The 144179-nt window shown below is 43.0% G+C and overlaps 4 protein-coding genes and 1 long non-coding RNA gene across 11 annotated transcripts; 2 read left to right on the top strand and 3 right to left on the bottom strand.

Moving 5' to 3' along the window:
* Nucleotides 1–10650: 10650 nt before the first annotated feature.
* LOC102394420 (olfactory receptor-like protein OLF3) lies at nucleotides 10651–11604 on the bottom strand. The gene has a single exon (XM_025290744.2). The coding sequence runs from the start codon at nucleotides 11602–11604 to the stop codon at nucleotides 10651–10653; it is 954 nt and encodes a 317-aa protein (XP_025146529.2).
* A 16094-nt stretch (nucleotides 11605–27698) lies between these two features.
* On the bottom strand, nucleotides 27699–28652 carry LOC102403949 (olfactory receptor-like protein OLF3). Its single transcript, XM_006071861.4, has one exon. The coding sequence runs from the start codon at nucleotides 28650–28652 to the stop codon at nucleotides 27699–27701; it is 954 nt and encodes a 317-aa protein (XP_006071923.3).
* A 25519-nt stretch (nucleotides 28653–54171) lies between these two features.
* On the top strand, nucleotides 54172–105456 carry TCAF1 (TRPM8 channel associated factor 1). Of its 5 annotated transcripts, none has more exons than XM_025291739.2 (10): nucleotides 54173–54320; nucleotides 66035–66157; nucleotides 80339–80972; nucleotides 92856–93850; nucleotides 94120–94217; nucleotides 95754–95967; nucleotides 96275–96514; nucleotides 97994–98331; nucleotides 100094–100344; nucleotides 102771–105456. In XM_025291739.2, exons 3-10 carry the CDS (start codon nucleotides 80353–80355, stop codon nucleotides 102778–102780), a joined length of 2766 nt encoding a protein of 921 aa, XP_025147524.2. In that variant the 5' UTR covers nucleotides 54173–54320; nucleotides 66035–66157; nucleotides 80339–80352; the 3' UTR covers nucleotides 102781–105456. The 5 variants fall into 5 exon arrangements, with proteins under 5 accessions (XP_025147523.2, XP_025147524.2, XP_025147521.2 ...); XM_025291736.2 differs by having other exon boundaries at nucleotides 66035–66180; XM_025291738.2 differs by lacking the exon at nucleotides 66035–66157 and having other exon boundaries at nucleotides 54172–54320.
* Nucleotides 105457–114398: 8942 nt separating this feature from the next.
* LOC102404810 lies at nucleotides 114399–122734 on the bottom strand. The gene is made up of 3 exons (XR_003111092.2): nucleotides 122145–122734; nucleotides 120203–120267; nucleotides 114399–118365 (listed from the first exon to the last, which is right to left on the bottom strand). It is a non-coding gene; the product is annotated as an uncharacterized LOC102404810 (long non-coding RNA).
* Nucleotides 122735–122887: 153 nt separating this feature from the next.
* On the top strand, nucleotides 122888–139328 carry TCAF2 (TRPM8 channel associated factor 2). 3 transcript variants are annotated; one of them, XM_006071864.3, is made up of 8 exons: nucleotides 122889–123031; nucleotides 126334–126967; nucleotides 130261–131252; nucleotides 131524–131618; nucleotides 132867–133080; nucleotides 133394–133633; nucleotides 135651–135988; nucleotides 138574–139328. In XM_006071864.3, the coding sequence occupies exons 2-8, from the start codon at nucleotides 126345–126347 to the stop codon at nucleotides 138814–138816; spliced, it is 2745 nt and encodes a 914-aa protein (XP_006071926.2). In that variant the 5' UTR covers nucleotides 122889–123031; nucleotides 126334–126344; the 3' UTR covers nucleotides 138817–139328. The 3 variants fall into 3 exon arrangements, with proteins under 3 accessions (XP_044802938.1, XP_006071927.2, XP_006071926.2); XM_044947003.1 differs by lacking the exon at nucleotides 135651–135988 and having other exon boundaries at nucleotides 122888–123031; nucleotides 138574–138754; XM_006071865.3 differs by lacking the exons at nucleotides 135651–135988; nucleotides 138574–139328 and adding an exon at nucleotides 133747–134974 and having other exon boundaries at nucleotides 122888–123031.
* The last annotated feature ends 4851 nt before the right edge of the window (nucleotides 139329–144179 follow it).

Here is a 144179-nt window from a genome sequence, read left to right as displayed (position 1 = left end):
TAGCATCCAGTGACTCTGAGAAAGATTATGTGATGTCCCAGGCAATAGAAAGGGAAAGTAGAGAGGCTTCTCAGTCCTCACTTGATTGTCTACACTCCAACAAAATTGACAGATAAGTTGCATATTTTTTTTCAGGAAAGTTGGAAAAATTCCATTACTATGAGAGTTCTGAGTGCAGTATCCAGACCTTCATATCACCCCCATTTTTCTCCCCTTGTATGCAGACAACAGAGGTGAACTCCCAAATGCCAAGCTTCTAACAAAGACTCTCAGCTCTCTCAGCTCATGGGGTTATAGTCATACATGACTGAGTACAACAACAAAACTGTGAGTTAAGGAGCCTCCCAGGTGTTTCTGATAGAGTGAAACACTTTTCAGGTGTTTCTCGGAGATTAAAATTTAAAAACTACTGGATCTGTTCACTCTGTAAATCACTGTCATATTAATCTTTCACTACAGCACTTTATACTCTACAACAACTCACCTCACAACATTTGATCTAAAGTTTCCAATGAATTTAATCCCAGATCTCAATCATCTGAGAGAAAAAAATTTTTAAGTCAAACACAATCTAAGAGTTTTCCTGCTTCTCTCCCATGTGAGCCCCCATGATTCTAAAATTCTTGCTATTCCCCAAATGGGAAATGCTCTCTCTTCTAAGTGGAAAGTTTATTTCATAGGTATCTACCTAGAAGTTGAAATAGTTCCTTCAAGAAGCATTCATGACAGACACACTAATATATTATCATTGTTTAGGCTTGGGTTTGTAAGAAAGGCATGAACATAAATTATTTGCTCCAAATAATTTGGTTAAGGTGCTTTGAGAAAACTGCTTTGTCTGCTTTAAAATTCCTTAGTTTGAAAATCATCATTTACCATTGTTCCTGTAAATTATCATCCACCTCCCCCACTTTTTACTTTATCTGTTAAAAATCCTGTTAAAAATTGAAAATATTAATACTCTGTTGCAGGATGTTCATAACAGGAAGGCTGTGTCTGTTGCAGGGAGGAGGGGCAGATATAATATATGAGAACTGTCAGTACTTTCTACTCAACTTTGCTGTGCATTTAAAAATGCTCTAAAAAAAGAGTCTACTTAGATAAAGTAAAGTAACTGAGCTTGTTCTAGCTTTCACTTAGGTTGTAGAAAGCTGGAAAGAACATTGACTCTTTCCTAAAACAAGAGAAGTTTCAATAATCTACAAAATCATATCTTTGAAATCATCAGTAAAATGAGATTGCAGGGCAAACAAACAGCATGAAATCTTGGGAAAGATAGGTCCATCCAGAAAGAGATAGGATGTGAGCTCTTACTTACCTGGATGAGACCATGGAAGGAAAATAGGGCACCCCTCCCGCCAACTAGCCAGTGAAAATTGCTTTACCAAACTGCTGAAGTTCGTGTGGGGTACTGTGAGTATAGAATGGCTGAGAATCATGGCAAAAAGAGAAGTTCCCACAAATTCTCAGTATTTTCTCCATAGACTTAGAACTGTCCTCCCAAGAATATTTGGGGAAAAGTAGAAACCAGAGAAAACTTTCTTCCTATAGTAGGTCAAGGAGAAGGCAGCTGCAGCCTCTGCAGTGGAGCAGAAAGAGCTCTCCAACCACCAAATCATCTCCATTATGGAACAAAAGCCTGAAGCCACCAGGGGAAGGACTACAATCCCTGTTTTCCTCAGAGACAGCTGAAGGTTCATTAAAGAGGAAACCAGAAAAATAAATAAATAAATTCCCATGTGGGGGACCTTGGGACAGGAAGCTACTCTGTGTTCAGATCATGAGCCATCTATCTTCTTACTCCATAGAAGTGGAAAGACTACTGATATCTTAAAATGAACAATGTTAGATTTCGTGATCTCTGAAGAAGAAGATTTAGCTTCGGAACCAGGAACCAGTCTTGATCATTCAAGAGCTTTTGTGTAGCAGAGTTTTATTAAAGTAAGAGAGACAGAGAAAGTTTCTAACATAGACATCAGAAGGGGGACGGAGAACGCCCCCCTTGCTAGTGTTAGCAAGGGAGTTACATACTTTTTTAAATTGGTTATCACAGTTAATCAAAAGAATATCTCAAGATTGTAAAAAATTTACCAGACCCACTCCCACAATTTACGTTTTAGGATAACAGGTTTAGAACTTAACAATAGAAAGATCCTAAAAGACCCACTCCCATAATCTCTCTCTTGAATCTTGAAGTTGCCCTGTCTTGTCCAACTCTTTGCAATCCCATGGACTGTAGCCTATGAGGCTCCCCCATTCATGGAATTTTCCAGGCAAGAGTACTGGAGTGGGTTGCCATTTCCTTCTCCAGAGGATCTTCCCAACCCAGGGATCAAACCCAGGTTTCCCACATTGCAGTCAGATGCTTTACTGTTTGAGCCACCAGGGAAGCCCTCCCATAATGTTCATTCTAAAATACCACGATTAGTCAGAAGGTTCTTGTTAAGGAGAAACAAGTCCTCAAGCAAGATACATCATTATATCGACTAAGACAAAGCAATGTAGAAAAGAAAGTTTGTCCTTTTCTCGTTGAGAGCCCCAGACCCCTTTCACCTTCTCTAGGACTCCAGACCCCTTTCTCCTCCTCAGAAACCCTGGACTTCTTATCAAGCTACTTAGGAATTGATTCGGAGAAGGCAATGGCACCCCACTCCAGTACTCTTGCCTGGAAAATCCCATGGACGGAGGAGCCTGGTAGGCTGCACTCCATGGGTTCGATAAGAGTTGGGCATGACTAAGCGACTTCACTTTCACTTTTCACTTTCATGCATTGGAGAAGGAAATGGCAACCCACTCCAGTATTCTTGCCTGGAGAATCCCAGGGACAAAGGAGCCTAGTGGGCTGCCGTCTATGGGGTCGCACAGAGTCAGACACGACTGAAGCAACTTAGCAGCAGCAGCAGGAATTGACTCTCTCACCATTAATAAAGCCCCAACCCTGAGACACAGGGACAAAGGATGTGCCTAAGTCTGAGACAGATCCTGGACAACAGAGAGTTGCCCCTCCATTACCAAACTAGCAACAACTGAGAAACAAGTAACAGCAGTTTACCACAGGTTAGACATGGGGAAGACATTCTGGACGGGCAGTCTCATAGGGTAACTTAAGACAAAGGGAGGAACAGGGACACTTGGAAAAACCCTCCAGTGACTGAATGTCCCACAAGCTTAAAACTCAACATTCAAAAAACTAAGATCATGGCATCTGATCCCATGACTTCACAGCAAATAGATGGAGAAACAATGGAAACAGTGACAGACTTTATCTTCTTGGGCTCTACAATCACTGCAATGGTGACTGCAGCCATGAAATTAAAGATGCTTGCTCCTTGGAAGAAGAGCTATGACCAACCTAGACAGCAAATTAAAAAGCAGAGATATTATTTCGCCAACAAAGGTCCATCTAGTCAAAGCTATGGTTTTTTCCAGTAGTCATGTATGGATGTGAGAATTGGATTATAAAGAAAGTTGAATGCTGAAGAATTGATGCTTGAACTGTGGTGTTGGAGAAGCCTCTTGAGAGTCCCTTGGACTGCAAGGAGATCCAACCAGTCCATCCTAAAGGAAATCAGTCCCAAATATTCATTGGAAGGACTGATGCTGAAGCTGAAACTCCAATATTTTGGCCACCTGATGTGAAGAACTGACTCACTGGAAAAGACCTTGATGCTGGGAAAGGTTGAAGGCAGGAGGAGAAGCGGATGACAGAGGATGAGATGGCTGGATGGTATCACCAACTAGATGGACATGATTTTGAGCAAGCTGTGGGAGTTGATGATGGACAGGGAAGCCTGGTGTGCTGCAGTCCATCGGGTCACAAAGAGTTGGACATGACTGAGTGACTAAATGGAACTGAATAATAGAAAAAATTGCATTTGTTGTTGTGCTAAGGATAACCTTAACAACACAAAACTCAAACTCAGCTCTACCCGTGACTACATGGATTCCCACAGTCTTCACAACACAAGACTATAGGATAAACAGTAGAGATGTGTCCATTTCAAAGTATAATACTATTTATCCCATTGTACACACAAAATGCCCGGGTGCCAATCAAAATTAAAGGTCAGAGAAAAAGACAAGGAAAATCATACTGTACTGAACAAAGAAATTTAAAAACCAGAATTAGATATACTTGGATTATAGGAACTACCCCACAGGGGTTAAAGTAACTCTCATAAAGAAGTAAAGGGTCTAGTGGAACACATGGATGTTTTCATAAATGCTTGAGTAATTTCAGTAGAGAATTGAAAACTATGTGGAGGAATTAAATGGAAATGCTAAACAGAAGAGACACAGTCACAGAAACAAAGATTCCTTATGCGTAGCCTTAAGAAAGCCAAGAAACAATCAGTAAGGGTAAAGATAAACCAGAAAAATCAGCAAAACTGAAGCACAAAGAGAAAAAAATATACAATGATAAAAAGAGTCCAGAGCCTCCCAGGGCTGTAAGACAAGAAAACACTCTAACATACGTGAAATTGGAAAATCCCAACAGAAAACAGAGACAGAAGTACAAGAAAATACTAAAGAGATAATGGCTGGGGGGGAAAAAATGAATGAAATCAAAGCACAAATTCAAGAAACTCAGCCGAATAGGATAACTAAAAAAACACATGTCATAAACACATGACATTTTAATTGTATACAAGCCAAAAATAGAGTGAAATCACTGAAGGTAGCCAGAGATAAAAGATACCCCACATAGAGAAGACAAAGATCTAAATTAAAATGGAATTCTTCTCAGAAACTGTGCAAGGCAGAAGATACGTGAAGGATATCTTCAGAGCCCGGGAAGGGTGGTGCAGAGGATGTCAACAAAGAATTCTATATGAAGAACAAATACATTCTGAATGAAGGAAAAAATGCAGGTACTTTAAGACAAACAAAATGAATGAGTACATTTCCATGAGTCCTAGGTCACAAGGAATGTTGATGGAATTCTTCAGACTTTCTTGAAGACATTATTACCATTATAAACCAGGAAATGTAAAAAATGGGATTGTATATTGCATCATATCAGAAAGTATGGGAGCTACTGAAGATTACTAGGGTCATGTGGAAGAATTTTGTCCAATCTGAAAAGATTCTATGATACGCTGAGTATTGACCGACCCCCTGAAGATGTCTTTGTCCTGATTCTCAGAATGTGTGAATATGCTGCCTTTTACGTTAAAACTTACACGTGTTTTAAATTAAGGATCTTAAAGTGGAGACTATCCCAGATAATCTTAGTGGTCCCATGTAGTAAGAAGCATCCTTAAAAGAGCACAGTGATGGGAGCAGAGACATAAGAAAAGGTGTAAAAATGGAGGCAGAGGGTCAGACTCAGAGAGAGGTTTTCTGGGCTGCTGATGTTGAAGCTGGGAAAAGGGGTGGCAAGCAAAGAAGTGGAGGCTGGTAAAGGCAAGGGGGGCATGGGATGAGGAGTGGAGAAGACTCTCAAGTATATCAACCAGACAAAGAAATGAGGAGCAGCATCTTCAGAAATTCTCCTTCTTGAACTGTCATGCGTGTATTTGACATGTGTATACTTGTATTTTTCACTAATTTTCTCCTTTCATCACACCCCCCTGCCATTTTATATAGTTTGTTTTCATGGTGGTAAATTTTGCACTTTACTCCACAATTTATAGAACATGCATACATAGGATTATGACATGTTAGAGGAGGTGGTGGATCCACAGAAAACTCTAATCAAAGAAAACAGGAAATATTCCTCTGAAATCTCTTTTATCATGTGATTTTACTTTTCTCTTTGTCCATTGCCACAACCTGAGTACAGATTCATTTTATGTCTCAGTAGGGTCACTAGAGCAGGCCCCTAGATGGTCTCCTGGTCTCTCATCTTTTCTCCTTTGACTCTTTTGCAAAAATGATGATTCAAAAATGTAAATTTTATCAAGCCATGCTCCTGCTTAAAAACCTCTACTAGCTGCCATTGCTCTCAATAAAGTTGAAAGTCAATGTGGCATCGGTGCCCTCCATACTCTGACCCCTCATGACCTGCCTGCTGCACCCTCACTATGGCTTCAATCTTCTCTGCCCTGCAGGCGAGGCTTTGGGACATTTCTGAACTGCCATGCTCTCCCAGTTCTGAGACTCTCACAGGCTGTCTGCATCTTTGTATGGATTGTTGTCCTCTGAGTAACTTTTCCTCACTTCTCTGGTCTCCAGTTGGACCTGTTCTGGTCCTTTCATACAGAAGACTCCTGAAATCCCCCTGGAGACTTGCTTTCTCTGTGACACATGCTACGCTGTATTTGTTTCATCATCTGTCATCTTTGCTCCAGGACCACGTTGCTGCCAGAAATGCGTCATGTTGATTATTGTGTCTCAAAAACAGTTCATGGTCATACACACAGTATGCACTTCATTCAGTTCAGTTCAGTTCAGTCGCTCAGTCATGTCTGACTCTTTGCGATCCTATAAACTGCAGCACGCCAGGCCTCCCTGTCCATCACCAACTCACGGAGTTCACTCACACTCAAGTCCATCGAGTCAGTGATGCCATCCAGCCATCTCATCCTCTGTTGTCCCCTTCTCCTCTTGCCCCCAATCCCTCCCAGCATCAGAGTCTTTTCCAATGAGTCAACTCTTCGCATGAGGTGGCCAAAGTACTGGAGTTTCAGCTTTAGCATCACTCCTTCCAAAGCAATCCCAGGGCTGATCTCCTTCAGAATGGACTGGTTGGATCTCCTTGCAGTCCAAGGGACTCTCAAGAGTGTTCCCCAACACCACAGTTCAAAAGCATCAATTCTTCGGCGCTCAGCCTTCTTTACAGTCCAACTTTCACATCCATACATGACCACAGGAAAAACCATAGCCTTGACTAGATGGACCTTTGTTGGCAAAGTAATGTCTCTGCTTTTGAATATGCTATCTAGGTTGGTCATAACTTTCCTTCCAAGGAGTAAGCGTCTTTTAATTTCATGGCTGCAATCACCATCTGCAGTGATTTTGGAGCCCCAAAAACTTAAGTCTGACACTGTTTCCACTATTTCCCCATCTATTTGCCATGAAGTGATGGGACCAGATGCCACGATCTTCATTTTCTGAATGTTGAGCTTTAAAAGCCAACTTTTTCACTATCCTCTTTCACTTTCATCAAGAGGCTTTTGAGTTCCTCTTCACTTTCTGCCATAAGGGTGGTGTCATCTGCATATCTGAGGTTATTGATATTTCTCCTGGTAATCTTGATTCCAGCTTGTGCTTCTTCCAGCCCAGCGTTTCTCATGATGTACTCTGCATATAAGTTAAATAAGCAGGGTGACAATATACAGGTAACAATATACAGTACCTTGATGTACTCCTTTTCCTATTTGGAACCAGTCTGTTGTTCCATGTCCAGTTCTGACTGTTGCTTCCTGACCTGCATATAGGTTTCTCAAGAAGCAGGTCAGGTGGTCTGGTATTCCCATCTCTTTCAGAATTTTCCACAGTTGATTGTGCTCCACGCAGTCAAAGGCTTTGGCATAGTCAATAAAGCAGAAATAGATGTTTTTCTGGAACTCTCTTGCTTTTCCCATGATCCAGTGGATGTTGGCAATTTGGCCTCTGGTTCCTCTGCCTTTTCTAAAACCAGCTTGAACATCTGGAAGTTCCCAGTTCACGTATTGCTGAAGCCTGGCTTAGAGAATTTTGAGCATTACTTTACTGGTGTGAGATGAGTGCAATTGTGCGGTAGTTTGAGCATTCTTTGGAATTGCCTTTCTTTGGGATTGGAATGAAAACAGACCTTTTCTTGTCCTGTGGCCACTGCTGAGTTTTCCAAATTTGCTGGCATATTGAGTGCAGCACTTTCACAGCATCATCTTTCAGGATTTGAAATAGCTCCACTGGAATTCCATCACCTCCACTAGCTTTGTTTGTAGTGATGCTTTCTAAGGCCCACTTGACTTCGCATTGCAGGATGTCTGGCTCTAGGTGAGTGATCCCACCATCATGATTATCTTGGCCATGAAGCTCTTTTTGTACAGTTCTTCTGTGTATTCCTGCCACCTCTGCTTAATATCTTCTGCTTCTGTTAGGTCCATACCATTTCTGTCCTTTATCGAGCCTATCTTTGCATGAAATATTCCCTTGGTATCTCTAATTTTCTTGAAGAGATTTCTAGTCTTTCCCATTCTGTTGTTTTCCTCTATTTCTTTGCATTGATCGCTGAGGAAGGCTTTCTTATCTTTCCTTGCTATTCTTTGGAACTCTGCATTCAGATGCTTATATCTTTCCTTTTTTCCTTTGCTTTTCGCTTCTCTTCTTTTCACAGCTATTTGTAAGCCCTCCTCAGGCAGTCATTTTGCTTTTTTTGCATTTCTTTTCTATGGGAATGGTCTTGATCCCTGTCTCCTGTACAATGTCACGAACTTCCATCCATAGATCATCAGGCACTCTATCTATCAGATCTAGTCCCTTAAATCTATTTCTCACTTCCACTGTAGAATCATAAGGGATTTGATTTAGGTCATACCTGAATGGTCTAGTGGTTTTCCCCACTTTCTTCAATTTCAGTCTGAATTTGGCAATAAAGAGTCCATGATCTGAGCCACAGTCAGCTCCCAGTCTTGTTTTTGCTGACTGTATAGAGCTTCTCCATCTTTGGCTGCAAAGAATATAATCAATCTGATTTCGGTGTTGACCATCTGGTGATGTCCATGTATAGAGTCTTCTCTTGTGTTGTTGGAAGAGGGTGCTTGTTATGACCAGTGCATTCTCTTGACAAAACTCTATCAGCCTTTGCCCTGTTTCATTCTGTACTCCAAGGCAAAATTTGCCTGTTACTCCAGGTGTTTCTTGACTTCCTACTTTTGCATTCCAGTCCCCTATAATGAAAAGGACATCTTTTTTGGGTGTTGGTTCTAAAAGGTCTTGTAGGTCTTCATAGAACCGTTCAACTTCAGCTTCTTCAGCATTACTGGTAGGGGCATAGGCTTGGATTACCATGAAATTGAATGGTTTGCCTTGGAAACGAAAGAGATCATTCTGTCATTTTTGAGATTGCATCCAAGTACTGCATTTCAGACTCTTTTGTTGACCATGATGGCTACTCCATTTCTTCTATTAACATTCCTTAATTAACAGCAAGAGAGCTTTAGCCCACTAATATTGACGTGTTTGGGGATCTTGCCTAAAACACATTTATAGTTCTAAATTACTTTATGTAAAATTCTATATTAAATGGGCCTTCAACTCTGCTCGAGCACTGGGATTTGTCCACATGTGGAAGAACTGCTTATCACCTGACTTAAAGAAGAGACAAGGGAAGAAAGGACTTTGAGATGTCTTCAAGGAAGTGTGAAGATGAGCTGCTACCATATTCTTTATCCCCTGCCCCTTATTTATCTCTTATATAATTACTTCTTCCCCACCTTTATTTTATTTAGGCTTTCTGTCAGAGGTGAGGTCTACTCCAGACTATTCTAAACCCAGCAGATTTATAATTAGAGCCCTGCAGTGTGTGAGGAGGAGCGATGGGAGAAAGGGTTTATACTGAGACTGGAGGCTGACATGGGCACAGTTGACTCAACTATCTTGATTCCCAAACTAAATGTGTCTTACTTTATATTAGTTGTGTTTGAGGAATCTGTCTTTTCATAGATAAACTACATCTTTGGTATCTTACACAATATTTCAAATATTACATGCTAATTTTATATCTAAACCTAGAGAAAGAATTAGATTCTTTGTTCAGAGATTGGACAGTTTTAATATATGAATGGTACCCCTTTTAGGCTTCCCTGGTGGCTCAGACAGTAAAGCATTTGCCTACAATGTGGGAGACCCGGGTTTGATCCCTGGTTCAGGAAGATCCTCTGGAGAAGGAAATGGCAACCCACTCCAGTACTCTTGCCTGGAAAATCCCATGGACAGAGGAACCTGGTGGGCTACAGTCCATGGGGTCGCAAAGAATCGGACACGACTGAGTGACTTCACTTGACTTTGCTTTCACTCCTTAGGTATGCATTAAAATTCCTCTTAAATTGTTTGTATAATATCAAGGAGAGGTTAAAACTTAGCATCTCCTTGGTCAGTAATAGCCATGTGTACAAACACCTTTAGTTACATCCTTTCTGTGTAAAAGAACTTTCGTTGATTCTTCCACTCAGTTACCCCCAGCACTCAGACAAGGCTTTATGTCCACATGTCAGAGGCTCTGCATAAAACATTTGATGACAACATTCACCTCAGAATAGCGATTTACAAAATTTCTACATGTGGACACATACTCCATGTGCTATTTTCAGTAAGTCTAAAATGTGAAAATGCTTTTGTTCCAAATGGAAACATAATAACCTTCTACAAAATTTAGAAGAATAAGAACAAGTGGTCCAAAGTAAGATCTATTAATAGATCCATGATTACAAAAATATGATATTTCACAATAACAAATTTTTTCCATTAATTTTGGGTTAAGTGAATGGAGATTAAGTGGGAAGTTCTATCACAGCAGTGCTTAATTTCTCTGAACATCCTGCTGTGACATAAAAACACCCTTACATCCCACATTTCAAACCGAACCACTCAGCCTCCTACCCAGCATCACCAGTACATGTTCCGTCATCACCTTCCTGGTTGCCAGGGCAAAGCAGTTAGTTCTTCATATCAGAATTAAGTGACAGGCAAAGCTCTTTTTCTCTAAATAATGCTCATAATTCAAGTTCCCAATTTTGATGTTAATCCAGATAATTGTCCTAGAAGCTTCTGCCAGGCCCCCTTCACCTCCTTATTCCTTAGACTGTAAATCATGGGGTTCAGCACAGGCATCAAAATGGCATAGAAGACAGAGATCAGCTTCTCCTGAAGCACAGAAGGGCTGGAATTGGGCTGGATGTAAGTGAAAATGGTCATGCCATAGCACAGGACAACCACTGTGAGGTGAGAGGCGCAGGTGTGGAAGGCTTTCTTTCTCCCCTCTGTGGACTGGATCGTCAGGATGGTGGAGATGATCCTGATGTAGGACAGGAGGACCAGGCAGAAAGGCGTCATCAGCAACACAATGCTAGAAACCATGATGGCCACCTCATTGGAGGAGGTGTCCACACAGGCCAGCCTGACCACAGCTAGGATTTCACAAGATATATGATCAATATACTTGTTCGTGCACATGGGCAACTGAAAGGTGATGGTGGTCTGCACGAGAGAGTTGACAGAGCCACTGACCCAGGATGTGACGGCCAGCCTAGCACAGAGCCCTCCGTGCATGATGACCGAGTATCTCAGGGGGTCGCACACAGCCACATAGCGGTCATAGGCCATCACGGCCAGGAGAACAAACTCAATCCCACCCAGACCCAGGGAGAAGAATAACTGGGCTGCACAGCTCACATAGGGGATCCCTTTATGCTCCGCAAGAAAATGCACCAGCATCTGAGGAACGATGCTTGTGGCATAAGAGACATCAACAAGGGAGAGGTTGGTGAGAAAGAAATACATGGGAGTGTGGAGTCGGCTGTCCAGTCTGATCAGAAGAACAATGAGAACGTTCCCCAGCAGGGTCAGCAGGTAAGTGACTGAGAACAGGACGAAGAGAGCGACCTGAGTGGCCCAGTCACTGGACAAGCCAAGGAGAATGAATTCTCTCACCCAAGTCTGGTTATTTGCTCCCATTAAAAAAATGTGAGGTTATTAATCTACAGAAAGAGACAAAAATTGTAGAAGCTGTTGAATTAACTTCTTAAAGTTAAAGAATAACTTCTTAAAAGAATGCATACTGTATTCAACCTTCCAGCCTTAGCCAGATGTTTTAGAGTGTTTTCGGCCAAGATGTCAGGCCTGATTCTGGTATGCATTATATCTACTCCACGCAAGTAATGCAAGCCATTGCCTTCTAAAGTATAGAGTGGTCTGAGGGAGTTCTTCATAGCCTGGCAATAATGCAGTGCAATTTTATATCCTTCCAATTTACACTAGTTTCCAGGACAAGAGGGGATGGTAGGTGACAATGAGAGGTAAGTTGATAAACAATGTTGATAACCCTACATAAATCTGCTACACCAAACATGAGGAAATGAATACATAACCTACCAAAAAAAAAAAAGATTCAGAAGTGGCACATGGATAGTACAAAGAAGGCTAGTATCTCATGGAGAGATCTGAAGTTAAATCTTGTTTTCATGAACTTACCAGATGTGTGATTGGGTTAGAGATTTAAACTTTTATGTAGAGAATGTGGTCATATTTTATAATTAGGATGTGTATTTAAGGTCAAATGTAAATAATTCATGAGGAAGTTACTTTTTGAACTATTACTGGTGGAAGGACTTTAACAGAATAGGTACTGGTGTGGTTGTAATCTAAGCTCCTCCCTTGGAGAGAAACAAACGTACTTCCCTCACTGCACTTCACCTTACACTCATCATTAGCTGGTTGTCCTAAAATACAAATATAATTATACCTCTTTCACGCACAAACAAATCTTGTGATGTATAACTGCTTACAGAATTAAGAACATCATGGGCATGGAGTGTCTGAATACTCGTTCATTAGAACTTGACATGTTTTTTATTTATTAATTTTAGCATTCATTATCATGCATGCTTTTTAGGGCAAAGCATTTTACTAAAATAACCTGTTAATACTTAAATACCTTTCATGGATATGTCAGCTAGTTATTTTTAACCCATCAGTGTGTGTGTGTAAATATATATATATATATACACACACACATCTATCTATATAGGCAATTCCTTGATTTTAAAGTAATTTAAATTCAAAATAATTGATATCAAAATATTTCTATTTTCTACAGTCATGGAAACCCTTTTAAGACTCCTGGCAGACTAAGAATATAGAAATAACATCTGTAAATGTATAGCTGAATAAAGAAGGGAAATGGACTTGTCTGATGGTTTTCACATACCTGCAATAAACACCGTCTCCAACGTTAGTGTTACCTTGGATCAACTTTCAGCTGAATAGAGCTAGAGTCCTAGTGGGTCTCAGGATGCACAATTAAATAACTGGTAAATAGTGTGTGTATATCTAAATGCTTGATGTCAGAAAGCTAAAGCTTGATATTTTCAACTCTAAACAGATTCTAGGGATATGATGCTATCCGTAAACATGTGTTGTTCATTGATGTCAACAGGTAAAATGGACTTTTGTGGGTATTTATTCCCACAAAATAATTGTTTCTTTTCTTAATAGAAACAACAGAGAAAAACCCTCCTCACAAGGAACTAGGAACACAGCTCTTGTTCAAAAGCCAGGTTTGAAGATAAACACAGTTAAGAGTTGGTCTTGTTAATGCTTCCTCCCCCACAAGACAGTCTGTGTTCTTTTTTCAGTACTTGTCCCAACTCTAGTTGCTTTATCTTTCTGCAGGTACCTAATGGTCCTTTAGGGCTATTAGCATACATGCACGCAATGCTTCTTTAATGATAAGGAGCTATTTTACATGCTTAGGCCATATCTTCCTCACACTACACCTCTCAAAATGTTTTGAGTTTTCTTTGTCTAGTCAAAAATAAACAATCCAAGCTACCTGCTCAAGACATAGTGTTGACGAATGACGTACCCCTGTGGTTCATCTTAGACATGAGCAACACAAAGGAAGGACTTCTGCATGCCTGTGCTTTATGGTCTGTGGTGGATGTAGGGAAATTATTGTGACACAGTAAGTGATATAATATGAAGATGCCATTGAAACATTCTGTTACGAATTATCTCCGTCTTGCCCAATTATGAATTCTTGAAACTCAAATATTAGTAATTTATTCCTTTTCTGTTGATATTATCCTGAATTTTTTAGATATAATTAGCATAAAATGGAGGTTTTAAGATGTGAATTACTTGATCTCGTGACTCTTTAAAATAGATGATGCAAGAAGGAAAATTGAGATGCTTACAAATGGAGAAGAGATGAGGAACAATATAGAAACTAAAGGAAAATCAGCTATGAGGTTTGGAGAGCAAAGACCAATTATTCATTGCTAAAATATACCCTTTGGTGACCCTAAGTAAAAGTATCTCCATGTGCCTTGTCCCATTAGTCTGTTTATTAATACTGACAGTAAATACTACCAAAATGCCTTCTCTCTATGACAGAGAAATGGAAATAAAAAATTAGTTTTGAGATTCCCAGTACAACTCATTTTCCATGGCCTAACAACAAATTAAAAAGTTCAACTTTATTCAGTTGTGATTCACCTAAGAATTGTGTTTATTTAAGCTTAAAGCTCAGAGAAGGCAATGGCACCCCACTCCAGTACTCTTGCCTGGAAAATCCCATGGACAGAGGAGCCTGGTAGGCTGCAGTCCATGCTAAGGGTCGGACACGACTGAGCGACTTCACTTTCACTTTTCACTTTCATGCATTGGAGAAGGAAATGGCAGCCCACTCCAGTGTTCTTGCCTGGAGAATCCCAGGGACAGGGGAGCCTGGTGGGCTGCCATCTCTGGGGTCACACAGAGTCAGACACGACTGAAGTGACTTAGCAGCAAGCTTAAAGCTATTTGATCTTCAGTGTTGGCATTCTTGACAACCTTGGCTGGGACAAGTAAGAATCCTGAATACAAAAACACATTAAGGTAGCTCTCATAACCTGCCGATGTGTTTCTTTCATGTTGATCAAAATGACTCAGCGCCCATACCTCTATAAAGCTGAAGATTCCATGGACGCTTTCATAGACACTGTCCATACTTTCATTTAGAGAAATTTTCTCTGACTCATGACTGAAGAGTTGCTTGATGTAGACAGCGAGCATATCATACCTAAGAAGGAATATTTGCATCATCTTACTCTGTAGAAACAGAGAACCCATGGTCTTCAGGGTGGCTGATATCTCAAAGATGGGTTTAACACACTGAAAGAACAATTAATTTATTCTCATTCAGGTCCTGTGATCTCCTTCCAACCTGATTTGGTGACCTGATTTCACACAATCTTAGACCAATTATGAGACCCCATTTCTCAAACATGTGCAATCCTGACATTCACCTTTGGTGATATATTTCATTATAGCCTCAATGGATAAATCCTCACCTTATTTATATCTCTTGTCTTTCTCCCTGTTACTAACACCAAGATTTTCTTTTGCAGGGTAATTCCAGCTGTCTCCAAATCTCCACAGTGCAGTCTCTACAGACAATTCTTGAGGAACCAAGCCTGAGATGAGCTGGGAGACTTAGATCCTAACTCCAGTTCACTGTTCTGAGTTCCTAAGGTCTCTGCATAAGCCATTAATTGTCTTATATCTTAATTTATCTGTTATTAAAAAGGAAAACTATATCTTGGGTACAAAAGCGTTCAGAAAAATTGAAATATGAGGCTTTAAGCAATTGACAGTTATCTTTTCTGGAAATATAATGTTCCTACTGTCTGCTAGTTAATATCAATACCTAACTAAAAATTTTATACTTTGGGGCTTCCCTGACTTCATCTTTATGTCAGTACTAAACCTTAGAGTTGAAAAGTTTGCAGAAAAAAAATTGTACATAAGCCTAAAACTTAAGCAAAGCAGTTATTTTAATACATTTGCAGCAATACTTAGGGTGAACAATTTCACCAGTCATGTTACATATCCTTGACCCAAAGTCTCTAACAAGTCGCATCACTTCTGTTTCTATATTTTCTAAACCCACACTCCCACATGCTGCTGGTGACTCTCAAACATTAATCAGTGTCTGACAAAATATACATTTATGCTACCATCTGTGTCTAAGTTGATGTGCAGAGTTTTCTCTTCCAACAGAGGGAAGGACCATATAGAATAGATACTCCCAAATTCCTTGGGCTCCAGTAAGTCACATGGGACTAATTGTGACTGTGAGGGACACTACTGGGAGGAAGTTGACAAGAGCTCCGAAAACCGCTCCGACACAGACCTAATGAGCTTTGGCAGCCAATTCACTGGCAACACAGGGCCAATGGATTCCCCTCAGGGGCCCCGTGCATTAGAGTGGTAATTGCTGCCCTTACTCCCAGTTCACAAGGGCAGGGCCTCCATGCTGCCCTTCTCCCTGTGGAAAGCTGTTCTCCATCCTTCTCCCACCAACATCTTCATTATAGCCCTGCTGCTGCTGCTGCTAAGTCACTTCAGTCATGTCCGACTCTGTGCAACCCCAGAGACGGCAGACACCAGGCTCCCCCATCCCTGGGATTCTCCAGGCAAGAACACTGGAGTGGGCTGCCATTTCCTTCTCCAATGCAGGAAAGTGAAAAGTGAAAGTGAAGTCCCTCAGTCGTGTCCGACTCTTCGCGACCCCATGGACTGTAGCCCACCAGGCTCTTCCGTCCATGGGATTTTCCAGGCAACAGTACTGGAGTGGGGTGCCATTGCCTTCTCCGCATTATAGCCCTAGGTCATTCTAAAAAGTCAAAGAAGCCAGCTTACTGAGGTTTTAGGATGTTCTCCTATAACCCAAAACAAACTTTAGCCTTCAGTGTCCCAATCTAGGAAGAACTGACTGGGGCTGCATCTAGATCTAGTGTAAATACCAATTCTCCCCCTTTGGACTCCAGATGCCCTTATTTCTTCTTCTAGAAATGGGAGAGATGTGCTTCAGTCCCTGATGTATGTGCCGTCTAATTGGTTCTGTGAGCATGGCCAGGATGATAGACATTCTAGTACATGTCTCATGATGCTACTTAAGCTCCAAAAGTGATAGCATCACGTAGGCAGATTTGAAAACCCAAGATATGGAAGCAATCTAAGTGTCCATCCACAGACGAATGGATAAAGAAGATGTGGTGTGTATGTATATATACACAATGGAATACTACTAATACATAAGGAAACAAAATTTTGCCATTGCAGCAACATGGATGGTCTTGAAGAGAATTATGCTAAGTCATCAGACAGTAAAAGACAATATTGCATCATGTAGCTTATATGCAAAATCTAAAAAATACAACAAACTAGTGAATGTACCAAAAATAAGTAGATTCATGGATATAGAGAATAGCCCAGTGATTACCAATGGGGAGGGGCAAAATAAGGGTGGAAGAAAAGCAGGTACAAATTATTGGGTGTAAGATAGGCTTAAGGATATATGGCACAACATGAGGAATAGAGCCAATATTTTGTAACAACTGTAAATGGAAAGTAACCTTTAAATTGTATAAAAATTAAGATAATCAGCTATAAGCCATTAAATTATATTTATATTAAATTAAATCTACAATAAATTGACAAAGGGAGTTTTAGCAATTAATTTAAAAAAATGGAAAAGCAATAAGGTTGTCCAAAATTCTTGACAAAGAAGGATGAAACTTCTACACTTCTTCAAATTTTATTTTAATTAAAGTTTATATTTGTAGAGATTGTAGATTAACGTGTCATAAGAAATAATACAGAAGTACCTCTTATACTGATTTACCAGTTTCTCGCAATGGAAGCCTCTTGCAAAGCTACAGTACAATATCATAAGATAGTATGATAAACAATGTAATTATGTAATTATAGTCATGTGGTCAGAGAAGGCAATGGCACCCCACTCCAGTACTCTTGCCTGGAAAATCCCATAGATGGAGTAGCCTGGTAGGCTGCAATCCATGGGGTCGCTGGGAGTCAGACACGACTGAGCAACTTCACTTTCACTTTTCACTTTCATGCATTGAAGAAGGAAATGGCAATCCACTCCAATGTTGTTGCCTGGAGAATCCCAGGGATGGGGGAGCCTGGTGGACTGCCATTTACGGGGTCACACAGAGTCGGACATGACTGAATCGACTTAGCAGCAGCAGCAGCAGTCGTCATGTGGTATGAATAATATAATATGATAATGTAGTAATATAATATCACAACATACTGGCATTGATACAGTCAAGATACAGAACATTTCCTTTACCACAAGAATCCTTCATGTTGTCCTCTTATACTTATAGCCACATCTGTTTCTGTCCAGCCTTTACCCTCTCCTTTTAACCTCTAGTCATTACCATCTGTTCTCTCTAATTTTAGCATTTCAAGAATTATATATAAGTAAAATCATACGTATATTCCTTGAGGACCGTCTTCTTCATCAGTAACTTGGAATCACACACTGCCACATAGTGATCATAGGCCATCACTGCCAGAGGGAAAATCCCAAACTTACACAAACCTGTTGCTGCTAAGTCACTTCAGTCGTGTCCGACTCTGTGCGACTCCATAGACGGCAGCCCCCTGTCCCTGGGATTCTCCAGGCAAGAACACTGGAGTGGGTTGCCATTTCCCCCTCCAATGCATGAAAATGAAAAGTGAAAGTGAAGTCTCTCAGTCGTGTCTGACTCCCAGCGACCCCATGGACTGCAGCCTACCAGGCTCCTCCGTCCATGGGATTTTCCAGGCAAGAGTACTGGAGTGGGGTGCTATTGCCTTCTCCTTACCCAAACCTAGGGAAGAAAATAACTGGGCTTCAAAGCTCCTATGTAGAATTACTTGATGTTCTGCAAGAAAATGTACCAGCATCTGAGGACCAATGCTTGTGGTATAGAGATATCAGCAACAGAGAGGTTGCTGAGAAAGAAATACATGAGTATATTAAAAAGAGTCATGCACCATGATCATCTCAGGAATGCAAGGATAGTTTGATACCCATAGCTCCAACAATAAAAAATTTTAGTAACTACCTGGTTATGGTTATGGTGATGGATGGTAACTGCGCTTATTGTGGTTATCATTTTGCAATATATACAAACACTGAATCACTACACGGTACAACTGAAACTAATATAATGTTGTGTGTCAATTATGCCTCAGTTTTAAAGATAATTTAATCACCAAAATTTTTTAAGTAATAAAGTAAATAAAAATATACCATTCGGATGCAAATTGGTTATGCTAGAAAGGTTGTGTGTGTGTTGAGGGGTGGAGGGAGCAGTAGGACATATGTGGGAATTTTCCGTACTTTCTGCTTAACTTTGCTGTGAATTTAAAACAGCTCTAAAAAAAATCAGTTAATTAGTTGAGATTGTTCTAACTTCCACTTAGGTTGCAGAAAGCTAGAAAGAGCATTCAGATCAGATCAGATCAGATCAGTCGCTTAGTCATGTCCGACTCTTTGCGACCCCATGAATTGCAGCACACCAGGCCTCCCTGTCCATCACCAACTCCCGGAGTTCACTCAGACTCACGTCCATAGAGTCAGTGATGCCATCCAGCCATCTCATCCTCTGTCATCCCCTTCTCCTCCTGACCCCAATCCCTCCCAGCATCAGAGTCTTTTCCAATGAGTCAACTCTTCACATGAGGTGGCCAAAGTACTGGAGTTTCAGCTTTAGCATCACTCCTTCCAAAGCAATCCCAGGGCTGATCTCCTTCAGAATGGACTGGTTGGATCTCCTTGCAGTCCAAGGGACTCTCAAGAGTCTTCCCCAACACCACAGTTCAAAAGCATCAATTCTTCGGTGCTCAGCCTTCTTCACAGTCCAACTCTCACATCCATACATGACCACAGGAAAAACCATAGCCTTGACTAGACAGACCTTTGTTGGCAAACTAACGTCTCTGCTTTTGAATATGCTATCTAGGTTGGTCATAACTTTCCTTCCAAGGAGTAAGCGTCTTTTAATTTCATGGCTGCAATCACCATCTGTAGTGATTTTGGAGCCCAGAAAAATAAAGTCTGACACTGTTTCCACTGTTTCCCCATCTATTTCCCATGAAGTGGTGGGACCGGAAGCCATGATCTTCGTTTTCTGAATGTTGAGCTTTAAGCCAACTTTTTCACTCTCCACTTTCACTTTCATCAAGAGGCTTTTGAGTTCCTCTTCATTTTCTGCCATAAGGGTGGTGTCATCTGCATATCTGAGGTTATTGATATTTCTCCCAGCAATCTTGATTCCAGCTTGTGTTTCTTCCAGTCCAGCATTTCTCATGATGTACTCTGCATAGAAGTTAAATAAGCAGGGTGACAATATACAGCCTTGATGAACTCCTTTTCCTATTTGGAACCAGTCTGTTGTTCCATGTCCAGTTCTAACTATTGCTTCCTGACCCGCATACAAATTTCTCAAGAAGCAGATCAGGTGGTATGGTGTTTCCATCTCTTTCAGAATTTTCCACAGTTGATTGTGATCCACACAGTCAAAGGCTATGGCATAGTCAATGAAGCAGAAATAGATGTTTTTCTGGAACTCTCTTGCTTTTTTGATGATCCAGCGGATGTTGGCAATTTGGTCTCTGGTTCCTCTGCCTTTTCTAAAACCAGCTTGAACATCAGGAAGTTCATGGTTCACATATTGCTGAATTGGTTCCATCTTGACAGAATGTGGTCCACTGGAGAAGAGAATGGCAAATCACCTCAGTATTCTTGCTTTGAGAACCCCATGAACAGTATGAAAGGCAAAATTATAGGATACTGAAAGAGAAACTCCCCAGGTCAGTAGGTGCCCAATATGCTACTGGAGATCAGTGGAGAAATAACTCCACAAAGAATGAAGGGAGGGAGCCAAAGCAAAAACAATACCCAGTTGTGGATGTGACTGGTGATAGAAGCAAGGTCCGATGCTGTAAAAAGCAATATTGCATAGGAACCTGGAATGTCAGGTCCATGAATCAAGGCAAATTGGAAGTGGTCAAACAAGAGATGGCAAGAGTGAATGTCGACATTCTAGGAATCAGCGAACTGAAATGGACTGGAATGGGTGAATTTAACTCAGATGACCATTATATCTACTACTGCGGTCAGGAATGCCTTAGAAGAAATGGAGTAGCCATCATGGTCAACAAAAGAGTCCGAAATGCAGTACTTGGATGCAATCTCAAAAACGACAGAATGATCTCTGTTCGTTTCCAAGGCAAACCATTCAATATCACAGTAATCCAAGTCTATGCCCCAACCAGTAATGCTGAAGAAGCTGAAGTTGAATGGTTCTATGAAGACCTACAAGACCTTTTAGAACTAACACCCAAAAAAGATGTCCTTTTCATTATAGGGGACTGGAATGCAAAAGTAGGAAGTCAAGAAACACCTGGAGTAACAGGCAAATTTGGCCTTGGAACACGGAATGAAGCAGGGCAAAGACTAATAGAGTTTTGCCAAGAAAATGCACTGGTCAAAGCAAACACCCTCTTCCAACAATACAAGAGAAGACTCTATACATGGACATCACCAGATGGTCAACACCAAAATCAGATTGATTATATTCTTTGCAGCCAAAGATGGAGAAGCTCTATACAGTCAGCAAAAACAAGACCAGGAGCTGACTGTGGCTCAGACCATGAACTCCTTATTGCCAAATTCAGACTGAAATTGAAGAAAGTAGGGAAAACCACTAGACCATTCAGGTATGACCTAAATCAAATCCCTTATGATTCTACAGTGGAAATGAGAAATAGATTTAAGGGCCTAGATCTGATAGATGGAGTGCCTGATGAACTATGGAATGAGGTTCGTGACATTGTACAGGAGACAGGGATCAAGACCATTGCCATAGAAAAGAAATGCAAAAAAGCAAAATGGCTGTCTGGGGAGGCCTTACAAATAGCTGTGAAAAGAAGAGAAGCGAAAAGCAAAGGAAAAAAGGAAAGATATAAACATCTGAATGCAGAGTTACAAAGAATAGCAAGAAGAGATAAGAAAGTCTTCTTCAGTGATCAATGCAAAGAAATAGAGGAAAACAACAGAATGGGAAAGACTAGGGATCTCTTCAAGAAAATCAGAGATACCAAAGGAACATTTCATGCATAGATGAGCTCGATAAAGGACAGAAATGCTATGGACCTAACAGAAGCAGAAGATATTAAGAAGAGATGGCAAGAATACACAGAAGAACTGTACAAGAAAGATCTTCATGACCCAGATAATCACGATGGTGTGATCACTGACCTAGAGCCAGATATCCTGGAATGTGAAGTCAAGTGGGCCTTAGAAAGCATCACTACGAACAAAGCTAGTGGAGGTGATGGAATTCCAGTTGAGCTATTCCAAATCCTGAAAGATGATGCTGTGAAAGTGCTGCACTCAATATGCCAGCAAATTTGGAAAACTCAGCAGTGGCCACAGGACTGGAAAAGGTCAGTTTTCATTCCAATCCCAAAGAAAGGCAATGCCAAAGAATGCTCAAACTACCGCACAATTGCACTCATCTCACACACTATTAAAGTAATGCTCAAAATTCTCCAAGCCAGGCTTCAGCAATACATGAACCATGAACTTCTAGATGTTCAAGCTGGTTTTAGAAAAGGCAGAGGAACCAGACATCAAATTGCCAACATCCGGTGGATCATCGAAAAAGCAAGAGAGTTCCAGAAAAACATCTATTTCTGCTTTATTGACTATGCCAAAGCCTTTGACTGTGTGGATCACAATCAACTGTGGAAAATTCTGAAAGAGATGGGAATACCAGACCACCTGACCTGCCTCTTGAGAAATTTGTATGCGGGTCAGGAAGCAATAGTTAGAACTGAACATGGAACAACAGACTGGTTCCAAATAGGAAAAGGAGTACGTCAAGGCTGTATATTGTCACCCTGTTTATTTAACTTCTATGCAGAGTACATCATGAGAAATGCTGGACTGGAAGAAACACAAGCTGGAATCAAGATTGCTGGGAGAAATATCAATAACCTCAGATATGCAGATGACACCACCCTTATGGCAGAAAATGAAGAGGAACTCAAAAGCCTCTTGATGAAAGTGAAAGTGGAGAGTGAAAACGTTGGCTTAAAGCTCAACATTCAGAAAACGAAGATCATGGCATCTGGTCCCATCACTTCATGGGAAATAGATGGGGAAACAGTGGAAACAGTGTCAGACTTTATTTTTCTGGGCTCCAAAATCACTGCAGATGGTGACTGCAGCCATGAAATTAAAAGACGCTTACTCCTTGGAAGGAAAGTTATGACCAACCTAGATAGCATATTCAAAAGCAGAGACGTTAGTTTGCCAACAAAGGTCTGTCTAGTCAAGGCTATGGTTTTTCCTGTGGTCATGTATGGATGTGAGAGTTGGACTGTGAAGAAGGCTGAGAGCCAAAGAATTGATGCTTTTGAACTGTGGTGTTGGGGAAGACTCTTGAGAGTCCCTTGGACTGCAAGGAGATCCAACCAGTCCATTCTGAAGGAGATCAGCCCTGGGATTGCTTTGGAAGGAGTGATGCTAAAGCTGAAACTCCAGTACTTTGGCCACCTCATGTGAAGAGCTGACTCATTGGAAAAGACTCTGATGCTGGGAGGGATTGGGGTCAGGAGGAGAAGGGGACGACAGAGGATGAGATGGCTGGATGGCACACTGACTCTATGGACGTGAGTCTGAGTGAACTCTGGGAGTTAGTGATGGACAGGGAGGCCTGGTGTGCTGCAATTCATGGGGTCGCAAAGAGTTGGACACGACTGAGCGACTGATCTGATCTGATCTAAAGCAAGAAACTTTTCAGTGAACTACAAAATCATAACTACCTGTGAAATCATTGGTTAACTGAGATTTCAGGGCAGCCAAATAGCATAAATCTCAAGAAGGATAAGTCCATCCAGGAAAAGGTAGGATGTGAGCTCTGACTTACATGGGTCACAGAACACAAGGGAAATAGGCCCCCAAACTAGTGAGTGAAAATTGAATCAGCAAATTGCTAAAGTTCAAGCGTGGGGTATGGTGAGTATAGAATGGCTGAGAGCCATGGCAAAAAGAGGAGTTCCACCAATTCTCAATGTTTTCTCCACAGATTTAGGACAGTCCTTGCAAGAATGTTTGCAGGAAGGTGAAAAACTAGAGAAAGCAGAAAGCCTTCTCCCTGGTGCAGGTCTAAGAGAAGGCAGCCACAGACACTGCAGTGAGCAGAAGGAGCTCTCCAACCACCAATCAGCACAGAAACACAAAACTCAAACCCAGCTCATCCCATGACTGTGTTGATTCTCATACTATCTATAAAACACGTGTCAAACTGAAGAAATGTGTACATTTCAAGGCACTATACTATTTATGTTAGAGTCTATTATACTATGTGACAAACATAAGCTGTAAATCTAAATTAAAGGTCAGAGGAAAAGGCAAAAAAAAAAAAATGTAAATGTCACTGAATAAAAGGTTAACAGAAGAAAATATTCTGAAATGAAAGAAAATAATCCAAAAAGATATTTTTGGATTACAGGAACTATAACACAGGGTTTAAAATAAGACTCATACATAAGTTAAAAGGTCCAGAAGAAAGGATAAACATTGTCATAAATTCTTGAGAAATTTCAATATCGAACTGAAAACTACACAGAGAAATTAAGTTGAAATGCTAGGTGTGAAGGACATAGTCAAAGAACTGCTAGGTGTGAAGGACATAGTCAAAGAACTAACGACTACTTATGAGTAGACTTAATAGAATCAAAAAATGATCAGTAAGAAAAAAGATGAACTGATAGAAATTAGCAAAACTGAAGCACAAAGAGGAAAAAATTATAATGATAAAAAGAGAAACGACTCTTCCAGGCCTGTGGGAAAATAGCAAGCTAACATGTGAAATTGGAAAATCCCAACAGAAAAACAGAGATAGAAGGAATACAAGTAATATTTGAAGATATAGTGACTGAAAAAAAATAGTGAAAGAAATTGAAAGCACAAAACCAAGAAATCAGCAAAATAGGGAAAAACAAAAACATGGACATATGATATTCTATCTAAAAGGTAAATGAAGATCTAGAAGGGAGCCTGAAATAAAGTTACATCACATACAGAAGTAGAACTGAAAGTAGAATGCTTCTCAGAAACTATGCAAAACAGAAGACAAGGAGGGATAAAGTTAAAGTCTGAGGTAGTGGTGGTGAGTGTGGGGGGCTGTCATCAAAGAATTCTTTGTGTAGAGAAAATATCTTTTGAGAATAAAAGAGAAATAAAGACCTTTTCAAATAAACCTGAATGAATATTTTCCAGCAGACCTAGATTTCAAGAAATGATAATGGAATTCTTCAGGGCTTCTTGAAGAAATAATCTCCATTATAAGGCAGGAAATCTAAAAGATAGGATTGTATATTGTATTGCATCAAAAATTAAGAGAGCTATTGAAGATTACTGGGGTCATGGGGAAAAACTAAGTGTCCAAGCTGAATAGGTTCTGTGATAAACTGAATAATGACCAACGTCCTGAAGATGTCTTTGCCCTGATTATCAGAATGTGTGAATATCCTGCCTTTTATGTTAAAAGTTATTTGCACATGTTTTAAATTAAGGATCTTAACATGGAGGCTATTCTGGATAATCTTAGGGGTCCCACATAGTAAGATGGATCTTTAAGAGAGCACAATGATGGGAACAGAGACAATAGAAAGAGATGTGAAATGGAGGCAGAACCTAGAAGGGTGGGATGGGGTGGGAGGGGGGTCCATGGGGAGGGGACATATGTATACATATAGTTGATTTATGCTGATGTATGTATGGCAGAAACCAAAACAATATTGTAAAGCAATTATCCTTCAATTGAAAATAAATAATTAAAAAATAAAGTTTCTAAAATAAATACATACAAATAAAAATATGGTAAACTGTGCTAAAAAATTAAAATATGGTAAACTGTGTTTGAGCCCTGGGTTGGGAAGATCCCCTGGAAGAGGGCATGGCAACCCACTCCAGTATTCTTGCCTGGACAATCCCCATGGACAGAGGAGCCTGGCGGGCTATAGCCCTTGTGGTTGCAAAGAGTTGGACACGACTAAGTGACTAAGCATAGCACACAAACTGTGCTTAAGGCATATGGGGGGGAAAAAGAAAGTGGAGGCAGAGGATCAGACTCAGAGAAAGGTTTACTGTGCTGCTGACCTTGAAGCTGGGAGAAGGGGTGACAAGCAAAGTGGAGGTTGGTGCAGGCAAAGGGGTCGTGAGATGAAGACTGCAGAAGAGTCACAGATATCTCAACCAGGCATAGAAATTCCCCTTCTTAAAGCACCGTGTGTATAATTGACATGCGTATACTTGTATTTTCCACTAATTTTCTTCTACTAGCTCCCCACTGGTCTCAGATGAAGTCAAAAGATAATCTTGCATCAGTGCCCTCTGTACCCTGATACTTCCTACCTGCCTGCTTCACCCTCACTACTGCCTCCATCTTCTATCTTCTCTGTGCTGCAAGTGAGGCTGTGGGCCATTTCTGAACTTCCATGCTCTCCCAGCTCTGCACCTTTCCCAAGCTGTCTGCACCTTGGTTTGGACTGTTGTCATCTGGATAACTTTCCCTTACTTTTCTGGTCTCCACTTGGACCCTTTCTCTTTTTAAGGTACAGTTAAATATCAACTCTGTTTGAACACTGAGATCGTGTGTTCACAAGTAGAACTGCACATCAACTGACTCAAAGAAGAGACAATGGAAGAAAGAACTTTGAGAAGTCTTCAAGGGAGTATGAAGATGAGCTGCTATTGTATTCTTTCTCCCCCTTTCCCTTTATTTCTTGTACAATTACTACTTCCCCTCTTTTATTTAGGCTTTCTCTCAGAGGTGAGGTCTACTCTAAACTAATTCAGCTCAGTAGATTTACAAAGATGAGCTAGGGCCCTGTTGTGTGGAGGAGGAAGGATGGAAGAACGTGTTTCTATGGAGACGGGAAGCTGACATCTGCACAGCTGACTCGACCCTCGTGGTTCACCAAATTAAGTCTGTCTTATTTTACATCAGTATTGGATGAGGAATCTTTCTTTTAGATTAAATACATCTTAAAAATTTTATACATTATTTCAAATTCTATGTGCCTATTTTGTGTCTAAAGTCTAGGAAAAGAGCTAAGATACTTTTCAGAGGTTGAAGAGTTTTAACATTTAAATGGTGCCCTGTCAAATTCTTCATAAACTGTGAGGTTAAATTACTCTCAGTTCATATTACTATCAGAAGGAGTTTGAAATGTAGCTGTTCCTGGGCCAATCCTAGCCATGTGTATATTCACCTTTAGTCATATTTTATCCAGGTAAAACAAGACCTTTACTTGACTATTCTGAGTCACCTCTGGGACCCAAAGGCTGAGTTTTATCTCCAGATCTCAAAGGTCAAGCTCAAAAACATTTTTAATCAGCCTTGATAGCAACACTCTCCTCACAACAGTAATTCATATAATTACTGGATATGGATATATATCCCACACATTATTTTTAGTGAGTCTAAAAGGTAAAAATGCTTTTGTTCCCAATGAAAACACAATAAAGCTGTAAAAAATTTTTGGATTAATAAGGACCAGTGATATTATGAGCAAAAATACTATGAATATTTATACACAAGTCATTTTGTAGACAATTTTCATTTCTCCTGGGAAGATTCTTGAGAGGAAAATTGCTGGGTCATGTGGTAAGCATATGGTTAATCTTATAAAAAATTGCCACTTTATACCCTTGACAGAAATTGCCACTTTATACTCTTAACAACAATGAGTTCACGTTGCTCCATATCTGTACCAGAACTCAGCACCACCAATATTCTTAATTTTAGTCATTTGAGTGGGTCACCTGGTTTTTAAAAAAGAGTTATGCATTTGGAAGTCAAAGTACATATTTCTAAATTTAAAAAGAGAACAAATAGTCCAAAGTAAGATCCATCAATAGGCCTATGATTACAAACAAAATTATAAAGCAAAACATAGTATTTTTTTCATTATTCTAGGGTCGTATGAATGGAGACTGATCAGTTCTATTACAGTAGTGCTTTATTTCTCTAAACATGCTGCCATGACATAGAGATATGCCCATGTCCCACACTCTAACCCAGCATCACCAATTCCTGGTTGCCAGGGCAATGAATTTGAAGCTTCATATCAGAGTTAAGTGGGGGAACACACAGGCAAAGCTTTTTTGTCTAAGCGATGCTCATGATTTATCAAGTCGCCACTTTTGATGTTAATCCAGATAATTGTCCTAGAAGTTTCTGCCAGGCCCCCTTCACCTCCTTATTCCTTAGACTGTAAATCATGGGGTTCAGTACAGGCATCAAAAGGGCATAGAAGACAGAGATCAGCTTCTCCTGAAGCACAGAAGGGCTGGAATTGGGCTGGATGTAAGTGAAAATGGTCATGCCATAGCACAGGACAACCACTGTGAGGTGAGAGGCACAAGTGTGGAAGGCTTTCTTTCTCCCCACTGTGGACTGGATCTTCAGGATGGTGGAGATGATCCTGATGTAGGACAGGAGGACCAGGCAGAAAGGCGTCATCAGCAACACAATGCTAGAAACCATGATGGCCACCTCGTTGGAGGAGGTGTCCACACAGGCCAGCCTGACCACAGCTAAGAGTTCACAGGATATGTGATCAATATACTTGTTCGTGCACATGGGCAACTGAAAGGTGATGGTGGTCTGCACGAGAGAGTTGACAGAGCCACTGACCCAGGATGTGACGGCCAGCCTAGCACAGAGCCCTCCGTGCATGATGACTGAGTATCTCAGGGGGTCGCACACAGCCACATAGCGGTCATAGGCCATCATGGCCAGGAGAACAAACTCAATCCCACCCAGGCCCAGGGAGAAGAATAACTGGGCTGCACAGCTCACGTAGGGGATCCCTTTATGTTCTGCAAGAAAATGCACCAGCATCTGAGGAACGATGCTTGTGGCATAGGAGACATCAACAAGGGAGAGGTTGGTGAGAAAGAAATACATGGGAGTGTGGAGTCGGCTGTCCAGTCTGATCAGAAGAACAATGAGGACGTTCCCCAGCAGGGTCAGCAGGTAAGTGACTGAGAGCAGGACGAAGAGAGTGACCTGAGTGGCCCAGTCACTGGACAAGCCGAGGAGAATGAATTCTCTCACCCAAGTCTGGTTATCTGCTTCCATATAAAACAGGATTATTAATCTGCAGAGAGAGTCAGAAATAACAGATGCTATTGAATTAAAGAATCATCTGAATAGCTTCTTAGAAGAATGCTTAACATAATGATTGGCCAACCTTGACCAGATATTCTAGACCATTTATGGACCAAGAAGACAAGCCTGATTGTACTATGTATTATATCTACTCTACATAAGAGAGAGGCTAGCACTTTCCTCTGGACATGATGTGATCTCATAGAGTCAGTTAAAGCCTTGGAAATAATGCCGAGCAATTTTTGGAAGCTCTAAGTTACTGCAATTTCCAGAAAGGGGAGAAGTGCAGATGACAATGGGAAGTAAAATGATTAACAAGGAAGATAAACATGGTCTGAAGTTCGCAGACTTCCCTCTATGTATCTACTACACAAAATATGGTAAAATGTATAAATAAAATATTTTTAAAGGATTTGTAAGAGGCAGATATATAACAAGTAAGACTGGCAAATGCTAGAAAAATCTGGAATTTGGGAACTTGAATGTAAATCTTTCTTTATGACTTACTAGATGCTTGATTGGGTTAGAAATTTAAACTTTTGCATACCAAATTTGATAATGCTGCATAACTTAAAAGTGTATGTATGCTTGAGTGTAGGTAACATGGGAAAAGTATTTTATAAACTTACTTGTCATCATACTTCAGTAGTAGCATACTACCAGGTATAGCATGAGCTGTGCCCTGTGAGAGACAGAGTAACAAATGTTGTGCTTTCCTCATATTCTCTCCACAGTTAAAATAAACGAAGCAGAACCTTGAATAGATTATGAAGTCTACGAAGTTGGCTTGAATGCTTTGAAACTCCAGGAAATTATGAGTCTCTGAGATTTCGTGTCTTCCGTCTTTGGAAGGGGAAGAGGGCTATTTTATCTTGTTCTTTTTATTTTTCTACCCTATTTTTTTACTTATTCTGACTTGCTCTTTTTATTTTCCTATACATATGTATAGGAATATACATAACCTGTATATATGATCTAGCATGTATATACGATTTCAGTAAAACTGGTAGTATGAAAATAATTTCTTAAGCTTCCTAGTATTAAAAGAGGAAAACAAATCTTAACTTTTGTTGAGTATTTAGCAGATCTGCATAATAAGTAGACACTTGGTTTTTGAATGATTTTGCAAGCATGGATGAAGTGCCACCATCTTTCCTGGATGTTGGAATTTCAATCGTGAATATTACCCTTCCCCTCTGCTCAAACTGTAGTGCTGGAGAAGACTCTTGAGCAAGGAAATCAAACCAGTCAATTCTAAAGGAAATCAACCCTGAATATTCATTGGAAGAACTGATGTCAAAGCTGAAGCTCCAATACTTTGGTCACCTGATGTGAAGTGCTGATTCACTGAAAAAGACCCTGATGCTGGGAAGGATTTAAGGAAATAGGGGAAGGGGCTGGCAGAGGATGAGATGGTTAGATAGCATCACCGACTCAATGACATGAGTTTGAACAAACTCTGGGAGGTAGTAGACAACAGAGGAGCACATTATCTGTTCCCCTTTGTGCTGTACAAGCTGCCTGGAGAGCATGCAGCCCAAGTCTCCCTGTGCTCCTCTTTCTCACTGGCACACCTCTCTACTACAGCCCTCACATGACTACAAATGAAGGTCAGCATCACATCTGAGGGAAAGTGTGACTTTTAAAAGCCTAACAGTTCCTGCTTTGAAGCTACAATTGACCCTTGAAGAATGAGGAGGTTAGGGGTGACCAGCCTCAGTGCAGTTGAATATCCAAGTGTAATTTACAGACAGCCCTCTGCATTCCCATTTCCTTCACTTCAGCAGACTCAACCATACTTTCATAATGCAATGCTGTACCATTTACTGAACTGTAGTATTTACAGTGAAAAAATCTGCATAAAAGGAGACCCACACAATGCAAAGCTGTGTTGCTCAAGGGTCAACAAATTCCTTTTGAACCTCTCTGATTCAGCCTGTGCCTACTGGAAAGCAGCCGATACTCTTTCACCAGACTGATCATTCTAAATTGCAAATTTAATTATAGCCTTAAATAGCTAACAGGTCTTCGGATATGTAATTGCTTACAGAATTAAAACACCCTGAGTAGGAGAATCATTATATTTTACATTAATTGTAGCATTCAATGTCCTGTGCATGTTTCCAGAGCAAAGCATTCCAGGGAGGCCTGGCGTCCTGCGATTCATGGGGTCGGGACACGACTGAGCGACTGATCTGATCTGATCTGAATACTTAAACACTTATCATGGATAAATTGGCGAATTACATGTAACCCATCAAAGAGTGTGTTTATTTTTAAAATAAAGAGTGCGTTTATTTTTTTAATTGTTTTGGTTTTAAGATTACTTAAATTTTAATACACTGGTATTCAAATATTCCTGGTTCCTATAGTCATAAAGTCCTACCTTAGACACCTAGTAGATTAAGAAAATAGATACAGCATCTGTATTTATTCCTTTTACATTGAGTGTCTTCTTTGTGAACTGTTTAGACATAATTATTCTAAATAGGATTTTAAAATATGAATTAATTGAATTTATTGTGCTCCTTTAAAATATGTCATGAAAGAGTAGAAAACTAAGACCCTTAGAAATGGGCAGGGTGGGGGGGGTTGTTGATGAGGGACACAGAAATTATAGAAAAATCAGATATGACCTTTGGAGAGCAAAGACCAATTATTCATTGTTACAATATAACCTTTGGTGACCCTAATTAAAAGTATCTCTGTGTGCCTTCTCCCATAAGTCCAGTTATTAATATAACAAATAGAACCAAAATGCCTTCACTCTATGACAAAAAAATGGAAACAAAAATGAGTTTTAAGATTCCTAATACAACATATTTTATGTAACTTAATACAACTAACTAGTTCAATTTAGTCAGTTATGATTTTTTGTTTAAATTTTTAAAAAGTGTCCATTTAAGCTTAAACCTATTTGATTCTAAACAGAATCTAAGGGATTCTAAACAGTCTTGGACAGGACAAGTGAAAGTCCTGAGGACAGAAGCAGAATTCTCAACTGTGGATCCCACATGCTTATATACCTGCAGATATGTTCCTTTCATGCTGATCAAAAAAAATGAGTCATACCTTTATAAAGCTGAGCTGTCCAGAGAAATGGCACTTTCATTTAAAGAAAGAGTTTTCCGACTTGTGATTCAAGAACTGATTGATGTAGACATTGAATGTACCCATCTTGAGAAGTAATATCTGCGTCATCTCCATGTAGGGAAACAGAGAGCCCAGGGCCCTTCAGGTGGTTGATATCTCAAGAATGGGTTTAACCTGTGGCGGATTCATTATGATATTTGGCATAACTAATACAATTTTGTAAAGTTTAAAAATAAAATAAAATTAAAAAAAAAAAAAAAGAATGGGTTTGACATGCTAAAAGATCCCTTAATTGTTTTTTCTCTTTGGGTTAACCTCTTAAGCCTGATATGGTTACCTGAGTTTTCACTTAATCAAGTCCAATGTCTTAAATTCAGCTTCTCAAACATGTGCAACCTAGCATTCACTTTTGGTGAAATATCTTTATGGTTTCATCATGAGAATTCTCATCTTCTTTATATGTCTTGTCCCATTTCTAAGACTAGAGTTCTCTTGAAGTCAAGTTCCCTCTCTCGGGCAAGTCACCACAGTGCAGTCTCTGCAGCTAATTCTAGAGAAATCAACCCTAGGGTGAGAGTTAGGAGACCAGCCTAGACCTAACTCCAATTCACTCCCTGCATGCTAAAGGTCTTTGATTAAACCATTAATTGCTTTACATTTTAATTTGCCTGTTATCAAAAGGAAAAGCATAGTATCATGAGTATCAAACCCTTCACAAATAATTGAGACTGGAGGCTTTAAAGCAATTTATGTTTTCTTGTCTAAACATGTAATGTGCTAATATTCCTACCATCTGTTTGTCAATACTAATATCTAACTAAGGGTTTCATAATTCTAGGTTTCCTCCTTAAGTGTCTTCATCTCTTTGTGAGTTCCAAACCTGGGAGAAGTCTGTTGAAAAATATTATATCCAAGCCTCTTGCCTTTGCAAAACAGGATTATTTTACTATATACTTTTGTTATGACACTTAGAATAAGAAGAGTTCGCCGGCCATGTTTCATATCCCTCCCATCCCTAATCTAAAATCTTTAACAAATCACATCAATTCTGTTTCTATATCTTCTAAACCCACACTTCCACATGATGCTGATGTCTATCAAACATTAATCAGTGTCTGACAAAATAAACATCTCTGCTACTGTTTATGTCTACGTTGATCTAAAGAGTTTTCTTTTCCAATAAAAGGATGGACCATATAGAATAAATACTCCCAAATTCCTTGGGCTCCAGTAAGTCACCTGAGACTAACTGACTGTGAGGGACACTACTGGGAGGAAGTTGACAAGGGCTCCGAAAACAGCTCCGACACAGACCTAATGAGCTTTGGCAGCAGCTTCACTGGCAATGCCGGACCAATGGATTCCCCTCAGGGGCCCCGAGTATCAGAATGGTAATTGCTCTTTCCGCTCCCAATTTAAAAGGGCGGGGCCTCCATGCTGCCATTCTCCCTGTTGAAGGCGGTTCTCCATCCTTCTCCCACCAACATCTACGTTGTAGCCCTAGGTCATTCTAAAAAGTCAAAGAAGCCAACTTACCAAGATTTTAGGATGTTCTCCTGTTACCCAAACCAAACTTTAACCTTCAGTCTCCCAATCTAGGAAGAACTGACAGGGGCTGCCTCTAAATCTAGTATAAATACCAATTCTCCCCCGTTGAGCTCCAGATGCCCTTATTTCTTCCCCTAGAGACAGGAGAAATGTGCTTCAGTCCCCTAATATATGCACACATAGTCTCGTGGGTTCTGTGAGCATGGCCAGTATGACAGACATTCTAGTACATGTCTCATGACACTACTTAAGGTCCAAAAGCAATAGTATCACATAGACAGATTTAAAAATCCAAGATACGGAACCAATCTAAGTGTCCATCCACAGACAAATGGATGAAGAAGATGTGGTATATATGTATATGTATATGTATATATACACAATAGAACACTACTCAGCACAAATAAAACCAAAATTTTGCCATTTGCAGCAACATGGATGGTCTAAAAGAGCATTATACTTAGTCAAGCCAGACAGCAAAGGACAAATATTGCATCAGGTTACTTACATGTGAAATCTAAAAAAATACAACAAACTAGTGAATATACCAAAAAGTAAGCAGACTCACAGATATACAGAACAAACCAGTGGTTACCAGTGGGGAGAAGTGGGGAGGGGCAGTATATGGGTGTAGGAAAAGGAGGCACAAATTATTGGGTGTAAGATAGGCTTTTCCAATGAGTCAGTTCTTCACATCAGGTGGCCAAAGTTTTGGAGCTTTAGCTTCAGCATCAGTCCTTCCAATGAAGATTCAGGACTGATTTCCTTTAGGATTGACTGGTTGGATCTCCTTGCAGTCCAAGGGACTCTCAAGAGTCTTCTCCAACACCACAGTTCAAAAGCATCAATTCTTCGGTGCTCAGCCTTCTTCACAGTCCAACTTTCACATCCATACATGACCACAGGAAAAACCAAAGTCTTGACTAGACGGACCTTCGTTGGCAAAGTAATGTCTCTGCTTTTGAATATGCTATCTAGGTTGGTCATAACTTTCCTTCCCAGGAGTAAGCATCTTTTAATTTCATGGCTGCAGTCACCATCTGTAGTGATTTTGGAGCCCAAAAAAATAAAGCCGGTCACTGTTTCCACTGTTTCTCCATCTATTTCCCATGAAGTGATGGGACCAGATGCCATGATCTTCGTTTTCTGAATGTTGAGCTTTAAGCCAACTTTTTCACTCTCCACTTTCACTTTCATCAAGAGGCTTTTTAGTTCCTCTTCACTTTCCTCCAAGGAGTAAGTATCTTTTAATTTCATGGCTGCAGTCACCATCTGCAGTGAATTTGGAGCCCCAAAAAATAAGGTCTGACACTGTTTCCACTGTTTCCCCATCTATTTAGTAGGTTTTTTTTGGAACTTTCTTGCTTTTTCGATGATCCAACGGATGTTGACAATTTTATCTCTAGTTCCTCTACCTTTTCTAAATTCAGCTTGAACATCTAGAAGTTCATGGTTCATATACTGTTTAAGCCTGGCTTGGAGAATTTTGAGCATTATTTTGCTAACGTGTGAGATGAGTGCAATTGTGTGGTAATTTGAACCTTCTTTGGCATTGCCTTTCTTTGGGATTGGAATGAAAACTGACCTTTTCCAGTCCTGTGGCCACTGCTGAGTTTTCCAGATTTGCTGGCATTTCACTGATGCTGAAGCCAAAACTCCAATACTTTGGCCACCTGATGCAAAGAACTGACTCATTGGAAAAGACCCTAATGCTGGAAAAGATTGAAGGCGGGAGGAGAAGGGGACAACAGAGGATGAGATGGTTGGATGGCATCACTGATGCTATGGCCATGAGTTTGAGTAGGCTCCAGGAGTTGGTGATGGACAGGAAAGCCTGGCATGCTGAAGTCCATGAGGTCACAAAGAATTGGACACAATTGAGTGACTAAATTGAACTGAAGATAGGCTTAATGACGCATCAGCAGCAGCACAACATGAGGAATATAGACAATATTTTGTAACAACTGTAAATGGAAAGTAACCTTTAAATTGTATAAAAATTAAGATAATCACCTATTTAAGCCACTAAATTATATTTATATTAAATAAAATCTAAATCTACAAAAAGTTGACAAAGAGAATATCAGCAATTAATAAAAAAATGGAAAAACAATAAGGTCATCCAACATTCTTGACAGAGAAGGATGAAACTTCTATGCCTCTTCAAACTTTATTTTAATTAAAGTTTGTACTTAGATTGTAAATCAATGTGTCATATGAAATAATACAGAAGTATCTCTTATACCCTTTGACCAGTTTACCCCAATGGTAACATCTTGGAAAGCTACAGTACAATATCATAAAATAGTATGATACATAATGTAATTATGTAGTTATAGTCATGTGGCATGATTAATATGATAATGTAATAATACAGTATCACAACATGGTGGCATTTATATAGTCAAGATACAGAACATTTCCATCACCACAGAATCCTTCATGTTTTCCTTTTATAGCGACATCTATTTCTGTCCAGCCTCTACCCTCTCCTTCAGTTCAGTTCAGTTCAGTCGCTCAGTCTTGTCCAACTCTTTGCGACCACATGGACTGCAGCATGCCAGGCCTCCCTCTCCATCATGAACTCCTGGAGTTTACCCAAACTCATGTCCATTGAGTCAGTGATGCCATCCAACCATCTCATCCTCTGTCATCCCCTTCTCCTCCCACCTTCAATCTTTCTCAGCATCAGGGTCTTTTCAAATGAGTCAGCTCTTTGATTCAGGTGGCCAAAGTATTGGAGCTTCAGCTTCAACATCAATCCTTCCAATGAACATTAAGGACTTATCTCCTTTAAGATGGACTGGTTGGATCTCCTTGAAGTCCAAGGGACTCTCAAGAGGCTTCTCTAACACCACAGTTCAAAAGCATCAATTCTTCGGCACTCAGCTTTCTTTTTAGTCCAACACTCACATCCATACATGACTACTGGAAAAACCATAGCCTATACTAGACCAACCTTTGTTGGCAAAGTAATGTCTTTGCTTTTTAATATGCTGTCTAGATTGGTCATAACTTTCCTTCCTTAACCTCTGGTTATTACCATCTGTTCTCTCTATCTATAGTTTTAGCATTTCAAGAATTATATATAGAAATAAAATCTTACAGTACATTCAATGAACAAAGCTAGTGGAGGTGATGGAATTCCAGCTGCGCTATTTCCAATCCTAAAAGATGATGTTGTAAAAGTGTTGCGCTCAATATGTCAGCAAATTTGGAAAACTCAGCAATGGCCACAGGACTGGAAAAAGTCAGTTTTCGTTCCAATCCCAAGGAAAATCAGTGCTAAAGAATATTCAAACTACCATACAATTGCACTCATTTCAAATGTTAGCAAGATAATGTTCAAAATCCTTCAGGCTAAGCTTCAACAGTACGTGAACCATGAACTTCCAGATGTGCAAACTGGACTTAGAAAAGTCAGAGGAACTAGAGATCCAATTGGCAACATCCATTGGACAATAGAAAAAGCAAGAGAATTCCAGAAAAATATCTACTTCTGCTTCACTGACTAGGTTAAAGCCTTTGATTGTGGTGGATCATCGCAAACTGTGGAAAATTCTTAAAGAGATTGGAATACCAGACCACCTTAGCTGCCTCCTGAGAAATATGTATGCAAGTCAAGAAGCAACAGAACCAGATATGGAACAATGGACTGGTTCCAAACTGGAAAAGGACTATATCAAGGCTGTATATTGCCACCCTACTTGTTTAAATTATATACAGGATACATCATGCAAAATGTCGGGCTGGATGAATCACAAGCTAGAATCAAGATTGCCAGGAGAAATATCAACAACCTTAGATATGCATTAGGTACCACCCTCATGACAGAAAGCGAAGAGGAACTAAAGAGCCTCTTGATGAAGGTGTAAGAGGAGAGTGAAAAACCTGGCTTAAAACTCACCTTTCAAAAAACTAAGATCATAGCATCTGGTCCCATCTCTTCATGGCAAATAGATGGGGAAAAAAATGGAAATGACAGACATTATTTTCTCAGGCTTCAAAATCACTGTAGATGGTGACTGCAGCCATAGAATTAAAAGATCCTCACTCTTTGGAAGAAAAGCTATGACAAACCTACACAGCATGTTAAAAAAGAAGAGACATCATTTGCTGGTAAAGATCCATCTAGTCAAAGCTATGGTCCAAATCTTCTTTATGGACCATAAAGAAGGTTGAGTGCTGAAGAATTGATGCTTTCGCACTGTGGTGCTGCAGAAGACTCTTGAGAGTTCCTTGGACAGCAAGGAGATCAAACCAGTTGATCTTAAAGGAAACCAACCCTCAATATTCATTGGAAGGACAAATGCTGAAGCTGAAGCTCCAATACTTTTGGCCACCTGGTAGGAAGAGTTGACTTATTGGAAAAGACTCTGATGATGAAAGATTGAGGGCAGGAGGAGCAGGGGGTGACAGAGAATGAGATGGTCAGATGGCATCACTGACTCAGTGGAAATGAATTTGAGCAAGCTCCAAGAGACAGTGAAGGACAAGGAAACCTGGAGTGCTGCAGTCCACCGGGGTCACAAAGAGTTGGACACACCTTAGGGACTGAACAACAACAACAAAGGCTGGCACTAGAAGCAGTAGCAAGTCCAGTTTCTAGAATCAGTAGTGATGACACTGCCCTAGGGGTATCTGCAACACACAATACACCATCCAGGCTCAGGGAAGACTTTGGCGTGGTGTCCTTACCAGACCAGTTCTGCAGAATGAGTTTTGACCCTTCTGCAAGACACGGGTCAACTCCAAGACTGATTCTCAGAGACTCTATGAGTTATTTTGTACCCCTTAATAGATGCATTTTCAGCTTTAATTAGCTGGAGTTTCCATCTGTTGCTTGGCCTCCCCTATGGCTCAGCAGAAAATCATCTGCCTGCAATGCAGGAGGCATGGGAGACACAGATCAGATCCCTGGGTCAAGAAGATTTCCCTGGAGGAGGAAATGGCACTCCACTCCAGTATTCTTGCCTGAAAAATCTCATGAACAGAAGAGCCTGGTGGGCTACAGTCCATGGGGTTGCAAAGAGCCAGACACAATTGAGTGACTAAGCATGCACGCAATTTCAGCTATCAACACTGGATGAGTATGACATGTGGAAACTTGGTAAACAACAGGAGTGCGATAATGACTGGTTTTTTTCTTCTTTCCAGTTTTCTGTTAACATGCTATAAGAGAAGAAAGAAAAAAAAATAAACAATGAATTTCCTTTTTTGTCTATTTGATTTTTCTTTAAAAAGCTTGTGCCCAGGCTATAACTACAGGGAGGAGACCCTCAAAGAATGTCAAAAAGATTAACCCATGGAACTTCAAGGCTTCAGTCTCAGGTCACTGTCCTGCCCTGACCTGAATGCACCAACATGAGCATAACTTTGACCTATAAAAGGATGACTCACACAGATAATCAGGAAAAGTACTTCAAACTATCTGTCAACACTTGCCTTCTGTCCCTGCCAGAGTCAATTTCCTAGCTTAGGCACCAAGAGCTAAGTGGAATTGGTTTTGGTTTGCTATTTGGCCTGCTTTTCTATCTGCCTTCATTATCTGATAAAATCTTTAGTATTTCCCACTCTCAATCTCCTCAGTCTTTTTGTCCCATCTGCCTGAAACCCAGAAGATAGCTTCTTAGATTTGTAGAGACGTGCCTTTCCTAAACGGAGAAGGCAATGGCACCCCACTCCAGTACTCTTGCCTGGAAAATCCTACGGATGGAGGAGCCTGGTGGGCTGCAGTCCGTGGGGTCGCTAAGAGTCGGACACGACTGAGCGACTTCAGTTTCACTTTTCACTTTCATGCATTGGAGAAGGAAATGGCAACCCACTCCACTCTTCTTGCCTGGAGAATCCCAGGGACAGGGGAACCTGGTGGGCTGCCGTCTATGGGGTCGCACAGAGTCGGACACGACTGAAGCGACTTAGCAGCAGCCTTTCCTAAAATCATGAAAACACCCATGAGTAGTTCTTTCCGGTTGTTGTTCAGTCACTCAGTCGTGTCTGACTCTTTGCAATTCCCATGAACTGCAGCACACCAGGCTTCCCTGTCCTTTTAATTTTTTTTCTACAGGCATATTTCATTTTACTGAGCTTCCCAGATATGCGTCTTTTTAATAAATTTAAGTTTTGTGGCAACCTTGCATCAAGCAAATCTATTGGCACCATTTTTCCAACACCAATTGCTCATGTTGTGTCTCTGTGTCACATTTCACTAATCTTTGCAATATTTTAAATTTTCCATTATTATTATATTTATTATGGGAATCTGTGATCAGTGATCTTTGATGTTATTACTGCAAAAAGATTATGATTCTCTGAAGACTTAGATGGTGGTTAACATCTTTTAAGCAATAAAATTTTTTAATCAAGGGCGGGAAAGCCTTTCTTCTTTGGCTTCCCAAGTGATTCAGTGGTAAAGAATCCTCCTGCCAGTACTGGAGATGCAGGTTCAGTCCTGGAGTTGGGAAGATCCCCTGGAGTAGGAAATGGAAACCCACTCTAGTATTCCTGCCTGAAAAATTCCATGGACAGAGGAGACTGGTGGGCTACAGTCTATGGTGTCTCAAAGAGTTGGACAAAACTGAGCACGTGTGCACACACACACAAACTTTTTTAAGACATAATGCTATTGCACACTTAATAGACCACAGTATAAGGTAAACATAACTTTTGTGTGTACTGGGAAACCAAAAAACTCATGTTTTATTTTTTATTTGAATATTCACTTTATTGTGATGGTCTGAAACTGAACATGCAATATCCCCAAGATACACCTGTATTTGTTTTGAAAATTTTTGTATTTTCTGTATTTTATCAATAGAGCAGGGATTTTTGCTTGTTCAGTAATATTTCCCTAGGGCCATAACAGTGAAAGAGTGCAAAAATTAAAATTGTATGCTGTTAGGGTGTATGTGACTGTAAAGGGGTGGCATGTGGAAGCTTTGTACTGATGGAGCAGTTCTGTATCTTGACTGTGGTGGTTACATGAATATACACATGTGATTAAAAAAAGCACAGAATTATATATACACACACACAAATGAGTGCATACAGAACTGATGAAGTTGGAACAAGCTCTGTGGATTGTACCAATGTCTGTTTCCTGGCTGTGATATTGTACTATAACTACATAAGAGGTTACCGTTAGGGAAAACTGGGTGAAGAATACACAGAAACTCTCTGTAAATTTTTTTACAACTTCCTGTGAATCTACAATTATTTCCAAAAACTTATTTTTAATAATTGATTAACTAAGTGCAATTTGCAAATATGTTTTTAAAAAGAGGAGAAGGCAGAAAAATTTTAATGTTAAGAGTAGCTTTCTTTGGATCTCATAATGAGGGAAGATTTCTTTTTATCTTTCTACCCTTAAATTCTTAATGGAAATATTTCACTTTGGGCTTTAATTTTGGGTTCATACCATATTTTTCCTTTAGATAGTCTTTGAGTTTCCTACCACAGAAGGAAGCCTTTAATAATCTTTGAAATTTAAAGATATAAACCCTCTCTCACCCCCAGCCCTAAGCTGAGCCCCAAATTGCACTAACCTGAGAGCCCATGCGTGGAACATGGTGAACCATGTGGATAATTAGGGAAACTGCTAATTATAGTCCCTTTAGACAGCCTTTTTCCAACTGCTTTCCTGCCTTCTTCCACTGCAGTCATCACATTCTCTTACTGGCATTTGAAGCTCGTTGCAAGAACAGGTTTGATTTTGTGTTAGTATGCCTAAAGGAAATATTTTCTTCTTGCCCCACCCACTCAAACAGAGTTCTGTGAGCAGGTAGGAGCATGGTGTTCCTAATGCCATTGGGGAGCCCAAGCCCATGACTAAGTCTTTCCATTCCTAGAAGGCAGCTCAATTTTTAAATTGTACTCATTTATGTATTTTAGTGCAAAACAACCTCTTCCTTCTCCTGAGTGCTCCTTTACCTGATAGCCCGTTGTGATAATTTTCAAAAGCCTGTTGAAACTCACCTCCAACTGTGCCGATGACTCTCGTGGTACTTCAGTGAGAAAGCCATGTTGGCCTCGATCCTTTAAAAGAAAAAAAAAAAACATATTTTAACAACACTAAAATATTTTTTAATAGTTCTGTAATTTCTTTTCACTCAGCTCTATGAGTTTTTAAAGCATAAGGGCCTCATGAGCTGCATCTATAAATCTTCTTGAACCAGAAGTGTCTCCACAGCAACGCGCCAGCTCCTCAGGCCTCAATGAAGCCCGGCACGAATGAAAGAGGTTTCTATGGGCAATAATTCTCCTTTTAACTCTCTTTTCCAGACACTGATGTATAGAACAGTCTTTTGGACTCTGTGGGAGAGGGAGAGGGTGGGATGATTTGGGAGAACGGCATTGAAACATGTACAATATCATATATGAAACGAGTCACCAGTCCAGGATCGATGCATGATACTGGATACTTGGGGCTGGTGCACTGGGACAACCCAGAGGGATGGTACGGGGAGGGAGGAGGATTCAGGATGGGGAACATATGTATACCTGTGGCAGATTCATGTTGATATATGGCAAAACCAATACAATATTGTAAAATTAAAAAATAAAAATAAATAAATAAAAATAAATAACTCTCTTTTCCTACTTTTTAAACCCTGCACTCTTTATCTGTCTCCTCATTGTTTCTCTGACAATGAATCTCCTTTTAAGCACATTCTGAACAGGAACAGAAGCACAGACTGAAACGTTTACCTCTAAGAATTTCAGGAACACAGCAAGTTGTCTAACAGGTGTCAGGAATGAGAGGACAGATGGACAGTTCCTTGGGTGGGGGTGGGGAGGAAGGCAGACAGAGCACTTCTGTGGCTGGAATCTCAGATCTTTCTGAATGTGTGGGACGCAGGAAGGTGTGTCCATGGGTTAAAGACTCTGTGAGCCCAAAGCAGGCAAAAGTTTTCTTGATCATCTGTTTCTGTTTTACTCTCTTTGTGTTACTCTTGTGCCTTATTTCTCATCTCAGTATCTTGCAGTCCTGAAATATTCCCTTTTTGCTCCACAGTGTGAAAACTGAGGTCCAGAGAAGAAAAAGGACAGAATCACATAGGTATTAAGGACAGGACACGGGCAGGAGTTTCCAAGTTCACTACCTCCCACCTGCTCTCTCTACTTCACAACCGCTGGAGCTGAGTACTCTCACCCACTGGTTATACCTGTTGGAGGGACTGGAGATGGTGATCACCACCCAGCACTCATGCACGTGGCATCCAGACCCAGGCGCAGTCTCCACTCATGATGGCAGACATGGACACAGCTTTCCCCCCTCGTCTACTTTGGCCATTCCACTTTCTTCCTACTCTCCCATCAACTTTTTTATCTCTTTTGAGAATTAAAATTGCATTTTATATATGATTTCCCAACAACCTATTTTAGACAAATAGTTCTAATACATAAATTCTATTTTGTTTTTATAACGACTAAAAGGATTTTTCTAATTAGTCTTCCCTATAATGGGCTGTGTAAACTTGAAGAAATATACTTTCTGTACATTAATGTTTATGTTCAAAGTGAGATATTGGAAACCAATGTACAGTGTTCCTAGATATAAGTTAAAGAGAAGTGATACTGTGTATCAAGAAAAAAAGGCAAGAAAAGTGTTCTAAGTAATCACATGAAGACAGCTAACAGAAGAAGGCAATGGCATCCCACTCCAGTACTCTTGCCTGTAGAATCCCATGGATGGAGGAGCCTGGTAGGCTATAATCCATGGGATCGCTAAGAGTCAGACACGACTGAGCGACTTCCCTTTCACTTTTCACTTTCATGCATTGGAGAAGGAAATGGCAACCCACTCCAGTGTTCTTGCCTGGAGAATCCCAGGGATGGGGGAGACTGGTGGGCTTCCATCTACGGGGTCACACAAAATCGGACACAACTGAAGCAACTTAGCAGCAGCAACAGGACCTCAAAACTGCATAAATACAAATAGAACTAGCTCAGAGACCTTAGATATGTCATTTCCACCATATTTGGAAACAATGTTTGTGGGGTTATAAGTGGAATGAACTAAATTAAAACAGCATTGGAGGATGGTATTGTAAGAGAACCAAATGGATTTTTGCTAAAGAAACAACTTCTCAACTGCTTAGCAGACATCACCTTAATCAAGTAATGAACATAAACATTAGTAAAAGGAAAAATCAAAATCATGGAACATCCAATAGAATGAAGAGCAGTATCACTTCTGTGATACTCTTGCCAAGATGCAGCACCTGAAACTATCACAAAGAAATAGCAGAGAAAAGCAAAGTGAAAATATATAAAATTCCTGGTATAGTCTTCAAAGGTTTCAAGGTCATAATGAGAGAGACTGAAGAACTCTTCTAGACTGAAGAAGACTAAAGGGATAATGACAATTAAAAGCAATGCCTTGTACCATTTTACATATTCCTTTATATTTCTAATAAAATGATAATTGGGTTTTTTTCACATTTTAAAGGATCCAATATCAAAAGAAACTACCATCTTCTAAGCAGAGGAGTGTAAATTTACCCATCTGAAATATAGGCCTTAATCACCTTGCCATCTTTGTTGAGTTTTTCACGTATATAGTAACATGAGAAGTTGAATTTTAAATTTAATTTAGAAGTCTAATTGTAGTTACATTTTTCTTCAGAGATATTGCCCTGAAATTTAACTTTCAATAGAAATTTTAATTGAAATGAAGTTTTTGTTTATATAGAATAAAATTTAAGTCAAGGTATGGAGAATAAATTGATCATAAATGAAGCAAGTGTGCATAACAAGAAAAACTCAGAAACTCCCATATTTTCTTGTAAAGCAACAACCAAGTGCTTTATAGGACCTAATTCAGGTAGATTTACACAGAGAGACAGAGATGCATTTCATTTTATCATCAAGATGCATGCAAAACCATTTCTAGCCACATATTCCAGGTAATAATCTCACTTTAAAAAGTAGGCACTGCCAAATCCTTCAGAGGAGATAATGGAATCCCCAAGGGTCAAGGAAGGTTAGCTGATCAATAATGAATAGGGCAGGACTTTCATTCAAATGCCCAACCTCTATTTGGGCTTCTCTGGTGGCTCAGACAGTAAAGAATCTGCCTGCAATGCAGGAGACCCAGGTTCAATCCCTGAGTTGGGAAGATCCCCTGGAGAAGAGAATGGCTCTTGAGAGTCCCTTGAACTGCAAGGAGATCAAACTAGTCAATCCTAAAGGAAATTAACCCTGAATATCATTGGAAGGACTGATGCTGAAGCTGAAGCTCCAACAGTCTGGCTAACTGAAGTGAAGAGCCGACTCATTGGAAAAGAGCCCGATGCTGGAAAGACTAAGGGCAGGAGGAAAAGGGAGCAACAGAGGATGAGGTGGTTGGATGGCATCACTGACTCAAAAGACATGAGTTTGAGCAAACTCTGGGAGATAGTGAAGGACAGGTACACCTGGTGTGCTACAGTCCAGGCGGTAGTAAAGAGCCAGACACAACTTAGCGGCTGAACAACAACAAGCTTTATTTAGCAAAATCATCCAATGGACTATTAAGACTTTGCTTAGCTTCCTGTGAATTCTGCCCAGGAGAGTAAAGTCTGTGATCTCATGCCCATCCAGTCTTCATGAAGAATAAAAGTTGAGATGGCCTCTCTACCTGCATCCTCTCCTGGCCCAAGTGGTGCGTCTTGCCGTCTCAGTCCTCTCTGCCTTTAGAAGCAAAGATACACCAGCAGTTTAACCTGTTGGTCTGTCAGCTTCAGACAGACTGACATCAAACTCTGGAACTGCACCTTGGGTCCAAGATGCGGCCTCAGCCATTCTATCCTGAGTCTCATATTTCTCCCTGGCTTTGGCTTCCTTCTCTTCCACTTCAATTATACATTAGCAAAAAGAACCCCAAATGGCTTCCAGGCTGGTTATGCCAGCAAGTCATTCAGTTGTGTTTGACTCTAAATGCCTCCTGGCTGTGCCTTGGATGAATCAGGCCACATTTTTAGGGCCTTTATGATTGCTACAGAAAATTCGGTATAATTTCATTTCATAATTAGAATTTTATGCCCATTCACTGATAGTCAGAAATCTGCATATACATTTTCTCAGTACTTCCTATTTTAGAGATCTGCATTCTGATTTAAGGAGAAGGCGATGGCACCCCACTCCAGTACTCTTGCCTGGCTAATCCCATGGACGGAGGAGCCTGGTAGGCTGCAGTCCATGGGGTCGCTAAGAGTCAGACATGACTGAGCCACTTCCCTTTCACTTTTCACTTTCATGCATTGGAGAAGGAGATGGCAACCCACTCCAGTGTTCTTGCCTGGAGAATCCCAGGGACGGGGGAGCCTGGTGGGCTGCCGTCTATGGGATTGCACAGAGTCGGACACAACTGAAGTGACTTAGCAGCAGCAGCAGCAGCAGCATTCTGATTTATATACCATCTCATTTCTTTAGCATTTCTTATCTCAGAACACTTCGGTGGAGAGTGGGAATACAGAAATTCTGTTGGATTGTGACTTTGTTTCTGGGAATTTAGAGAGCATTCATAGAATTGTAGATCTTAGTACTGAGGGGCCTTCAGAGACCATGGTCCTGCCCCTGACTTCAGGTAAGATCTCATTATCCCCACTAGAAGCCAAGAGAGCTCAAGAGACCTGCCTAGAGTCTCAGAATAAAGTTTCGGGGCAGTTAGAATTAATCCAATAAAATTAGGCCATTTGATCACTTCCATTGCATGTGAGTATCCATGGTTCTTGTCAGACCCTCAACTTCCTGAGAACCAAGGGCATTTCTGTACAGGTTAATGCCATTTTCTGATTTTCCTAATGGTTTTCTTTCTAGTTCCGAGAATTGCAAAATGACAGTGAGGGAGGGGATGTATCCTAATTAGAAAGGTGACAATGGAAGAGGGAGCCAAAAAAAAAACCCTCACCAGGAAGGAAAAGATAAGTAAAGGACTGAGTGTGCTCCCCAGGTGGTGCTAGTGGTCAAGAATCCCCCCACCCAATACAGGAGACATAGTGGGTTCAATCCCTGGGCAGGGAAGATCCCCTGGAGGAGAAAATGACACCCCACTCCAGTATTCTTGCCTGAAATATCCCAGGGACAGAGGACCCTAGAGGGCTACAGTCCATGGTGTGGCAAAGAGTCTGACAGGACTGAGTGACTAAATACACACACACACACACACACACACACACACACACAACGGGCTGAGTAAACTTTGATGCCTCTCTGGACAAACCCCTGCTTTAGGCAGAAGACCAGGCCCATGGGGAGACTGCAGAGAACCTGTCCTGAGGGTGCAAGCTGGAGGGCAAGGGAATGGGGAAGAGTGACCTTCATTTTCAACCCAGCTGGAGGGCTGAGGGACACAAAGCCAAGATCTCATGGCAAAACAGAGCAAAAGCAGGAACAGGACACATTAGACACAGAAAATATTAACACCAGTGTGTGGCTGCAATCTCCACTCACTTCATTCTCCTACCAGGATCCTGGCAGCAGAGCAAAGAAAAGGCAGCTCTGCTCCTGGGCACCTGCCCTCAGCACCCTCTTCTCTGAGAAAACCAAGGTCTGAATCCAAAGCCCCATAAGCAGAATTTGTTTCCACAGAGGCTCTCTGGGGAGACAGAGGCTTCAGCTGCAGCCCCCACCACAGCTCACTGCACAGCCTCAAAAACACCCCCTTGAAGTATCTGGGCCATTTTTAACCAGTGTTCGGCCCCAGAAGGGTCACTGGCACAGCCCATTAACAATTTTCAGGCAAAAAATAGAATCTGGTTAATAAGATAAAGCCTAATATTTTTTCCCTTTTGTGCTGAGTCCAGTTTCACATGCTCACAGGGGGCCACATGTAGAGGTCTTATACTCGGTTCCTCAGACCAGAGCTCCTAGTGTGGAACGGCTACCACCATCAGCTCAGCTCTGTGGCAGTGTGCAGAAGCACTTCACACGGCACTGCAGTCCAAGATGGCAACCGGGGACCGTGTGCAAAGAGGCTGCTCACAACACTGCAGTCCAAGATGGCGCCAGGAGCCGTGTGCAGAGACTGCCTTGCCTGGCGCTGCCATCTGGAGCCTTGTTCAGCAGGTATTGGGTTGGCCAAAAAGTTCGTTCAGTTAAGGAATACATTGTTCAACAATGGTCTTGGTTAAAATGAAAAATGTGTCTTTTATTTTTACTTAAAACCCAGCAAACCTTTTGGCTAACCCAATATATGAACTGCAAATCTGATTTTAAGCTAGTAAATCTTCATAACCTCCCCATGCTGCTGCTGCTGCTAAAGTCGCTTCAGTCGTGTCTGACTCTTAGCGACCCCATGGACTGCAGCCTACCAGGCTCCTCCGTCCATGGGATTCTCCAGGCAAGAGTACTGGAGTGGGGTGCCATTGCCTTCTCTGAACCTCCCCATACCCTGGTTTATATTAGAAAATACGCCTTTCTCTCATTTTAGGCTCTATATGTGTTGGACTCAGAAGAAAAGAAAGGAAAGGAAAGCCTATTAGGCCACACGTGTTTCTATCTGTACCAAAAGGGATCTCAGGTAATATGTAGAAAGCTTATATAAGGTTTAGAAAAGAAGACAGTCCACTGGAAGTCCAGAAGAATACATTTATATTGGGTTGTTGAGAGTATAAATATATAAAATATTTCTAGAGGATAAATTGGCACTAGGTATCAAAAATCTTCTAAATGCCATGTCTTTTGGCTCCTTACTTCTACTGCAAGGAATCCATCCTATAATCAGAAATGCAGATCAAGATGTAAGTAAAACAGATGCTTTTAACAAGATTATTTTGACTAGCAAATTTCTGGAATCACCTAATTTCAAAATGGAAAATAACTAAGTATAATTTCAGTAAGCGGAACTGTTATACAGTTATCAAAAATATATTTAAAGAAAATTTAATGTCATGGGGAAATTGTGGTGAAAAGAATACAACATAGAACTGCATACCACACACACAATAATTTGTTTCATAAGTATCTGAACATATATAAATTCAAGAAAGATACCTATATAGATATAGATAAATTAAAAGTGATTAGAATGTTAACCATAGTTATCTTTAGTACTGGGAATATATTTAGGTGACTTAAATATTTTTGTTCTCTGATTTTTTTATATTTTCCCAATTTTCTGTAATGAACAGGATAGTTTTGTAATCATGAAACATGTTATTTCAATATGATAAACCAAAATATCGACAAAGTTTTATTTGTGTTCAGATTCTAGAAAGTTAACACAGCTCTAGTACTAAGCCTGGCAGACTTAAAACAAGAAAAGCAATCCATAGACCAGTTTGTCCTCGGTTGCTATTCCACAGAACTCCGTCCCACATATTTTAATAGGTACACCAGAAATAAAAGTTCCATTTTTAAATAAATATAAACAGCTTATTGAAAATAGAACTTACTACAACAAAGGACATACATTCCACAAACGTAAGAAGTTAAAATATGGAAAGCTACTGGATCAATTAGAAAAAACATAACAAATTGAATAAGATGCCTCACTCATTCCGGATTTTATATATTTTAGTATTCGTTGTTTCTGTTCAGTCACTAAGTCGTATCTGACTCTTTGCAACCCCATGAGCTGCAGCATACTAGGCTCCTCTGTCCTTCACTATCTCCCAGAGTTTGCTCAAACTCATGTCCCTTGAATCAGTGACGGTATCTAACCATCTCATCCTCTGTCGTCCCCTTCTCCTCCTGCCTTCAATCTTTCCCAGCATCAGGGTCTTTTCCAATGAGTCAGCCCTTCGCATCTGTGGCCAAAGCACTGGAGTTTCAGCTTTAGCATTAGTCCTTGCCCAGGGTTACATGCCTGAAATCTAGGCCTTGAATCTGAGGGAATGAGTACCTGGCTGAAAGCTAGTTAGAAGAAACTGAGTGGATCTGGAGCTTCCCATGCTCCCAGCCCCTGGTAGTACCATCATCAATAACTTCTATAAGCCAGGAAATGTCCAAGAGTGGCTCCCAGGAGCACCCCAGCCTGAACACTGGCCAAAAGAGTGTCAACCTTTTTTTTTGATCCTGCTTTAAAATAGGTAACTTTTCTTCCCTTGGAAGGATGCTAGGTCATTTTTTCTTTCTCCAAACCACTTTACTTGAATTTCCAAATGGGATTTAGGGAGAGAGAGACAGCAAGAGAAAAGAGACTGCAGACTATATATTTGAGTGACTAGGAGAAAAATGACTCATAAGACTTTTTACAATTAAAGTAAAAAGTGTGATCACTTGAGAATTTTATAAAAGAAAACAGATGTTTTCCAGAAATGTGCTGGTTCACATAAATGCTCACTTCTGTTAGATGGTAACTGGAGGAATTTCCAAGTAAAAATGGCAGAAGCAGGCCAGGTCCCAAAATTCCCTTCCATCAATATTTAATGAAATTAACTTAAAGAAAGATGTAACAGCACAAAAGAAATATTTCTTAACATACAGCAAAGAAGGAATGGGGCACAACCTCATTTCACAAACTTCTGAAAGTGAACATAATTTAATAACAAATGCATTGCCCTTGCTGTATACCAGGCTCTCTTCGAGTCACGTCTTACATAAAAATAGGTATTTGAAGCCAGGTTCTAGATCCTGCCTCTACAAAAAATTAGATTCTGATTCATCCTGGAATGATGCTTAAATGCTACTCTCACTCACGTTTCCAACAACCCCATCACTGAGAAATTGTACTAAGGAAAGAAGGTGAGTGTACCAAATGCTAAGTATTCTCACTGATATTACCTAGTTCTGAGTCTGTGGAATGACATGGGAGTAGCCTGGGGAAAAGTCTGAGTACAATCTGAGAGGTAGAAACTTCTCTCTACCTCCACCATGGTCTTGGCAAAGAACAAGGAAACTTGTGGCACTCAAGGCCTTCCAGGGTTCAAACATAACATGCTCTGAAGAGAGGACATGCTGAGCCCAGTGGAGGAAATACTGGTGCAGAACACTTAGCAATATTCAGATGTTCTTGTTGTGGTGAAACATTTACCTGAGTAGTTCTTCAGCTTCTTTGTTGAACTCAGTTTAGGCTAAAAATAATACTGTTAGAGAATGAATGTTTGTGTCCCCCAGAATTCATATGTTGAAATCGTAAACACTAATGTAAAGGTATTAGGAGGTGGGGGCTTTGGGAGCTCATTAGGTCATGAGGCTGGAGACCTCAAGAATGGGATTACTGCCCTAGGAAGGGGATGAAGAAATCTGAGCTTTCTTTGCCATGTGAGGACATCAAGAAGACACTATGAACCAGGATGAGGGTTATCACCAGACACCAAATCTACTGGCAACTTGGTCTCAGATTGCCCAGCCCCCAGGACTATGAGAAATTGTTGTCATTCAGTTGGTAAATCGCGTCCGACTCTTTGCAACCTGGTGGACTGCAGCACTTCAGGCTTCCCTGTCCTTCACTGTCTCCCTGAGTTTTCTCAGATTCATGTCCATTGAGTTGGTGATGCTATCTAACCATCTCATCCTCTGCTACCCTCTTCTCCTTTTGCCTTCAGTCTTTCCCAGAAATAAATATCTTGCTTAATTCACCCAGTTGATCTTTGTAATAGCAGCCTAAACTATCTAAGACTGATACCTTTTATATTAAAAATACTATGTACAATATGATCCTCTTTATTATTTTTCCTTTATGCCCATCTCTTTATGCAATGCATTGCTTTCATAAAAATAAGGAAGTCATTATCTTAAAAAAGAGATGGCACTTAATATTTCTTAAAAAAAAAAAATTCTCCAATTTAATCAGTCTTCCTCCAGTTTTCTCCCATCCTCCCACTGTTCCTAATTTAATTATATTTATTTCTCAGTGAAGTTCTTACTTAAGACTGAGAAAACTTGATTTCAACCCACAAAATATCCCAAGCATAAGCTTTAAATTTTTTCTTCAGTGGTGTTTGTAATAATTCAATTTTAAACATCTATTTCAGTCCCTATAAAATTTCATAGGGAGGGTCATATGAGGAGATGAGGAAGACAATGGGGAGAGAAGGAAGCAACCATAAAGACTCTCCAGGAGTAGATTTATTTATGAGTTTTATCCCAGACTAGAGTGCAGAGTTACAATCAGTGTACTGAAATCTCCCTTTCTGCTGTACAACATAGATCTCTAAGGGGTGGTGAAGGGGAAAACAGCACAAGGAAACACAGGGAGTAAGACCTGCCTTGAGTTCATTCTTCACTTCTATAAAGAGAAGCCCCTGTGAGGGGCTTGTATTCAGGAGTTCCAGCAACAGAGCCATGTGGAGGCTGGAAGCAGTTGAGGCGGGTACATAGTACTGGACAGCAAGTTCCAGATGAGTAACTCAGGGGAGGGTGGGGCTGTATTAGAGCTCTCCAGAGAAACAGAACCAATAGGACAGACAGGTGAATGGATGGATAGATAGACACATAGATACATAGCTGAAGATTTATTTAATGTTAGGAATTGCTCCCACAATTATGGAGGCTGGCAAGCCTAAAACTCTGCAGGGTGAGTCTGGAAGCCGGAGGCCAAGAGAGTTAATGGTTAATTTCAGTTTGAAAGTCAACAGGCACAACACTCAGGAAGAGCCCACATTTCAACTGGAGTTTACAGGCAGGACAAAAAGCCACACGTCCCAGTTTGAAGGCAGGAAGAATTCCCCTGACTCAGGGCAGGGTCAACCTTTGTGTTTGCATTCACAACCTCTGCTCCCTTCTCCTTTGCCTCCTTTACTGAAAGCAGGCAAGACTTTGGCACGTCCCTGCCCAAGTCTGCTCTGGCGTTGAAGGGCAGACTAGGGGACATGACTTCTCAGAGGTTTCCAGAAGTGAGCAACCTGCCACCCAGGCCCAAAGAGGTAGTTTCTGACTACAGAGTCCTTTGAGGGTAGAAGGAAAAGCCAATGTCTGGGCAGGTATGTGCAGTTGAGAGGTGGGGCTGCTGGGGGACCTGGTGGATGCAGATGGGTGTTGAGAGATTGCAGACTTAGCCTTGAGCTTTCTCTCTCATTCTCTCCGCCAAGACAGCTGCATTTCTCTCTTGCCATATCCCTGCTCCTCTCAAAAATGGACAGCACACAGGCAACATGTCTGCTCACCCATACTCTCCCCAGACACACCTGCAGAGTCCACCATTTCCGGTTGGGGTTGTTTTTGCTGTGCAATTGGTCACAGAGTTTCAGAGTTAAAATATATCATCCAATTTCTACCTTTACATTAAAAAAAAAAAAAAAAAAAAGGAATACTGAGACACAGGCAACAGAAAGGGTGAGCACGGGTGGGGATGGAGTATGATCACAGGGTTTCAGTACAAAATCCCTGAGGCCAAGATCACTGGCCCTCCAGGCTTTAGGGGATGTGCGTGTGTGTGTGCGTGTGTGTGTATGTGTGTGCGTGTGTGTGTCTTGGGGGCTGGCAGGAAACAGCCAGGGAAGCCTGTGAACCTCCTCCAGCTTGCAAAAACACAAGCAGACTACACAGACTTCAGCCAGCAAATTCCTGGCCAACGGGGACCCGGCTGTTCTGCTCAGCTCCTCTCCTCCCCCTGCTGCTGCCCCTCACCCCGGGCCCCTCACCCCTCCTCCTCTGACGTCACCAGCATGCCCTTTGCTGACTGGCTCTGGGCCTGGGGAGGAAAGGAGGGTGAGGGGAGCTCTGGCAGACTGGGATCTTATACTGACCGCCCCTAGGAGTTTAGGAAGTCCTTTCTCACATATGTCACGTGTATGTCAACAACTCTGAGCTCCGAGTAGCAGCAGACTTTTGAGTGGAAGAGAACAAGGCAAGTGTTTTGATAACATGTTCTACCTACATAAAAAAAAATTATCTGGGGGACAAAGATGAACAATGCAAAAAGGAGGAGATGAACAGAAAGACCGAAGGGAAATGAGCATAAAAAAGGCAGTAGAATTTAGAATTGAGGGAGGGCTTTTGGATCCAGGGCACAAAGGAACTAACAGGTCAAACTTGCTCAGAAATAAATAGAAGAGAAGAAGCAGAGAACAGGATGTGACGACAGAAACAGAGGTCCAAGGGATAAGATTGTTGCCTGATGGAGCAAGGGCCCCAAGCCAAAGAATTTGGGCAGCCTCTCAAAACTGGAAAAGGCAAGGAAATGCATAGTCCGCTAGAGGCTACGGAAGGAACAATGAGCCATGCCTACACCTTGATGTACCTAGCGAGAGGCTCGCTCACTCTCTGGACTTCTGACTTACAGAGCTGCAAGATAACAAACGTGTAGTTTCAAGGCACTGAGTTTGTGGTCACTTGTTAGGGCAGCCATAGGAATGGAATGCACACCCGGCTAGTAAGTAGAAGATTGAGGCAAGCACTTCAGAGTCCAGGTTTTCAACAGCCATGTCTTTCTTTCTCTGCCTCATGCCCAGTATCTGTCACCTATCCGTTGGTTAGCAAAAATTTTTCTTACCTTCCCTTTTATTTGCTTTATAAGACAACTCGTGACATTTTAAAACTATTCAGTGGTTATGAAGATAAGTATCAATAGTCAACTTCCTCATTCTTATCCCTTCTCTCCATAAAAGCAAAGTGAGATTGATTTCTTCTTATGGAAGAATGTAACTATACCCTCCATTTTAAGGCAACTTAATTCTTTTAATTAAAAATATGCCTAGGACTCATAGACTTAACTTGCCCTTGGAAATAATTGTGCATTATACTTTATGATAATGCATTATCATTTTCAACCGCTCACTAGTTCATAGTCTGACGGATTTACAGCAAATTGCCCTGCTGCACTCCCAGGGCGGGGGCATGGGTCTCTATCCTGGATGTGAGGCTGCATCTTCCTGCAGAAACTGACACAAAGCGGGACCTCTGCGATTCGGGGCGGTGGGCCAGGCTCCGCCCCCACCGCCGCGGCCGCCAATCAGCTCCCGGGACAGCCTCGTTTGCGTCCCGCCCTGTCCTTTCCACGTCCCAGGACTCGGTCAGCCGCCCAGTCCCTTTTCGCCTGAGGCGCTCTTGCCCCCTGGGAACTGCGGCCGCCCCCTCCTAGCCGGTGCCCTCTGCCCCCAACCCGCGCTGCAGGGAATAGCGGGGCTAAGGGTGAGTGTGGGCCCACGATGGGTTCTGGACAAGAGAGGCCTGGAGGTGACACAGGCCACAGCGCGGGTGGCCGCGCGGGGAGACGGGCGACCTGGGGGGATGCCCGGGACGTGCGTTTGTGTGGGTTCCGGGAGGCGTGGGGACTGCCACGGGGCCTCTGCGGTCTTCGAGGGGAGGGCAGCGGACGAGTCCACTGGGAGTTGCTTGCTGTTTACCTCTCGGCCCCTTCCATGGTGAATCCCAACGGCTCCATCTCAAGTCCCCTTCTTGCTGCATTGTTTTTCACCCTTGCTTGTCTGGAGATAAGGGACCCCCTGATTTTCTTGTGCTTTTTTTGCGCTCCCGCAAGGAGTCATGGAGATCTGAACCGAAAGGACCCTTGGAGGCGATGCATTTCGCCTCCTGGGGACTTGCTCTTGAATTCTTTGGGGGTAGCTGGCTTCTGCAGAAACCCAAGGTTAAAGTCCTCTCCTCCCCCAAGTGCTCCAGGCGGCATCCGGAGCTGAGTGTGTCTGCAGCAGAGAAGGAAAGGGCGAGAGGCGAGAGAGTGGGTGCGGGGAACCGGGTGGACAGCTTCGCCTGCAATGCGTTGGGCCTGAGGCAGTCAGTGCTGAATTCAGCAGTTCCCAGGTAAACATCCCCCAGCTAGCCACTGAGTTGGCTCATCCTGCAATGGCGAGGCCTTTCGTATAGGAGAAAAAGATTTATGAATCAGATAATCTTGGAAACTTCTTGGAAGAAGTGCCAGTCCCAACTAGACTTAAAAGGGCAAAATGAATCTGTCTAGCTGACCAACCACCCATCCATCCTTCCATTCCTCAAAATATTTACTTGTGAATTGACTTAACTTCAATACTTTGCTTTCTTTTTTTCTTTGGTTTGATTTTTGTAAACATTAATAAAAGGTGTGCTTACATGCTAAGTCGCTTCAGTCATGCCCAACTCTTTGCGACCCCATGGACTATAGCCCTTCAAGTTCTTCTTTCCATGGGATTCTCCAGGCAAGAACACTAGATTGGGTTGCCATTTCCTTCTCTAAATAAAAGATATATAAAACATACAAAGTGAATGCCTGACCTTCTCCTAGGTCAAGAAATAGAACATAGCTTAGAAGCTCCTCTGTATCCTCAGTTATGCCCATCCTTCTCTCTTCTCTGAGATATAATATCTATCCTGACTTTTGTATTAATCATGCCCTTGCTTTCCTTGATTGTTTTTTAGTCACTTAAGTTGTGTCCGACTCTTTTTCGCATGGACTGTACCCCACCAGGCTCTTCTGTTCAGGGGATTTCCCAAGCAAGAAGACTGGAGTGGGTTGCCATTTCCTTCTCCATGGGATCTTCCCAACTCAAGGATCAAACCCGCATCTCCTGCATTGACAGGCAGATCTTTACTGCTGAGCCACAAGGGAAGTGTCTAATATATTCCAAAACCATATATATGTGTTGGCTTTCCCTATTTTTTACTTTCATATTAATGGCATTATACTATATGTATTCTTGGGTTTTTGAGGTTCACCCCTGGTGATGATTTCTTCATTTTCACTGTTTATAGTTTGAGTAGCATCACCAGCTCAATGGACATGAATTTGAGCAAAGTCTGGGAGATAGCGAAGGACAGGGAAGCCTGGCATGCTACAGTCCATGGGGTTGCAAAGAGTTGGACACAACTTGGCATTGAACAGCAACATACTTTATCCATTCTACATTTATTGGCTATTGCTCATTTGGGATTTGTATTATTAATAACTGTCTATTGCTATGTAACAAATTACACCAACACTTAGCAGCTTAAAACCAAAACAAACAAACAGAAATGCTATATCTCACAGTTTCAATGGGTCAAGAATTCAGGAGGAGCTATGCTGGCAGTCTGACTCACTGTCTCTCACTGGCTATAAGCAAGATATTGGCTGGGGCTATAGTCATCTCAAAGCTGGCTGAAGGAAATCCCCTTCAAGCTCACCTAATATGAGTGTTGGCAGACCTCTTGGCCTCACTGGCTTTGGTTGAACACATCAGTCTTTTGCCACATGGGCCTCTGTATAAGACCTAGTCATACCATGGCAGCTTGCTTCCACCAGTGTGAAGGCTTCCAGACACAAAGGCAAGACAGAGTCTTTTTGTAATCTAAATTCAAAAGTGACATACCATCATTTTTGCCATCTTCTTTTTATTGGAAGTGAGTCACTAGTTCCAGCCCAAACTCAAAGTGAGAAGGTTACACAAGACCTCATGAATATCTGGAGGCAGGGATTGTTAGGTCCCATTTTCCATCGTGGCCCAGAGAGTAAAGCATCTACCTTCAATGCAGGAGATTGGGGCTCAATCCCTGGGTCGAGAAGATCCCTAGAGAAAGAAATGGCAACCCACTCTAGTATTCTTACCTGGGAAGCCCTATGGACAGAAGAGCCTGGTGGGCTACTGTCCATGGGGTCACAAAGAGTCGGACACAATTGAGAGACTAACATATACACACACACATACACTACAAGGGATATTAATAAATAATGCCCTCTAACTATCTTGTACGTGCCTTCTGGTTCACTCTTGTTCCCTAGAGTGTACACTTAGGTTATACTACTGGGTTATAAGATTTCTTTATATTCAACTTTATTAGGTGATTGATAAACTGTTTCCAAAGTGTTAGGCCAGCTTGCACTCTCCAGCAACAGACGAGAGTTCCTCTATTTACACATATTTGTCACAATTTGGCATTATCAAATTTCATTTTTAGCCAGTTTAATAGGCATGAAATAGCATTCTATTTTTATTTCAATTAGCATTTCTCTGATAACTAATGAAACTGACCATATTTTCATATAATGATGAGCTATTGTGCTTTCTCTCTGGGAAATTCTGCTTCCTGCCTTTTATTCATTTTCATATAGGGTTGTTTGTCTTTCTTATTGTCTTATTGGAATGCTTTCTTTATACAATCTGGATGTTAATCAATACCTAGTTAACTGTACATGCTGCAAATATCTGCTTTTAGTTGGTGCTTAGCTTTTCTTTCTTTGTATGTCTTTCTATCTCTGCCAGTGAATTAAGTTTGAATTTTAATTTCAATTTTACTTTACTTTTCTCTAAAAACTTTTAAAGTTTTGAATTTGGTAATGTCGTAATCCACCTGAAAGTTTCTTGTTATACTATTTACTCCATATGAACAATCAACTGTCCCAGCACCAGTGATCTATATGAATCACGTTTTTCGTATATGCATGAGTTTCTTTTAAACTGCCTACTCTCGTTCTTTATCTATTTGTCTAACTCTACCAATACAAAATTGCTTTTAACTACAGTAGTTTTATAATAAATCTTTAAATCTGGTAGGAAATATTCTCCTACATCCTTCTTCTGGTTCAAGGGATTTTTTAAAAATAAATTATTGGAGCTTTGACCTTCCATATAAATATTTAAACAAACTTGTCATGTTCTTCAAAACAGGAAACAAGCAAGGAGTTTGAATTTTTATTGATATTGCATTAATTCTATGTATCAATTTGGGGAGAAATGGCCTCTTCAAGGTGAAGTTTTCCATCTATGAACTTGGTATATAATGCCATTTATTTAGCTTATCACTATTTTTTTTTAGTGTTTTATATGTTTTTTAATATTTTTCATTGTTCCCTTTTGCTTACTTCTGTTAACTTTATTTCTAAGTACATTATATTCTCACTGCTATTATAAATATTTTGTTTTATAAAGATTATATTTTGTAGCCCATTGTTTGCTTCTGGTGTATAGAAATCCAATTTCCTTTTATATATTGTTTATGTATCAAACATGATAACCTGCATTAATAATTCTAAATTTACCTATAGCATCACATTTGCTACAAAAGCAGTCATATCTTCTGAAAATAATAACAGTTTTGTTTTTTCTTTTCTAATCCTTACACTTTCAGTTTCTTTTTCCTGTCCTATTCATTGGCTAGGACTTCCAGTGTAATGTTAAATAAAAGTATGTTGCTGTTCAATACCAAGTTGTATCCAACTCTTTGCAACCCCATGGACTGTAGCATGCCAGGCTTCCCTGTCCTTCGCTATCCCTCAGACTTTGCTCAAATTCATGTCCATTGAGCTGGTGATGCTACTCAAACTATAAAATTAGCTATATCTCACAAGATTTGATATGAATATTTTGCTATCATGCTTTAAATATTTATCATTTCCATTATGGCTTCTTGTTTGAGCCATGAATTTTTTAAAATGTGTATTTTAGTTTACAATCTCTTCAGAAAGAATATTTTATCATCTTCTTGTTTCATCCTTAAGATAATAAAGTAAAAGATGTCACTATATCAGCCTTAAATATTGCATTCAGGATGGTTATTTTGTAAATGCTTTGTCCAATGATAAGAAAGTTCAGTTCTTCTTTTGGTAAGCACTTTTATTGTGAGTAAATGTTTTGTTGAATGCTTCTACTATGGGTATTGATTTTCTCATATTAATTTTTTCTCTAAGTATGTTATTTTGGTGAGGTTCAGTATTCAATTTTTAATATTAAATCAACTTTACATTCCTGGAATAAACTATGCTAAATATGTGATAACTTTTATATGTAGATATAATGATAAACATTAGATACTTGCATCTATATGTGGAAATTGAGATTAGCCTGTAAATATTCTTTATGGTACTAACCTTACCTTGTCAATACCTTTTCATAAAATAAGATGAGTAGTATTCTCACTGTTGCTGTTTTCTGGGGGAATTTGTGCAAGATTGGAATTATCTGGTCAAATATTGCTTCATATCACCAGCAAAACACTCAAGGTTTGGAATTTAGTTTGTCAGAGGTCATTAAACTTGTTCATCCAATTACTTGAAGGATTATAGGACTATTTAGGTTTTCTTATGGAGTCAGTTTTCATGAATTGTATTTTCCAAAATATTTAACCAAAATTAATGCAACAGATTTGTTCACATTTTCTCTCATTATCTATTTAAATATTTTCTATTTTTATGACTGCCTTTTCATTACTAATGTTTATATATTTCCTTTCTCTTTTTGGTTTGATTAATCTTGCCAGAACTTGGAATCCTTTGTTCACATACACATACATCTGTTCACATACACATACAAAAAAAACCCCTGTCTGTTCTCTTAATTATTGTTTATTTTATTACTTCTTCCTGCTTTCTTTGAATTTCTCTATTATGTCTTTTCTGAGCTTTTAAGGTGTATGCTTAGCTCATTAATTTTGAGCTGTTGTTCTTACATAAGCTCTTCAGGCTATAAATTTGTGTCACTGCTGTTTAGCTATATCTCACAAGATTTGATATGAATATTTTGCTATCATGCTTTAAATATTTATCATTTCCATTATGGCTTCTTGTTTGAGCCATGAATTTTTTAAAATGTGTATTTTAGTTTACAGTCTCTTCAGAAAGAATATTTTATCATCTTCTAGTAAATGTTGTCTAGCTAATTTATAATTAATTCAGAAAATTATGATACCAATTCCTTTGGACTATTGAAGTTGGCTTTATAACCTAGCAAATTGTCAGTTTTATTTGCTTGAAAATAATGTGTGGCCTCTAATTATATAATGTCTTACATATTCCTTTAAAACAAGTGTTTTAATTATGTAATCCATATGTGCCATACCTTCACCAATTTTTTATCTGCCTGAATTATCAATTACAAAAACAGATACGTTAAAATCTTTCACTGCTATGGTGGATTTTAAAATTTCTCGTTGTAGATCTGTTTATCAAAAGTTCTTGCACAGCATAGGAAACCATAAATAGAATGAAAAACAAACCCACAGAATGGGAGAAAATATTTGCAAAACATGCTACCAACAAGGGATTACTTTCCAAAACACAAACAGCTCATTCAGCTTAATATAAAAAAAAAATCTATTCAAAAAATGGACAGAAGATCTAAATAGATGTTTCTCCAAAGAAGACATACAGATGACCAACAGGCACATGAAAAGAAGCTCAACATCACTTATTATTAGAGAAATGCAAATCAAAGATACAATGAGATAGCACCTAACACCAGTCAGAATGGCCATAATCAAAAAGTCCACAAACAATAAATGGTGGAGAAGGTGTGGAGAAAATGGAACCCTTGATTGCAAAAAGCACTGCAATGAACACAGGGGTGTTCATTGTATCCTGTATCCTGTCAAACCATGGTTTTCTCTGGATATATGCCCAGGAGTGTGATTGCTGGATCATATGGTAGCTCTATTTTAGCTTTTTTAAGGAACCACCATACTGCTGTCAATAGTGGCTATACCAATTTACATTCCCACCAACAGTGCTTGTATAGTTTACCATTTTCTTTTGGTGAGAACAGTTAAGATCTACTATCTTAGCAAATGGAGAAGGCAAGGCACCCCACTCCAGTACTCTTGCCTGGAATCCCATGGACGGAGGAGCCTGGTGGGCTGCAGTCCATGGGGTCGCTAGGAGTCGGACACGACTGAGCGACTTCACTTTGACTTTTCACTTTCATGCATTGGAGGAGGAAATGGCAACCCACTCCAGTGTTCTTGCCTAGAGAATCCCATGGACAGAGGAGCCTGGTGGGCTGCTGTCTATGGGGTCACACAGAGTCAGACACGACTGAAGCAACTTAGCAGCAGCAGCAGCATCTTAGCAAATTTCAACTATGTTATACAATATCATTAATTAATAGTCATTGTGCTATACATTTGATCTCCAGAACTTACTCAACCTGAATATCTGAAATTTAGCAATCTTTAATCAATATTTCCTCATTTCCAACCTCTCCCCAGCTCCTAGTAATCGCCATGCTACTCTCTGCTTCTGTAAGTTCAACTGTTTTATATTCCACATATAAATGAAGTTGGTACAGTATTTGTCATTCTGTGCCTGCATTATTTCAAAATTTAACAAAATGCCTTCAAGGTTCATCCATTTGTCACAGATAGCAAGATTTCCTTTTTTAAAATAGCTAAATTAATTCCATTGTGTATACATACCACAGTTTCTCTATCCATTAATCCATCTGATAGACACTTATCAGATGGATTAATGAATAAAGTTGTTTCCATATCTTGGCTACTGTGAATAAAGCTGCAATGAATATGGCAGTGTGGATATTATTTCCAGATACTGGTTTTATTTTCCTTTGAATATACACCGAGAACTAGGCTTGTTAGATAAGATGGTAGTTCTATTTTTAATTTTTTGACAAGTCTCTATGCTGTTTTCCACAATTACTGAACCAATTACACTCACACCAACAGTACACAAGCTTTCCCCTTCCTCGTCACCCACGCCAAGCCTTGTCATCTCTTGCCTTTTTGATAGTAACGCTTCTAACAGGTGTGAAGTGATGTCTTGTGGTTTAGATTTATACCTCCATGATGATTAGTGGATTTGAGTACTTTTCCATATATCTGTTGGCCATTTGTATATCTTCTTTTGAGAAATGTCTTCTTTTGAGAAATTCAGGTCCTTCGTTTATTTTTCATTGAACTACTTATTTTCCTGGCATTGAACTGTTTGAATTCCGTATGTATTCTGGATATCATTAACTCCTTATTGGATATATGGTTTGCAAATATTTTCTCCTATTCTGTCGGTTGTCCCTCTACTCTGTTGCTTCCCACCCTGTACAGACACTTTTTTGTTTGACATAGTCCCACTTGTTTACTTTTGCTTTTATTGCCTGTGCTTTTGGGGTCACATCCAAAAATTTATTGTGCAGCCCAGTGTTAAGCTTTTTCCTATGTTTTCTTCTAGTAACTTTACAGTTTGGGATCTTGTGTTTGAGTCTGTAATGCATTTTGAGTTGCTTTTTGTATTTGGTATGAGGGAAGCATTCAACTTTGTTTTTCTGCATGTGAATATCCAATTATTCCAACACCGTTTATTGAAGAGACTATCTTTTCCACATGTGTGTGCTTTGCACACTTGTTGAAGGTCAGTTGACTGTATGGTTACAGGATACAAAATCAACTTAACAAAAATCGGTTGTGTTTCTCTGCACTAACAGCAATTTAGCAATTTCCTGAAAGAGAAATTTTAAAAAGAATCCCATTTATAATAGCATCAAATCAGTAAATCTTTGAGAACCACTTTAACCAAAGGCAAGTAGGTGGCTCAGTGGTAAAGAATCTGCCTGCCAATGCAGGAGATGCAGGAGACACAAGTTTGATCCCTGGGTAGGGAAGATCCCCTGGAGTAGGAAATGGCAACCCAGTTCAATACTCTTGCTTGGAAAATTGCATGGATTGAGGAGCTTAATGGGCTACAGTCCATGGGGTCTCACAGAGTCAGACATGATTGAGCACACACCCAACAACAACAATTTAACCAAGAAGGTAAAAGATCTCTACACTGAAAACTATAAAATGCTGATGAAAGTAATTGAAGACACAGATAAAAAGATATTCTCTTTATGGATTGGAAGAATAAATAATGCTGAATTGTCTCTGATTGCAAATTTATATATAGAAAAGCTTAATAAATGAATTTAGTCATCTGCAAACAGACATATCTATAGACAAAAATAATTTAACTTCTTTCCATTTTGGATGGCATATGTTTTTCTTACCTTGTTTCTCTGGCTAGAACTTCGAGTACTATATTGGGAAAAAAAATGAGAGAGGGACCCCTTATCTTGTCCCTGATCCTGGAGGACAAACTTTCAATCTTTTACTCTTGAGTATGATAACTATAGGCTTGTTATATATGGCCTGTATTATGTCGATGTATATTCCTTCTATATCCAGTTGGTTCATAATTTTTGTCAAGGAGGGTTGTCGCCCTCCGTCTGGGTGACAAAGTCAAATGCTCTTTCTGCATCTGCTGAGATGATTTTATACTTCATTTTGTTAGTTGAAATGATTTCCAGATATTGAAAAATTCTTGCATACCTCTACTAAATCCTAACTGATGATGGTGTATGATTTTTTTAAGGTACTGTTGGATTCACTATGGTAATGTTTTATCGAGGATTTTTACATCTATATTCATCAAGGATGTTGGCCTGTAATATTCCTTTCTTGTAGTCTTGTCTGACTTTGGTATCAGGGTATGTATAAGGCTCAATGCACAAATTCCAGTGTATCTTGCAGCTGTGCTATTGTTATTGAATATTTTTACGCTTTTATATCCCATAAAATGCTTTTGTTTATTCAAATAGTCAATATTGACTTACATTTGCCTATGTATTTACTCTTTCCAGGATTCTTGATTCCTTCCTATTATGTACTTCCATCTGGGGTCATTTTTATTAATCTTGAAGAACTGCTTTTTATATTGTATTGCTAGCAAATTCTCTCAGCTTTCGTTTATCTAAAATTGTCTTTATTTTGCCTTCACTTTTTGAGGGATATCTTTGCTATGCATGGAGTTTTAGGTTGGCAGATTACCTTTTTTCTTTTTTTAAAGCAATACCACTGTGTTCTGGGTTTCTATCATTTCATTTGAAAAGCATATGCATTATTGTTCCTCTAAATGGAAATCATCCTTGATTTCTCACTAACTTACAGATATCCTCTCTAAGATTGGTTTTTAGCATTTGACTATAATCTGCCTAGGTGTCGTTTTCTCTTTATTTATTCTGCTTATGGAATGAGGAGGGTTTTTTCAATCTGAGTTTTGATGTTTTTCAGCCCTTTGGGGAACTTTCCGTCATTAATTATCATTATATTGCTTCTGTTTCATTCTTTCTCCTTTTCTTCTGGGAGCCTAATTACATGTCATCACCTTTTACTTTGTCTCATAATTCTTATTATATTCTTTCTATATCTTTTCGTCTCCTTATGCATCATCCTTTCTTTCCTCTGTGTGTTATTTTTGAATAGTTTCTACTGATTCCTGTTGCAGTTCACCAATTCTTTGGTCATGTGTATTTGAATTCCTGATTTCAATGATTATTTTTATTTCTAAAATTTCTATTTTAACATTTTATCAGTTTTAATTCTATACTGGAATTCTCCAGCCTGTTTCTCTTATTTTTGAACACATTCCATTAATCACAGTTATTTTAAATTCAGTTCCTGTCTAAGAACTCAAATGCCTAAACCACTTGTAAGTCTGTTTCTATGTTTTGTTTTTTCTCTTGAGTTCTTTACAATTCATCCTTATTTTTAGCCTCCTTCTAAATTTTTGATTAGACACAGACATCACGAATGAAAAATCAGGAAGTTCTAGTTGATGTTATTTTTTTCCAAAGATGATTTTATTTTTTTTGAGGTGGGAGACAGATAAAGTAACAGAAGATTACTTTGACAGTATCAAAGGTTAGTTTATGCTTTCTTAGAACTGATCCATTTCAGATTTTTCTTCTACCCAAGAGCATAGACCTTACATCTTATGCATTGTTCTTATTCATATGCCTTGGTTTTTCTCACCTCTCAACTGAAAGCAGAGAGTGTTGGTAAGAATCACTTTGATGGGGCTTGATCTCCATATTTCCATAAGACTAGAACTACTGAAATGACTGCTCAGTTGATTGGCATTTTGGCCACTATTTTCTGCAAGTTTTTTGGGTCTCTCCCTGTGCATGCATAGCTTAGAAATCAGTCAGTGACTTAGGGAAATTTGTACATAGATTTTTAGATTTACATCTCTGAGGTTTCTTCTTGTCTGAAATTTCACCCTTTGAGTCCCAGTTCATTTGGTAATCTTGAACCAGTAAGACTGACACTTCCTGCTTGGCCTCAATTATCCTGCATTGTGAACTGGAAAATGCTCTAAAAGAAAAAGCCATAGCGAGTGTACAGTTCATATCCTGTGTTTTCCTTGCTTCAGGATTGTAGCATCTCAAGTTCTGTTTATATTGTTTGCTCTTCAAAGTCTTCCCTTGTTTCCTATATTTTACCCAACTTTTATTGCTGTTTTTAATGGAAGGGTTGTTCCAAACAAGGAATTTTCTCAATGATAGAACTGAAAGTCTCTCACCATTTTGTCTTACATCTCAGATTATTTATCTAAGATTATTTTATCACTTCTTGAGATATATCCTTTAGAATTTCTTTTAAAGCAGACCTTTTGGTGATAAATTCTCAATATTTGTTGGTCTGAAAACATATTTAAGACTCTTATAATAGAAGATAGTGACAGGCTGGCGGTAGGGGTGAGAAAGCAGGGAGGGTAGGTTTTGGGTAGCTTCCAGGATGGTATGGTGCTACTTTGAACATTTTAGTACATGTCTTTTGGTGACATATGTATGCATTTCTGCTGGATATATACGTTGAGTGGTTTTACCAAACAGTCTTATTTTTTTACTTCAAAATATTTTTTTAACGTTTAAAAAAATACAAAATTTCTAGAGGAAAAAAAACTACCTGTCAACCCTTCCCACTTCCTAAGGTAGCCAAATATATCCTTATTTTTCCTGTTAGAAAAACAGAAACATACCAAAGTAGGATCATTAATGTTTCATTGAAACAGCTTTATTATTTTATATAAAGATCTATCATTATTTATTAACCAACTCGCTGGCTGGTAAACAGTCTCATGGATTTCTTTTTTGACAAATTGCCCTGCCTCCCTGCCAGGGCTGGGGCAAGGGTCTCCATCCTGGATCTGAGGCGGCATCTTCGCACAGAAACACACAAAGCGGGGCCTCTGCGGTTTGCGGGGGTGGGGGGGGTGGGGGGGGGTGGGGGTGGGTTGTCGTCCAGGCTCCGCCCCAACCGTTGCGTCCGCCAATCAGCTACCGGGACGGTCTCCTTCTCCCTCCCCCATTCCCACTGCGGCCCACCTTCACCCGCAGGTTCCACCGCCGTCTCCCCCAGTTATCAAATCCTGGACTGTGTGCCCCCTCTCCGTGTCACATCTCTGCAGAGGAGCCCCTTCCCCCTCTGAAGTAGCGGGTGTGGATATTGCTGGACAACGGGTGAGGATATTGCTGGACAACGGGTGAGTCTTGTACAGATAAGGTTTCTGGCCACGGAGCACAGACGGAGGTCCCTGCGGCTGGGCTGGGCTGGGAGAGGGAAGCGGCCGGGGGCGTGGGGACAGTGAGTCCAGCGGGGCTAAGAAAGCGATCGGGTTTTCGGCCTGAGACCACTTGGGCCTAAAAAGCCAGACATCTTTCAAAGAGGATTCCCTGAGGTTTCTCCATGTTTGTTTATGGCTTTTTTTTTCCTCTCCTACTACTCTGGCTCTTATTTCTTTAGTGCTGTATTTCTCGTCCAGAAAGGTAGCCATCAAGAGTCTAATGCATCCTTGCCCTTTCCAAACATTTTTCATAATAGACTCTCAAAACAACAGATAAGCACAGAAAACAACACAGCAGATTTATCAGATCACCTTTCCTTCAGCTCCCTCTTTCCCTCTCAACGTCAGTCCCTCGCTCCCTCTGTGTATCTCTTTTTAGGAAACAATACGAGGTTTAAAGCCTTTTCCCCACCAACTCTCCCACCGCCATCCTCAGAGGTAAGTTAGGTTGTATCCCTCCCATGTATAGTTTTGTCCTTCTATTATTTATTTGTATGTAAGTAATATATGCATTCTTGTTTTGAATTTTACATTTTTTATGAAACTCGGTGTTTTGGGGTTTTATATTGGTGCTACTAATCTTGGTATTTCAGACCCAAAAGGGTCTTAGCAAACAAGTCAGCCACCCTCCCTGTTTAGCTGAGAACCCTGGCCCCTGCAGAAGGTAAAAGACTTCCTTGCCATCACCCCTCCACTGAGCAGGATCCTGAATTTGGGATCCCTTGATTTCTGGTGTTACCAGAAATTTCTGGTGTTACCTCTATGTAAATCCTGCCAGTGAGCTCACCTAACACACATGATCCTATTGAATATTGTTCATACAATTTAATTTAGGAAAAGGGGGTTGAAGGGAGATGGGGAGAGAAAAAATGACTTGGATTTGGACCAAAATCTTACTCAAGGTTAAAAGGTATGCATTTTCCTGAAACATTGTATGCTATCAAATGTTTGGATGACCAGAGTATTTATTTTATTTAACAAGCATTCATAGTCTTACTGTTTGCCAGACATTGATCTAAGAACTTTCTGGTATTCACTCACAGATTTAAGCCTTGGACTGTGACATAGGTACCAATTTTATCATCCCCATTTTATAGGTCATGACACTGAGGCACAGAGAATTAAGTAACTTGTGCAAAGTCACCTAGCCCATAAACTATAGCACTAAGATGGATTCCAGATCATCTGGTGACAGTCTGAGTTCCTAACCATTGTATAGTAACACCTGAGCTCGGGGAAGTCACCACACAAAGTAGGAACTTGCAGTTCTGAGAAGGGACAAGCAACTGTCAGCTGGTCATCAGAAAGGACTTCAAGAAAGAGAGAGGATTTGAAAGGTACACAGAATAAATTTCAGCCAATTTTGGTAGCTTGACATATAATATATTCTTATCTTTAATTTACAAAAGTAACACATAACCGTGCATATGATGCAGAAGTATGTAAAAGTTGCCCTTCGATATTCCTCGGATTAAACAATATTAGCAGGGAGAGATGAATCTGTCCTTTCACGCGCCATAATACAAATATACGCAAGACTGCTTTTTATTATAAAAACGAGAGCCTATTCAACAATTTCTACCACTTTTATTTTTCCCTAGGCAATATGCCCAGTACTTTCCTCCTACGAATTGGAGATTTAAGCTTTTCATAAGAACTGAATAATATTCTGTAGGCTGTATCCTATGGTTTGTTCAGCCTTTTCCTTTACTAATGAATAGTCAGAGAAGTATATGTCTTTATTAAAACGGCCACCCCCACTGTCCGGATGGGGGCCACCGCAATGCCAAGCCCACTGGGCCGGCGACACAAAGAAGTGCTGTCCCCTGCCAAGCGTCGCCCCTCGGGCTCGCGGCCCCGCCCAGGAGGAAGCGGGTTGGCGGGGTGGGCGGCGGGGAGGAGACTGGTCGGGAGCCCCTCCCCTCCTCCCCCTCGGGCTCCGCCCAGCTCGCTCGCCCAGAGCTGTTTGCGAGGACGTGCCTTCCCCGCAGAACCAAGGGCCTTTCTGTGCACGCATCCCTGCTTGCTCCAGCTGCCTCCGTGGAAGTTGCAGGGGCGACCTGGTGAGTGGCCCTCTCCCAGCATCCCGCAGGCCGGACCGGGGGGGGGGGGGGGTGGCCGTGCGCTGAGATCGGGTAGGGGGAGGCAGACGCCGGAGGCCGAGGGGCGCGGGCCCGACGGGGGACAAGGTTGCGGGTACCTAAAAAGAGGGGCGGACCCCCTCGCTGTTGCGTCCCCCTTCCTGTGAGTGATTGTTCTCGGCTCTCGGGCTCTGCGTCCCTCCTGCCGCATTGCTTCTCTCCGGGTTCTGACATCTGATGTTTGTTTAATTGCTTTGTGTGGTCGAGTTACGCGCAGGCCTGGCCTTAAGAGAAACAAACAGCCTCTCATCCGCAGCTTTATCGGCTGAGCCTGCCGTAGCCCCTGGGTGGTGGCAGGGCTTGCTCAGGAACACACCGGGAGCTGGGGATGGAACACCACTTCTGTCCTCCTGCCCTTTGATCTTTGCAAACACCGTCTCTGGGTCTGAGATCCCTCGCCCACTCGCATTGCCCCTTCCCCCCCTCCCCCGAGACTGGTTGGGGTGTGTGTGTGTGTGTGTGCGTGCGCGTGTGTGTCTAACAGGGGCGGATGATCTGTGTCCCTCCAACCCATCCTAAGCTCCCTGCCCTCAGGCCTGGAGAATTCCATGCCAATGCACTCGAGCTTTCCGTGGTCTCCCCTCCCCTCAATCCTCCGCCTCCTGCTTCCCCCATCTCTACCCCCTCTCCACTCCTCTGACGTCACCGACATGCTCTTTGCTGACTGGCTCCGGGCCTGGGGAAGAAAATCTGGCCGACCTAGAGCCTAGAAGGGGAAAGTGGGAGAGGGATCCCACACCAGAACTTTAGTGCTGACAGCCGCCGCAGAGCTAAGGACTGACCTCTCCCACACTGTCCATGTGATAGACACCCTGGAAAGCAGGCTGATCAACAGTAAGAAGCGGCAGGTAGATTTAAAAACAAAAAACTCAGATCTCATTCCTGGGCCCATACTCTTCCATTACTGGATTTTCCTGGGAGTTACCGAGTGAGAAAAGTGAGCAAATATGAGTGAGAGAAAGACACAGAGCCCCCGGAGGGAACTTGGGGATTAAGAAGAGAGTGCATTAAGGTTGAACTGGAAGAACAGAAAAATCAAAGTCTTGAATGCCTACATTTATGGAGATGGGGAAGGAATTGATTCTGGAAGGCCACAAGAGTCCCTTGAAAGATATTAGTAATGGTCTGTCTTTTAGGCTAGGTGATTGGCATAAGGAAGTTTAATTTTGTGTATTGTTCTATGATTATTTTAACATCGTATTCTTCCATGTGCATTAGTGTGTGTGTGTTCAGTGGTGTCAGACTCTTTGTGACCCTTCTAACGATAGCCCGCAGACTTCTCTGTCCATGGGGTTTTCAGGCAAGAATACTGGAGTGGATTGCCATTCCCTTCTCCAGGGTATCTTCCTGACCCGAGGATCAAACCCACATCTCCTGCATCTCCTGCACTGGCAGGCAGATTCTTTACCACTAATACCATCTGGGAAGCCCTCTATGTGCGTTACATAGTCTTTTAAATGTATGGATTAAACCATTTTAAGTGAAAATCAAATCAATAGATTGAACTGGTAATATCTAAAACAGAATGTGAAAGGTGTTGAACCCACCCTGATTATGGCTACTATTAGCAGAAGATGGTGGACACTGGAAAAGATATTAGACATGTAAAGAAAAAGAAACAAAAGGTTGATGGTAAAAATGGACCAAGACCTGTAGAGTTGGTGTCTGTGATATGAATCATTTTTCAAGGCCAGAGTAGCTATATGCTGTAGAAGTGATCCCAAGTTTGCCCTTCATACCCACATCCATCATTCAGTAGAGTACCTGTTCATTCCTGGGGGTGGAATCCAAATATATAAAACACGTCCCCTGACCTCAGATACTTACTCTACTTTGGGGACTTAAAATCAAGCTATAATGTAGGTGTGATACAGTATCCAAAGCTAGCCTTCTACCTTCTCTCTCTTACAGATACAGCTCTTAAAATGAGACCCTGTGCATGTACCATGAGGCCTCTTTGTAGTAGAGGCCAGGGACTTATAAAGCTCTATCCCCTAAGTTACAAATTGTGCCCAAGATACCTTCTGCTTTAGAAGTACCTTGGGTTTCATTAGCTAGTGGGCCTGGAGAAAGCAGGGAAAGCAGGATCCATAAGGAGAACCAAAGATGAAGAACTTAAGGGGAGAAATAAGGATTCCCCCAGGCTGTGTCCGCCTGTGCTCATAAAGCTAGGGGGGCAAACAGGAATTCAAACACAAGAAGGAAGCGTTTGGTTTAAAAATCATGTGTTGGGGTCACTGTTAGCTGGTTAAAGCAGGGATGGAATTAGCTGCAAAGTTCAAGGAACCTCCACAGAGGAGGAAATCAGATTTATTGGTGGACAAATGCATAACTTATCGGGAGATGAAGAAAGATGTTTTAGGATGAGTGAAATAGAATCAGTTGATGAATCTAATCATTTATATATTCAATTGTTTAATGGGTTTACTTGATTGAATTTGTATTATCTGTGCTATTTTGGGGCTTTGCAGGTGGCACTAGTGGTAAAGAACCCGCCTGCCAATGCAGGAAACATAATGAGACTTGGGTTTGATCCCTGGGTTTGAAGATCCCCTGGAGGAGGACATGGCAACCCACTCCAGTATTCTTGCCTGAGAATCCCATGGACAGAGGAGCCTGGTGGGCTGTGGTCCATAGGGTTGCAAAGAGTTGGACACAACTGAAGTGACTTAATGTGTATGCACATGCTATTTTTAATTATTATAGTAATACATACAACAATTCAAAGGAAGTAGATGCTTGCTTCTCAGAAAAAAGCTATGACAAACCTAGAAAGCATATTAAAAAAGCAGAGACATCACTTTGTTGACGAAGATCCATATAGTCAAAGCTATTGTTTTGCCAGTAATTACGTATGGATGTGAGAGTTGGACCATAAAGAAGGCTGAGTGGTAAAGAATTGATGCTTTCAAATTGAGGTGCTGGAGAAGACTCTTGAGAGTCCCTTGGATAACAGGGAGATCAAACCACTCAGTTCTAAAGGAAATCAATATTCATTGGAAGGACTGATGCTGAAGCTCCAATACTTTGGCCACCTGATGCAAAGAACTGACTCACTGGAAAAGACCCTGAAGCTGTGAAAGATTGAAGGCAAAAGAAGGGGGCAGCAGAGTATGAAATGGTTGGATGGCATCACTGACTCAATGGACAAGAGTCTGACCAAATTCCAGGAGATACAAAGCCAGTGATCTAGGACAACCCAGAGGGATGGGGCAGGGAGGAGGGGGGTTCAGGATGGGGAGACACATGTGCACCCATGGGTGATTCATTTTGATGTACAGCAAAAGCCACCACAATGTTGTAAAGTAATTATCCTCCAATTAAAATAGATAAATTAATAAAAAAAAAAAAAACTCCAGGAAATAGTGGAGGACAGACGAGCCTGGTGTGCTACAGTCCATGGGGTCGCAAAGAGTCAGGCATGACTTAGTGACTGAAAAACAACAGACTTGTATAAGGAGAAAGAATACTGTTCACCTCTTCCTTTCCTATGCAGTCAGTGTTAGCTTGTTAAAATGTGGCCTCCATAGATTTTCAGGACGAGAAACCCAAGTAAGACCGTAGGTGTTGCAAGTGGGCATGAGAGGGCAGACACACTGAAACCATAATCACAGAAAACTAGCCAATCTGATCACACGGACCACAGCCTTGTCTAACTCACTGAAACTAAGCCATGCCGTGTGGGGCCACCCAAGACGGACAGGTCATGGTGGAGAGCTCTGACAGAATGTGGTCCACTGGAGAAGAGAATGGCAAACCACTTCAGTATTCTTGCCTTGAGAACCCCATGAACAGTATGAAAAGGCAAAATGATAGGATACTGAAAGAGGAACTCCCCAGGTCGGTAGGTGCCCAATATGCTACTGGAGATCAGTGGAGAAATAACTCCAGAAAGAATGAAGGGATAGAGCCAAAGCAAAAACAGTACCCAGTTGTGGATGTGACTGGTGATAGAAGCAAGGTCCAGTGCTGTAAAGAGCAATATTGCATAGGAACCTGGAATATTAGGTCCATGAATCAAGGCAAATTGGAAGTGGTCAAACAGGAGATGGCAAGAGTGAATGTCGACATTCTAGGAATCAGCGAACTAAAATGGACTGGAATGGGTGACTTTAACTCAGATGACCATTATATGTACTACTGCGGGCAGGAATCCCTTAGAAGAAATGGAGTAGCCATCATGGTCAACAAAAGAGTTTGAAATGCAGTACTTGGATGCAATTTCAAAAACAACAAAATGATCTCTGTTCGTTTCCAAGGCAAACCATTCAATATCACAGTAATCCAAGCCTATGCCCCAACTAGTAACACTGAAGAAGCTGAAGTTGAACGGTTCTATGAAGACCTACAAGACCTTTTAGAACTAACACCCAAAAAAGATGTCCTTTTCATTATAGGGGACTGGAATGCAAAAGTAGGAAGTCAAGAAACACCTGGAGTAATAGGCAAATTTGGCCTTGGAGTACAGAATGAAGCAGGGCAAAGGCTAATAGAGTTTTGCCAAGAGAACACACTGGTCATAGCAAACACCCTCTTCCAACAACACAAGAGAAGTCTCTACACATGGACATCACCAGATGGTCAACACTGAAATCAGATTGATTATATTCTTTGTAGCCAAAGATGGAGAAGTTCTATACAGTCAGCAAAAACAAGACCGGGAGCTGACTGTGGCTCAGATCATGAACTCCTTATTGTCAAATTCAGACTTAAATTGATGAAAGTAGAGAAAACCACTAGACCATTCAGGTATGATCTAAATCAAATCCCTTATGAGTATACAGTGGAAGTGAGAAATAGATTTAAGGGACTAGATCTGATAGACAGAGTGCCTGATGAACTATGGAATGAGGTTCGTGACATTGTACAGGAGACAGGGATCAAGACCATCCCCAAGAAAAAGAAATGCAAAAAAGCAAAATGGCTGTCTGGGGAGGCCTTACAAATAGCTGTGAAAAGAAGAGAAGCCAAAAGCACAGGAGAAAAGAAAAGATATAAGCATCTGAATGCAGAATTCCAAAGAATAGCAAGGAGAGATAAGAAAGCTTTCCTCAGCGATCAGTGCAAAGAATTAGAGGAAAACAACAGAATGGGAAAGACTAGAGATCTCTTCAAGAAAATTAGAGATACCAAGGGAACATTTCATGCAAAGATGGGCTCAATAAAGGACAGAAATGGTATGGACCTAATAGAAGCAGAAGATATTAAGCAGAGGTGGCAAGAATACACAGAAGAACTGTACAAAAAAGATCTTCATGACCAAGATAATCACGATGGTGTGATCACTCACCTAGAGCTAGACATCCTGGAATGTGAAGTCAAGTGGGCCTTAGAAAGCATCACTACGAACAAAGCTAGTGGAGGTGGTGGAATTCCAGTTGAGCTATTCCAAATCCTGAAAGATGATGCTGTGAAAGTGCTGCACTCAATATGCCAGCAAATTTGGAAAACTCAGCAGTGGCCATAGGACTGGAAAAGGTCAGTTTTCATTCCAATCCCAAAAAAAGGCAATGCCAAAGAATGCTCAAACTACCGCAAAATTGCACTCATCTCACACGCTAGTAAAGTAATGCTCAAAATTCTCCAAGCCAGGCTTCAGCAATACATGAACCATGAACTTCCAGATGTTCAAGCAGGTTTTAGAAAAGGCAGACGAACCAGAGATCAAATTGCCAGCATCCGCTGGATCATCGAAAGAGCAAGAGAGTTCCAGAAAAACATCTATTTCTGCTTTATTGACTATGCCAAAGCCTTTGACTGTGTGGATCACAATCAACAGTGGACAATTCTTCAAGAGATGGGAATACCAGACCACCTGATCTGCCTCTTGAGAAATTTGTATGCAGGTCAGGAAGCAACAGTTAGAACTGGACATGGAACAACAGACTGGTTCCAAATTGGGAAAGGAGTATGTCAAGGCTGTATATTGTCACCCTGCTTGTTTAACTTATATGCAGAGTACATCATGAGAAACGTGGGGCAGGAAGAAGCACAAGCTGGAATCAAGATTGCCGGGAGAAATATCAATAACCTCAGATATGCAGATGACACCACCCTTATGGCAGAAAGTGAAGAGGAACTAAAGAGCCTCTTGATGAAAGTGAAAGAGGAGAGTGAAAAAGTTGGGTTAAAGCTCAAGATTCAGAAAACGAACATCATGGCATCTGGTCCCATCACTTCATGGGAAATAGATGGGGAAACAGTGGAAACAGTGTCAGACTTTATTTTTCTGGGCTCCAAAATCACTGCAGTTGGTGATAAAGCCATGAAATTAAAAGACGCTTACTCCTTGGAAGGAAAGTTATGACCAATCTAGATAGCATATTTAAAAGCAGAGACATTACTTTGCCAACAAATGTACGTCTAATCAAGGCTATGGTTTTTCCAGTGGTCATGTATGGATGTGAGAGTTGGACAGTGAAGAAAGCTGAATGCTGAAGAATTGTTGTTTTTGGACTGTGGTGTTGGAGAAGACTCTTGAGAGTCCCTTGGACTGCAAGGAGATCCAACCAGTCCATTCTAAAGGAGATCAGTCCTGGGTGTTCATTGGAAGGACTGATGCTAAAGCTGAAACTCCAAAACTTTGGCCACCTCATGCGAAGTGTTGACTCATTGGAAAAGACCTTGATGCTGGGAGGGATTGGGGGCAGGAGGAGAAGGGGACGACAGAGGATGAGATGGCTGGATGGCATCACCGACTCGATGGACGTGAGTTTGAGTGAACTCTGGGAGTTGGTGATGGACAGGGAGGCCTGGTGTGCTGCGATTCATGGGTCACAAAGAGTCGGACACGACTGAGTGACTGAACTGAACTGATAGTCAAAGCTATGGTTTTTCCAGTTGTCATGTATGGCTGTGAGAGTTGGACCATAAAGTAGGCTGAGCACCAAAGAATTGATACTTTCGAACTGTGGTGCTGGAGAAGACTCTTGACAGTCCCTTGGTCAGCAAGGAGATCAAACCGGTCAATCCCAAAGAAAATCAATCCTGAATACTCACTGGAAGGACTGATGCTGAGGCTTAAGCTCCAATCCTTTGGCCACCTGATGTAAAGATCCAAGTCATTGGAAAAGACACCGATGCTGAGAGAGATTGAGAGCAGGAGGAGAAGGGGATGACAGAGGATGAGATGGCTGGATGGCATCACCGACTTGATGGACATGAGTTTGAGCAACTCAGAATACAGTGAAGGACAGGGAAGCCTGGTGGGCTGCAGTCTGTGGGGTCTCAAAGAGTCGGACATGACTGAGCAACTGTGCAACAACAGTAAAATTCCTAGTAACAGACTTATGTGTTTCTGATACTTAAGAATGTGGACTGCAATACTAGATTTCCTGGGATTGAGTGGTTAATTGATCTCTTACCACTTATGTGACTTAACCAAGTAGCAAATCCTCTGGCCATCAGGTTTTCTGTTTTCTTTGTTGTTTGGTTTTGGCTATTTTTAAAATTGGAATAGTGTTAGCACATACCTTACTGGTTTATTGTCAGAATTAAATAATGTATATAAAGCATTTATAATGAAGCTTGGAGCCTGGTAAGCACTATATCGTTACTATGCCTAAAATTACTAGTACTACTATTATTAGTATCTCTATCCATATAAAAGTGGGTTTGTGTCCTACATATTGCAGCAATTTGAAATTTTTACTTCACATGTATCTGGGACATTCTTCTAGGTATGAAAACTGGATTTAACTCTGTTCTTTGTAATAGCTTTGTAATACCGATTATCATACTTTACTCGAACATTTCTCCCTCTCAAAACTTGTCTTGCCACATTCACAGCATTGCTATCATATCAGGGCTGACACAGTAGCCTCACTCACAGTGCAGGAAAGGGGAAAACTGACGGAGAGGGCGTGCTCCGGTGTTTCTACCCAAACCCCACTCCCCTCAGGCCACCACCCCTCTAGCCCAGGAACCAACTCAGCAAGAAATCACCCCTCTTCTCCCTTGTTCCCTACTTTTCAAACCTCCAGGCCACCTGTCCATGCCTTTGGTCACTTCTCCACAGATACTTCTTCTCCCATGAACCAGCTTAGAGTACAGCTAGAGAGAGAAAATTACAAGTCCCCTGCTCTAGGCGAGTTTGGAGTATCAACACTACCGGCAGTATGGCAGCTGTTGCAGAGTGTGTATGGGTGGTGGGTGCACCCCAGGGTCTCACGGTGGGCACCATGGCCTGTCTGGGGGGTACGGGGAAGTTGGATCAGCGATCCTGCACCCTCAGGAGTCGAAAACTGGTTCTGGGAAGCCTTCCTTGTCGTCTCTCCATCTCCACGTCTCGGTTTGTCATGTATCTATCTACATTTGTAGTTTTGTGTAGCGGTGAGCAACCTTGTACATGTGTCTTTAATACTGCTGCTCTGATTTTTGTAAGAAAGGTTATTAGGTTTGCTGGTCTGAGGATGGGCACACCTTTGAAACTGAGTTGCCCCTGTCAGATTGCTTTCAGATTCTCAGGCCTTTCACAGACCGTGCTAGTGTTTCCAAAGCCTCTGGGACATTGGGATATCAATTATCTTCATCTTCTCCTCCTCCTCTTCCTCTTTCTTCTTTGCCCCCTACCCCACTTCTTTTCATATAAGCTTATGGAAAAACATATACGTTATTTCAATTTCCTGTGAGATTGAGCATATTTCCATTGATTAATTGGCTATTTAAGTTTCCTCTTCTGGACGGCAAAGCGTTTGTCTACAATGCGGGAGACCCGGGTTCGATCCCTAAGTCGGGAAGATCCCCTGGAGAAGGAAATGGCAATCCACTCCAGTACTATTGCCTGGAAAATCCCATGGACAGAGGAGCCTGGTAGGCTACAGTCCATGGGGTCACAAAGAGCCGAACACGACTGAGCGACTTCACTTTCGACTTCACTTTCTGTGACCAGCTTCTCTTAGAAGGGGAGGATTTCGGTGGCTTGAAAGATGTGGGAGTGGGAACCGGAAGAAAGAGAATGGAAAGAGAATCTCAAGTTAAAGCAGGGCAGGCCCAGGAAAGCCAAGTATCCTGGAAGCTGATGGAGACACGCTGGAAAGTGAGGAGCAACCAGACCTGGAGGCCTTAAACCCCAGGAGGAAGCTCAGATTTTCCCCTGTGGGCAAAGATGAAGCTCTGGGTCTTCTTTTCTGGGAAATAATACAATCTGTGACTGTAGAAGAATAAAGGTGAGAACAGATACTGATGACATAGAAGCCAGATGCTTTTGTCCAGGAATGAATTACTGAGGACCTAAACTAGGTTAGCGGAAGCGTGTGTTGGAAACCATGATGGACAATGCTATGGCCAGCTGGATGTGGAGCAGGAGGGAGAGGAGACACAACTGTGACTCCTTGTGATTGCTGTCCCAGCTGTTTGTGGACCCCAGGAGGAGCAGGGGCAGGACAAGCCCTTATTAACCAACTGTCTGCTGATTGTATCTTCTCTGTGGGGTGCAGATTACTCTTTAACAACTAGGGACCTCGAGCTTATGGAATATACCCAAGAGGAGCTAATTTGGAGGGGGAAAAGTTAAGACTTTGTAGTTTTGAGACAGTTACAAATGGCAGAATGTGCTTTCAGTAGGGGTCTTGCATTTATTAGTTATGTCAGGACCAGGGCCTTTGCATCTGTGGCTTGGGGAAGGCACAGACAAGGGCTATGCCAAGGATTTTTTCAAGAACCCATCAAAATACTTAACTAAAGATAATCAGTAGTGTTAGTATTGGCTCTAAAATATGAAACCTGTAAAAATCAAAGTCAATAAATACTTAATCCAGTGTTGGTAAAAATCTAACATTAGATTTTTTTCACTTTATAAGAGTTTCCTATTATACACATACTTAAATAGTTACTCTTAATCAAGTAATTTTAAGCAAAGATATATATATACACACACACACACACATATATATGTATGTATAATAATTGATACTCATATACATATAAATATATATATATTTATATATATATGGGCTTCCATGGTGGCTCAGACTGTAAAGAATCTGCCTGCAATGCACAAGACGAGGGTTCTACCCCTGGGCCGGGAAGATCCCCTGGAGAAGGGAATGGCAACCCATTCCAGTATTTTTGCCTGGAGAATCTCATGGACAGAGAAGCCAGGGGAGCTACAGTCCACGGGGCCGCAAAGAGTCTGGGTGACTAAGCACACACACATGCATTTATATGCATTTTATATATATGGTAGTTTGTTGTTTAGTCGCTAAGTTATGTCCGACTGTTTTGCAACCCCATGGACTGTAGCCCACACAGTGTGTGTGTGTGTGTGTGTGTGTGTGTGTGTGTGTATGTGTATAAAATTACTCTTAATCTAGTAATTTTAAGCAAAGATATATATACACATATATCTGCATACACATATATATATAATATACTCTAGATCAAGTAATTTTAGGCAATGTATATATATATATATATAATAAATAATGGAAGGGCACTTAACCAATGCTATTCCTTTCATCTTCAAAACAATCCTGTGTGGTAGATGCCATTTTTCCTACTTAATGAATGAGGAAACCAAGTCTGAGAAGTGTTGCCTGATCTCAGTTAGTAAACAGCAGAGCTGAGATTCAAACCCAGACAGCCTAACTCCAGAGTCTAAGCGTGTATTAATAATTGCTTTGCCATCATACCTTGAGTGAGACAAGGAAAAAGAGGTAAGGGCCAAAGATAAACACCTAAGGAATCTCTGCATTTTCAGAAGAGGGAACGGGAGGCCAGGAAGGAAGCGGTTCGAGAGGTTGCAGACAATGAGGCTGGCCACAAGGTTAGAGGTGGTAAGAGCCTCAGGGACCAGGGAGCAGCATTGTCCAGAGCCACTGAGTGGTCAGTGAGGATGGTGAGGCCTGGTTGTCCTGACTGTTAAACACGTCTGTCCATGAGGGAAGTGCTTCAGTAAAGGGCACATAGAGGAGGTCAGACTGCAGAGTGACCTTAAGCAGGGAGCTCAAGGTGAAGAAGCAGAGGGTTTTTGTGACTGCGCATCCATCGACATATACACCTTTTGCTGCTATGTCTGGGTGCAAGTAATAATCTGCTATCAATTCATAATGTAACACTTTCTGCTTTTGGCTTTCTGGGCCCGCGCTGAGATTAATATGATCAGTGTGAGCGCCGAGTGGGCTGGAGTGGGGGTGGGGAGACAGCACGCTGCACCACTGTGTTGCTTTCCTGTGGTTGCTGCAGTAAAGTGCCACAAACTGAGTAGCTTAAAACAACAGAAATGTATTCTGTGGCAGTTCTAGAGGCTTAGATGTTTGAAATACAAGTGTTGACAGGTTTGGTTCTTTCTGGAAGTTCTGAAGGAGAGTCTGTTTCATGCATCTCGCCTACCTCTGGTGTTCACCAGCAGTCTTTGGCATTCCTTGGCTCATAGAGACATCACAGAGACCCTGATACCTGCCTACGTGTTCTCATAGCCTGTGTATCTCTCCCTGGGTACCTGTGTCCCAATTTCCTCTTCTTTTAAAGGCTCCAGTCATTAAATTGTGTGCTTAGTTACTCAGGCATGTCTGACTCTTTGCAACCCTTTGGACTGTAGCCCACCAGGCTTCTCGGTCCATGGGATTTTTCAGGCAAGAATCTGCCAAGACTCTATTTCCAAATAAGGTCATACAGGTACTGGGAGTTAGTACTTGAACGTATGTCTTTGGAGACACAGTTCTGCCTTTGTTCTTTACTTCTGTTTGTTTCCTTCTGTGACAGAAATGCGTGGAGCTCACTTAGTTTGACAGTATGAGTGTTAATGGACAGGGCACAACAGGGTCTCCTGGGTTGGAGACACCGACAGCCCCGGTGAGTGCTTGAGGCTGTTCACAGCGTCGGTCTCATCTGCTCAGTGGGAAGAGCTGCCCCAGCTACGGAAGAGTGAACTGCTTGGCTCGTTTGTTTGTTTACTGATTCTTCACCAGGCTGAGTCTTTGCTTTCCTCTCTGCAGAAGCCGGTCCAGCCATGGCGACTCCGTCCGCTGCCTTCGAGGCCCTTATGAATGGAGTGACAAGCTGGGATGTCCCCGAAGACGCCATCCCGTGTGAACTGCTTCTTATCGGAGAAGCCTCCTTCCCGGTGATGGTGAACGACATGGGCCAGGTCCTCATCGCGGCCTCCTCCTATGGCCGAGGCCGCCTGGTGGTGGTGTCCCACGAGGACTACTTGGTGGAGGCCCAGCTCACTCCCTTTCTCCTCAACGCAGTGGGTTGGCTTTGCTCTTCCCCTGGGGCTCCCGTGGGTGTGCACCCCTCCCTGGCACCTCTGGCCAAAATCCTGGAGGGCTCTGGAGTGGAGGCAAAGGTTGAGCCGGAAGTGAAAGACTCCCTGGGCGTTTACTGCATTGATGCCTACAATGAAACCATGACTGAGAAGTTGGTCAAGTTCATGAAACGTGGAGGAGGCTTGCTCATTGGAGGCCAAGCCTGGGATTGGGCCAACCAGGGCGATGATGAAAGGGTTCTCTTCACGTTCCCGGGGAACCTCGTGACCAGCGTGGCCGGTGTGTACTTCACTGACAACAAAGGGGACACGAGCTTCTTTAAAGTCTCTAAGAAGATGCCCAAGATCCCAGTCTTGGTGAGGTGAGTGCATTAGCCCAGTGGGACATTGGTCCCATATTAAAAAGCAGACAAATGTCTCCTGTCTTCAGGCTACTCCAAGGCTAACAGAAGAGAATTTGGCATTCAAACGTAGATTCATCATAAGTCAACCAGAGTGTTAAAATACCCTGAGACACAGGAAGGGCAGGGTCCCTTGTTGCTGCTACATTTTCAGGCCAGATTACTTAGCTCTTGGATGGGAGAAACTCCTTAGTAACCATTGTGTCCCCCAGCATCTAGCTTATAAAATGTATAGTGTAGTGTAGTAGTGTTACTCACTCATCGTGTCCCACGCTCTGCGATCCCACAGACTGTAGCCCACCAGGCTCCTCTGTCCATGGGATTCTCCAGGCAAGAGTACTGGAGTGGATTGCCATTCCCTTCTCCACAGGATCTCCCTGACCCAGGGATCGAACCCCGGCCTTCTTCATTGCAGGCAGATTCTTTACCATTTGAGCTACAGGGAAGACCTAGTAAAATGTATATATTGCTGAATCTCAGGGTTGGCATGACTGATCCAAGAAGGTCATAGGTCAAGGTTGCTTGCAAATGAAATATAAGGAAAAGGAAAACAAACCAAGTCTAGAGAGCTTTCAGAAAGGTTTTGAAATATCCAGCCAGATGGGATTAGGATGGAAGTAAGAGCTAGAGAGTGTTGGAGAAGACTCTTGAGAGTCCCTTGGACTGCAAGGAGATCCAACCAGTCCATTCTGAAGGAGATCAGCCCTGGGATTTCTTTGGAAGGAATGATGCTGAAGCTGAAACTCCTGTACTTTGGTCATCTCATGCGAAGAGTTGACTCATTGGAAAAGACTCTGATGCTGGGAGGGACTGGGGGCAGGAGGAGAAGGGGAAAACAGAGAATGAGACGGCTGGATGGCATCACTGACTCGATGGACGTGAGTCTGAGTGAATTCTGGGAGTTGGTGATGGACAGGGAGGCCTGGCGTGCTGCTATTCATGGGGTCGCAAAGAGTCAGACACGACTGAGCAACTGAACTGACTGAAGAGCTAGAGAATTCAAAAGCTGAGATACAGAAAGGTGGCACATCTTTAATCTTAGAGATGATTTTATCTCTGGGAGCAAAAGACATGATGATGGAGAATGAAGGAGGCAGGTGATGGATTCAGGGACAAGCTTCATGGAAAGTTCTTTGAGGACATCACCCATTGTGATGTTCCATTGGAATGTGAATGGAATGAACCTATTCCATTCACATTGTCCTCCAGCACCTCATACGGTATTGAACATGGTTAGTAGGTGTTCAGTAAACACGTATTAGATGGATGATTGGATGGATGAAGAAAGAGATGAGAAGCTGGAGTAGTCCTAGCAGTAGAAAAATCACACCAGGCCATGCCTTATATTGTACATGAAAACTCTCAGCATCCTTGGAGCAAAAAGCATAGGTATTTCTGATGGGTGCAGAGTGAGGTGAGGGCGGACTGGGTGAGGAGGGCACACCAGATTTAGTATAGAGACTTTGGGGAAGATCTGTGGCCTCTCCTTGGCATGGCACTCCTGGAACACCCCACAGCTCCATACTCACATGTGCAGTGAGGAAAGAGTTATTCAGAGACACAGAGATTGATCAGGTTGATCAAACTTCTGTTTACAAAGATCTCCATTCTAAGGAACAGCAAGGTAAAACCTGAGCCTCATTCCATTAACAGCATAATCCCCTTTAGTTAAGTTAGTTTCCTTAAAAGATGTTTTTCTCTATCAAAATCATACCTGTTTTTTCTTTGGTTATGTCTGTATCTCTCTGAATCTGAAATTTTTTCCTTTTTGGTTAAATCATGTGTGTGTGTGCATAGAAGTGGACCCACACATTTCAAACCTGTGTTGTTCAAAGGCCAGCTGTATTTTTGAATTATGATTATTCTTCATGGCATACTCTTTTAAACTACTTTTTCAATATTGCTGGATCCTTACTTTCTAATTTTTATTTTAAAATTATTAAATCATAAACCCACAATGTAACTGTTTTCATCTCTTTCCTATTCATTCATAATTTTATACCCTTGTCATCTTAATATACATGCTGTTTTGAATTCTGCTCATACACATTTTTCATTCTGTGTAATTATTAAAATTATAAAATAGATTACATTTTATGTAATCTTTAAAAATATAAAAACAATTATATATTATTACATTCTGTGTAATCTTTAAAATTGGCAATTATGTGAATGCCAATATATACCTCATTTATTTAATCATTTGGTTTCTACTGAAGATTTGGATCTTTCATCAGTCATCTTGTAACTATGTAATACTGTATTACATATCGTCAGTTCATTTTAGAAGTATCAGACAACACTAGACACCAACATGCTTCTATTAGAATTCAGTAACAGAGGTTCTTTCCATCACTGGCCATCAAGTTCACATTGAAAGTCCCTGTGGATTTAGTTACTCTGCCCAAATGCCTTGCTATTTATTTTTAAACCCACATTTGAACATGCAAGTGTGAATTAAGATAGCTTTGACTTTGTTACTTGCACATTTCTTATTAAAATACATTCTAAATAAGATCTTAGGGTAAACTTTCTAAGAGTAAACTGTCCACAGGCCTTATCAAAATGAATCAAATTTTCAACAGAAGAAATTACTACTTTTATGATCATAAAAATAAAACCCTAAGTGATAAAGCCTGATGATCCACTTTTAGGCTGGTAAGAACAGCCACAGATGTCAGGACACAAGCCTCAGAGTCACTGCCCTTACTTCCTGCCTAGAAAGCACCATGGTCTCCTTGTAGGGTACTAGCCACCATGTGGCAGGAGGAGAAAGGGACAACAGAAGATGAGATGGTTGTATTGCATCACCATCTCAATGGACATGAGTTTGAGTAAGTTCCAGGAATTGGTGATAGACAGGGAAGCCTGATGTGCTGCAGTCCGTGGGGTTGCAAAGAGTCAGACACGACTGAGCGACTGAACTGGACTGAAGCCACCACGTTGCCTATATGACCACACCACCGGGACTCTGTTTGCTGAGCAGTGTCTACTCTTCCTTCCACTTATCCTCACTGGCCTCCACTGTACCTCCAGCTCTGAAGGCAATGGCTGTTGTACTTTGTGTACAGAGCCACCTTCTTTCTATTACACATTCATTCAAACAAATACTGGATCCACTGTCATAAACACAGCCTCATTTCAAGACTCAGGATTCTAGTAAGAGATATCATATCTACTGGGAAAAGCACCATTTTAGTGGAGGCCAGCCTTTGGTTCAGTTCAGTTCAGTCACTCAGTCGTGTGTGACTCTTTGAGACCCCATGAATTGCAACACACCAGGACTCCCTGTCCATCACCAACACCCGGAGTTCACCCAAACCCATGTCCATTGAGTTGGTGATGCCACCTATCATCTCATCCTCTGTCGTCCCCTTCTCCTCCTGTCCCCCATCCCTCCCAGCATCAGGGTCTTTACCAATGAGTCAACTCTTCGCATGAGGTGGCCAAAGTACTGGAGTTTCAGCTTTAGCATCATTCCTTCCAAAGAAATCCCAGGACTGATCTCCTTTAGGATGGACTGGTTGGATCTCCTTGCAGTCCAAGGGACTCTCAAGAGTCTTCTCCAACACCACAGTTCAAAAGCATCAATTCATTGGTGCTCAGCTTTCTTTATAGTCCAACTCTCACATTTGGTGGCTCAGATGGTAAAGTGTCTGCCTACAATGTGGGAGACCCGGGTTCAATCCCTGGGTCAGGAAGATCCCCTGGAGAAGGAAATGGCAATCCACTCCAGTACTCTTGCCTGGAAAATTCCATGAACAGAGGAGCCTGGTAAGCTACAGTCCATGGGGTTGCAAAGAGTCGGACAGGACTGAGCGACTTCAATTTCTTTCTTTCACTCACATCCATACATGACTACTGGAAAAACCATAGCCTTGACTAGATGAACCTTTGTTGGCAAAGTAATATCTCTGCTTTTTAATATGCTACCTAGGTTGGTCATAACTTTCCTTCCAAGGAGTAAGCATCTTTTAATTTCATGGCTGCAATCACCATCTGCAGTGATTTTGGAGCCCCCAAAAATAAAATCAGCCACTGTTTCCACTGTTTCCCCATCTATTTGCCATGAAGTAATGGGACAGGATGCCATGATCTTCGTTTTCTGAATGTTGAGCTTTAAGCCAACTTTTTCAGTCTCCTCTTTCAGTTTCATCAAGAGGCTCTTTAGTTCTTCTTCACTTTCTGCCATAAGGGTGGTGTCATCTGCATATCTGAAGTTAATAAGTTCCTAAATAATGTCTGTTGCTTGCTCTAAAACCTTGAGCAACAGATAAGCCTCATCTTTAAAGTAGGATTAATAATGACTACCTTTATGAGTGGTTGTAAGAATTCAGTGAATTAAGAAACATGTTCAAAGTACCTAAAATACTTTAATTGTTTTGACATCAGCCTTCATGTTATGGTATATAAGCATATGAGGTCATGAATATCGTTTCCAACCATTGAGATATACCTGGCATCCATCGTTATGCTTCTTTGCCCCAAGTCATGTGTGCTGCCCCAGTTGTATAAGCTATTGATATTTTAACTGATACTTTTCCTATTTCCTCCATCAAACTGAGGCAGCAGCAGCAGGACCAGCTGCCATGTTTTATCCTCTTTATGCATTTAACCAAGCAAAGACTAGACACGGAATTGGCTTTACCAATAAAGAGATTTATGCTGATTAAACATATTATTAGATAATCAGTCTAAGGGAGGTTCTGGGAGATTCAACCACAATAGTTTGCTCTGTTTTTGGATAAGAAGGCCCTTGTCCCATTTTAACACAAATCTCAGGCTTCTGTTAAGAGTTCTTGTTCTGTGTTTGTTCATTCATCCATTCATTTAGGCCAGCATTTTTGTTGAGTATATGCTGTAATCTCAGGCATTATTTCCTATTTCAAGAAAATTATTTCCAGAGATCTGAGAATCAGAAGTGCAGAAACATCTCCAATAACCAGCTTGGAGGAAATACAAAAAGCAAGTACCTGTTGTAGGAAGAAGGCTGTGATATCTAGGTTCAGTAGAACTCAGAAACCTGAGGTTGCAGCTAGCAATTTACACACCGTGAGTTAGCGTGTGCTTTCCACTCTTTCTCCCTTTAAATGGAAAGTACTTGAGTATAATAGAAGGTCCTTGTCCTCATTTCAGCTATTACTCCATTGAGAATGGTTTTCAGTCTTCAGTGATCTGTGTATATTCACAATCATTAGAGATACGAGAAAAGAATGTAGAACAACAGTCATGCTTTGAAATACCACATGCTCCAAATTCCTTGGCTTGAAAACACTCCTATGAAACCTGAACTGGCAGACATTAGAAACTGATGCCCAGAGAAGGCAATGGCACCCCACTCCAGCACTCTTGCCTGGAAAATCCCATGGACGGAGGAGCCTGGTGGGCTGCAGTCCATGGGGTCGCTGAGAGTCGGACACGACTGAGTGACTTCACTTTCACTTTTCACTTTCATGCATTGGAGAAGGAAATGGCACCCCACTCCAGTGTTCTTGCCTGGAGAATCCCAGGGACGGGGGAGCCTGGTGGGCTGCCGTCTATAGGGTTGCAGAGTCAGACACAACTGAGGCGACTTAGCAGCAGCAGCAGCAGAAATTGATACCATATATAGATAGATAGATAATCTCCACTTCATTTTGAAAGATAGTCAAGGGATATTATATATAAAACAATCTTTTGAATTCCAGATTAAAAAGATTTCAGATTTTTGAAACGTGACTATCTATGTGAAATAAGTAACCTGCCAAATTACTGAAGATAATCAACATGACTATGAGTCCCCAAGTAGTTCTGAAAACAATTGAACTCAGGTCTCCTGCATTGCAGGCAGATAAAATATCTGAACAGATATTAATAAACTTATTTGTAACAAGGATCCACAAGTCCTTGGAAGTCATTGCTAGGATAGATAGAATGCTAACTGCCAACGTTAAGTCAGGTCATGACCCAGCGAGGTGGGGTGAATATACATACCTACCAAACCTTGCACTTCTTACTACATTCCTAGCCATTTATAATAAAATTGTATTAACTGGTTCTCACAAAACTAGAAGTTTTTAGAGAGTGAATTCAAGTGGGAAGATGTGCCACTTTAGAAAAGAAATTGCTAAATCACAATTCCGTTTTCTTTTCCTTTTTATAAACATTTTCCCTTCTGCAATTTCAAAATAAATGCTTACTGGGAAAAAAAGAAATAGTCCCAAAGGATGAAAAGTAAAAAGTGAAAGACCTTCGTCCCCCACCTCTGCCTCCTACTAATTCTTCTGTCCAGAGGTAATCACTGCATACAGTTTGCACTGCGGCATTTTTGATACTAACTCTACATGAACTCTTTCAGAAATAAGAGGAGAGGAAAGTTTTTGTAATTTGATTTATTAAACCAGTATTTCTCTGATACTAAAGCCAAAGAAAGACGTTGCAAGACAAGAAAACTCAGAGCAGTGTCCCTCATGAACATAGATGCAAAAATTCTTAATAAAATATTGTAAACAGATTACAATATGTAAAAAGGATAATACATCATGACAAATAAGGCTCATTCTAGGACTGCTTGGCTGGTTTAACATTCAGATATCAAATTAATTCACAGTTTATTTTCTTAATGCAAAATAAATGAGAAACATCATATAATTCAATAGTTGCACACAGACAGAAAAAAAGAACTGACAAAATTCAATATCAAATCATGATAAAATTTCCACAAAGCAGAAATAAAAGGAAACTGCTCAGTGTGATGAGTCCTCTTTGAAAAGCTGATAGCCAAGAGCATACTTTCTGGTGAAATACCCTCAGATTGAGAACAAGGCCAGGAAGGATATTTTTATATAACATCGTACTTAAGTTTCTAGCCAGTGCAGTAAGGCAAGTAAAAAGGCATAGAGGTTAAATTTAAGAAGCACACCTATGTTTTTTTGCAGAAAACATGATTTTCTATGTAAAATATTCTTAAAACTCTGCAAAAAAAAAAAGCCACTGTAATAATTGAGTTTAGCAAGGTTTCAGGATATAAAGTCAATATACAAAAATAAATTATATTTTTATATAGTAGTAACTGGTCATTGAAATTAAAAATACAATATCTGTTAAGACAGGGTCCAAAATCATGAAATACTAGCAAATTTAACAAAATGTGTCATACAACATGTATGCTGAAAACCACAAAACATCACTGGGAGAAATTAAATAAAACCTAAAGAAATAGTGAAATACACCATGTTGATGGACCAGGACACTCAGTATTTTTAAGATGTCAGTTTTTCCCCAAATTAGCTATAGATTCAGTGCAACCCCAACCAAAGTTCAAACTGGTTCTAAAATTAAATGCAAATGAAAATAACTAACATAATTTCCAGATTTACTGGAAAGCTAAAGTGATCAAAACACTGTATAATAATGGTCAATCTTCTGTTATCACCTCTGATTGGAGGTCATAATTAGAATGCTTTCATCACCCCTAGAGAGTAAAAGAACAGGGAAACCCGGCATGCTGCAGTCCACGGGGTCGCTAAGAGCTGGGCATGACTGAACAATGGACCACAGAGATAATGAAAGACTCCACTCTTAGTTTCTTTCAGTGCATGTGTGGTTTCATTTGTAAAATTTATATCTCTGATACATTTGAAAATTTTTCTATGTATTTGGGTGATGTACAGGTCCAGTTCCTCTCTTCCCAATAACATAAAATGCCACCTTTTATTATACATTAATACCCATATTTGCCATGTTGCCTTTAATTTTTTAACAAATGTACATTTTTCTGTCTGAGTTGACAATTAACTTGTTTTTATAATCTACCTTTTCACTCAAAACAAGAATTCCATTTCTCCCATCCTTATACTTTTCTGTGCTCACTCCTTATTACCCAAGTTGTTTTGAAATCATCTGGTTTTCTGGTTGTAATTTAGTTTTGCCTTAGCTTTGTTTCTTTGTTCGCTTTGTTTTTAATATTGTGTCTCCTATTAATTCAGAATGATTTCTTGCCAATCACATCAAATATCACAAGAACTTTATCAGCAGTTTTTCAGCATTAGTTATACAATACATTGGCACTTTTGCCCACCATTGCTTCGTGTAGACAATCTGTTCCTATATTGTATTCATTTTTGTTTCTCTAGACCTACACAGCATAACCTCAAGTAACTTCTCTGAAAAACTTAAGTGAATGGTGAGTTTCAGTAATCCTTTTGACAGTTACAGTATTCCCTATGCGGTGAAGAGTCTTGCTGCAGCTATGTATCATACAGAATATTTTCATTGCACTGAAATACTATTTTTAGGGCACTGATTTCACTTTTTTCTTTGTAGGTAATTTGGTTTTTGCTTTTCTTTGTACTTTAAAGCTCATAAACTTGCTATGAATTGACCAGACCTTCTGTATTTCATTTATACTGATTTGCATTCAGTTCAGTTCAGTTGCTCAGTCGTGTCCAACTCTTTGCGACCCCATGGACTGCAGCACTCCAGGCTTCCCTGTCCATCACCAACTCCTAGAACCTTCTCAAACTCACGTCCATCAAGTTGGTAATGTCATTTCATTCTAAAAACTCAAATCGTTTTTTTAGCACAAAGAAATTTTCATCAAATTAAATGTTTATTTCTTCTTTGTTCTTTGCTTTTGGAACTTCTTGCTAGCCATTAGTCTTCTTATCTATCCTTCATTTTCTCTTAATGAATCACTTCACTCAACCTGCCTGTTGGTTTGTTCATAGTCTTCAGCTACATCAATACTTATTTTTCTGCCCTTGTATTAAATAGGGTTGTCTGTTTGGCAGTTATATTTTTATTCTGATTATTAACTTTTTATAGCAGCCTGTCTCCTTTTTTTTCCTGCAGAGAGATAATGTATCTCAAAACTCTCCAATGATCTACAATATTTATTTAGGACCTTCTCCAGTTATCACTTATTTTGGAGGGAGTTGGTTTTCCCTTTGTTTAGATTGGTGCTTATATTTCATGCTATTTATTTTCATCAAATATTTTTTATTTCTGTTTAAGTGTTAAATGGCATTGAATTTCTAGATTGGTCATTATTGGTTACTGAAGTACATTTTCTCAGGACAAATGATAACCCCTGTTGTTTTTGTTTTCTTGATCTTCTCTTTCACTTATGTGTGCTTCCAGATTCTTCTTTTCTCTTAGGTTTCTGATCAATCTTATTTTGTTTGGTTTATCTTTCCTATTAATTCCTCCTGTCCCAGTTTGCTGACTGCACCCTTCTTGAAATCTAGTACTATCATGGTTTTATTCTTTTTTATGTAACTTTTGTTTCATTTCAAAACAGAGAGGGACAGGAAAAGTCAAAATCCACTTCAGGTTTTTTAATGAAACGATCATTTGTCTTCCCCTGCACATAAGTCGTGGCTGTTGGAAATAACAGACAAAATGACGATGTCCCAGCCTCATCGGTGAGCAGGACCTCACTAGGGTCCTGCTGATGAAGCCTACTATTGACACAGCGTCTGAGTCTCAACTTGGCACATTCAGTGTTTCTCATTTTGCTGTAACAAGCTAGTGTATAAACCTTAACGCCAGTGTAGATCACCTTTTCACTGACTACACTTGTAAGACAGTTAATTGCTTGAAATTTATGAGCAGAACTCATTATAAGAGCTAAAACATTTTTTACTTAATTTTGTATGTATAATCTTTGTATATGTTTAATTTGCTGATTTTATTATATATATATTATTAATATATATGTTAATATTAATTGGGTTGCCCTGGTATCTTAGATGGTAAAGAATCCTCCTGCAATGTGGAAGACCTGGGCTCAATCCCTGGGTTGGGAAGATCCCCTGGAGGAAGGCATGACGACCCACTCCAGTATACTTGCATGTAGAATCCTCATGGACAGAAGAGCCTGGTGGGCTACAGTCCATGGAGTCACAAAGAGTCAGACACAACTGAGTGACTAAGCACAAATTATTATTAATTATATACAATAATAATTTTATTTATTAATAGATAACATTATATACAATATAATACAATTATACATTGTATTATATATTGTATTGTATTTTATATATTGTATATTATTTATGCAAATATATTATATACAATGCAAGTATTTATATATAATAATTATATTAATATATATAATAAAATCAGCAAATTAAAGATATACTAAGATGTTGCTGGAGAAATATAAATGTCACAAAAAATAGACCACCCTGGCTGCTCTATAAAGAAAGAATGACTTCTTTCTTTAGGCAAATGATCGCTAGAAGCAATATTGTAATCACAAGGTTGTCTGGTGATTTTGGAATCAGAGCAAAAACAGCTGGATGAGTGCTTTTAATGTTAGTGCTTCAAGGAGCTGGAGAGCCATCTTGTAGGGTGATGCCTTTATTTCAGGAAAGGTTTGGGCCTGCTAAGAGAACTGTAGTTTCCCCATCAGTTAATTACAGCTCTGCCAACCACAGAGATACTACAAACACAATACTACAAACATGCCACTACCTGACTCCCCTTTTTCAGTGTTTCCTTACAGCTGCCTCTGACCATACAGTCACACAATCAGTGAGAGGGGCTTAACCAGCTCTGGGATCTCAAGCTTATAGAGAGAGATCACTCTACCTCATTCCCTTCATAATTCCACTATCCAGGGCTGAATCCCCATTTTGGGGTTATAGGTGTTTAAAGTATAAAGGAGATAGAGAAAGCTTCTGACATAGGCATCAGAAGGGGGCAGAAAGAGTACCCGCTTGCTAGTGTTAACAATGAAGTTATATATTCCAAAGAATGTCTGGAGGTTGTAAAGACCTCATCAGACCTACTCCCATAATTTACATTTTAAGATAACAGAATTAGCCAGAAGGTTTAATCCAAAGACTGTCCTCAGGCAGGATACATTATTGTTATATAATCCTAAGGAATGTGGAGAAAGAAAAAAAGTTTGTACTTTCTTCCTCCTTGAGAATTCCAGACCCCTCTCTCCTTGGGGACCCCTAGACTCCCTATCAACCTGCCTAGGAAATGACTCTCTCAGTGTCCTGAAGCCTTATAGGAGTTTGTTACCCTTAGATAGAAACAGTTGAGGCTTCCCCAGTGGCTCAGCAGGTAAAGAATCTGCCTGCAATGCAGGAGATGCAGGTTCAATCCCTGGGTCAGAAACATCCCCTGGAGGAGGAAATGGTAACCCACTCCAATATTCTCGCCTGGAGAATCCCATGGTCAGAGGCTCCATCCAAAGGGTTGCAAAGAGTCAAACACAGCTGAGCATGCACACACACAGAGACAGAAACAGTTGGTGATGAGAAGAGCCTTACAGCATGGATATGTATCACTCCTGTTGGGCCAGAAATGAATGTATGGAATTCTGGGTGTAGACAGTCAGTCCTCTTGGGTTCAAGTAACAGGAGGGTCTCAAAAGAGTTGAGGCCAGTCAGCTCCCTGCCCTACTTTTTGGGATAACAGTGGTTCTTCACTCGAGCCACTAACTAACTCAGCTCTCTGTTAGCTTTATTTGCAGAAAGTTAGTGGCATGAAATTATAAACAAGCCCCCTTAGAAGAATGAAACCATGATTTCTCCTTCAGTTCTTTATATAGTGCTTAAAAGGCTGAACAGACACTTAAATCCAGACTATTGAAGATACAGTATTGAGTAAACCCAGCAGGCCTTCTTTCAAGATTTCCTTTGGAAGGTTAATACACAGAGAAGGATAGAGCAGGATCAATGTCCAGGCCCTCTGTCTTCCCTCCAAGTCTCCACACCCAGGGAGCTCAGGTCTGTCCTAGTTCTCTCGCAAGAGCTAAAGATGATATTCTTAAGTCTACCACTTGCTACATGCTGGGTGCTGTGCTGAGCACTTTGTAACAGAGAACATGTGTGTCTTTTGCAGTTGTGAGGATGATCTCTCCGAGGACAGAGATGAGCTCCTGCACGGGATTTCTGAGCTGGACATCACCAATTCAGACTGTTTCCCATCCCAGCTGCTAGTGCACGGGGCCTTAGCCTTTCCCCTGGGGCTAGATTCCTACCACGGCTGTGTCATAGCGGCTGCCCGCTACGGCCGGGGCCGGGTGGTCGTGACTGGCCACAAGGTTCTGTTCACCGTGGGTAAACTGGGCCCCTTCTTGCTCAACGCCGTCCGCTGGCTGGACGCGGGCCGCAGAGGCAAGATCGTGGTACAGACGGAGCTGAGGACTCTGAGTGGGCTGCTCGCCGTGGGGGGCATAGACACCAGCATTGAGCCCAATCTGACCAGCGATGCCAGTGTCTATTGCTTTGAGCCCGTGAGTGATGTAGGAGTCAAGGAGCTGCAGGAGTTTGTAGCCGAAGGCGGGGGCCTGTTTGTCGGAGCCCAGGCCTGGTGGTGGGCCTTCAAGAACCCAGGCGTGTCCCCTTTGGCACGGTTCCCCGGAAACCTCCTCCTCAACCCCTTTGGCATTAGCATCACCAGCCAAAGCCTCAACCCGGGGCCCTTTCGTACTCCCAAGGCGGGGATAAGGACCTACCACTTCCGCTCCACCCTGGCTGAGTTCCAGGTTATCATGGGCAGAAAGAGAGGGAACGTGGAGAAGGGCTGGTTGGCCAAGCTGGGTCCGGACGGCGCGGCTTTTCTGCAAATCCCCGCGGAGGAGATCCCTGCCTACATGTCGGTACACCGGCTTCTAAGGAAGCTGCTGAGTCGCTATCGGCTCCCGGTGGCGACCCGTGAGAACCCGGTCATCAACGACTGCTGCCGGGGTGCCATGCTCTCCCTGGCCACGGGGCTGGCTCACTCGGGAAGCGACCTATCTCTGTTAGTCCCCGAAATTGAAGACATGTACAGCAGCCCCTATCTGCGCCCCTCGGAATCTCCCATCACCGTGGAGGTCAACTGCAACAACCCGGGTGAGGAAGGAGGGGTGGATGGGAGCCGGGCAGGTGGGAACGTGGGGGGATGACTTCTGCAGCTCAGCTGAGGTCTGGTCACCTCCGGGGCCATCTCAAGCCTCTGCCGTGCAAATCTCAACGAGGACGAGGTTGGGATTTTAGGGAATGCTTGGAAGATGAGAGCCAGGGCGGCAGGGAGGCAGAGCTGCTGGAGGGACTCTGGGAGCTGGCTGCAGATGGAACTGTGTCGGGTAGGATAACGCCTGCTCTTCCCTGACTCTTGGCAGGCACCAGGTACTGCTGGATGAGCACCGGGCTCTACATACCCGGAAGGCAAATTATTGAGGTCTCCCTGCCTGAAGCCGCCGCCTCTGCTGACCTGAAGGTAAGGCATGCCCTATCCCCCCACATAACACAGAAGCCAGATGCTCCTGCTTTCGTAGTCGACACCCTACTGGCAATGTTGTCATTTAGTCTCTCAGTCGTGTCCGACTCTTTGCGACCCCATGGACTGTAGCCCACCAGGCGCCTCTGTCTATGGAGTTTTCCAGGAAAGATGACTGGAGTGGGTTGCATTTTCCTCCCCAATTGGCAATACAGGGCATGTACTTCTGCCCCTTTACTTGCTTAGGATGAAACAGCTAAGGGGCAGAACATCTAACTGATTGATTTAAATGTATGGATTTGATACATTTCAGAGCCCCAGGGCACAGCCCTGACCAACTTCTGGCTCAAATCTTGTGCTTTTAGCTTAAATGTCACAGGTGGGGAGAAGAAAGATACCAGATGGATGGTGCCCTAAAATACAGTGGCATCTAGTAAATCTCAGTTCACATTTCATCCCATGTACATCTCACATGGAAGCATGAGGTGCTACACACTCAGGCTTCTTCCCTGGGACGTCACACACTTGCCCAGTCCACTCCGGCTCTGTCATTTTCACACACACACACACACACACACACACACACATCCTATTTGCAAAATTCAGATACCGTCCTGCTCTGTCCCCCTTGAGGGTCATTGTGATGGTTAGCATCTATTTTGTGCCTGTATGTATCCTGGACGGAGAAGGCACCCCACTCTAGTACTCTTGCCTGGAAAATCCCACGGATGGAGGAGCCTGGTGGGCTGCAGTCCATGGGGTCACTAAGAGTCAGACACGACTGAGCAACTTCACTTTGACTTTTCGCTTTCATGCATTGGAGAAGGAAATGGCAACCCACTCCAGTGTTCTTGCCTGGAGAATCCCAGGGACGGTGGAGCCCGGTGGGCTGCTGTCTCTGGGGTCGCATAGAGTCGGACACGACTGAAGCGACTTAGCAGCAGTAGCAGCAGCATGTATCCTGGAACTTGTTTAGCATAAACCCTGGAAAACAGTCCCAGGACACCTCTGAGGACAGGGGTCACTCCACTGGCCCAGGAACAGGGGCCTTGGAAAACAGGAAGAACTGAATCAATCCTTCACCGCATCAGCCAGTCACACTGCTTCCTCCTGGGCCTTCTCTCTGGTCAGAAGGCAGGATGCCCTCTGCCCATTCCCAAAGCCAGATTCACTCCCAGGGAACAGCCAGCCTAGGATTCTCTGTTACAGAGACACCAAGGGACTCTGTATGGGAGTGCCTCTCCCCGGAATTAGCATCTGCGTCATACCTGGTGCCCCTCTGGTCTGCGTCTCAGCAGGACCCTTAATAGAGCTGTTTGACCCCTTGCCAGTAGATTTACAGAGTCTGTTCCATACAACCTTGAGGGATGGTACAATTTCATGGGTTTCGAACACAGGGCTTACAAATGGTGGGATGCTTGGACTTAGCTGGGGTTCCTGGACCCATGACCCTTCCTGTCCCCCTGTCCTGGGCACTTTCCCCTTCCGCCCACACGTGCCCCAGGGTCACACTCCTCGGGGATCTCTCTGCTCCAGATACAGATTGGCTGCCACACCGATGACCTGACCAGGGCCAGCAAGCTGTTCCGAGGCCCCCTGGTGATTAACCGCTGCTGCCTGGACAAATCCACCAAGTCCATCACCTGCCTCTGGGGGGGCCTCCTGTACATCATCGTGCCTCAGAGCAGCAAGCTGGGCACCGTGCCCGTCACGGTTAAGGGAGCTGTGCGTGCTCCCTACTACAAGCTAGGTGAGTGGATGCCTTGGAGTGAACCCCAAGGCACAGGGAGAGCTGGGGTGAGGAGGCCCTCTGGGGCTGCCTGGTGTAGGAAGAGAGAGGTTTGGACTGGCAGAGGGAAGGGAGGTCTGCTTCCTTAGATTTGAGGCCAAGGAGATAAAGACCAAACCACATCACATCCCTGGGACCTTTGTAGAAAAGGTTAGAGGGGTTTGTGGTTATTGACGGCCTTGGTGTTCTCCTGGAGGGGTTCAGGTGGTATGCATTAATGGGAGGGACTTGGGAAAGTGAGTTTCAAGCCCTGTGGCCTGTCTTCCAGGGGAGACAACCCAGGAAGAGTGGAAGCGGCAGATCCAGGAGAACCCAGGTCCCTGGGGAGAGCTGGCCACAGACAACATCATCCTGACGGTGCCGACCGCGAACCTCCGCACCCTGGAGAACCCTGAGCCGCTGCTTCGCCTCTGGGATGAGGTGATGCAGGCCGTGGCCCGATTGGGGGCCGAGCCCTTCCCGCTGCGTCTGCCTCAGAGGATCGTTGCAGACGTGCAGATCTCAGTTGGTGAGTGCCTGGGGCAAACCTCTGTGCATGCTGCCCCCTCAGGGCCTTGCTTTATCAGGTGGCGCTAGCGGGAAAGAACCAGCCTGCCAATGCAGGAGACGCGGGTTTGATCCCTGGGTTGGGAAGATTCCCCTAGAGGAGGAAAAGGCAATCTGCTCTAATATCTTTGCCTGCAAAATTTCATGGACAGAAGAGCCTGGTGGGCTACAGTCCATGAGGTCGCAAAGAGTTGGACATGACGGAAGTGACTTAGCACATGCGATGTAATCCTTGCTATTTAAATAGAAAGGGAAAAAATACATTAAAAAGGAGACTTGGCTGTCTCCCCCAGCAAAACATCAGAAACCACCTAAGTGTCCAACAGTTACAGGATGGTTAAGTAATGTACTTTCGATAGGCACTAGGAAGACATTTAAAGAGATATTTTGATGGCATAGCAAAATATGATGAGATTAGTTAGTGAAAGTCGCTCAGTTGTATTCAACTCTTTGTGACCCCATAGACTGTAGCCTACCAGGCTCCTCTGTCCATGGGATTCTCCAGGCAAGAATACTGGATTGGGTAACCTATCCCTTCTCCAGGGGATCTTCCCAACCCAGGGATCGAACCCAGGTGTCTAGCATTGCAGGCGGATTCTTTACTGTCTGAGCCACCAGGGAAGCGTTATGTGACACATAAAAAGCAGGTCCTAGAACCATATGTACATGAGTCTGAGCAAACTCCGGGAGATGGTGAAGGACAGGGAAGCCTGGCATGCTGCAGCCCATGGGGTCACAAAGAGTCGGACACGACTGAGTGACTAAACAACACACAACTGTATGTACATAGTATGTTAAAATGTGTAACAGTTTTAGTCAGCATGTCAAGAGATCTTATCCAACAGTGGAAATGGTGCAGACCATAAGGGCTGGGCTTTCACAGGCATTCGTCAGGGGACTTTAGGGAGTGGAGAAAGATAGCAGAGGGCCTCTTCCTGGGTCACAGGGGTTGGGAGAAAGCACTGAATAAAGGGCTATTTGCCAGGGGGTCAGGAGACCTGAAAAATGAAGAGCATGTGCAAATTAAAGAACCACGGAAATCGCCTCTGGACCCTAGTGCCCTTGGTGTACTCAGATGATCACTGTAAAGAGGTGCCAGCCTGGACAGCTGCATATGTAAATAATGATAGGGGAACCACTAGTTCTTAATTTTGAGGAGAAGAGTATAATGACGGGTCCACATGGACAGGGCACTCTCAGAGAAGCAGAAAAAAAATTGAATAGTAATGTGAACAGTGATCCCAAACCTGCCTCCGTATCTATAGCCAGTCAGAGTGAGAACGAAAGCATTCTTACAGAACGAGGAGATAAGGAGAAAAGCCCGGAAGGGTCTGGGTTTGCCTTTCTGAGCATTCTGGGTGTTTGGGGAGACACAGTACAGAGGAGAATTAGGTGGGTGGGGAGCACCCTGACCCTCTCCTCCCCCTCCTGCCTTTCCCAGGCTGGATGCACGCAGGCTACCCCATCATGTGCCACCTGGAGTCGGTGCAGGAACTCATCAATGAGAAACTCATCAGAACCAAGGGTCTCTGGGGCCCCGTGCACGAGCTGGGCCGCAACCAGCAGCGGCAGGAGTGGGAGTTCCCCCCGCACACCACCGAGGCCACCTGCAACCTGTGGTGTGTCTACGTGCACGAGACAGTCCTGGGCATCCCTCGAGGACGAGCCAACATTGCTCTGTGGCCCCCGGTTCGGGAGAAGAGAGTCCGAATTTACCTGGGCAAGGGTCCCAATGTGAAAAACTGGAATGCGTGGACGGCCCTGGAGACGTACTTACAGGTACTGGGCCAGCATCGGGGGGGTGCGGTGGGAGCCCCACTGGTGGGGGGATCCTGGGCAGACAGTATCATGGTGCCCGGGGGTCACCTCTCACTAATCTGCCCCTCACCCCCAGGCTGCGGGAGGCTCTGACAAAGTCCAGGGGTGAAGATCCTAGTGGATGATACCCCCAGAGCATCCCTTTGCACCACCCGAAAGCAGACGTAATTGCATCAGCCGCACCATTCACCCTGGGATTTTGAAGAGATTTATGAGAGTAGATAGCAAGCTCTGGGAGATAGCGAAGTACAGGGAAGCCTGGCGTGCTGCACTCCATGGGGTCGCAAAGAGTCGGACACAAGTGAGCGACTAAACAGTAACAGAAAGTGGTAAGAAAAGTTAAAAACGGTAGAGGCAAAGGTAATACTACAAATACAGCTACTGTCACGGCTCTAAACCCAGGCATACCTGAGACTGCAACCAAACTGCTGTCTGAATAGCTCCATGAAGCCAGCCACACTTCCGTAGGCATACATACGCATACACAATGTGTGGGATAGGAGCTGTTTTTTTTTTCCCTAGGTGGGTAAACTGTCTTCTCATTATGACTCGTCTGTGCCTCAGTTTCCATGTTATAAGCAAGCCATGATTCCTCACTGGACTGGATGTGGGGTTGGACCCTCCCTTTCAGTTGTCACCCAGCACACAGTTCCAGCCCCTCAGTCCCTGGATCCGGTCCCAGCTCACTAAGGAGGGTTTTATCACCTTGGATCCTGGAACTCAGCCTCAGGCCAACCGCACCCTCTTCTGGTCCCTGCACCTGCTCAAGTTCTCGCTGTTGATCCCCTCCACCACGAAAACGACAGGGAAGCTGCCAAGAGACTGCTGTAACCCTGTGTTGGGACAGAATTTCCTCCTCGGTGAAGTCGAGTTGAGGTTGGAACTGCTAATGTCCCTCTGAGCTGTAATGGCGGTTCCAGTGGCACCGAGATGGCAGTCTTTACCTAAAATTCTGCCTTACTCTTAACTCTAGAGACCCAGACTATAGATGGTTCAGCAGGTTAAGAATCCGCCTGCAGTGCAGGAGACACAGGAGATGTGGGTTTGCTCCTTGAATTGGGAAGATCCCCTGGAGAAGGAAATGGAAACTCCCTCCAAGTATTCTTGCCTGGGAAATCCCATGGACAGAGGAGCCTGGCAGGCTACAGTCCACGGGGTCACAAAGAGTTGGACACAACTGAGCACAGGACACACACAGACTATATATTGTCCTCTGCTTCTCCTGGACTCACTGTTTTTCCTAAAGACCATTTGGTCACCTTGTAAATTGATAGAGACCTCCTGTTAGTGCACATTATGTCAGGGTCACGGTGGCAGTTCCCAGGTTGTGGGGGTTTAACTTTACAACTGTGAGAGACAATGGATTTTTGCACTTCAGCCAATTTCAAATCTTCATGTAATAGCCTATTACTACTTTCATAGTCTAGTGAGACAGATGAATAATGATGTTGGTAGTAAATCCTGATATTAATCAGTGCAGTTTTGACCACTGGACTGTCATTCATTGAGGATCTGCCTTGTGTTGAGCCCTGTGCTGGCTCAGAGACCCTTCTCATCATCAGAATATGAAAGTAGCCCACGAGGTGAGCAGGTGAAAGAGGAGAGGGTCAGTGATGGGTATGAAGCTGAGGTTTAAGGGGTTAAAGGCATTCATTCATTCAAAGTGTTCGGTGGGTCTTTTGCCGATCAGATGTCTCAACCTGCTTGCTCCTTGTCTTTCCAGCTCCAGGAGGCCTTTGGGTGGGAGCCGTTCATCCGTCTCTTCACCGAGTACAGGAACCAGACCAACTTGCCCACAGACAACGTCGACAAGATGAATCTGTGGGTGAAAATGTTCTCCCACCAAGTGCAGAAGAATCTGGCTCCGTTCTTTGAGGCCTGGGCCTGGCCGATCCAGAAGGAAGTGGCAACCAGCCTGGCCTATCTGCCTGAGTGGAAGGAAAATATAATGAAATTGTACCTCCTCACACAGATGTAAGGAGTGCCCAGCGAGGTGGCAGGTAGAGAGGTTTGGGGAGGTAGGCAGAGATGGGGATTCACTCCTCGACCTCTGTCTCTTAGTTCTAGCCTTGCCCCCTCAGCTCATTGCCCCTGGATCCTAGTAGCATCTCCGGGGTTGGGTTAAGGACATAAAGTGGAATCAGAAATCCTCAGGAGCGTGGCCTCCCATTTATGAGCTCGTTCCTCTGCTCTCGGCTATCAGAGTCCCTCCTGAGCCTGTGCTGGGCCAGTGCTGAGAGCTTTGGCCTCTGTTTCTGTGGGTCACTATCACCCTGAGGACTCCCTGGGACTTGACTTTTTTTTTTTATCATTTTCCCCCAAACCTGACCATAGAACTCAGTGGAAACACTAATTGACCATGATATTCAGACAGCTCCCTGAGAACTCATACATTTTGTGTCTTGGGTAGTTTTCCAAAAGCTTTGAAAAGCCATCTAGTGCCATTTCAAGAGCCCATATAACCAGGGTTAGCTCTTGGGAAAGTCGTTTTATCTCTGAACTCCCGTTTCATTGTGTGTGGGGTGAGGGTAAAGATCCCTGCCTCACGGGATTGCAGGGAACACCTAGACTGGTGACTCTGAAGAGGAGTGTGGACACCGGGCATGCACTCTAAGGGGTGGTTTTCTTTCGTGCTGGTCCACATTCTCTGCCTGCAGCCCAGGAGTTAACAGAGTTAAGGTCATCGTTCCTCACAGTTGACCTCCTGCACCCAAGTCCTGGGTCTTTCACCAGTTAGTTATATGACTTTGGGCAAGCTCCTCAACTTCTCTGTGACTCAATTTCCCCTTCTACAAAGTGGGATCTATTTCATAGGACTATTGTGAGGATTAAATTTTAGTACCTCTGAAAGTGACCGTACCTGGCAGTTAGTAGGCGCTGAGAAAATGCCAGTGGCCGCTGTTCCTATCAGTTAACTCCCATCAGTTTAGACCAGGGCTTCACTTTGCAATGGCATTTTTACAAATGCAATGAATTAATCCTGCCCCACCCTACCCTCTATGCAGACTCAGAGGATTCTGGTACACTGCCCTATGCTCTAAAGGCAGTTCTCTTTATTCACGATGCGGTTTTTCAAAGCTCCTTGGGGTTTGGTCTCCTTCAATTCCATCTCTCCAGTACAATCCCTTCTTTGATTAAGCATGGAAATCACTTGAGAAGCCAGAACGAGACCATGAGGATGTTTGTGCTTAGCAAACAAGGAGCAGTGGTGGTGTTTGTGTTTCCATAGTGACACAGGTTCCTATTGCTGTTTGGCAGACAAAGTCTGTGCGCAAATAGAAATCTTTACTCTGGAATAAGATAACTGGATGTGGCTGACCCAGATTTTATTTAATTATAATGCATTCAGAGATTTTCTTAACTTTTCTTCCAATCTTTCTGAGAACCTCAAAATTCTTTGTAGTTTCAGCTAGAGCTGGGGCTTCAGGATAAAAGCTGTGTGCATCCAGCCAGTTTTCCTTCCTATGTCTTTTGACTTAGTTGCTTTAAGACACTGTTTTATTTGCTTTATTAGGAATTGGGTGGAAGCACAGACAACAGGATTTGACATAGATGGTATTTTTCTTTGGATTCTTTTATTGTGTCATTTCTCAATACTAGAATTATTTTCCCTTCTCAAATATCTATCATATGGATTCTTTAAACATAAATGCTGAATATTCATTCAGCACTTAAAATAACTGCTGTCAATTAGTGGGCTGTTGTGTATGTGCCAAGGATAGGTTGTTTCATTTAATCCTCACAATAATCTTATGGAATGGAAATTTACAGCCCCCATTTTACAAATGCATGAACTAGACTTTATGGAGATTGAGTACATTGCCTAAGTCTTTATTGCGAGTCAATGATAGATTTGGGATTTGAACCCAGGCATTCTGATTACAGAATGAGTGTTAGTAACTACAGTGCTTTGAACAAGCAAATAAATGAGTAAATGAAGAAATGAAGCAGCGAATAGAAGGACCTTTATGTCCTTACCTGCCAGCACTTTGGCTGCACGTACTTGCTTCCCAATGGACAGTGCTGGGACGGTCCTTTTAATATCAGCCCAGTCATCTGGGTTCTGGGATAGTCGGGTTTCAGTCCTCCCTAGGGCACCATAAAAGTGCTCTACTAGCTTATTGGATTTTCAGCGACTGGCTATTGTGGGGCAAAGCATCTTGACTCCCAAGTGTCCCAGACCTGCTATGTTCTCAGAAAGAAAATTAGATCCTCAGTCATTTAGAATTATTTTTATATTGATTCTTACCCTCTTTAATCCATTCTCAGCAGTATAGCCCCGGGGACCTTTTTACAAATGTCAAGTTGTCCATGTCACTGCCCTGTCTAAAAGCTTCCGGCGGGACTTTGAATTTAAGATGATGAACTGAACATGTAAGTTTACTTCCCTCCCTCCCCAGGCCCCACTGAAACTGAAGTCAAGAAACATAAAAGAGAATTGACTCATCTCAGCAAAGAAAACTGAAGGAATTTGGTTGTAAGCGAAGAAGATCTCAGCACATTCCTAGAAGAGAGAAAGTGGAAGGCACAATAATGAAAGAGTACAGCTCCTTGCAGGCAGAATATAAGCTGATCTGGACACATAACCCCAAAGAGACTTGGGTACCTGAAAAGTCTATTTACTAAAGAATTATGTCAGTTGTGAAATTGACTCCCCTCCCTTTCTACCCCAACCTCGGTGCACAGAACACAACCTACCATTGGTTTCAAGTCTGTTGTTATTGTGGTTATTCTGTTGGTGTTGTTTGTGTAAAGGAATCGAAGAAACTGCTTGAGGAGAGGTAGGAGTTGGTGCTCCAAAGTAAATTTCTCTTTTATGGAAACAAATGAGCCCCTAGCCTATTAGCTAATTCTCTGCTGACAGCCAAGATCCCTACTCAAGTAACCAAGTGCTTTCAGTCACAGAAAGACATCCTGCAGAAGCAGACAGACCACACAACTGCAGAGGGAGCCCAAGCAACTCTATAAAAAACTGTCATATTGATTCTTCAGTGAAAATGGTCGGCTAGGAATTCCCAGACATTGAGCCTTAGGGGGAGTGGTTGGGGAAGGGACCAGGAAAGCAGCATGGATTCAAGAGATTTGAAAAATATAACAAATTCTGGGGGAAACAGAGTTAACATGGGAAAAACGATTTAAAATATCTGTATCTTTGGAGAGATGTGAGGTGCATCTGTAAGGTTAAAAACAGGATGCTACAAAGGGAAAACCTTGAAAATAAGAAGAACCCTTAAACTGAAATAAGGCTGCCAAAAATATTTAGTAGACAGACTCTAAGATAAAATTGAGGGAATCTTCCCAGATGTGGAGCAAAAGGAAATAGGAAATATAAAGAGAGGGGGGAAAAAAGACATAGACAATCAGTATCTATCTGTTAGGAGTGTCTAGAAGAGAGAACATAGAAAATGTTGTGAAGATAAAAACAATTGAACAGAAATAACTAAGTCTCCAAATTGAGAAGACCCCCATACAACCTACATCTAGACACAATCTTGTGAAATTTTGGAATATTAAGGATGGAGCAAAGATACTGGAAATGCCAAGAGAAAAGATAAAGTTAGGTCATCATGATTAGCTCAACTAAAAAGGGATGAGAAATAGATTGGGAGATTTTTCACCAGCAACACAATGATATAGGCCAATAGAGGAATGTCTTCACATCCGGAAAATCTCTGTACCCAAAATTCCATAGCAAGCCAAACCAAGGAAATTGTCTGACGTGCAAGTTTTCAGAACATCTACCTTCTTTGCACTTGGAAAGGAAGTTCTCTCTCACCTGCTAAGGAAGATCTGCAGCAAAATGAAGATGAAAATCAGGAAAGAGGAAGAAATGGAAACCAGAAGACAGTGAACCTCACCCAGGATGTCTCCCTCCAGAGTGACCATTATTCAACAGGAAGACTCACTCTAGAGTGACCATTATCCAAGAGACCCATTTCAGATAAGAGTACATGGTCTCAGACTCTCTGATTCTGTGCCATAGACATTATCCTTGAGAAGTTGGAATGTTTGAGAAATGGAGGAGATGCATTCTTTAACAAACACAAAGGAAAACAAAACAAAAACGTGTTAAATTCAAGTCCAATTATGAGATAATGATAACAAAAATTACTCATGGAATGTAAGAAGAGACTGGATTTGTCATTGGCGGTAGGTATATTTCATTCCAAGTGACATAGGAATCATGATATTGGATATGTTTGGAAGAAAATATCCTAGCTTCTACTTTGTTGTTGTTTAGTCGGTAAGTCGAGTCCAACTCTTTGTGACCCCGTGGACTGTAGCCCGCCAGGCCCCTCTGTCCGTGGGATTTCCCAGGCAAGAATATTGGGGTGGGTTTCCATTTCCTTCTCCAGGGGATCTTCCCAATCCTGGGATCAAACCCAGGTCTCCTGCAATGGCAGGCAGATTCTTTACTGCTGAGCCACCAACTCTCAGTAAACAGTATTTACAAAGCCAAAATAATGTAGATACTATTTATTGGTATTCAGTGCTCTGATCAGCCTATAAACAAAACATGAGAGGCCTAATCTTTTATCCAGAAATGAAACTGAAAGTAACCTATCTTATAAAGGGAAAAAGAAAGCAGAAAAAGGTTGAGAATTCATTGAGGGAAGAGTGGTGGAGAGAAATGTAGAATTACTTGTCCATTCAAAATGGGGGTGAAAAGTCTACAGTTAATGGGACAAGGACTAAAGGATTAGTTACTGTTCAAAATTATAAATTAAACCAATAGAAGCATTAAAAGTGCATCTATCAAAAAATTGGGAAAGGATAGGCAGATGAAAGGTGGGAATAGCATAAGTTAAATCCTTATCTTTTGTAATGGGGAATTATTAAAGATGGTCTAAAGTTAATAAGTCAAGAAATTATTGTTCAAACATATTATTTAATGTTAGGAAGTTAGTTAACAGAATATCTAAAAATAGAAATTGTTAAATGCATCACCTCTAGGGTATGGGACTAGTATTAAAAGGGTGGAGTGGGAAACTGTGTTTTTCATTTTAAGTCCTTCTGTACTATTTAATTTTTTACCTTATGCATGTATTACTCTGAGAAATTTTTAATAAACTCAAATAAAAATCCTTCCATGGCTACATGTTGACTAAGATACAATCCAATCAAAACCCTTAAAACGGCTTATAAGGCCCTCAAGTAACCGGATCCATCCAAGGTGTCCAGGCTCATCACATCTGCCCATCACTCTCTAGTTCTAACCACACTAAATAACCTCCAGCTATTCAGACACACTTCGTCTTGCCTTGCTTCTACAGGTGTTCTACAGAAAACAAAGCCTGTCCCTGACTCACCATGTGTCTGCTGAATGAGTACCTGTTAAGTGAATGAATGTGCAACAGGGTGTTCATGAAAATCGCCAACATGCATTCTTTCTCAAGAAGGTACATGATGTTTGTCTCTTAATCTAGGAGCATTTCAAGACCTTGATGTAAGCTTTCCTGAACTATCGTTTGATGGTTTTGATAAGTTTTAGTTGTATATGAGACCAGATGATATCAGAGGGTTTCTATTCATCTGTCAGTATCCTTGGCATGTTCTTTGCCTTGTTGCCTCAACATTACAATTGATTTTCAGCTGTTTTTTTCTCTGTTCAGTTCAGTTCAGTCGCTCAGTCACGTCCGACTCTGCAACCCCATGGACTGCAGCATGCCAGGCTTCCCTGTCCATCACCAACTCCTGGAGCTTACTCAAACTCAATTCCATTGAGTCGGTGATGCCATCCAACCATCTCATCCTCTTTCGTCCCCTTCTCCTCCTGCCTTCAATCTTTCCCAGCATCAGGGTCTTTTCAAATGAGTCAGCTCTTTGCATCAGGTAGCCAAAGTATTAGCTTTTAGCATCAGCATCGGTCCTTCCAAGGAATATTCAGGACTGATTCCCTTTAGGATGGACTGGTTGGATTTCCTTGCTGTCCAAGGCACTCTCAAGAGTCTTCTCCAACACCACAGTTTAAAAGCATCAATTTTTTGGCATTCAGCTTTCTTTATGGTCCAACTCTTACATCCATACATGACTACTGGATCCCTGCAGTTGAGAGAAACAGTCAACCATCCAGTGGACACCTTTGGGCTCCCAAGTTTCATGTCTACTGCTATGCCTAGTCTCTTGGTGGCTCTTCCTTCTTCATCATTTACTTTCTTCTACCGTCTACCTTCCAAGGCCAACTGGAGCACTCTAATGAGTACTGACCTTACTGCCAGTCTTCAGCAGCTGCATGTATTGGAAATCCTTCTTATTCATATTTCCTCTTCATAATATCACGGATTTACCTAGTTGCTAAACCAATGTCCCCACTCAAGGTCACAACCTCCCTAATGTATATACTTAACAGGCCAGTAAGTAATCAAATACTGCCCTGAGTGCATGCTGTCCCTTCAGTCGTGTCCAACTCTGCGACCCTGTGGACTGTAGCCCACCAGGCTCCTCTGTCCACAGGATTCTCCAGGAAAGAATACTGGAGTGGGTTGCCATGGCCTCCTCCAGGAAATCTCCTAGACCCAGGGATCGAATCTTATGTCTCCTGCCTTGGCAGATGGGGTCTTTACCAGTAGTGCCACCTTGCTGATAAAAGTAACACTTTCAGGACTAGTTCATGCCTATGTTCTTTATTCCCCAAAGATTTTGGACCCCTGCTTGGCTTCCATTTTGAAACAGATTTCTTTCACTGACCCACATGATTGGAGTCAGTCTTCCAAGTACTGTCGAGAAGGGGTGGGGTGATCCTAAACTTCTCAGACATCTAGCTACACAAACACAATTCCACTTCTAATTCCAGAGAGTTATAGAAATGTCACTTATTTGGATTCTTGTGATTTAAATGCTATGAAGAGAAGCATTTCTTTGAAAGGAAATCTTGGGCAGTATAAGTTATTTCCAGTGTTCAAGTGTCATGTTAGGTGGTTGGCTCCATAGGTCTCATTATATCAGAAATAAATAAGTAAGTAAAATACAAATACGGTATGCATTGACCAGTGATGACAGTGTCAGGAGCTAAGGACTGTGTTAATACAAGTATGTACACCCGAGGGCCGTCAGAAAGTTAATTCCATTCATCTGCACTATATAGGAACTCATATATAATTACTTAAGAAATATGTGCATGAGGCATTAAATATTTCTTTGCATGAACTGCCTAAATTTGGACATGAAATGCACTTTACAGATTGCCAAAGCATTTAGAATAATTTGAGAACTGAGACAGTGCAGACAGGGTGGAAAGGAAGGCAAAATGATCAAGGTGGCAGTATAAAAACATTCAAATTAAGAAGAGGACCCAGAGAAATAGAGAGAAGATCCTCCCCTCCTCATCAACAATATAGCAGCTTGTACCTATGCCCACTCCTACTATCTGTGAAGTCTCTGATTTAAACAGGAGCCAATATAAGCCCATATGAATTTCACAAATAGACCAAAGAGAATATGAAAACCTTTATAGCTCTGAGTTCAGACTGGCCACCTGTCAAGATGGCCAGCAAACTCTAGCTTCATTGCTTTAACTAAATTGTTGAGTCCAGCTAGACGAAAGTGCGGTGTGGCAAAAAAATGAGAAACACTCAACAAAGTTACAGCGGGGATCAGGGGACCAACACCATGATGGGGTGAAGGTGTCCAAACTGATCTCAAGTCTGCTTTATTATGCTTTCTGAGACTTGCTTGTATGTGTTTACATGAGCATAGCAGGACGGGTGGCCTTCAATGGTAATCCTGTGCAGTTAACATTTTCATATCCCTGTTTTTCTGCCTCAAGGACAAAGACCCAGTAAATCTCTATGTGCCTCCCAGCCGCCACAGCTAGGAACCGTCTGTTGATGGCTTTCCATCCCCAGGCGCACATCCTGCTTTCAAGATGTTTTTTGTTCCTTCTTGGATTCCCTCAGGAGTCGCATACTGAACCATGTCCTCTCAGCAAGATTGTTTAATTCTTTTGTCAGGCCTTTTAGTAGGCCTGTCTCCTACAATAAATATGCAGGAAGAAACTTGCCCTTGGAAATAGACCATGCTATAATTTGAATGTGTGCATACTCAAGTCGCTCAGTCTGAGCAACCCTATGGACTGTAGCCATAGGAGCCTATGGACTATAACCCACCAGGCTCCTCTGTCCATGGGATTTTCCAAGCAAGACTACTGGAATGGGTAGCCATTTCCTCCTCCAGGAGATCTTCTCAACCCAGGGATCGAACATGAGTCTCCTGCATAGCAGGCAGTTTCTTTACCTTTGAGCCACCAGGGAAGCCCCATAATTTGAATAGAAGTTATCATACATTTACTACAGAAATAAAAATGTAGTGAATGAGTCTTTCTTAAATACTGTCAAGCTGATGACTTTACCCTTTATTCAAAATACAACACAATTTTAATAAATAAACGAGCATTTTAATGTTAGGAGACACAACCACTTCTATTAGCCTGGGTCCTCCAAGAGGCAGAAGCCAGATAAGGTCAGGTATACAGGAGGTTTATTAAGCTTTATTCATGGAAACACTTGTGAGAGAAAATAGAGAGGGAGCCAGAGGAGACTGGAAGGGCCACCAGACTGTGATGTCCTTGTAACCTCAGTGAAGGAGAGAGTGAAAGAAGGAAGGGCTTGCATTGCAGTGCAGGTCTCAGAAAGTTTTGTCAAGGCCTCTGGAGAGTCCTTGAGCAAAAGTCACCCGCCAAATAACGCCCCATGTCTCCTTAGTGTGCAGGCTCAGTTGCTACGTTGTATCAGGCAGACTTTTTACCCCTGAGCCACCTGGGAAGCCCCTCTCCTTAGTATCCCCACCATAACTAATCACTGGCCAGCAGAAGCTCCTGGGCAGTGTGGCCTTGGCGCCGAGGATTCTAGAACGCATCAGCTGGGGCCGTCTGTCAACTGCATACCCGCTCCCTGCAGTTGGAGAGCTGAGCCGTGCGTTTTCACGGCCATCAAAGCACTTGTTCTTAAAACAGCCATGGACACCTGTTCTGGATCATTTCATTGACTTAATTAACCTCCCCAGTGACTCATACCAGTAAATGCACATAGGTGGATTCATCCATCTTTCTTCCTAAATTAGAGTGTGCCTAATCCTTCCCAAATCCTTGAGGCCCTTCAGGGAAAGAATACATGGGACCACTTTAAATTTAACTCATAACCAAAAATAATCGAAGCAGGAGGCCAGTGACTATTAATGCTAGCCCACAGTTGGAAAGCGCATGCGGGAAACTGGAATTACTGCGGAGATTTTTTTCCTCTCTTTGACAGAAATGGACTGACGTGCCACTAGTAACAATGACAATGCTGATTTGTGTACAATTATTGTATATGCTAGACAATGAAGTATTATATTATTTATAACCCACAAACAGCCAGTCGTTGCAGTGCAAAGGGTATGTATTAGCATGCTTGGCTTGAGTTGATTCATATCTAACCTTGGAACTGGAACTAGCTTCATATCCCCCTGAATCTCATAGGGAAGAGGTGGATTATCTGAATAAAATTGGAATTGGGTTAGAAAGGACAAGCGAGGTGAAGTAGGAGATAGATGTTGAGGAGGAAACCTCAGTGTTTCCTACATGACATTTCTTAAAAACCTTTTCCTAGAAACTGGAAACTACAATCCAAACTTATTATCATACCAGCCAAAATCGCTTAAAACCTGGCCTGGCTCTGTAGAGCTACCACTTTGGATATGTCTTGTTAACAAGCTTCCCTCACCATGAACATTTTCTCTTTTTCAAACTAAGCTTTCCACACTCACACCTTCATGCTGTGGATTATGACAGCTTCACATTGTAATGCACATTTTTCCAAAGCTAAAAGCGACTGATCTGATCTGATCTGTAAGTTCTTTTCTGATACCCTGATTGGAAATAATTGCTTCTTCCTTTCTGTTCCCTTGCACTTAATTTGCAGCCAATTCAGCACCTAGATAAATCCATCTGATACCGTAGTTTCCTGTCTTCTCCCCTCCCTAGACTTACTGGCCACAGCATCCACTCCATCTCCTAGAGTGTGCCACAGGATATGTGCCCAGTGAGAATATGCTGACTTTCATAGACCAGTTTCTGTGTTCTCCTGGGTGGGAGAAAGGGCCTGAGGGTCCTCACCTTCACATGACTTAGTTGGACCCACACTGGTCACGATCTTTCATTTCCCATTTTTTTAAATGGACCCTTATGTTCTTCCTCATGTCACTTCGTTTCCATTCTTCAGGCAGCCTTGCTCCCAAATGGTAGATGGCCTGCTTCTGCTCTCTGACCCTGGAAAACCACCTTTGTTTGTTTGAAACCCTTTAATCTTCTCATTCGTCCTTAAGAACAATATGGCAAAAAATATTAATAAATATAACTTCACCATAAAGACTGAGGCTGTTGTAAGTAGAAACTAGTTAAAACTTAAGAGAACAAACTCACAAAAGAGACCTTGAACTCAGCACTGACATGAAACTTGCCTGACCACCCTCAGTGTCCAATTCCCACTTTGCTTCCCAAAGCTCAGTTGTTTCCCGGTATGAGATCAAGAGCTCAACTAACCCCGCTTTACATCTGGTTTCCACTCTGAAATATTCAGAAATTCCCATCTGTCTTATCTGATCATCTTCTTTGTATAGGCTTCTGCATGTTCTTTCTTTCTGAAACCTGATTGCATTTGGTTCTCTGCCAAATAGGTTTCTACTAGTGACAAAAGACTTATTTACTCACTAATTCAACAGACATTTCTTGAACATTCACTATATACGTGTTTACTCAACATACACTTATGTATTCATTAAGATACTACATGCCAGAAATGAAACAGACTCAATAGTGGGCAAAAAAAGACAGACTTTACACTCAGCATACAAGCCGAAGAGAAAGAATGTTATCAAATGATTATACAAATGAATGTAAAATCACAGCCTGGATAAGATTTAAGAAACACACGTATTTAGTGTAGGCATATCAGGAGTAGGATTTAGTATAGTCTGGAGATTAGGAAAGTCTTTTCTAAGGAAGTGATGACCGAACTAAGATAAGAAAAAAAGAGTCATTTTCTACAAAAAGGAGATTGCACTTTGGTAGGAGGAAGTTTTGCAACTCAGTCAGTTCAATCGCTCAGTAGTGCCCAACTCTTTGTGACCCCTGGACTGTAGCCCACAAGGCTCTTCTGTCCATGAAATTCTCCAGGCAAGAATATTGGAGTGGGTTGCCATTCCCTTACTCAGCCATAAAATAGAATGAAATCTTGTCACTTTCAACAACATGGATGGACCTAGAGGGTATTAAACTAACTAAAATAAATTAGACAAGAAAGACAAATATTGTATGATTTCACTTATAGGAGGAACTGAAAAAGCAAAACAAATAAACAAACATAACTAAACCAAAAAAGAGTCATAGATACAGAGAACAAACACGTGGTTGCCAGAGGGGAGAGGGGGTATGTTGGGGAATAGGTGAGGGAGATTGAAAGATACAAACTTTTAGTTATAAAATAAATGAGTCACAGGTATGAAATGTACAGCATGAGGAATATGGCCAATAAGTATATCTTTCTACAGTAACAGATGACAACTAGATTTATCAAGGTGATTATTTTAAATGTAGGCGTCAGCTCCTCTGTCCATGGAATTCTCCACACAAGAGTACTGGAGTGGGTTGCCATGCCCTCCTCCAGATGATCCTCCTGACCCAGGGATCAAACCCACGTCTCTTTCGTCTCCCACATTAGCAGGCGGGTTCTTTACTGCTAGCACCACCTGGGAAGTCAGGTGGCAAGTTCCCCCACCAAATACTGTAACTTTTCTTAAATCGCTCTGTTATATAAAAACTACCATGATGTTGTAGATCACTTATAACTTCAAAAACAAACAAACTCATAGAGAAAGAGATCAGACTTGTGGTTACCAGAGGCCAGGTATGGGAAGAGGGCAAATTGGATGAAGGCAGTCATAACATAACTGGGAGTCATAACTCCCAGTTATAACACAAATAAGATATAATGTACAATATGATAAAGATAATAAACATGCTATACCTTATGTATGAAGGTTGTTCAGAGAGTAAATCCTAACTGTTCTCATCACACAGAAAAAAAAAAATTTCTATTTAATTTTCCATCTATATGAGATGATGGATGTTCACTAAATTTACTGTGATAATCATTTCATGACATATATAAATCAAATCATTATGTTGCACACCCTAAACTTACATAGCACTGTACATCAGTTATATATCAATAAAACCGAAAGAAAAATAAAAACTATATTTAAAAAAAGAACTACAGTAGATAAAAAGTATTCTCCATTCTCAAATATCCTAGAGATAATCATGGTTATCAAGTTCTTCACACACACACACACACACACACACCCCCCACAGCAGCAATAGCTGCGTATCTATATAAAAGCTTTTTCTAATAACATTAGCAAGATAATACTACACACACTAACCAACACATTTTATTTTTTAAGATTCTTTTATGAGAATCATTTTTAAAGTCTTATTGAATCTGTTACTTCTGTCATATGTTTTGGGTTTTTTACACTGTGAGTCATGAGAGGTCTTAGTTCCCCATCCAGGGATGGAACTCCCACCCGCTACATTGGAAAGTGGAGTCTGAACCACTGGATTGCCAGGCAAGTCCCATAACCGAAACATTTTAAACATTAAGCTTTTCAACATTTGCATACAAGTACTTGCAGATTTACTCTATTTCTTTTAACAGTAGGAAAGGGTTCCATTTGTGAGTTACAGATTGGCACTTGCCATCAGCTCTTGCCATCCACCTCTTCAAGGATTAAATCATGTGCTGCTACAGCTGCTGAGTTTCAACACCCCCTGAAGGAGTTCAGGGTGGAGAGCAGAAATGAGGCATTCTGTGCTCCTGGAAAACTGGCAGGACAAGTCTTCAGATAGGAGATATTTTCAGGAGCCGATTTTATGAGCCCAATTCTTGTATCTCCTCATCTCTAGAAAAGCACTAAAATCCTTTGTGATGATGCTTGTTTCTCATGACTAGCAGAAGCTTCACGAGACCACCAGAAGCTTTCTACAAAAAATATGTGCTTGACTGCATGTACTTGCCCTTTACCAGAATCACATACATTCTGCCCTTCCCCTCTACCTCTTTGAAACAGTTTCTCAGAGCTATCTGAGGTGCCGTCTCCCGGGCTGCAGTGCTCATATTGCTCCAAATAAACACTTAAGTGAAAACTCTCACGGTGTGCATCTTTTTTTAGTCAACACATTGTATGATGTAGACTAATTTAACCACTAACTTACTGACAGAACTTACTGATTAGGTAATTCTGAGTTGCCTTTTACTTAAAGAACAGGAATTTACTTCTCGTGGTTCTGGAGAGTAGAAGTCCAAGATCAAGGTCCTGGCAGGGTTTGGTTTCCCTGAGGACTCTACAGCTTAGGGCCCTCACTTTCTCGCCATGAGCTCACACGGTTTGTCCTCTCTGTGAGAGCATTCCCAATGTCTCATCCTCTTCTCACAGGGACACCCGTCATACTGGATTAGGGATCCACCTCAATGGCCTCATTTTAATTCAGTCACCTCTTTAAAGACCTTCCCTCCAAATATGGTTACATTCTGAGGTACAGAGAATTGAGACTTCAACATGGAATTTTGGGGAAACACAATCCCGCCCAAAACGAGAAGCATTTCACAACATACTAAAATATGTACCAGCACTTCATTCCTGCTTCCCCCACTCTCAAAGAATTAAAAAAAAAAAAAAAAAACCTGCTTTAAAATGCTGAAAGTATATTTTGGTAGAGATCCAAAGGGAAACAGACAAATAATACAGCATTATGTTGTTGTAACCACTCATTCTGGGAAACAAACTCACTCAGAAGGAAAATGCAGATAGTGGAGTGCGGTTTATTACATCGGCAGGCCCAAGGCAGAGTCTCCTCTTAGCCAAGGACCCTGACCAGTTTTTCTGAAAACCTTATATACCCTAAGTGTACGTGCCCAAACCCACCTCCCCAAATTCCCTGAAACTAGTCTGAACAAAGGAAAAGAAAGATATAATCAAAGTTAACCCGTGATTCTTATGCCTTAAGCCTAGGTAGTTAACAGTGGACACTTATCAATAGGCCTGTGGTCATACCCCATAAGCATAATAGAATTTATGATTCTCTTCAGTTACACAGATAATTAGGGTATTCTCTTAGGCAACAGAGAGTATAGGTACGAGCCCTGGGGCTCTTCCATCTGGGGGGGTCTGGTTTTCCAGCTGGTATGTCGTTTCCATAGATACTGGGCATACAGCTCAAAGTCCACAGTCCAGCCCAAGATGGAGTCCTGCTTTCAAGATGGAGCCTGTTCTGTCTGTTTCCTCCTTCATTCCCCACCTCTTGATGCTCTTTACTCATAGTATGAGCATCATTCATAGGGATATATTGCACCCTGACTCTCCGACCGCCAATTTGGGAGAACGACATCAACCTTTGAGTTACCAAGTTCATAATACATTGTAAAATAAAGGGTCCAGAAAGCAGAACTATCAAGGCAACTATAATAATAGTAAATATAGTTTTCCACCAATCACCGTTCACCCAAGATAGGACTGAAGTCCAAAAAGGAAGATTATCATCAGACATAACTTTTACCTGACCTTTCATGTCATCTAGGGTGGCTGATATATAGCCAGATAAATCAGGAATATATACACAACATTCAACATTAATTATACCACAGGTCCCTCTTTGTGCTGAAACTATGGTTAGTCTCAAGATGATACCAGCAAGTCCTTGTAGCAGCAGTTAATTGTCGAGCTTCATCTCTTTTTCTTCTTTAAGATGATCTTGGTTTCACGGGGATCAGTGGGGTCCTGTTGTGTAGTCCACTCAGCGTCCTCTGGGTCTGTGTGGCATGCTCTCTTCACCCTCATGTGGTGGATCCAGGGAGTAACACCTACAACTTCAACTGCAGTAAGGCTGGTCAGAACAACAGTATATGGACCCTTCCAATGTGGGGCCAAGGAGTCGTGTTTCCAGTCCTTCACCACACCTGATCCCCTGGCACAAATTCGTGAATCTGTTCCCCAAGGGGGAATGGCACCCTTTCTTGTACAAACTTAGTTACCTGATTTATTACCTTACCCAGTTGTTTCATCTGCTGTGAAATCTCATCTCCCCTTACCTGAGGCAAATTTTTTTTACAATGGGAGGGGGCCTCCCATACACAATTTCGTACGGAGAATAGCCATGCGACCGTGGGGTCATCTTGAGTCTGGGCAGAGCCTTTGGAAGAAAGTCCACCCGGGAGCACTCAGTCTCTAAGATCCACTTGGAGAGTGTCTCTTTTAAGTGTCTGGTTGGTTCGTTCCACCATCCCAGAACTCTGGGGCCTATATGCCATATGTAATTTCCACCTGATATTTAGAGCTTTACATACCTGTTGAATTAAGTCGGGTACAAAGGCAGGGCCGTTGTCTGATCCTATACTGGTTGGGAACACAATCTGGGGATTATTTCTGGAAGCAGACAGCGAGCCACTTCATTTGCTTTTTCAGTTGGGGTGGGGAAGGCCTCCACCCATCCTGAGAAGGTACATACCATGAGTGTCAGCAGGGCTTAAAGTCCACTTAGAGTGCCTTTTAACTGTATTCCTGGAGGTTTTTGATCATGTCCCAGGGCAGTATTGCCTTTTTTCATTTTTGGTGGCCCTTTCTGCTTCAGCCAGCTGGTCTTGGGCCAGGGTATACTGTGAGAGAGTTAAAGTTAACTCAGGCATTTTTGAGAGTACAAAGGTTCTGATAGATCCCCCACCAGCAGGCCCAGATTTCTCAGCCGCATGTTTTGTGGATTTATCTGCTAGTCGGTTTCCCCCTGTTTGTGGGGTGTCTCCCTTTTGGTGACCCCAACAATGCATCACTGCTACCTTTTCAGGTTCCCATACAGCATCTAAGCGAGTCGAGATTTCTTCTTTGTTTTTAATGTCCTTTCTGTTGGTTGTCAGAGGACCTCGCTCTTTATATAAAGCCCCGTGTACATGTAAAGTAGCAAAAGCATACCTGGAGTCTCTGTAAATGTTTGTCTTCTTGCCTTTTGAGAGCTGGAGGGCCCGGATTAGAGCACGTAGTTCGGCCTGTTGAGCAGACCAGTGTGATGGCAGAGAGCTGGCCTCAACGATGGCTTCTTCCGTGACTACTGTGTATCCCAACAGTCATCGTCCTGGTTTTGCCAGGCTGGTGCCTTTGTGTACAGGACCCACTCTGGGTCTGGGATTGGCTGGTCTCTCAAGTCAGGTCTGCTGGCATAAACTTCTTCTAGGATTTCCTTGCAATCACGTGAGGGCCCACCTTCTCCCACAGGAAGGAGAGTGGCTGGATTCAGGGCCTGACAAGGCTTAATAGTAATGTGGGGATTCTCACATAACAGTCCCTGGTACTGAGTAATCCGGGATGTCGACAGCCATTTATGGGGGTCCCCTCACAGGAGAGTGTTGACCTCGTATGGGACTTTTATGATCAAATCTTGGCCTGAAGTCAGCTTGGTTGCCTCCTGGACCAGTAAGGCAACCATAGCAACTGTCCGTAAGCATCCCGGCCACCCAGCAGCAACACTGTCCATCGGTTTTGAGAGATAAGCCACGGGTCTGTCCTGTGTCCCCATAGTCTGGGACAACACTCCCATAGCCACCTTGTCCTTTTCAGTCACGTAAAGAGTCAACGGCTTAGCAAGGTCTGGCAGGCCCAAGGCGGGTTTGGACATCATTGTACCGGGATTGAGTTCTATTACCAGTGGGACTTGTTTTGCAAGCCTAGGGGGGTTGTCTTCCACCCAGACCTCAGGGAATTGTTGAGTTAACTCTCTCTCTCAACTGCTCAGCTTGTCCAGTTTCCCTTCCAGGAGATTGTGCAACCTCCATTCATCTTGAGGGGTTCCCAAGAGGAAGAGTAAATAGGTGGTTGAGCCCACTTGAAGAGTGGGTCTTTCGTGGGGGGAAAGGTCACTTGTGGCCCCAATTTAGACAGCAAGTCTCTTCCCAACAAAGGCACTGGGCATTCAGGGATGTATAAAAATTAATGAGTCCCTTGGTGTCCCTCCATCTGACATTTTTGGGGTAGGCTAGAAACACAAAGGCTGCATTTATCACCATCTGAGACCCAGCAGCCTCTGGATCTATAAAGTCTATAGGTCTCGCACGGTCTTTTGTAGAACTCAGAGGGTGGTTTGCTTTCCCTTTGAATCGCTTCAGAGGGTTTTACCATATTCATAGGTTTTTGGGGCCCCCTCTTGAGGCCTTGTAAAATAGCCGCCTGATATCTCGCCAGGTGGCCCCTCCCTTCCTCTGTGTTACAGTCCCCACTGGGCCTCTCATCTGGGGTGGCTGGTTCTGCCCACCACTGCGGGTTTGCAGTACCCTCAGGTGCCATTTCTCTTAACCATTTTCTGGCCTCTGTTAGGAGCTTGTATCTTTCCTCAGTAAAAAAAGGGAGACTAGTAGTTGGATTATATCATCCCATGTAGAGCAGTGGGCTCGGAAAGTAGTCTCCATTAGCCTAATCATGGCTTGTGGCTCCCCCGAGTACAGTGGAGCGTGTCTCTGCCAGTTTAATATATCTGTAGAGGAAAATGGCTGGGCTACAGGGGGCTGATGGTAGTGCCCCATGCGACCTGAACTGGAGGCTGTTGTAGCCTCTGAGGGGCATCTGTAGTGGGGTTCTTTCCCCCTGTTCCTTGGTGGAGCACAGCCTCTAATTCCTGTGTTTTCTTCCCCCTTCCCATCAGTACTCACTAGGAGAGGTGGATACAATCTAGGAGATCTCACTGGGGTGGAATCCTGGGGGCATTTACCAGAAGTCTCCATCTCTGGGACCAGAGCCTGCTGAAACTGTGGCTCTACGATCTCCGGGAGAGCTGGCAGAGGAGCAGCAGCTGCTGCAGGAACTTCACCTGGCCGTGGATCGGGCATGAAGGCGGCCTCTGGTCCTGGTGGTGCACTCACTGGGAGGCGGGTGTGTCATCATCCAGTATGGGGGAGGGGGCAGGTCATCCCCGTCCAAATCCTGTAGAATTTCTTTTTTATCACCAGTCAATTTTTGTGCCATTAATATTTTTCCCTTTCCCTTCTGGATACAGAACCTTGTCCCAGTAGGAGGGTCTTGAGTTAACCCTAGCCGCAAGTCAATATATGGATATTGGTCTAGGTGTCCTGACTCTCCTGTGACTACCGTATAGACTGTTTCCACTATTTTTAAGTTCATGGTGTTCTCTGGTGGCCATCCTACTCCCATAGGGGGCCATTCAACCTCACAGAACATGTGGAGGCAGTTAGGCGTCATCTTCACCCCATAGTCTCCTCTAAATCCCTTCTTTAAACTTTTAATCATGCACTCCAACACAGTTGCCTTAGATTCACTTCCCCCCATCTTGCTTACCTTCTTGGACTGTCTTCTAGTTTTCCTTTTCGTTCTGTCTATGAAGTTCTCAGTACCCTATGTACTTCTGATATTCCCACTCAATGAAACACTTATATTGCCATTCCATTTCCTTCCTAAATGGGGTGAGAAGAGCCTTACCTGCCAGATCCCAGAGGGAGAAGGGGGATCGGCATATCTTCACGTGCCGGTTGGCGTGGCCAAACCAGAACACCACGTGGTCCAAGACTGTTTCTCCCTTAACTTTTAAAGTCCATTCTGGCTTGGTGGGTTTGATCAAGTGTGGATGAAAAGACAGATGGGTTAAATATCCCACGTCCCAGGCCGTCTCCAGAAAAGCCAATTGGTACTCACTGATGTATTCCCCTCCTTCTAGCCTGATAATTCCGAAGGAGTCAAGAATTTCACAGCAAATGGGACACCTCCTCGGGGAGGGCAGAATACAAGCACACAAAGACCAAATTTCTTGTAACAACTCCCTGGCGATTGCTTGGTAATAATTTTCCCCAAGACAGCATGGACACCACCTCCTAAATGACATTCACAAATTTCCTTCCTAAGCTCTAACACACTCGTCAACCTGTGTACCAAGCAATCGCTGCCACCTGCCTATTCCAGGCTCCTGCAGGTCCGTCCCCCTTCTAGTCCCTCCCAGGGGGGTAATCAGGCCCCTTCTTCCACCCTGATGGGTGGGTTCCTCCTCACCTGAGCGCTCAGTTCCCCTGCTGCCGTCCACTACCTGCTAACACGAAAGGTCCGGGCATTGAGAAGCAGAATCCTTCCAGAAGGGCGAGGCGCCTTCCCCCCTCTAGAAGATTCGAGTCGCAAGGCCTTGGAGTAGTCCCAAATGGGATTTGTCTCCCCAAAGTGAGGAGTTTCCCGGCCAATGCACCAAATGTTGTAGCCACACATTCTGGGAAACAACCTCACTCAGAAGGACAACGCAGACAGTGGAGTGCAGCTTATTACACCGGCGGGCCCAAGGCAGAGTCTCCTCTTAGCCAAGGACCCCGACCAGTTTTTCTGAAAACCTTATATATCCTAAGTGTACGTGTCCAAACCCACCTCCCCAAATTCCCTGAAACTAGTCTGAACAAAGGAAAAGAAAGATACAATCAAAGTTAACCCATGATTCATATGCCTTAAGCCTAGTTAGTTAACAGTGGACACTTATCAATAGGCCTGTGGTCATACCCCATAAGCATAATAGAATTTATGATCCTATTTGGTTACACAGATAATTAGGGTATTCTTTTAGGCAATAGAGAGTATAGGTACGAGCCCTGGGGCTCTTCCATCCGGGGGGGTCTGGTTTTCCAGCTGGTATGTCGTTTCCATAGATACTGGGCATATACCTCAAAGTCCAAGATGGAGTCCTGCTTTCAAATGGAGCCTGTTCTGTCTGTTTCCTCCCTCAATGTTAAAGAGCAAAGAGTGAAAATGAACTCAGTCAGCACCTACTTACCCAATGTGTACTGAAGGCCAGGAGGCAGGGTGGAGATGAGATTTGGAAAGGGGTCCACCAGTGACCTTGGGAAAGAAACGAAATGGTAGAATCAGAAGCTGGATTTCGAAGTTTGAACCTCATTTTTGGCAAAGGAGAGGGTGACCTGCAGTGAAGAAATGACATGTTCTATACAGAGAGGCAAGAAATGGAGTTTAAGAGATGTGGTACACATACACCATGGAATATTACTCAGCCGTTAAAAAGAATGAACTAATGCCACTTGTGGCAACATGAATGGACCTACAGAGTGTCACGAGTGAAGTAAGACAGAGAAGGAGCAATATCTTATGACATCTCTGCAGCCATGAAATTAAAAGATGCTTACTCCTTGGAAGAAAAGTTATGACCAACCTAGATAGCATATTCAAAAGCAGAGACATTACTTTGCCAACAAAGGTCCATCTAGTCAAGGCCATGATTTTTCCAGTGGTCATGTATGGATGTGAGAGTTGGACTATAAAGAAAGGTGAGCACCGAAGAATTGATGCTTTTGAACTGTGGTGTTGGAGAAGATTCTTGAGGGTCCCTTGGACTGCAAGGAGATCCAACCAGTCCATTCTGAAGGAGATCAGCCATGGGATTTCTTTGGAGGGAATGATGCTGAAGCTGAAACTCCAGTACTTTGGCCACCTCATGCGAAGAGTTGACTCATTGGAAAGGACTCTGATGCTGGGAGGGATTGGGGGCAGGAGGAGAAAGGGATGACAGAGGATGAGATGGCTGGATGGCATCACTGACTCGATGGACCTGAGTCTGAGTGAACTCCAGGAGTTGGTGATGGACAGGGAGTTCTGGCGTGCTGCAATTCATGGGGTCACAAAGTGTTGGACACGACTGAGCAACTGAACTGAACTGAACTGATGACATCTCTTATATGTTGAATCTAAAAAGAAAGACACAAATGAACTTGCTTATAAGGCAGAAAGAGACTCACAGACTTAGAGAACAAACTTATGGTTGCAGGGGAGGGGAAGGATGGGGGAAGGATGGTGGAGGGATAGTTAGGGAGTTTGGGATGGACACATACACACTGCTATGTTTAAAATGGATAACAAACAAGGACCTACGGTATAGCACATGGAACTCTGCTCAGTGTTATGTGGCAGCCTGGATGGGACGGGAGTTTGGGGGAGAATGGATACATGCATATGTATGGCTGAGTCCCTTGCCTGTGCACCTTAAGCTATCACAACATTGTCTGTTAATAGGCTATACCCTAAAAGAAAACAAAAAAAAAATTTTTTTTTAAGAAATGGAGTTTACCTAAGTGTATCTTTATCAAAGAAGAAGTTAGAAATAAACTTAAAAAATGAAAATAGAAAAAATGGAACTGGATAGGAAGATACTGGAGGAGGTACCACCTGTTTTACAAAGATTCGAGATCTGAGACAGAAGGGAATATGAGTGAAGTGTCGAGTACATGTGAAAATTCAATGAGGATGTGACATTAATGGATGCTTTTAAGTAATTTTTGTAAACAGACAGTCACGATCCTTTAAGAAAAACAGACACATCCGGTAACTCCATAAACAGAGCAATGATTTACATGTATAATCAGTGTTAGACCCGAAGGAGAGACAGGTTATAAAATAGGGATCTAAAGTCCACATCTTTACAATCACCCTCAACTACACCCGTTGCCCCATCCCTACCGTCACTCTCTCCTTCTACAAACAAGACGAAACAAACTGCTACTGCTGCTGCTAAGTCGCTTCAGTCGTGTCTGACTCTGTGCGACCCCATAGACGGCAGCCCACCAGGCTTCCCCATCCCTGGGATTCTCCAGGCAAGAACACTGGAGTGGGTTGCCATTTCCTTCTCCAATGCATGAAAGTGAAAAGTGAAAGTGAAGTCGCTCAGTCCTGCCCGACTCTTAGCGACCCCATGGACTGCAGCTCACCAGGCTCCTCCATCCATGGGATTTTCCAGGCAAGAGTACTGGAGTTGGGTGCCATTGCCTTCTCCGGACAAAACAAACAAACGACAAAAAATCCTTGAAAGTAAAAATAGTGTATCGACTGCGCAAAACTGCAAAATCAGATTCCCAAGCAAATCTGGGCCTCTTTAACCTTGATTTTGACCTTCCCACTCCTCTTGGGTAGAAACTCAAGCCGCAGCCCCTCTATCACTTCAGCTGGAGTGGACGTGTCTGGTGTTGTTAACAGGCACGCTTCCTTGCCAGCAAGCACATCCCTGGGCAACATTCCTGTCTACAGTTCCAGACGGTTCTGATGGAGCTCCATGGATCCCCGCGAATTCCTCCCGGCACGCGGTGCACGGCGGGAGACTGACCACCAGGGGACAGGCCCTCAACGCAGGAGCAACCCGGTGGGGAAGACGCGGAAGCCTCGGTTCTCGGGCGCCGCACCCGGGACTGGAGGGGAAGGGGCCCCGATCCACGCGGGGCCAAAGCCGACCCGGGTCGAGGGTCACGGTGTTGTTGGCTTGTCCGCCCCGAGTCTCTTATTGAAGACTCGGCGTGTGCTTTCCTCATCAAACGTGACAGAAACTTTGCCCAGCTCCCTCGCACACAGCAGGATCCCTCGTAGGGTCTGAGGAAGCGGGGGTTCTGACCCCCAGGGGTGTCCATGATCAGGGCTGCCCATCCCCCAGGGCACCTCCCCGGGTGCGGCGGGCGGGGCGGGGCCGCGGGGCGGAGGCTCCGGGAAGGACGCGCCCCCTCCCCGGCCCGCCCCGCTCCCCCGGCCTACAAGTCTGCGCACAGGAAGCGCCTCCGCATCTGTACCTGCGCCCTGGTCCGCTCCCCGCACCCCGCCCCGCCGAAGCGTGAGTTCGCGGGTCCAAGCGCGTCATTTGGGGGGGGGGGGTGGCTTCGGGCGGGGGCCGAGGACCTGGGGAGACCGGTGCGCCCCCAGGTGCCAGATGCAGGCCGGAGATCATTCCAGGCGGTGGGCAGTCGCGGTGTCTCTGGTCTCCTTAGGTTCACGTTCTGGTTTCCTCTCGCCCTTCCTTTCCCTATTTTCGTTGTCTCGAAACGCTTTCCTTTCGCCTCTTTGCATTTCTGGGTCAAGAATTTGACAGAAGATGTGTGGTTGTATGAGGGTGTGTTTGTGGGTGCGTGTGCATGCATGTGAACGTAGTAACAGTTGTAGTCAGAGTTCTGAGAACGTCTTTTTTCTCATTTCCTGTGGTTTTTTGGGGTTTTGTTTTTTTGTTTGTTTGTTTTGTTTTGTTTTTGGTGCTTTTCCTGTAAAACTAGGGAGGCTCAGATTCATGAAAGAGCTCACTTGTCTTGTCAGAGGCTTGACCTCAGACTTCCTGATCTCTCGCTGCGCTTTTCCATCCCAAACCCACATACTGAAATCATTCACCCTCTGGCTTTCATACTCCAGCTGGGGACTCGTACTTTTTTGTGAATTCACTTTCCTGCAGGCAGTATTCAGAATAAGGCGATAGATGGGTTGTTGTTGTTTAGTCACTCAGTCGTGTCCAACGTTTTGCAACCCCATGGACTGTAGCCCACCAGGCTTCTCTGTCCATGGGATTTCCCAGGCAAGAATACTGGAGTGAGTTGCCATTCCCTTCTCCAGGGGATCCCTGGATCAGGGCTCCAACCCAGGTCTCCCACATTGCAGGCAGGCTGTTTACAGTCTGAGCCACCAGGGAAGCCCCTCAGATGGGAAGGATAGTTAAAAAAAAGAAAGAAAAGGAGCTGGAGTTTTATGAGGAATACTGGGCATGCTTAAGGAGCCAAGCCTTCTAGAGAATTGGTAGTGAAAGTGAAAGGAAAAAAAGTTTAGAAAACTGTGGAAAGCCCAAACTCTGCAGGCTTAAAATCCAGGGGGAGGCACCCAGCTTTTCCCACGGGAGTGGATGAAACTGATGAGGACGAGACGCTTGTGGAAGATTGTAGATGAGACTACAGAATGCATCTTAGGGACAGAAACCAGCTTGCTCTCCTCTGGATAAGAATGTAAATTGAAAGCAGTGGTATTTGATAAGTGGGAAAAACAAGGGCAAAATGGAGGTGGCTGACAGTGTATGGAAACAGGAGGGAGGAGAGTCCTTGGAAGGGAAGTGTTTGGTGCTTGTCAGTTTCGGTGGTTCCCCAAAGCCAAGCCTTATAGAAGGACCTGAGCACAGGTAGTTTACTTGGGAAGTGAGCCCAGAGCTGCACAGTGAGGACAAGGAGAGGAGGAAACCGGGAAGGACCCTGGTCCAGTAAAGAAGGATCTCTCACTAAGCTGTTTACCGCTGTGGGCAGCTGGAGCCCAATTCCTGGGGTAACCCATGAGGGGCTCCAGAATGCACCTAGGATGGCTCTACCCCAGGGGAAGCTTCCCCCATATCAGCTCACCGCCACTTCAGGTCTGCCCCTGGACCCTTGCCCAGGTGAGAAGGTCTCCCAGTGCCCAGGAGAGTCCTCCAGGGCTGTTGCTGGATGAGGTCTGGGGCACACAGCGCGCCTGCTACCTGGCTCTTGTCGCTTGGAGAGGCCAGAAAGCACAGCAGAGGGACAGACACTCGTGATTTCTGTTCTCCTTGCCTACCTGACACTGGACGTTTTTATCTGGATTCTCTTTATCTTCCAAAACAATCCTCCAAAGGATGTACTGTTCTCTTTATACAAATGGGAAGACTGGTGTATAAATAGTTTATCCAAGAGGAGCTGCTCGGAAGGGAAAAATGAACTCAGTTTTAGGCACACCAAATTTTCAAAGTCCTGGGAAACCTCAGAATGTTCCCCAAAGTAGAGGTAGGGAACTCCCTAGTGAGGGCAGACCTAATAAACTGGGAGGTGTTTCCCAATCATTTAGTCAGAGCTACCAGAACGAATTTTGTTTCTGAAAGGTCAACTGACCTTTTTGTCCAGAGAAGTAATGTCCTGAGTCATCTCAGCTTAACTCTTACTTTGATCTTCTTGCTCCTGTGGAATCCAGCCCCACCCTCACACCACTCAGGTTCTGCTCCTCCAGCCCCCATGGGGCTTCTCTCTGTTAAAAAGCTCCCAGAGAGAAGGCTGCGGGGAAGGGATAGTTCAAAAGTTTTTAATGGATATGTCCACACTGCATATTTAAAATGGATAAACAACTACTGTATGACACAGAGAACTCGGCTCAATGTTATGTGGCAGCCTGGAGGGGTGGGGAGTTTGGGAGAGAATGGATACATGTATGTGTCTGCTTGAGTTACATTACCATCACTCTTTGGCTTCCCTGGTGGCTCAGACGGTAAAGTGTGGTAAAGTGTCTGCCTGCAATGAGAGAGACCCGGGTTCAATCCCTGGGTTGGGAAGATCCCCTGGAGAAGGAAATGGCAACCCACTCCAGTACTCTTGCCTGGAAAATTCCACAGACTGAGGAGCCTGGCAGGCTACAGTCCCTAGGGTCACAAAGAGTCGGGCATGACTTCACCTTCACTTTCTTTCACTTTCTCCATCACTGTTTACCTGAAACTTATCATGACACTGTTAATCGACTATACCACAATACAATGTAAAATAAAAAGTTAAAGAAAAAAGTGCTCCCTTGCAGCATTTCAGGTCTCAACTTAAATCTCAGGTCTTAGCTTCAATGTCACTCTCTCATGTGGGCCTTTACTGTAACCCCATCTAAAGTAATTTTCTGGTTGCTGGATATCACATCACTGTTTTATTTTCATCTAACGATTATTAATGGCTGCATTTTATCTGCTTGTCTACCTAATTATTGTCCTTCCCCTTCTCAAATATTAGATTCGTGAAAGCAGGGACCTTGTCTGTTGTGTTCCTTGCTGAACCCCCGGGCCTTCCACCACTCGGGGTACCTAACAAGTGGTTTTCATCCCAATGCATTATTTATGTATTTATTTATGGCTGCATAAAGTCTTAGCTGTGGCTTGTGGGATCCGCTCTACCAGCTCACTGTTGGGGCTCAAGGGTGGCTTATGGCCCTGCTGCATGTGGGACCTTAGTTCCCGGACCAGGGATCAAACCTGTGTTCCTTGGATTGCCAAGGCAGATTCTTAACCACTGGAATACCAAGGCAGTCCCTGAATGCATTCAGTTTTCTTTCTTTTTTTTTTTCTTTGCCCCACACATTTCTTCCTTTGTTCTGACCAAGCTGAGTCTTTGCTTTCTCCTCCTGCAGCTCACTGAACCATGGCGACAACTCCTGCGGCTGCCTTTGAGGCCCTCATGGATGGAGTGACAAGCTGGGAGGTACCCGAAAGCCCTGTTCCCAGTGAACTCCTTCTTACTGGAGAGGCTGCCTTCCCAGTGATGGTGAACGATAAAGGCCAGGTCCTCATCGCGGCCTCCTTCTATGGCCGAGGCCGCCTGGTGGTGGTGTCGCACGAGGGCTATCTGCTGGATGCCGGCCTGGCCCCGTTTCTTCTCAATGCAGTGCGCTGGCTCTCTCCCTCTCCTGGGGCGCCTGTTGGCGTGCACCCATCGCTGGCATCACTAGCACACATCCTGGAGGGCTCCGGGGTGGAGGCACAGGTTCACCCAGAACCAGCAGAACCCCTGGAGGTTTACTGCATCAGTGCCTACAATGACACCATGACTGCAGAACTGATCCAGTTTGTGAAACGTGGTGGGGGCTTGCTCATCGGGGGCCAGGCCTGGTACTGGGCCAGTCAGCACGGTAGTGACAAGGTGCTGTCCGAGTTCCCAGGGAACCAGGTGACCAGTGTGGCCGGAGTGTACTTCACTGACACCTATGGGGACACAGGCCGCTTCAAGGTCTCCAAGAAGGTGCCCAAGATCCCTGTCCAGGTCAGGTAAGTGGTGTCCCTCCCGGGAGTCTGATGCGTGTCCACAATAAATCTGATCCTCATTGGTGAGCTTCGCTTTAATACACTTGGTTTTCTACTGCTTTTCAGAACCACCAGAAAGAAAGGTAAAGACAAGTGTAATGCACTAAGGCACAGGAAGGGCTGAGTTCTCACTTTTCCTGCTGTCTGTGGCCAGAGCAACAATCGATCTGTTAGAAGTGCTTGTCTTATTCATCAGTCTGTCTGATGCCTGGGTTGGGCAGGGTGGGGGCTTCCCGGGTGGCTCCGTGGTACAGGCTGGAGCTATGCTAGGCCTGTTCAGCAGGAGAGCTGGGAGTCCTGATGGAGGGATGTCTGATGGGAACTGGAGCCCAAGAGAAGACACAGTGACGGCCAGAGACACAGCTTGAGGGAGACAAGTACCTTGGCTCCTTTCTGCCTCCAGGCTTGGCCGGTGAACTGAACTGGAGTGAGGAGAGAGGACAGGAGTCGAGATTTCCATGATCAAATACTTTTAAGGACGGTTGTTGCCACTTAGGGAGCTGTACAGGACCAGGAAAGGAAAGATTAGAGGAGGTCAGAAGTTTTGGATGTTTGTGGTTTTGTGTAGCTCGTTAAATCAGTGACTCACTATGCGTAGCCACGGGTAATAGAAGCCATGCTGTAGTGGACTGATCTTGTAGTTTATTTCTCTTCTGTAACAAAGTCCAGGCATATAATCAGGACTGTGGCATCAACTCCCTGCTTTATGATAACCCAGGTTCATTCATGCATATTCATTCGTTCCCTCTCTTGCTCTCTCTTTCTCTCTCCCTCCCAATCTCCCTCTATCTTTGTCTCTCTTCCCCTTTACCACTTCCATGACCCACACCTCTCCCTATGATGATACTTCACATTTATCCTTATGATTTCAAGATTGCTACTACTATTTTTGGCAATATAATTACACCCCAGCAAGAATAAGCTATAATGAATATACCTGCTGCATATGTCTCTTTTAATGTAGATAGTAATATGTTTTCTGGAAGCCCTGACTATCAGACTTCTGTAATGTTTCAGTGGCCAAAATTAGCTTACCTGGCCAACCTAGCTGCCAGAGGGCCTGAAGGGCTGAATATTTTTAAATGGGCACTGGCACCTCTGAAGAAGTCAAGATTCTGCTGTAAGGAAGGGCATGTTGTTCAGTTGCCAGGTTGTGTCTGACTCTGCAACCCCATGGACCGCAGCACACATGGCTCCTCTGTCCTCCACTATCTCCCGGAGTTTGCTCAAATTCACGTCTCTTGAGTCGATGATGCTATCTAACCATCTCATTTTCTGCCACCCCCTTCCCCTTTTGCCATCAATCTTTCCCAGCATCAGGGTCTTTTCCAGTGAGTTGACTCTTCACATCAGGTGGCCAAAGTATTGAAGCTCAGCATCAGTCCTTCCAATAAATATTCAGGGTTGACTTGTTTAGGAATGACTTGTTTGATCTTGACTGGAGATCAGACCAGTCAAGGAAGGGCAGACACACATTTAGAAAGCAGTTAGCAGTGTCCTCAGCCCCAAGGCCTGGCACGCTTAGACTTGGCTCCCTCTGAAAGGGTTGGGAGGTGATGAGTTATTCAGAGAACCAGGGTGGATCTGATTCATTCCAACTTCTCTTTAAGTCTCAGGGACAAACAGGTAAATCTCACCAACTAATTCCTCTTAATAGTTCTGAAGGACTCCTATCCAGCAAACTAAACCTGTTTTCTTGTTTTTCTTCATCTACACCTACATTTCTCATCTCTGCCACGGAATCTGAAGTACCTTTTGTTTTGTTTATGTTTTGAAAACATAACCAGAAGGTACCATTATCACATCTAAAAGAAGTAATAATTTCTTAATGTCATTATCCATTTCCATAATTGTCTTATTTTTTCATAGTTTTTTGAATTGATCTTTTAGTAAAACCCAAATATTTTGATAGCTTGATATGACTTCTATGTCTCATAAAATACTGAGTTTTCTTTCCAATCTTTTTATCTCTTGCTGTTTTTTTCTTAAGGAAACTAGGTACTTTGTCCTGAACAGTTTCCCCATAGTATAGAATGTGTTTCCTTGAAAAAAGTCTGTGTTTTGCTGACTGAATCCCTATAGTGAAGTTGAATAAAGTCCTTTGATCCCTGTATTTCTTGTAAATTAGAAGTTTGATCTAGATTCTACATCAGAGTTTGGCAAACTATGGCACGTGAGTCAGCCCCCTCTGTGTGTTCAGTTCAGTCACTCAATTGTGTCCAAATCTTTGCAACCCCATGGACTGCAGCATGCCAGGCTTCTCTGCCCATCACCAACTCCCGGAGCTTACTCAAACTCATGTCCATCAAGTCGGTGATACCATCCAACCATCTCATCCTCTGTCGTCCCCTTCTCCTCCTGCCCTCAATCTTTCCCAGCATCAGGGTCTTTTCCAGTGAGTCAATTCTTCACATCAGGTGGCCAAAGTATTGGAGTTTCAGCTTCAGCATCAGTCCTTCCAATGAATATTCAGGACTGATTTCCTTTAGGATGGACTAGTTGGATCTCCTTGCAGTCCAAGGGACTTTCAAGAGTCTTCTCCAACACCACAGTTCAAAAGCAGCAATCCTTCGGCGCTCAGCCTTCTTTTTCTCAGTAACAAGTAGTAAATGCAGTCGTCACATTTAAGTGACACTTTTTAAAAAGAGTGCACGCTAAGTCACATCAGTCATGTCTGGCTCTTTGTGATCGTATGGACTGTAGCTCACCAGGCTCCTCTGTCCATGGGATTCTTCAGGCAAGAATACTGGAGCGGGTCGCCATGCCCTCCTGCAGGCATGGCAGGATCTCGACCCAAGGATTGAACCCCTATCTCCTATGTCTCCTGCATTGGCAGGTGGGTTCTTTACCACTAGCACCACCTGGGAAGCCCTTTAAAAAGAGTGTATAAATCTTCAAGTGTAGTATGAAGAGTTTACTTGTAACACATTCCTAGATCAGAACTAGCATGTGGAGAGTGGGATTTGATGTTCTATACTGCCTTCTTTACAGAAATGTTACTCTGAAGAATAGAGGTACTTTTTAACTTCATTCATTTCTATGTTCAATAGTAAGCTTACCTCAGAGATACTGTGAGTTCAGTTCCAGACCACTGCAATAAAGTGAGTCATACAAGTGACTCAAATCTCCAGTGTTACTAATGAGAGTGAGAAAATTGGTGTGAACTGTGTAACCTCCTACCCTTCCAGATTTCTGTATTCAGTGAGCCGGTCTCTGTGGTTCCCCATCTGAGTGCAGCCCCTTTGTTCCTTTTCCAGGTGTGGGGAGGACCTCAGGCAGGATCAGCAGCAGCTCCTGGAAGGGATCTCGGAGCTTGACATCGGGACGAGGGGACTCCCCTCGCAGCTGCTGGTGCACGGGGCCCTGGCCTTCCCCCTGGGCTTAGATGCCTCTCTCCGATGCTTCCTGGCAGCTGCCCGCTATGGCCAGGGCCGGGTGGTCCTGGCTGCCCATGAGGGCATGCTCTCTAATCCCAGTTTAGGACCCTTTTTACTCAATGCTGTGCGCTGGCTGGCCAAAGGCCAGACAGGCAAAGTTGGGGTGAACACCAGTCTAGAAAAACTGCACACCCTGCTGTTGGAGCATGGTCTTGAGTGCAGTCTTGAGCCCCATCTGACAAGTGACGTGTGCGTCTACTGCTGTACAGCTTACAGCGACAAGGAGGCTAAGAGGCTGCAGGAGTTTGTGGCCGAGGGTGGGGGCTTGCTGATCGGGGGCCACGCCTGGTGGTGGGCCTCCCAGAACCCTGGCCGCTCCGCGTTGGCTGATTTCCCCGGTAACCTCATACTGAACAGCTTTGGCCTCAGCATCCTACCTTGGACCTTGGACCCGGGCTGTTTCCCGGTCCCTTCCGCCGACAGCCTGAACTACCACTTCCGCAAGGCGCTGTCTGAATTCCAGGCTAACTTGAACCTCGAGGGTGGCAACTTGGAGAAGAACTGGCTGGCGAAACTGAGAGTGGATGGAGCTGCCTTCCTCCAGATTCCCGCAAAGGGGGTCCCTGCCTATGCCTCCCTGCACCGGCTCCTGAGGAAGCAGCTGCGGCTTCGTCTTTCGGGATTCCCAGCTGTGAGCCGGGAGAACCCGGTGGCCGGTGACTCCTGTGAGGCGGTGGTGCTCTGCCTGGCCACAGAGCTGGCGCGCTCCGGCACTGACTGCTCCGAGCTGGCACAGGGGCTTGGAGCCTGGTCCTGCGGCTCCAATCTGTGCCCATCAGAACACACAGTGGAGATCGATGCACGCAACCCAAGTAGGCCACCAGGGGCCTGGCAGGGGACAGGCGGGGGGGCCCGTGGGCTCCGTGGGATATTGTAGGGGCTGAAGGTTCGGTGGGCCAGTTCCTTTCTCCATCAGGCACTTTCAAGGAGATGGGAGTGGGGTTCTGCTCTGGGCTTAGGTGGGCTTCAGGCAGGAAGCATGGATGAGCTGAGATGTGCAGGACAAGGCTGTAGCTCTGGGAGGTGCTGCGAGGCTCCGAGCCGGGGAAGAACTCAGCCTTTGCTGTGCCTTTTGTCACCCAGGCGATGATGCCTGGATGAGTACAGGGCTTTACCTCCCAAACGGACAACTTACAGAAGTCTCCTTGTGTGAAGCTGCAGCTTGCGCCGGCCTGAAGGTAAGGCTCGGACCCCACCACTGCCTCCTTTCATTCTCATCCAGCTCACTGCTCTTCTGCCAGAGTGCAGGAAGGCATCGTCCTACCCACGTTACAGGTGAAGCAGCTAAGCTTCTGGGAGCCTAAGGGAGTGACTCCCTGCAGAAGGAAATGGCTACCCGCTCCCAGTAGTCTGGCCTGGAAAAATCCCATGGACACAGAGGAGCCTGGCGGGCTGTAGTCCATGGGGTCGCAGAGAGGAGGACCCAACTGAGTGCGTGTGTAGAGCTCCTCACCTCAGACCGAGTCCTCTAAGACAAGCCCTCAACTCTCCACCTTCCGACGGGAATGTGGGGGAAAGGACACCGGACATATTCTGAACCGCAGGCATTTCCCAGCCCGGCCTTTCTGGGTTTTACATCTTTACCTTCATCCCTAAAGGGTGTGCATAACCCCATCACTCACAAAAATAGACCATGATGCCAAATTAAAATTGCTCCTGCCTCAATTCTGAGGATCACTTCCTACCACGGTTAGGGTCTCTTGGAGGTCAGTCTCCCTTCTCGCGCTCACTTGCAGTAACCCTGAGAAAAGCAGTCCCAGGCCTCCAGACGAGATGCACTTTATCTGTCTGAGCAGGAAGGGAGGCCGGGATGAGCCCTCATCCCATGTCCAACTGTGTCTGATGGGCCTCCTGTCTGGCACGAAGAGCGGCCAAGGATTCCCTCTGCTTTATTCCTGGCATCAGAACCGCCTCAGGGGCTTGATCCCTGGTGTAGGAGCCCAAGTTCTGTCTAGTACAGAGGCACCACGAGCTGCCAGTCAGTATCAGCCTCAGGGTTATGTCTGGTCTGCCTGATGGTGGTCCACTGTGGTGGTGGTGGTGGTGGTGGTTTAGTCGCTAAGTCGTGTCCAACTTGCGATCCCATGCACTGTAGCCCGCTAGGCTCCTCTGTCCATGGGATTTCCTTCTCCAGGGGATCTTCCCAACCCAGGGATCGAACCTAGGTCTCCTGCTCTGCAGGCAGATTCTTTACCTACTGAGCTACCAGGGAAGTCAGTCCACTGTGCAGCTGTTTAAATCCCTAGAAATATGATTCTACGTACCATTCAGTGCATATGACTTTTAGAGTGCTACCATCTCATGGTTTGCATGCACCACTTACAGAAAGGGGAGGCTGGAGTTTTCTCAGAACCTCCCACACACAACCCTGCAACCACAGCCCAGGGAACCAGCTCCGCCCACGCATGGTGCAATTCCCGTTCCAGTTACAGATTGGCTGCCACACCGATGACTTGATGAGTGCCAGCAAGCTGTCTCGAGCCCCCGTGGTGACTCACCAGTGCCATATGGACAGGACCGAACAGTCAGTCTCCAACCTCTGGGGCGGCCTTCTCTACGTCATCGTGCCCACGGGCTGTAACCTGGGGCCCGTGTCCATCACCATCAAGAGGGCTGTGCCTGCCCCGTATTACAAGCTGGGTGAGTGGACTGAACGTGGAGGAGGAGAGCGGGGGATGCTGTGTAGTTGTGGGGTGGTTGCCAAGGAGCAGAGGCGAAAGGATTGGTGGACAGGAGAAGGGACTGCTGGAGATGGCAGTGGAGGCAGGAATGAGAAATCCCTGTGTCCATGGAGACTTCAGGGCAGAACACAGGGTAGGGTCTGGGGGCCCGTCCTTCTCTGCACAGCATATAGATGTGCATGGTAATCGTCCCTTATTTCAGTGTCCTCCTCCTGGTCAGCTCAAGGGAGGTGGAGGAAGTGGGTGACAGGTTCCATGATGTTTATTCCCAGGTGAGACATCCCTGGAGGCGTGGAGGAGCTGTATTCAGGAGAGCCCGGCTCCCTGGGGAGAGCTCGCGACAGACAACATTATCTTGACCGTGCCGACTGCAGACCTGCGGGCCCTGGAGGACCCAGAGCCCTTGCTCCGCCTCTGGGATGAGATGATGGAGGCTATAGCCAGGCTGGCAGCCCAGCCCTTCCCTTTCCGCCGTCCAGAGAGGATTGTTGCTGATGTGCAGATCTCAGCCGGTAGGTGCTCCAGAGGGATGCTCCTAGCGGGTAGACACCTTTTCTTTACTATTTTGCATTTCTTTGGGCCTGTTGTTTTCTTTCTTTCATTCTTTCTTCCTTCCTTTCTGTAGTGTCCTTGTCTGGTTTCGGTATCAGAGTGATGACAGCTTCCTAGAATGGTTTTGGGTGGATTCTGTCTGCTTCGGTCTTTTGGGAGTTTGAGAAGGATCGGTATAAATTCTACTGTGTTTGTTGGGTAGAGTTCCTCAGTGAAGCCATCCAGTCCTGGACTTTTTGTTTGTACCAAGGTATTTTTCTATATATCGATTCTGTTTCACTTCTAGTGAGTGAGTGATCTGTTCAAATTGTCTGTTTCTTCTTGTCGCAGTTTGCACAGGCTGTGTGTTTCTAGAAACTGGTCCAAGAAACTTGTCCATTTCTTCTTGTCCAGGTTGTTGGCATGTAACTGTTCACAGTATTCTTTCCCCCCCCCCTTTTCAAAATTTATTTATTTTAATTGGAGGCTAATTACTTTACAATATTGTATTGGTTTTGCCATACATCAACATGAATCCACCACGGGTGTACACGTGTTCCCAATCCTGAACCCCCCTCCCACCTCCCTCCCCATACCATCCCTCTGGGTCATCCCAATGCACCAGCCCCAAGCATCCTGTATCCTGCACCGAACCTGGACTGGTGATTCTCTTAGGATTTTTTGTATCTCTGTGGGAGAAATACCATTTGTTACTTTGATACTTTGTTTACTTGGGTCCACTTGGTCTTCTCCTGAGCCTGGCCAGAGTTTGTTGACTGTCCTTTCAAAAAACCAGCTCTTGGATTTATTGATCTTTTCCATTGTTTTTGACTCTATTTTAGTTATTTTCTGCCTGATCTTTGTTATTGCTTCCTTTCTGCTGACTTTTATTTTGCCTTTTAAAATATCCAATATGTGTAAGGCATAATTTTACTGGTAAAGTAAGGGGAGAAAACTGCAACTGAAGACATGGAGATGAAAAGATGTTTACATGCAAAAAGGTAAATCATGTTCACCTACAGGGTAAGAATTCACAGAAGGGTGGAACAGTCTCAGAAAAACTGGTACTAGGACTTCAAGATGCTGGTGAGGATTCTTTCAAGGAGAGGTTATAACCTCTGAGATATCTCCTTCAACCATAATTCAGATTTGCAATGAAAAGAGGGGGTAAAAAGACTTATACTAAGTATTTAGTGGTTTAGAGAAAAGGCAATGGCACCCCACTCCAGTACTCTTGCCTGGAAAAATCCCATGGATGGAGGAGCCTGGTGGGCTGCACTCCACGGGGTCGCTAAGAGTCAGACACGACTGAGCGACTTCACTTTCACTTTTCACTTTCATGCTTTGGAGAAGGAAATGGCAACCCACTCCAGTGTTCATACCTGGAGAATCCCATGGACAGAGGAGCCTGGTGGGCTGCCATCTATGGGGTCGCACAGAGTCGGACACGACTGAAGTGACTTAGCAGCAGCAGCAGAGAAAAGAAGGACATCTTTTGCTTAAAAAAGGGGGGAAAAATTCAAAAAAATTCCTTTGGCCGTATTTGTAATCTTTTAACAAAGGGAAAGATTTTCATTGTTAAAAAGCATTGTTGAATTTGGACAACAGTGGTTTCTACAAGAGAAGGAATAACACTGCCTAGCCTCAAGGATCTCAGATTCAGATACAAGACCTAATGTTGCAGACTGGCATGCAAAGGAAACTCACACGAAAGGAAGCACTGAATTATAGTGGGAATGGCTGTGTAAAGAATTAATATTCTTTGGGGCCAGAGAAAGTGGGAGCCGTTTAACTCCAGAGTGGAAGTATGGGAAGGAGGCTGGACACTCTTTGGACCAAGTCAAGGCGGGGCATCAGCTTTCCAAATCAGCAGGGAGATTCTGGAATTATCGGGTGCAGGCAGGATGGTGAGGAAAAGTTACCCATTGGAGAGAAACGAAGGGAGATGGGTTTGGGTGGACCCTCCCCCCGAGCCTCATTCTGCCTTTGCGTTCCCAGGCTGGATGCACTCGGGCTACCCCATCATGTGCCACCTGGAGTCAGTGTCGGAGCTCATCGATGAGATGGGCATGAGAAGCCACGGACTCTGGGGCCCCGTGCATGAGCTGGGCCACAACCAGCAGCGGAAGGAGTGGGAGCTCCCCCCGCACACCACTGAGGCCACCTGCAACCTGTGGTCGGTGTACGTGCACGAGACGGTCCTGGGCATCCCCAGGGCTCAGGCCCACCCCGCTCTGAGCCCTCCAGAACGGGAGAATAGGATCAAAACACACCTGGAGAAGGGAGCCCCCCTGTGCGACTGGGGAGTGTGGACAGCTCTGGAAACATATCTGCAGGTACTGAGCAGAAATTCAGGGAGATGGGTGCCCCCAGGCCCTCCATCATGGGGCATCCCAGATCCCAGGAGCTCGCCAAGTCCTTTCCACCCCCACCAGCCTGCCCACCACCTTCCCTGGCTGCGGGGTGGTGCCTCTCAGGTCAAATATCTCTAAAATGCAGATAATGACACCTGCCCCACTCACATCCTGTGCTTTTGTATATGTAAAAGAAAATGACAACTATTATGAGAAAAAAATAACTAGAGAGACATACAGTCTCTGGGTATATCAGGCAAGAGCAGACACTCTGAGTAAGACACCCCTGAGACTGAGTCATATCTCTCCCACTCACTGGCTTGTCCTTTGACCCCTAACGAGTGCCTCGGAAATGGTGATTGTCTTGCTTTGCTTTCCCTCACCTTAGTTTTATGGGGTCAAGTGAGTGTTGCATCCCTTCATAGTGTGAGGAGCAACTGCATCACAAGAAGACCTCTTAGGAGGTAACTGTCAAGAAAATTGTCAGGTTTCCACCACCCACTTGAAGCCAAAGTGTCTTCAGAATGAATAAGTAAATAACCAACCCAACAGAAGAACACCAAAGTCTCGAAGTGAGTTGATTTCCTGTGACATAAGCAGAAATCCCTTTCCCCTCTCCCATCCTGCTTTGAAGTTTAATATTTTCAAGCTGTGAAAGCCATGCCCCAGTCAGATCTCCTGCTCTGCCTTCTTTCCTCCTGCCATTGCCTTAGCCCAGATCCTCAGCATCCTCCTCTCTGCTCTGAAAGCCTCTTAAGTTTTTCCCCCATCTTGCTTCAACCACCTTCAATCCACCTTCCACACCAACTCCAAAATAATCTGAATATTCCATGGTTAAGTCCCTCAAGTGTGCTCCTTCACATTCAGAAGAAAGGGGAAATGCTTAGATGGGTCTTGAAGGCCGTTCATCATCAGACCTTCACCAACACCTCCAGCCCCCAGTTTCCCACCTCCTTGATTATCCTGCAGTTTACGGAGCTACTTCCCACTAGGAACGCATTTGCTGATTCGGCTTCTGTGTCTCCCCATGCTTCCCTCCTGCAGCTGAGATGTGCTGAACGTCTTGTCTGTTTCCTGTCACATCACCTGTCCGAACTCAGCTCTCTTGTCCTCTTTTCCCAACATCATCTCCTGGACAAGCCAGCCTCTTTTGTAATTTGTCTACTTATATGTCCGTCTCTCCGGTTGACCAGGGACCTCCAGAAGGACGAGAGCCCTAATCATTTTGGCCTAGCGCAGTACCTGACACACTGCAGATGTTTCATAATGTTATATGTGTAATAATATGTTCAGTGTGGTGATGTATTAATAGAGATGAGCAGGAGGACTCACAAGGCCACGTCAGTGAGGACACAGCCGTGAGATCACAGGGAAGCTGAACAAAGTGCGCCTGTCCCTGCGGTCTCATACCCCAGACTCAGAGGATTCTCCTCCATAAAAGGGGGAGATCTTGGAAACCCCAAGATCGCTGCTAGCTCTAAATTTCTGTGAAAAGTGAAAGTGAAGTCGCTCAGTCATGTTCAACCCTTTGCAACCCCATGGACTGTAGCCCACCAGGCTCCCCTGTCCATGGGATTCTCTAGGCAAGAGTACTGGAGTGGGTTGTCATTTCCTTCTCCAGAGGATCTTCCCAACCCAGGGATCGAACTCAGGTCTCCCACATTACAGGCAGACCCTTTACTATCTGAGCCACCAGGGAATCAAAACTTTCTATAATCTTAGCAAATAAGAGTTTCCTACCCATGGCTTTCAGGTAGGTTCTTCCCTATGAAGTATGAGTCACTCACATGTTGAACTGCTTGTGACATGCCTGCTAATTTCTTGTTTTGCTCCAAAGGCAGTGTCCCGTAGAGAAAAACAGGAGCCTTGAAAATAGTCACAGGTCTGAGATGGCTTGAAAAAAAAGAAAAAAAAAAGATTTTATTATGTCTGAAAGATATTGTAAGTTCCCAGATTTGGGGACCGAATTCCCATCTCAGTTGAGCTCAAATCTGTCTGATGATGCCTAAGTCAAGAATACACTTGGGAACTGAGAATACTACTTCTTTTTAATTAAAGAAATTACAGATAACAGAGATAAGTGTCATTTGTTAAGGATTTACCTCTTTTCAGCAATTAGCTTCCTTGTGTAGCCCCCTACTAGATTCAAAGGGTACAGGGTTTGTGACCAAAAAGTGGAATGAGCCAACACGATCGTGTTTATGATCAGAAGTAAGATGGGGAGACGGGCAAGTAAAGAAGCACAGCTAACAACGGCTTCCCAGATGGCGCTGGTGGTAAAGAACCCATTGCCAGTGAGGGAGACGTAAGAGATGCGAGTTCGATCCCTGGGTCAGGAAGATCCCCTGGAGAAGGAAATGGCAACCCATTCCAGTATTCTTGCCTGGAGAATCCCATGGACGGGGGAGCCTGGTGGGCTACAGTCCATGGAATGGCAAAGAGTTGGACACAACTGAAGCGACTTAACACACACACAGAAATCACAGGAAATGAGATTCACTTGTAAACACGTATGCTGCAGTATTTCACAGACTTACACCTCATTCTGCCCCTTCCTACTTTTCCAGCTCCAGGAGGCCTTTGGGTGGGAGCCGTTCACCCAGCTCTTTGCTGAGTACCAGACCCTCTCTGACATCCCCAATGACAATCCTGGCAAGATGAACCTGTGGGTGAGGAAGTTCTCTGAAAAGGTGCAGAAGAACCTGGCTCCGTTCTTTGAGGCCTGGGGCTGGCCCGTCGAGGAGGAAGTGGCTTCTAGCCTGGCCTGTCTGCCTGAGTGGGAAGAAAATCCCATGAGGATGTACATCTAGACTGCGATGTCAACAGTGGGCACCCAGCAGTGTGTGTTTGGAACGGGGGTGACCACAGAAGGGCGGGGGTGATCACTCGCCCACTCCACCTCCCTGTGTTTCTTGCTAGTGCGCCCTGAGCCTGAATCCTCCTTTGCCGCCTGTCCTCAGGAAGTCCTTTAAGATGCTAAGACAAAATGAAACCAGCTTTCTCAGGAAAACACCGCTCTGCTTCTTTTCTCATATCTCTGCCTCTATGCTCGCTGCCACCCAGAGACCTGCTTTACCATCCTCGCTCTTCTGCAGAGGATGTTTCTTTGAGTTTCTGCAAGCTCTTGGCTTCTATTTATGACCAATAATTTTAAAGACTCTGGATTGCATTGTAATCTGATATCACTCCCTCACCCCAGCTGGCCCTGAACATACCACTTATCTCCAGCTCTCAGAAGCTTTCTGATTTTAAGAGAGACAGGCTGTTCTAATGGAGATCGCTGTGAACCAGCTTTGGTTCTATGTAAAGTCACTCAACTCTCTGTGCATCTGGATTCTTATTTATGACATGCGGATAAAAAACATGTTTGATCACCGCCTGTCTGCACATAAGGGAGCTCTTCAGCCCAGTTTTGTGTGGACAACCTGCGAACTGAATCTCCCTTCAGAGTCTACCTCTTTGACGTTTGCATTCAGTGCCTGAGTGCCGGAGTCCAGCTCCAGCAACCAGGGATTCAATCTGAAAAGATGGACGCTGTCGGCAAGAGAAATGAGACAGCCTCTCAGTTTTCTATGGACTGCCTGTTTATTCCAAGTTTAAGATTCTCTTTTATACTTTTACAAAAACATTAGGCCAGAGGTTTGACATTTTCAGTTCCCCCTCTCCCAGATTTATTATCTCCATAAATCACTGTTGCTCTTCAAACAGAGTTCCTGCTTCAGTGATTCTCTCGGAATCAGCCTTATCATCTATTATCTACCTCCTCTAATGTGTCCTATAGTTAACTTGTGATTACATTGTAGCTCATGCTATGTTCCTCAGTTTACTACTTATCTTCCTAAATCCTGTTTGCCCCTAACATCCTGAGCTCACTATCTCTTAAAAAGGCTTCTAGCTATAGTGTCTCTAAAAATTCCTAACTTCTATAAGCTATAGTAAAATATGCTAACTTTACACCATTCCTTAAATCTTTAACTTCTAACTATTTTAATTATTTCTAAGCCCTAAATTCAGTAAACTTTGCATAAACATTCTCCTCACAAATAGGCTTCATATATCAATCCCTCCCATGACCTCAAGCTATGGCCTATGTGCTCATCCTGGAACACTCTTTTGTAAAAGTCCTTGAACAAATGTCAATGATTAACTTTATGAATTATTTTCTGAACACACTGCAGAAGGCTTTGTGCCTTCGCATGCTCCTCTTAAGAACAATAAGCACCTTAATATTCCTTTTCAGTCAACTGAGCCAAGGAGAGGAAAAGACAAGTCAGATTTACAAGGCCTAACTCCTTCATCCCGGGATCCGTGCCTGCAGAATGAGGAGAGGGGGCTGGGGACCGTGCCTCCATTTTGTCAGTAATGCCTAACACAGCTCCCGACATCTCCCCCTTTTTTATTTTTTAGAGCATAGGTATGAAACTCAGTAGATAGAGCAGAGACACTTCGGCTGAGTATCCTGAAAAGGCACGGGGCTGTTACACAAATCAGAACTAACAGGCATAAGCACATGGCCGCATTAATCATTATTGTAGAAAAGGATCCTTGGGAAAGATCCCCCTCCAGATTTTCGAAGAGGGAATTAGAAAGCCATTGAGAGGAAAAGTCAGACTCCGCCTGTTTCATATTCTGAATATCTTGATGAAACTTAGAAATATCAATACTAAAATCTGAATGATTCTAGATGCCTAAAATATGATTTCTAACGCGTTCCCAAGAGTGCATGGACTCATTCACTTGTAGAGGGGTAACGCACATCCATTTAAATTCAGCACGGAACCTTAAAGATAATTTAATTTTTAAATTTGTAATTTCTTGCCCCATAAGCAGAACTGCTTCTTCTAAAGCATTGACCTTATTTTCTATTTTCTTATCTATAATTTCCTGCATAGTAAGAGCGACGGAGACATTTTTGGACAGCTGATCGACAAACGAGGCCATATGCAATTCTTTTGACAGGGCAACAGCAGAAACCGTAACTGATGCAATTCTGGCAATCAAAGCAGTTATTCCCACAACCAGAGCTGCAATGAATCTCTTAGGTCGAGAAATTAAGCCATTAAGTTCATAGAAAACTTTAAATGCATAATCATCAAACCATTGTCCCTCTAATTTTACAGGAACCATCAAATATGGTGGTTGCTTTACAATCATCACAGCCTTATAATTATTATAATCATTCTCATCAACATAATTTGATATAAAACAATCCACACATATAACATTGTAAACAGTTTCTCCTTCAGAAACTTCCAAATCACTCTGATTTCTGGCCAACAAAAAGGCATAGGGAGAATGCAAGCAGGCCCGTACGATATATCTTTGTTCATTTAAAGGTCTATGTAAAATCACAGGTGCCATAGCAGCCAATGCATTCCATAACTCAGGCTGCATGGGACCTGTCCCATCGAAGCTCACTAAAGGAGGAACCCATCCATTAACATGCCACCTAGTAATTACTAAAGGCATAGGGAGAAATGAATTATTCCACGTGGACCTATAAGGTTTTACATAAATTAAGTCCCATCGTTGATTCAAAAGATAGGGGCACCCCCATTCGGTCAGAAAATGTCTGGTGGCAGCAATGGGAATAGATAACTTTATGGCGTACATGCATTCTTTCCGAGGAAAGCCAGAAATTCTGCTTATGCTTTCCCAGGCCTGTAGTCCTTGTTCATCAGAGTCCGAAGTGGTGAGTGCACAGCTCGGTTAGTCCTTTAAATGAGGGGCTGCCTTTTTTAAGGCATCACATAGTCTTTCTTGCGCCCCTGGCATCAGCAGCTGTAAAGACCAAAAGTCTCTCTTGTCATCGCTTCTCGGAGAATCAGTAAGCATGCCTTTCAAGGAAGTGCTAATGCATCCATTCAAAACTGGAGCTGCTTCTTGTAGAGAGGAAGGTATGGCAAAGCAAATAGGTGGATAAACGGACACGCCTGAAAAATTGAAGGAAGTGCTGACCACTGTTTTAACATTATTAGGATAGATGGAAGCCCTGCCCAAAAGAAGAGTATCATTAACAAAAACACGAATGGGCTCATTCATCCAATCAACAGGCTGGAAAGAAGGTGGATTAGGCAAATAAGCCCAATGAACTTTCTGTGAGCTGGAGGGCCTTGGCTGACAAGCCAACACAGCAAGCAGAGTACCATAGGAGTGGCCTCATATCTCCCCCTTTCTATTAGTTCTTCAGCTCGCTGAGCGAGATGTTTTAGCTGGCCCCAAGTTGGTACCATGCTGGAGGTGGTTGTTTAAGTACAATGACGGCGACATCATACTTAAGCTCTGATACTTAAGGTAAGGTACTTGAGGTGGGCAGAATACGGTTGAACTCGATCAGCATGTCTCCTGAAGCGCCAGGTGCCTGAAGCGATGTACTGGCGGTGAAGCCTCAGGTGAAGGGTCACTCGCCCTTTGGCGTTTCCTTGGCTCCCTCAGGTCTGGACTCAATGAATTTCTGGTCTCCCCATCTTTCCTCGGTCCCGGATTCCAGGACCCCAGGACCCCAGGGATCTTAGTAACCTCAGGGGTCCAAACAGGAGAAGTGGAATCCTGTGGAAACACACAAGCATACCCTCTCCCACAAGTTAGCAGTGTGTCTGGCCCTTTCCACTCTCCTGTAAGGAGGTCTTTTCACCTAACCAGAGGCTGAGTCGTAGCCCCTTCAGGAGTCCAGTGTCTCATCATTGCAGTCTGCCCCTGTGTGTCCATGTTAAAATGATTAATTACAAACATAGCATGGTGTACAACATGATGTGGAGAGGAACATTTAAATTCTCCCTGTCTTAATTTAGCTATCTGACTTTTTAAAGTCTGGTGCGCCCTTTCCACTATGGCTTGGCCTCGGGGATTATAAGGTATTCCTGTTGAATGCACTATAGAAAATTGCTGACAAAATCTCTTAAAAGCAGCAGAAGTATAAGCTGGGGCATTATCTGTTTTTATCTGTTCGGGGAGTCCTGTTTGGGAAAAACATTGAAACAAGTGCTGAATTACATCTCTTGTGGCTTCACCTGATCTAGCAGAGGCTGTAATAACATGAGAAAAGGTATCCAGGGTAACATGCACAAAGGACAGTTTTCCAAAGGCCGGGGTGTGAGTTACGTCCATTCGCCAGAGAGCCTTAGACCTAAGGCCTCGGTGATTTACTCCTAATGGTGGAGATGGATTAAATGTTGGGCAATTTGGACATAACTATTTGTCTAGCTGCTTCCCTAGGGATATGAAATTCATACCTTAAACCAGCTGCATTTTGATGGTGAATTTTGTGAGAATTTTTGGCCTTGTCAATCTTTTCATGTAAGTTTAAAGCACTTACTTTAGTTAATGCATCTGCCAAAGCATTTCCTTCATGCAAAGGGCCGGGCAAGCCGGAATGGGCTCTAATATGTCCCACAAAATATTTCTTATCTCTATGCTTAATTTCCTTCTGTAAACCAAATAACAAGGAGAAGATGGTAGTCTTATTTTCATGAATATTAGCAGTTTCAATATGAGGAAATAACCCGACAATATATCGGGAGTCAGTCAAAAGATTGAAGGTGTGGTCTCTTAAATGTTGAAAAGCCCAAATAATCGCCCTCAACTCAGCTCTCTGGGCCGACGTCTCTTCAGTTACCTGAACATGGGATTTTCCATCAATAATTGTGACTGCTTTACCATTAGAGGAACCATCTGTGAAAACCAAAATTGCCTCTTCTAGAGGTTGAATAGAAAATTTCTTTGGAAAAATCACTGGATGTGTTTTCAAAAAATGCAATAGGGGGCTTGAGGGCAAATGAAACAAAATTTGAGCCCTGAAATCTATCAGGGCAACTTGCCAATCATCACTATTTTGTAAAAGAAATCGCAGTTGATCCTTATTAAATGGAATCACTATATTTGCTGCTTCTTTTCCAAAAAGTTCCACACGTCTTTTTCTACCTTTTATAATTAATTGTGCCACCAAGCTGGGATAAGATAAAACTATTTTTCTTGGGGTCACTGGTAGATGGAGCCATTCCAATGGGCCTTCTTGCCACAAGCATCCTGTAGGTGTATGCTCTGTGGCGAGAATAATTAAGCCCCATCCTCTGGTAATATTAATCCTAATCAACTGATCATTTAAAGCCTGATCCACTTTAACAAGAGCCCACTCTGCCTCACTAGTCAACTTTCTCTTAGAACTGGGATTAGG

Source organism: Bubalus bubalis, chromosome 8 (genome assembly GCF_019923935.1).
Source record: "Bubalus bubalis isolate 160015118507 breed Murrah chromosome 8, NDDB_SH_1, whole genome shotgun sequence".
Taxonomy (NCBI): domain Eukaryota; kingdom Metazoa; phylum Chordata; class Mammalia; order Artiodactyla; family Bovidae; genus Bubalus; species Bubalus bubalis.
This window is presented reverse-complemented; position numbering and strand designations above follow the sequence as displayed.

Coding starts and splice junctions, on each gene's coding strand:
- LOC102394420 (XM_025290744.2), bottom strand. CDS start 11,604: ATGGGAGCAAATAACCAGACTTGGGTGAGAGAATTCATTCTCCTTGGC.
- LOC102403949 (XM_006071861.4), bottom strand. CDS start 28,652: ATGGAAGCAGATAACCAGACTTGGGTGAGAGAATTCATTCTCCTCGGC.
- TCAF1 (XM_025291738.2), top strand. CDS start 80,353: ATGGCGACTCCGTCCGCTGCCTTCGAGGCCCTTATGAATGGAGTGACA. Junction 94,218..95,753: donor CCGCCTCTGCTGACCTGAAG/GTAAGGCATGCC, acceptor TCTCTGCTCCAG/ATACAGATTGGCTGCCACAC. Junction 95,968..96,274: donor TGCTCCCTACTACAAGCTAG/GTGAGTGGATGC, acceptor CCTGTCTTCCAG/GGGAGACAACCCAGGAAGAG.
- TCAF2 (XM_006071864.3), top strand. CDS start 126,345: ATGGCGACAACTCCTGCGGCTGCCTTTGAGGCCCTCATGGATGGAGTG. Junction 126,968..130,260: donor AAGATCCCTGTCCAGGTCAG/GTAAGTGGTGTC, acceptor TTCCTTTTCCAG/GTGTGGGGAGGACCTCAGGC. Junction 133,634..135,650: donor TGATGTGCAGATCTCAGCCG/GTAGGTGCTCCA, acceptor TTGCGTTCCCAG/GCTGGATGCACTCGGGCTAC.